This window comes from Globicephala melas, chromosome 14, assembly GCF_963455315.2.
Source record: "Globicephala melas chromosome 14, mGloMel1.2, whole genome shotgun sequence".
Lineage (NCBI taxonomy): Eukaryota > Metazoa > Chordata > Mammalia > Artiodactyla > Delphinidae > Globicephala > Globicephala melas.
Window position 1 is genome coordinate 35220554 of NC_083327.1, and position 144179 is coordinate 35364732.

The window sequence follows — 144179 nt, forward strand, 5'->3', positions numbered from 1 at the left end:
AGGAAGATACTTTATTTTTCTCTCAGAAAATAGTTCAGAAGTAGACAGATGGTCCTGGATGGGTAGGCTGTGCTTCATGAGGAGAAAAAAAAAAAAATCCAGGTGCATTCTATCTGTTGCTCCACCTTCTCCTTAGGAGGTCCTCTTCATTTGTATGCGCATGGTCAAGGTTAACGCATGATATCTACATTCCAGCCCACAGAAAGAGAGGAGAGAGAAACTGAAGGGCAATTAACTTCTTTTCTAAAAGCCTGACCCATCACATCCTGTGAGCTAAAACTGATTCATGCAGCCATCTCTCCCTGCAAAAAAAAGCCCGAGAAACGTCATTGCTAACTGGGTAGCACGTGCTCAGCTAAAACTTGGTGATGAAGGGGTTCTGTTCCAAAAGGAAGCAAGGGAGATTGGATCTGAAGACAGCAGCTTTCTCTGCCACCGCTTACTAGATAGATTTTCAATCAGTCTCCCTGTCCTTGGCCCACCTCCACCTCTCCTTCTAGAACCTGTAACACCACTTGGGGGCCTTATTGGGGTTTTGCAGTGCTAATCAGAATGCTTTTTTAACTTTCCCAACTCTGGGCCAGGGTTCAGACTTCCCAAATCTGCTTTAGCATTAGCAATGGATCCATCTGCTCTCCAGCGTCCGGAATTTCATGGCTGTTGTCTTCTCCTGATGTCCTTTCCCTTGAAAATGTATTCCTTGTTAAATAAAACCTTTTACTCTTATTATAGTGGAATTGGGGGAGGGAGCGATGGTTAAAAATGTGTGCTCAGGGACTTCGCACGGTCCAGTGGTTAAGACTCCACACTTCCACTGCAGGGGGCATGGGTTCGACCCCTGGTTGGGGAACAAAGATCTCACGTGCCACGTCACGCAGCCAAAAAAAAAAACAAAAAAACAAAACCACAATGTGTGCTCAATCAGCCAATTTTAAATAATTCTGATTTCACCAATTCTGATTTTTAATCAGGATGAAAGATGACAGACATCTACTTTTGGTCCATTCACTGGTCATATTTCATATACTCATTAATTAATTCCACAAGTATCTATTAACTGTCTGCCATATGGCAGTCATTGTGCTAGACACTAGAGAGACAATGGCTTTATCAACCACACAGCCCAAGGCAAAAAGAGATAATAAGTAGATTTTTAAGTGGTAAACATGAAGTAAAAATTAAGAAACATGCAATAAAGAAAACAAACATTACAGTGGGATAGAAAATAAAGAAGTAAGAGAAGGCCTCTGAAGTGATCACATTTGAGATGAGATTTGCAAAAGACCTAGAAGCCACCAAAGCAAGGAACAGGCACTAAATGTGTTTTGTTTTAGGAACTAAAAAGATGCTACTATGTTTTTATGGCTTCTTATCTTTACAACGTCTTACCTGGTGACTTCTAAATAGTCCCATAAAATTTTTCTTGCTTTTTTTTCTCAGCTTACAGTTGGTGGTAGTATAATAAATAGAACATTATCCTTTGACTCAAAAGACAGGGGTTCAAATTCCAGCTCTGCCGTTTTCCAGCTGTGTGACTCAGCCAAGTTATTCAACTTCGTTGAACTTAATGTCCTCAGTTGAAAAGTGAAATATTATAAGAAGCTTATTTCTAGTGAGAATCAAATTAGATAATTCATGTGGAAGTGCCTGGCATTTAGTAGGAACTCAGAAATTGTTTGTTGAAACAAAATCTGAACATTGAACAGGTTCTCTGCTAACATTAAACTTGGATTCTCCCCAACACTGGCAGAAGACTCATGAATTAGTTTTCCACTCAGATAATAAGGAAAATAAATAAATACCATCAGTGCATGTTACAAACAAGTATACTAGGTAATGAAATCGGAATGACTGGGTCGGGTCCCTGGCTTCCCCCACGTAGAACTGCATCTGCTGGTGACATCCAGATCCAGTTTGTGTGAGGCAGCGGTTATGCACCCTGACATCTGTTTCAAGGGTAGGGACGTAACATGCCTTAACATTCTCCCCTTCCATAGCCTGTTACAGAACTACAGCTGATGGACTTACCTAATGTGTTTCTAGTAATTCTGTTTTTTCAGCACATATGAAGTCTTGGAAGGCATAAGCTCCATAAGTTTGGATTTGGAGTACTCTTGTTTATTTTTCCATCACTTAATGTCTTGAATATCGTGAAGGGTTCCTAGTGGTATTATTTAGACTTAACTCAACAAACTTTATCCTTTGCTTCCTCGACACACAATACTGTGTTGATATGGTGGGAGGAATACAAAGATGATCTGAATATTTGTGGTCTAGAATATAATAAAATGCAGATAAGTCTAAGGTCTGTTTTCAGTGATTCACAGGGCACTTTATGAGCTTACAACATCACAGAGTCATTCATCATTACGGACATCAGTTACTATTCTATATGATCACGTTTATAAGGAAAGGCTGAATAAGGTCTATAAGATACAAAATAGTGGCAAAAGAGTGAGTTGCTTTCTTCATGCTCCCACAGAGAGCACTCAGCTCTGCATGGAACTTGGAGATTTGTAGTAACTCAAATGCAGAGAGAATTGCCCTCCAGATTCTGATGTGAATTCAGATTCAGATTTTTGCATCCTCAGTACCTAAAATCAGGTGAGGCATGTAGTGCACACTCAGTAAATGTGGAGTGTTTGCTGGACGGATGGATATTTTAGGCTTTCTCTATTTGTTGCCCTAGAAACTACACAATGGTAAATGTTGATATTAAAGACACTCTACTAGCACACTGAAGCTTGGCATTAGCATCGCATCTAGTGATGCTACCATTTTGACAGCAGCATATATGACTGTGAGTAAAGGGTTAACGTCAGGCCTGGCTGAGGCAGGCCTGCCTGAGAATGACCTCGGTCTCCCAAGGCCCTGTTTCCTAGGAAACAGTGGAGTTAAGATAAATAGGGAACAGTTGTGTCTCCCTCTGTATTGTGTGAAACAAAAACCTGGGGTGGGAATCTGCAAGCTGGCATGCAGACCTCAGGCTTGATGAAAACCATATACCAGACTGAGGGGGGAAGGGGGCTGTGGCCTCTTTGTGACAAGATGACCCCACACACCTTGGCCCTGCACGTGGGTGTGGTGGCAAAAAAAAAAGCGGCTACTAGGGGAGCTGCTGCGCCTCCCCATGAGCTGATGATGCCGCATCTCCTTGCTATGTCTCCTGCTGTCTTCCCTTCCAGAAAGCTCAGTAAGAGTAGTATCAGATTAAAGCCTGTCTGTGTCTCCCGAGTTTGATTTGCCAACTCGGACTCATAACGGCAGCTGATGAGCTGTCACAGTCAGTAACCTTCATACCTGTTCCAAATGTCACTCTCAGCACAGAGAAGAGGCAGTTTAAAAGGAAGAACAAAAGAGAAGCAAAATCTTCTATACTACGCCCACAAGGATGGAAAATAAAACGTGTATATATTTGGGGTTGCCGTGAACCCCAGGCAAAACCCAGACCGGCTCCCAAGAGGTCAGCATACTTGATGATCGTGTCCCAGCAAGATCAGAAGGGAGGGGATTAAAATGAATACAAGTGGCAATGTCTGGAGTAGGCACTGCACAATTTAAACTGCATCACCAAAGAAAGGCCATCTGGGAAAGGAAGCGCAAAAGAGAAAAAGCAGGATGAGGGTAATTTGATGACTAGGAAAAGGTCAAAGGGGCATATTCGCTAAAGGTCCCTCTGGATCAGTGAAACAAGATGGAATAAAAGCATATGCATGTTCATTGAAATTAAAAACCCTTTTAGGTTGTCCTCTCTGCTAAATTCTTATGGCTTGAAAATGACTTTAAATTCCTGAAAGCAACTCCTTCCCCTCTGAGTGAATGCGTGGCCACTTTAAGATGCTTTGCCTGGGAGTTTCATATGTGCCTTCAGCCAGGAAAAGTTTTAACGGGCTCTACTATTCCCTTCAGACATATGGATTTTTTTCAAGCACCAAACAAACAGAGTCCACAAGCTAACAAATGCCTAAAAGTGCCACATGGGTGACATCGGACAGAGTACCACCCAAAGCACCAGGCTAAGAGCCCTTAGGACTCACGTCCACTAGGCTGACCATCTTCACTATCCTTCATTATCATTCTTTTTTTTATTGCATTGAGAGCCCAACATGAGCAAATCAAAGTGGCCCTACCATGTCTTTTACTTCATTTATTCCATGTGTTTATTTCCAAAGAGAAGAGCACTACAGGTCATTACTCTCCGTATATTTTAAAACATCTAAACAACTTTCAGTAGGTCAAGTCTAAAAAATATTGATAGTGTTAGTTACATCAACATAATACTAAAGTAGATGTCTGTGAAATCATGCATCTTCCTCCAATAAAATCCTAAATGCAATATATTTAGTCTACATATACTAATATTATTTTAAGTAAAATTGCTTATATTGCTGTAGTCCTTTATATGTCTAAACATTTTACATAACTCATCTCATTTGATATTCTCAATAACCTGTGATATAGTAAGGCCAATATTATTACAATAATATTACAATAATATTACAATATTATTACTATTCAGCTCTCTTGGAAAGAGAAAGTGGTTTAAAAATATCCATAAGAACACAGCGTTTTTAAATGACCTTAAACTACATCCCAGTTAGTCTGACTTCTAGCAAAATACTCTTATTACAGAACTTAATAAAAATTAATGCAAATTTTTTCAGTTCATTTCTTCAAGATTTCAGTCAGTTAAAACAATAAAAGTTGTTAAACATATCTCCTTCCCTCAGTAATAAGGTAACTAATTCGTCTGTAAGTAATTATGTAAAAATTCAAGCTTTTGAAAAACACGTAGCCATTTTTGTGAAGCTGCTGGGTAAGGAACTTACCCTATTTCTTTTTTTATTTTTCAGGAGGGATTTGTTAGACAAATACCAAGTTTAAAAATTCATATAGCTCAAGCACAAGTTCAAAAAATTTAATCCCAGCAATACGAATACTCTAACTTCCTTGGAAGAAAAATTTTTTAAAAACCAAAATTTGGACCCACTTCCTTTACTACTCATTCTGATAGTTCACCAAGCTCCAAATTTTGTTTCAGAACAATTCTAGTGGGCAGTCCAACCCATTGGGGTAATCTTGAGATTTGATTTAAATTCTTCTGGAAGATTTACACTTTTATAGTTGGGAAAGGAAATTGATGACTTCTATAAAGTATAGAAAAAAAAGTATTTATAATGGGATTTCGGGGCAGGAGCTTTGCAATTAAAAATACGATTTAAACATTTTACTTAAATCCAACCAAACTGGAGTGTCAGCAAAACTCTATTCGTTAATTTTGACATGATTTACTGAGTATAATCCCCTTAAGTCAGAAGCTGACCTCCACAGCATTCAAGCTTCCTGTGGGATCAAAAGGAATAATAAGAAACATGTTACTACTGTAAATAAGCAAGTCTGGTGTTGTTTGCAGGTTTGTTCCTATGTTGTCAAATAGACAAGCATGCAGCAAATACTCAGCAATAACCAAATAAATGTCCGGAGACCTTTTCCCAACCAACCAAGCCGACAACTCAGCAACTTCAAACAGATTTTTTTTCTTTCAGAGCCAATTCACTTGCAGTGTAGGCTGATAAAGCAGTATTAAAATCCTGCTTTAAATCACGATTCTGTCACTGGGCTCCATTAATCTCCCCCCTGTTATCAAGTGTCTCCATGGCAGGAAATTATATTTCTAAATTGAATTTTGTTCTGTTTCGATGTAGTAAGAAATATTTTCCAGACTACTAATAGGATGCATAAAGATTGTGACTCTGACAATGCCGTTAAATAAATAAAAGCTATAAATTAAAACCACCTTCACTCACTATCCAGCAGAATAGAATAGAAAGCATTGATTACCTGGAAAGAGTAATCAAATAAAAGATTTTAAATGAAAAGTGAGGTAGCAGATGGTTAACTTTTTAATTTACCTTTTTATAGCAATTGCCCATAAAGGTAAAAAGGGAAAAAAAATCAATCCAATGAGTCTCTCGGTGCTAGTAAAACACATATTGATTCTTAGTGCATACGCTTACTCTACAAGATGCTAGAACTTGGTTCTACCACCCGTCATGGAAGCAGATACTGTTTACGAGCGCTTCAGTGGAGACAAATTTACAGTAAAGAAATATCTTTGGACTAGATTTATTATCAAAGAATAAAAACTTATAACCACAAGAACAAAGAGATTTCATTTTACGGGCAGGGATCCACTCATAGTAGGCCAGGACAATTCAGCCAAATGGCAGTTCAGTCACTGGAAAAGGTCTTCAAAATGACAGTCTCCTTTTTCGTTGGTGAGCAATATAGTGATTTCAACAAAGTTTAGATTTTTTTCATCGATACAAATTGCTCTGTACTACCTCCTTTAACACAGATCTAGGTTCTCCTTGACAGTAGCAATGTGGGGAAAGTCTCTTCAACCTGCTATTGAAAGGATGCTCCCAAGGTGGACCATTTTAAACTCCCCATATTTAAAGGTACATTGCATGAAAGAAGCTTTTCATTAGGCATCAACGTAAGGAACTTGTGGAACACGTAACGAATGCTACCTATCCTAAGATGCTTGAAAGATAAGTAGGATTTAACAAATGTACAAAAGAAAGGGGTAAAAGTTTTCCAGACAGAGGAGAGACGAATGGTTACCAGCACCTCTTTCCTACTCTAACCTATAGATTTGGCCTGAATAGATAAGATATTCAGATCAAATCACATCTACCCTCTTTAAGTTCAAATTCAGAATATTTCAAACAGAATTATCGTGGTAGACTGAAACCACTGTTACACATACTATCTTCATCAATTTAAGTATTCTGAAGCTCCATTAGATTAAATACATAAAGGTTATTTATAATGGGTAAAGAAATAATAATCTGAAATCACGGATCTTAAGGTTTGCAAAAGTAAAACTAAGAATCTGATGAAAACTATAAAGAATACCTTCAAAATAAGAAATAAATATTAACCAGAACTGGAAAGCACACTGAAATGGAATAAATTACATTCAGAAGAGGAAGAAATACAACATGTTCTTTTTTATAAATAAAAGCAGGTGGTAAAACGGAAGTCAGCATTTGAAAAGCATACATCCTCCTCCTTTACGCTTTGAATGGATCTTACCTATGCGCGTGAAAAAGAAAGAAACTGCAGCATCACAAAGTAGAGATAAGTCACATTCCCAAAGAACAACCAACTGGTAATGGTAGGTTTGAAACCCTGTGAAGCTTATCTATTATTATTATTATTATTATTGTCATTTAACATAATTTTGACTAGTGAGCAGAAAATAATATGTTCCTGGGAGTAATGGCAGCAAAAGAGAACAACGATCATTATTTTTCTATAGGCTGCAATTTGACAATATATTTTGCATAAACACCACCATCAGGTGTCTAGCCTCTGGACTCACTTTTTATCAGAAAGGCCAGCCAACTCATCCAGTGTGATGTACATTTCAAACATTAATACCATGCTCCATTTAATGCCGAAAGTTTTGGTGGGGTTCCACATGGAATTAAGATCCTGAAAGTTAGCTTAGGACATTCTCAATTTTAATCTAAATCCAGCTGCCAGAGAGTTGCTTCACACATGAAATGTACTCGCTAGTGGCTAATTTTCCGAAGCGTCTCATAGTCACCTTACTGGCACATAAAATGTATACTTCAATTGCTTGTTCATTAAGGGGGAAAAAAATCTATATTGCCTAAATGGGGTACAAAACAGAAGTCACACACAAGGGAGGAAAAGCACTGCAGTCTTTCAGCAAGAGAGTCTTACACCACATTTTTAAAAAATTTTCCAGCACCAGGCATTCTCCCTGGCTAACTGTTCAAGATTTCCATTTTTACCATTAAATAGTCCCATTTTAAAAGGACTGCCTTACTTGGCAAAACATATTTAGACACCCAGTTGCGTTGGTTCAAAGGCTTCTAGTTCTAAATATTTATAGGTAGAAAAGAGAAGGGTTAGGAGCCTACTTCACCTTACCTTTTCCTGAGATTTGTAAAAGACTGGCCACACACCAGAATGACAGGATGTGGCCAGAGGGCTTCATTCTTTTGCTGAGACAAAGTTTCCCCAGGAAGGAAATCTCAAGTAAGAAAGGAATCAGGAAACTAAGGACCACGGCAGTCATCTGTAAAGAGCTCAAAACACTTCCGAGAGCAAAATGCTCAACCCAGCTCTTTTTCTGAACAGAGAAATCAAATCCCAAGATCAACCAAGAAGAAAAAGATCACAAGGGATATTCTATCTCTAGCTCCAAAAAAAAAAAAAAGGACCCATTCTCAATTTTTTAAATGCATCTTTAGTCACTTCCAAGTATAGCTTTAAATATATTGCTTTGAATAATGGTGCTGGACTTTCCATGCCCATGTATCCCAGGTCGTTCACCTTGAATGTCAAAGTGCCCAGGATGCTTCTTTACAAGAACCTCGCTTCCAGAACATACCAGTCCTTAAAACTTGAGCTGAGTAGGAGAATAAATGCTTGATTTTAAGGCATTTTGTCAAGTTCCAGCTGAGTAAAAGGGACAACTCCCAGGCCTAACATAAAGTGTCTTTAAAGATCCAACTTTATAAATAACTCGCTAATCAAGTGTGAAAGCTTAAAGAGGGAAGAAAGTTCACTGACATAGCTTCTTAATACCTAACTGGTTCTAAATAGCCAACATTTATACTAAAAAGCTAAAGTTGATCATTTTTTTCCTGTCTGTGTCAGTGTTAACATACAATCTCCTAGAACTCCTTCAATTACATTCTTTAGCTACATCTATCACCAATCCACAGCACGCTGAAGACAAAGCAGGATACAAATAAACTAAAACAGCAGGGCCCCTGATCTTAACAGAGTTTTTAAACTTTTTAATTCATTGCTGCCATTTAAAAACTTGGAGATTTCCCATAAATTTCCAGATTTCCTTTTTTTTTTTAATTGGAAGATCCAGCATCACTAGGCCCTCAGTCCAGTCTAGCAATAATTGACCGGCACTGAGCGACTGCTGTGTAATCCCTGAGACAGATAATCTCCAAAATTCTGAGTGCCTAAACATGACTGTAGAAAGTTAAACTTTCCATTCAAATTGCATTAGCAAAATCGACTTCGTAAGTGTGAAGTTCAGTACACTTCTTTGAACTTTAAGTGAATTCCAGAATTGTGATTATTTAAAATGACTGGGCAGTTCCTCTTACACGAAACAGGATTACCATGGCAAGAACACATCATCAGTAGGGTGAAACTCACCTGTCCCACGACGGAGAAATCCCAGCTCACGTTCCCTGTTAGTGGGTGAACAATCCAAAGCTTGGTAAACTGTGCTTCACAATGATAGGAAGAGCCAACGGCAAAGGACGGAAGAGCAGCATCGCTATGAATGCTTCGTCACCACAAGTCAGTTACGTAGCTCTGGTAACTTTTCTGACACCTCCTACTTAAAACTCAAAAGGTCAGGAGGATTGTGAGGCCCCACTTTCACAGTCTGTATTCATACTGAAAATCAAGATCAAGCGAGTTTTTGCCCCTCTGCCCTAATGGCCCCAGTGCCGATGTGCTTGTTGAAGGAGATGTTGGGAGATGGGAGGCCAGTCCTAGCACTCGATCATGTCGAAGGGGGTCTGAGGCATCATGTTCATCCAGGCTCATCTGCTCGTCTACTTCTTCCTCTTCCTGCTCTGCTCACCTTCTTCCAGGTCTACAGCCTGTGGCGAAAGCTGCTGAAGGTAGCTGGAGGGGCCTACATGACGCTGGTACTCATTGCTGGCTCCAGTTCCGGGGCTTCCCCACGATGGAGCACATCTGTGCCAAAGCACAAGAAGCACAGGCAGGGCCGGCCGTGGCCCCTGCAGATCCCCTGGACCCCAGCCAGGAGCCAGGGCCCGACAGTCTCCAGGGGGCTCTTCCCTGCCACAGAGATAGCAGTGGCGGCCATGGCTGGACCATGCCACAGTCATCCACTCCTGGGCGTGCTTCCTTTTCGAGTCTGGAGGAGAAAGCCCAGACCGAGAACCGCAGGCCATCGGCACAGAGCGCCTTCCAGATGGACTACCAGCCGTGGGTGGCCATGGCCCAGGAGGTGCTGAGGCACAGCGTCAGGAGCGGCCAGGGCAGCTGCCCATGGGAGCCGGCCTCAGCCAGGAGGCGGAGCCGGCGGTGGGCCCGGAGGACAAGGTGGCGCGGGCCACGGCCACCTGATGCAGAGAGCGCTGAGCACCGGGCAGCTGCTGGGGCTACTGGGGCGGGCGCCAGTGGGCCAGCTGGCGGGCCGGCTGCCCACCTTCACGCGGCACCAGGGCGTGGGCTGCAGTGCGCCTCCTCGCGGGAGCCCCTCAGGGGCGAAAGGTGCACAGGACCAGCTGTAGGTGAGCGAAGCGGAGGCCGCGTTCCTAGGCCCCTCGGAGGCCCGCGACGCGCCGAGCACTGCTCCCAGACGGCTGGAGGCCGAGGAGCTGCTGAGCAGCCCCCTGCGCATCCGCTACAGCCCCCGCAGAAGCAGCAGCAGCAGCGAGGAGAGGGTCACTCAGCCCTGGGCTTCCCGCGCAGCGCCCGGGAGCTTTAGGCCCCGCGCTCGCACGCAGACGCACTGGGCCCCCGAGTGGCTCCTCGCAGGGCGCCTGCGCATCCAGAGCCGGAAGAGGCCGAGCGGCTCGTGGAGGGGCGGGCCAGAGCTGCCTCTGCGGCGAACGGTGGACCAGTGTGTGTCGCGCTTCTCAGAACTGCTCTGCTACTTGGTCATTGTCCTCCACCACGTGGCCACCGCCTCGCCGCCTCCCTGGTGCTGCCCGCGCTGTCTGGCTGTGGGCCAGGCTGTTTCAGACTCAGTGAGTGGTCCTTTGTTCTGCTCAGTGGCCCTCAGGTGCACCCCCTTATTTCAGTATTTCAGACCCACAGAGGAGGGGTTGAGGTACTTCTGCTGTGGGCCGAGATGGGTGTGTGAAGGCCGACTGCCGTGTGTCAGCTGCTGCGGGGGCAGCGCTAGCTAGAACTGCCCGGCGTTTTCTGTTAGAGCGCATCTCGCTGCTCCATCTATTCTGTGTGAGTAAAAGCTTTGCTCCGGGCAGCACTTGACAGTGTTGTGTTTTCCTTGGTGACTCTGATACCAAGATGCAGTGGGCAGAATGTTTGGACTTCTCTTCCTGGTGGCAGGCACTGTGATGATCTTTGCTATCCTCCGTGTACATGGCGTTCTCCCCTGGCATTCATTCCTGGTACACAGTGCTCTGCTCAACACACTGCTCATAGATGCCTGGGTTCCTTTGGAGTGATGAAAACGGTCTAAACTCTGTCATCATGATGGTCACACAGCTCGACACATATACTAATAGATGGACATGGTAATGATGCTCTTTGTTGACAAAAATTCACTACAAATTCACTAAAATTAAAACTGTATAACCAAGGCTTTCTGTAGCGGATTATACTCTCAGGGGACTTAGACTCCTAAGAAAGTAGATAGGAGCCCATCAAGCGAGGCTTCTCATCTCCTCCTTCTCTCAGGCAGCCTCCACATTCAACGAGATCAAGAAGCCTAAATATAAAAGGAAGCTGTGATAAAAGCGATGGTATGAGACTTTCCTCTTACTCATACTCGTGTCACTCTATTTTGCCCATCCACCAGAGATAGGTTGGATGTCAGCTTAATGACATCTCAGCCTCTTTTTTTTTTCCTAATCTACTGCTCATGCAGGCCGGAAATGTAATGTCAGGCATTAGGCTTAAATTTCACTTAAATGAGATATTCCACTCATTTTTTTAAAAGATGATTTAAATCTTATCATACTGCTATTTCATTCTCCTTGATAGTATTGTTTCTTCTATTAAATTCCTGGGTCCATTCAGAAAGGGGGAAGTGTGAGACCCCTGCCTATATCTCCAAGTACTTTCCATTGTTCAGCCAGAAGATGAGTCCTTCCTACTCCAGTTCTAACGGTGGTCAGTGTTGTATGAATGTGGAGCAGAGCGGTACCTCACACATCCATCACCACCTTCCCAGTACATCGGGCACAGATACAGTTGCTATTAAAAGCAAAATACACTCCCCCCCCCACATATGCCTAGGGTCACTTTTGTTTGGCATTTACACTCCTTCGTGTTATTACAAAACCATACCCCGGAGTATTGCTAACTCAGTTTTCTCTTCACTACATTCGATGTAATTTTCACATCAAGGTGTTTCTATAGACTAGACAGAGTTAGAGTTCAGCTTCTTCTAGCCAAAGTGCTAAAATTTGACTAGACAGCAGCAATTGCTTTTTAATCTAAGCAAACTGATCTGTCAAAGGCAATCCACTCGGGGAAGCTATTCCTGGAGGATCCTAATGATCCTGATGAATCACACTGCCCCATGGGAAACTCAGCTGCTGAACTCTTGACATAGCATGTCACGAGTACTTAGAGGAATAAGTACATACAGCCGAACTCTGTGTTGACACACAAACTCTAGCCTCTTGTGCGTAGGTTAATGATCACTGCTTTCGGTCTGGTGGAGGAGTACCCTCCTGTGCGTGGTGATGTCAGTTCACGTTTAATGATATTACATCCACTAGGCTTCATGTCATATAACCTGCTATCCTCACAAGCACCTACCAACAGTGTGCTCCATTCCTCATGATGTAAATAAACCTTTGCCTTGTTTTTAATGACCTCCTATCCTTTAAACAAGGGTTCCCAACCTCATAATAATGCCCGTACCAATTTAGGGCTTTACTGTTACCAAGATCTTTAAGTACTTTATCTTGTTTAGTTATCACAACAACATTGAGAGGTCAATAGAGATGGTAGCATCATTTACATCGTTAGTAACTCATAGGACTGAGACTCAAACCTAGATCTGATGACTTCAAGTTTTGAGGTCTTCCCAATGCTGGAAATCTTGTTATTGGAGCTTTTGTTCTAGGGTTAGTCTAGGGTAGCTGGGTTAAGGAGGGATAGCAGTGGTGAGGTCCTATTCCTGAGTAGGGCAGCACTGTCAGGGTCCCTCTGCTCCCTACAGAGAACCCTTTCACACTTCAGATAAGGAAACAGCAGATGTGGAGGCAGCACTAAATGTGTGGGGTCTGGTGGAGGGCAGTACTGAAAATTCTCCAGTTCTCCCTAAGTGATGGGACAAGTGTTCTTTGAGAGTGACCTCCACTTATTAACAGTTGGAGGAGAGCTTTAAGAAAAATATTGACACGTAGTCAGTGCAATCAAAGGGCAATGAAAAAGTAGGTTGGCTAGAAGGTATATGAAGGAACGATAATAATGGGAATAGTAAGAGCTAGGGAGTTCCCTGGTGGCCTAGTGATTAGGATTCTGGGCTTTCACTGCCGTGGGCCTGGGTTCAGTCCCTGGTCGGGGAACTGAGATCCTGCAAGACATGTGGCACGGCCAAAAAAAGAAAACAACTAATGTATAATGTATCAAGCACTTAATGTTTTCCACTATTCTAAATGCTTTATGTATATTTATTAAATTCTCATCATAACCCTATGAAATAGCTACTGTTCTTCTGAGGAGAAAACTGAAGCAACGAGAGGTTGATTAACTTACCTGTGACCACATAGCTAGTAAATGTTAAAATTAAGATTCCAGCCTAGGCAAACTGATTCTCCAACTTGTGCTCTGATTATTGTGTGGCAATAATGATGAATTTGGGAAGACTTCTGAATTCTGAGAAATTTCATTAATTTTTCTAAAAACAATAATGAGTATTTCCACATCAGGCCATAGCACAGCCTAGATAGTCAGTCTAACTGATCCTCTCACTGAAAAACACCTAAAATTGATGCATAAAATTAAAAGGAAAACACTTTTAAAAACATGCTAACAAGCTGGCAAGAAAGTAAGGAGGGGCTTCCCTGGTGGCTCAGTGGTTAAGAATCCGCCTGCCAATGCAGGGGACATGGGTTCAAGCCCTGGTCCGGGAAGATCCCACATGCCACGGAGCAACTAAGCCCGCGAGCCACAACTACTGAGCCCATGTGCCACAACTACTGAAGCCCGCACACCTGGAGCCCGTGCTCCGCAACAAGAGAAGCCACCACAATGATGCGGTGCAATGTTGCAGTGCAATGTTGCGTGCACTGCAACAAAAAGTAGCCCCCACTTGCCACAACTAGAGAAAGCCCGCGCGTGGCAACGAAGACCCAACACAGCCAAAAATAATTTTTTTTTAATTTAAAAAAGAAAAGGAAGGAATACTGAGGTGCCTACAATTACAAGAAAATGTGGGCCTAGAGAGGCAAGCTGAACGGTGAAGTCTGACAATATTCACTGATCCTGAGGACCTGGCTCTCTGATTTCATAGGGTTGTGGGGATGGAGACACAGGTCAAAGTGCAGGGCCTGAGCAAGGTGGGGAGTGGGAGACCTCAGTGACCCAGAGATCCACTGCCCCCTACGTCAGAGATTAATAAGAAAGACTAATTTCTCAATCCCTAGTGCTAGGAGAGGAGGAAAAAAGTCTCTCCTAAGAATTCATAACCACAGAACAGACCTTCATTTGGGTTTCTAGCCCAAATGCACATCACTGGAGTGGTACCAAAGAAACGTCAGGATAGGAATAGGGTTTAGAACGGTTCTGGGCTGGTGGTGCACCCAGATGCCTGGCAGAATCAAAAGCAGCCCAACTCTAAAGGAGCCAACCTTAAGAGTCAGATGCCACGACATCAAAGTGTCCCTTGTGAGAGTAGCTGTTTGCAGAGACAACTGTAACGCAGTGGCTCTCAACTAGAGGCAGTTTTGTCTCCCAGGGGACAGTTGGCAATGTGTGCAGGCATTTTTGATTGTCATGACTCGGGGGCAGATACTACTGACGTCTAGTGGGTAGAGGCCAGGGATGCTGCTAAACATCCTATGGTGCCCAAGACAGCCCCTATAACAAAGAATTATCCAGTCAAAAATGTCAATAGTACCAAGGTTGAGAAACCCTGCTCTACCTGGATATATACTCCATACGTAGCCTGAGAAGAAAAAAACAGTATGACTACTATCTCTCTTTGGCAAGAAACAAAGAGGGTTATTAATGCAGCTAGATACTTCGCTGACTATTTAGCATTCATTCGTGTCACATTGTTGGCTTTTATGAAGCTACTTAGTGGTCCCCGAAAATCCTCAGGGTAGTTTCCCCCTCATTAATTACTCTCAAGCCACATGTTCCCTATATTTTTCAACTTTTTTTTGGAATCAAGATATAAAACTTTAAAATTTAGCTGTTTAAGTTTCATCTTGTTTTTTAATTCTTATTTTTCCAATCCAGAGATATCTTTTTAAAAATTGACATATAATTGACATATAACATTGTTTCAGATGTAAAACATATTGATTCAATATTTGTATATATTGCAAAATGATCACCACAGTAAGTCTAGTTAACATCTGTCACCATACAAATATTTTTCTTGCAATAACTTTTAAGATCAATTCTTTTAGCAACTTTAAAATAAGCAATACAATATTATGAACTATAGTCACCATGATGTACTTTACATCCCCATGACTTATTTACTTTAGAAGTTTATACCTTTTGACCCTCTTCAACCATTTTGCCCACCCTCCACCCTCCTGCCTCTTGCAACCACCAATCTATTCTGAGAACTTGTTTTTTTGTTTTTCAAGACTCCACATATAATTGAGATCATATGGTGTTCATCTTTCTGACTTACTTCACTTAGCATAATGCCCTCAAGGTCCATCCATGTTGTCACAAATGGCAAGACCTCATTTGTTTTTATGGCTGAAGAATATTCCACTGTATATATGTACCACATTTTCCTTATCGATTTATCCATCTATGGACACTTAGATTGCTTCCATATCTTGGCTATTGTAAATAATGCTGCAATGAACATGGGGGCACAGATTTCTTTTCGAATGTTTTCATTTTCTTCAGATAAATATCCAGAAGTGGAATTGCTGGATCATATGCTGGTTCTATTTCTAATTTTCTGAGGAACCTTCATACTATTTTAGAATTTGACTGAGAATATTAATTTTACTTGAATACTGTATAGACATCACTTCAAGCACTCTTCCCCACTTTTTCAATAAGCTTATCAAAAAGAATCAGATATGGCCACTCTTCTCAGCAAAATGTAGAGCCTTGTGGACACAACAGCCTCCAAATCATGAAAGCCACCAGATCAGAATTCTCAAGGAATAACTAGAACATAGAACTGAGCAAGCTAATAATACACTAATGAAATATTTTAGAACTCAATGACTAGCACACATTAGGTTTTTTTTCTAAGTTTATCATGTTTAAGCTTTTCAGTTAGTTGCTCAAACAACAGGCTAATCAATTTGTCTCCAAATCTAGAGGGCAATTTAATAATTCAATTAGGCCAGATGCTTAAAGCTGCCTTGGACACTCAGTCTACAGTAAACCCTTCTTCCCCTGCACCAATACTTTTCTGTAGCTGGTTTTTACACTTAATCATATGCTACACAGCAGTTTTAAAACCTGGTCAAGTAGGCCTTCCACCTGCCCAACTGAATTTTATTTTCTTTGAGGGCAGGGCCTGGTCACAGTCCCTAAACCAGTATTGAATACATAGAAGGCATTAAAGGGAATTTGCTGAATTGATTTAAAGTTTTCTACACTAACTGTATAACCAGCACCCACCTAGGACTACTTCCCCTCCATTTCACTCAGCATCGAGGGGGAGTGCATCCCCTCGATGCACTCACACAAGTCTACCATTATAGTCATTATATTCTGTTTATGGTTTTAATGGTTTTGCAACATTAGAGGCACAGTGTCTTTCCAAGCACCAAGTAGGCTTGAAATTGAACATTTTTATAAAGATAATAAAAGTTAATGACGACCCATGATCTACAGTCTGACATCTGTTCCTTTTCATCCCGAGATGGTAAAATACCCACCCTAGCTTACTGTGGCACAGCGGGAGAAAAGAAATACAGTCCAAGTAATCACTCTTAACTATCAGCTTAGTAAGTTACAGTTTCCCAACAGGTTTGTCTTCCATGTAGGAGGCTGCAGGTGTTTTTCTAAAAGTCTTTTTATAAATGCGGTTATGTCATAAAGAGACAGCATGGAGTAAAAGAAAACCTAGTGGACTAAAAATCAGAAAATCTAGGTTCTAAATCCTTCCTTGGTTAAGGAAGTCATCGCCTCTCCGGTCTCAAATTTTCTCATCTTTAAAATGAAAGGACTGATTTTAAATTAATTTGTGCCAATTTGCACCGGACCAATAGACAAGTAACCATAATCCAAGACCTAAGAATTTCACAAAGGACATTCTAACAGAAATCTTGTCCACATTAAAATATCTTAGACCAAACTATAAAATTGGGATTTCTGTTACTATTGTTAACCTTAAAAGTAAGTTTGTTGCCTAACAACTGTGAAATACGTAGGAAACGGGGGAACATATCTCACACAAAAAACCAACTGTGACTATAGATATACATAGATATGCCTAAATTGTGGTGAAAATAACCAAAATTTTAATATTAGCTAAATGCCCACTCATAAAGACAGCTATTACACTTTCTCCAGCTGACAAAAAGGTTGCACTCCAAAAGACTGTAAGTCCATTTGGGGGAAACTTTATAAATGGAGGCTAAGTTTTTAGTTTAATCCATAAGCACGTAAGTGACCCTTGATGTAGATGAACTATATAACATTAAATGCTTGAGTTCTGGGTCCTGAGACTGGGGCTTGTGTCACATAGAAGATGAATTTCCTTCCCTATTCTTGGGAAGAAGACTGGAAGTAAGCAATTATTAAAACTAATTTACCTTTGTCACAGCTTTCTACCTCCTTCTAACCCTTTTACATTCTGGGAGGGTACATAGCCCTAATCATGCTGTTGGAACAATCCTATCAGTCCTGCTTAAGCGTTCTATGTTCCAACAGCCCCTTCCTAAGCCTTCAAACAGTAATTCCACAACTATGGAGCAAGTGATGAACATTTCAACAAATAACCCAGAAAATGTTACTACTCTGAGACTATAGTGTTGAAAGAGGCCACCTTTTATAAAAGCAAAAAATATTAGAGGGCTTCCCTGGTGGCGCAGTGGTTGAGAGTGCACCTGCCGATGCAGGGGACACGGGTTCGTGCCCCGGTTCAGGAAGATCCCACATGCCACGGAGCGGCTGGGCCCGTGAGCCATGGCCGCTGAGCCTGCGCGTCCGGAGCCTGTGCTCCGCAACGGGAGAGGCCACAACAGTGAGAGGCCCACATACCGCAAAAAAAAAAAAAAAAATATATATATATATATATATATATAAAAATCTAAGTGTTAAAAATTTTAGAGATATGATCAAGTAAATTATGAAACACCTGTATAACAGAATATCATGTCATCCTTTTTTAGAAAGTTTACAAATAAGCTGTTAATAACATATGTTTAACATATAATGCTGAATAAAGAAGATACTAAATGCTATGTTCTTTATGAACACAACTATTGAAAAAAATGCATTGAGAAAGATTAGAAGGAAATACAATTGTTGGGTAGTGTAATTTATTGCTTTTTTCAAGTCAGTACATGAATCCATGATTTCCAGATTTTCCCATGTTAAATAAGTACCACTTTTTGTTATTTTTAAAAAAGGAAGGTCTTCCCTGGTGGCGCAGTGGTTGAGAGTCTGTCTGCTGATGCAGGGGACACGGGTTCGTGTCCCAGTCCGGGAGGATCCCACATGCCGCGGAGCGGCTGGTCCCGTGAGCCATGGCCGCTGGGCCTGCGCATCCGGAGCCTGTGCTCCGCAACGGGAGAGGCCACAACAGTGAGAGGTCCGCGTACCGCAAAAAAAAAAAAAAAAAAAGGAAAATTGGGGGGAAGTGTAAATTCAAATAAATAATTAATAGAATTTGAGAGAGCTATAAACAGTGCTAATTATCAGGCAATATGGAAACAGAGCTTTGTGGGCAAAGGAGCATTCCTTTCTTTGACTATGTTACCAAGAGTTTAATTAGGATACTCATTTTAAATTAATCATATTATAAAATAAGTTTTGTGATTATGAAAACATTACTTATCACTATTGCTATTGCATTTTATAGATTCAATAAAACCTATTACTGAGTCTTCTCTTGATTTAGTATTCTGGACATTTTATATATATCATATAGAAAATAACACAGGGTTGTGATTTAGACAAACAGGAAAAAAAGGTTATATAGTGAAAAAGTCTTAATCCCATCTTACGTTTTCTCAGATATTGCAAGTCTCTGGGCCACAAACTTTTCTTGCATATAACCCTATGTATACTGTATTTACACACTAATAACACTCCTATACACCTTATTTCACTTAATGTACCTTAGAAACATTTACGAATCAGTATGTATACATCCACTGCATTCTCTGTACATACTTCCTATTGTATTTACATAACAAAATTAGCAACCCCTTAACGATATTTAAATTATTTCTGTTTTTCTCTGTAACAAGTCTTTAGTGAACGTTCTTGTACAAAGATGTTATGTATGGGAATAAGTATCTCCACAGATAAATTCTTATAAGTAGAATTGTTGATTCAAAGACTATGGTGTACATTTAAAAAATGTGATCTTGCCAAATCGCCTTCCAAAGAATTTGTATCACTTTACACTCCGGGGGAACATTTCTAATCAACACAGATTTTTTTTTAAAAGCAAACTCCGATGCTGTCAACAGCCAGGAAAATAAATTAGTGAAGCAGGCTGGGGTAAGAAAATGGCAAACTGGAGAGCATGTTCAGTCATTGCAAGAAGCAGCTTCTACTCAATTCCAGCCTACTAATAATGCCTTCTAGGAATCTCTGCCCAATGTTAAACTGTCAGATTTCTCACAAAAGCCAAAAATCTGGACTTCTGCATGAAATCTCCAGATTTTTAAAATGTTGACAACTCACGAAAAATTTAGAATTGGTGTAACAAACAAAACACATGTGTGAGTGGGACTCATCTGTTGAGCCTCCAACGTGTGACCTATGTTTAAAGCTATCATTGCCCCACCAAAGCCAACAAAGATGTCACCACAACCGGCTGTGTTTAGCATCTTGTTGTAAAACTAGGATTTCAATAGATTACATTACGTTTTTGGATGAATTAGAAGATGGGTTTTATTAACTACGTGGTCACTATCCCCACAAACTATTTGAATAACTTAATCTACTCTTGCCCAGGTGTTTTCGTTAATCAGTTTCCTACAATATGCTCCCTTGCCTTCTAGTTTCATTCCTGTAAAGTGCTGTATTTCTGTTTTCTTCCTTATATGAAACTACCACGTTTTCTTCCTTATATGAAACTACCACAGTTATTTTCCTGTTAGCGTAATCTTCTTTTACCCAAAGGAGAAGAAAATCTCTAATCATTTTTTTATATTTGCCTTCAACATATCCATCTACTTACAGAAGAAATTGTGGGAATAGAATTAAAAAGACTTGCTGCCTCTAGTTTAAATAGGATTTTTAATCCATATAAAATCTTTTTATATTAGCTAAATTCTTATTGTTTAGAAACTAAAGATAATATAAAAGAATAAACCCTAAAATTGCTAGCTCTATATAAAAAAATATTCAAATTCATGGATATAAAACCATGAGATTTTTAATGTTTTATTATCTCCTCTCCATAAATACCTGCAAAAGAACCAATCTGACAAAGCCAATGTATGATTATAAACAGAAATAAATGTTTGTAAATACTAAAATTATCAGCAATGTAATATTAAATAAATCAGTTACCTAGCTGAAGTTAGAAGGCAATAACCTCTTGTACAATTAAATTTCAAAAACCAACATTTTAAAAATTATTAGCTTCATTTGTTGTAAATAATGCATCTGAATCCTAATTTTAGGGCTAATAGTAATTTTAAAAGATTTCTGTTTTTAATGTAATCTGTTGAGAGATGTTTTCTTAATATTAAAAAAAAACCCACAATAACAAAAGAAGACCAAAAAACATGTATTAAAGAAGTTTTATGACTTAGCAAAGCTTTCAACATATATGCCTAAATACATGTATATACAATACATATTTGCCTATATTGACATATATACATTGTCTACATTTGTCAGTGACAAACACAGTGGCTGCTCATATGAGAAAATATGCATATAAGAGTCATTTTACCAATAATGATGCCACTGGATAATCTATTTTTAGTTTCCAAAGGCAAGGTCCTAAACATTACAAATTCCCCTGTTAGTATTTTTAAATGTCTGAGTGTTCCTACTTCCCCTAAAAGGTATGCTGTAACTACTCAACTGTGTCTTTTCCAAGACACCCTAGAGGCTTCCCTGGTGGTGCAGTGGTTGAGAGTCCGCCTGCTGATGCAGGGGACACGGGTTCGTGCCCCAGTCCAGGAAGATCCCACATGCCGCGGAGCGGCTGGGCCCGTGAGCCATAGCCCTGGGCCTGCGCGTCTGGAGCCTGTGCTCCGCAGCGGGAGAGGCCACGGCAATGAGAGGCCATGGCAGTGAGAGGCCCGTGCACCGCCAAAAAAAAAAAAAAAAAAAAAGACACCCTAAAATTAAACCCACTGCTTTGTATTACATATACATCACTTGAACTCAACATTCTAATAATAAAAAGAAAGTTTACGGAAAAATTAAATTAAATTACAAACTTAAACTGTAATCTGCACATCAGATTACGTTTTCAAATGTATCATTAGAGCTCACAGATAAAACAACAGTAACAAAAAGAAACCCAGTAAAATATCGTATTTTAATTTTATCTAAAATATAAATTAAAATAAGGCATAAGAAAAACTTTGAGACAATATATGTATGTGAAAAACTGACCACTGAAAGATGCAAATAATTCATACAATATAGCATAAGCTTTAATATATAAATTAGATGTCACTGCATCAGCTGTTTATTAGTCACATCAGTCTAAACTTTACATATTAAAATACTGAAAGGCTAGAAAACATCACTGCAATATAGATTCAATATGGGAAAATACATATTTGTGGCTTTATACACAATGTAAATTAATCCATTCTATACAACAGTTTTCCAAAATATAAACGGCACTTTACATGCAATAGGACATACCAAGCTGGATGTCCTAATTAATTTACTATATAGAAAAATAAAGGAGACAACACCTTTTTAACAGAACAGTTACATAGCAAACATGGAATGTAGAATAAGATTCTGCCCTAACACACTCTTGGATAATATTAAAGAAATATGAAAAAGGAGTTTCTACTATTTTCAATTAGCATTTTTTAAATGAAGACTACTGTGATTTATATGTTCTAATTGTATCACAAACTGAGAAAACATAAAAGGGAAAAGAGACGGGGAAGAAAGAAAACCTGATCCTTTATGAATTTTAAATATCAGCCCTGCCTGTGGGCTGCATTTAGGCTGCTTTTCTGTTGACGGTTTCCTAAATTACTTCTGCGACTCTGCACTGCACATCAGCAGTCAGATGAATTTTCCAGACTTCATTATGCCATTGTGTAACCATAGCTGCCACAATGTAGTGCCACAAGAAGCCTGTCCTTGAGTATTTCTTTACTTGGGTATTCAGGTAACTTGAGCATGTTGATGCTTTAAAAGAAAAACATACCACTATTAACTAAGAAATCTCTGAAATTTTTTATTGTTTTGTCTAGCAGTGAAAACACTACTCAAAATTAACGTAAAACCACCCTCTTAAATTTGCAATCAAATTGGAAAACCCTGAAGTAGTATTTACAAAGGAAAAAAAAAACAAAACCCTGCTGCATTGCAGTTTCCTTTAGCATGCAAATGTAGTAGAAGAAAATAAGTTCCCTTCAGCCTAAAATAAATAAGCAATAGGGCAATTTAGTTTGAAATGATGGTGTAACTCAGTGATACTTATGACAGTGTAACTTTAGTGATACTTGAACTACACATATTCAATTAGAGTACAGGTAGGTAGTTTCCTCAAACATTTTCCCTACCAAAAAAGGGGAAGGCAAGAAACTATGTAGCTACTTATTTATCAGTGATTACAAAATGTTGAATAGAGATCACTGTTGAGATTTTCCTCTCAATGCAGCAATACCGTAGTTGGACCTTTGATCATTCAAAATTAATCAGAACAATTTGCAATGCATCTAAATAAACCAATTTAACATACCATGTGCTTGAAGTCGGTAGAAGATTTGGAGTATATGGCACAGCAGCAATTGTAAAGTTCTGCAATCCACTTCCACCCATGATATTAGCAAATCCACCATGTGGGACCCTGGAACTAAGAGTTCATATCTTAGTAAGTCGTAATCATGCAAGGAAAATCTTGGTAATGGGTATATTTCGAATTAGCAAAATGACTAGTATCTAGTAGATGTTCATTAAATATTTGCTGAATAAATAAATGGCTTACTTGATTAATTCAAGCAACAGAGGCTCTTACATGTTATCCAAATGATTTCCCTGTCTGTGGAAAATATCTAGAGTCAAAGCGTTTTTGTTTTGTATTGTTTTACACGGTGGGAAAACTAGAAAATTCTTTACACTTCTCTTTCCAGAGATTTACACATTGGTTGTATTCTTTTCAAATGTCCCCTAACATAGTGAGACCACAGGAAGGTGAACAAACTCAGAAGTCTCACAGTTTCTAATTTTCAAACTTAAACTACAAAACTGCAGTCATCAAAACTGTGGCACTGGCATAAAGACAGATACATAGACCAATGGAATAGAGAACCTCAAAATAAACCCTTAAATATATGGCCAAATGGTTTTTGACAAGAGTGCTAAGAATCTCCAATGGAAAAAGGACAGTCTTTTCAACAAACTGTGTTGAGAAAACTGGATATCCACTACAAAAAAATGAAGCTGGACCCTCACCTAATGCCATATACAAAAAGTTAACTCAAAATGAATCAAAGGCCTAAATGAAGAGCTAAAACTATAAAATTCTTAGAAGAAAATACAGGGGAAAAACTTCATGACACTGGATTTGGTAATGATTTCTTGGATATGACACCAAAGGGACAAGCAACAAAAGAAAAATGAATTAGACATCATCAAAATTAAAAACTTGTGTGCCAAAGGACACCATGAACTGAGTGAAAATGTGAGCCACGGGAGAAAATATTTTGAAATCATAAATATGACAAGGAATTAATATCAAGAAAATATATAGATCTCCTACAACTTAACAACAACAAAAAATAGGGACAATTTTTAAAATTTAAAAAATAGGGACAGGACTCAAATAGACATTTCTACAAAGAAGATACACAGATGGCTTATAAGCATTCAAAAAGATGCTCAATCAACATCACTTGTCATTAGGGAAATGCAAATCAAAAGCTCATTGAGATAACCACCTCATAGGCATTAAGATAACTATTAAAAAAAAAAGATCACTAGAAAATAACAAGTATTGGAAAGGACATGCAGAAATTGAAACCCTTATGCAATTGCTGGTGGAAATGTAAAATTGTGCAGCCACTGTGGAAAACATTATCACAGTTTCTCAAAAAACTAACCATAGAATTACAGTAAATATCCAAAAGAATAGAAAGTAGAGACTCAAACAGATATTTGTACATCCATGTTCATAGCAGCATTACTCACAATAGCCAAATAGTGGACTCAACCCAAATAACTGTCCATGGATGAAAGAATAAGAAAACTGTGGTAAACACATACAATGGAATACTATTCAGCCTTTAAAAGGACATATGCTACAATATGGATGAATCTCGAGGACATTATGCTAGGTGAAATAAGCCAGTCACAAAAAGGCAAATAATGTATGATTCCACTTACATAAGGGACCTAAAGTAATCAAATTCATAGAGGGACTTCCCTGGTGGCACAGTGGTTAAGAATCCACCTGCCAATGCAGGGGACCTGGGTTCGAGCCCTGGTCTGGGAGGATCCCACATGCCGCGGAGCAACTAAGCCCGTGAGCCACAACTACTGAGACTACTGAGCCTGTGTTCTAGAGCCCGCGAGCCACAACTACTGGGCCCACGTGCCACAACTACTGAAGCCCGTGAGCCTAAGACCCGTGTGCCTAGAGCACGTGCTCCACAGCAAGAGAAGCCACCACAATGAGAAGCACGTGCACCACAACGAAGAGTAGCCCCCGCTCAATGCCAACTAGAGAAAGCCCATGAGCAGCAACGAAGACCCAACACAGCCAAAAATAAATAAATAAATCTATTTAAAAAATTATAAAATTCATAGAGACAGAAAGTAGAACGGTGGTTGCCAGAGGCTGGGGGTAGGGGAAATGGAAAGTTAGTGTTTAATAGGTACAATTTCAACTGAGAAAGATAAAAAGCTCAGGAGATGAATGGTGGTGATGGCTGCACAAATATGTGATGTACACAGAACTGTACACTTAAAAATGATTAAAGTGTTTAATATTAAGTATGTTTTACCACACACACTAAAAAAACCTGTCGAATAATGCACCAGGATTTTCTGTCTGAAATCACAGATGATATGTTTACATTCACAGGGGAAAAAAAAACAATCCAATATAAACAGATCTCTTCCCAGCATTTTTCTTTTCTAGCTGGGAAGTAGTTTGGTTGCTATTAAACACTTTATTGATGAAATGCCTAAGCTTACTTTAGAAATCCAAGTGAATGTTAAAAGGATGCCTGCATCAAAAAAAAAAAAAAAAAGGATGCCTGCATCTTGCTAACAAAACACTAACACATGAGCAATTCCTACTTAGGGAAAGAGAATATCTAAAGACCTGAATATGTCTATAAACTGAAACATTACTTTCTGCATATTTCCCTTTGCCTAAAAAATTAACAAAGGTGACCAAAAATGAAAAGGAATAAAAGGCAAGCTGTTTTCAATTTCCTACAGAGGCAAACTTTAAAAACAAGTATTCCACTTCACCAGGACAAGGTGAGAAGAGAGCCTTGACACTGATTCTTACACAAATTATATCACAGTATTTCAATAACAGAATGATCAATCTAATGTCTTTCATATAAATAAATTTTGAAAAATAAGCTTAAAAAAATCAGATGATCCCCCAATTTTCATATCTAAATTGAAATTATTCTGTAAACTGATATTCACAAACAATCTCTGAAACCTTACTCCTCTTCTTCTAAACTACAATGACTGGGGCCCACACTTGAATAACCAGTGGATCTTAGCTAAGATTATGGCTCATCAAGCTTAAGCATGTATGAGAAAAATAAACGGTCTTTGGTTGAGTATTATGACACCTGACATATACAATGTAAAATTACAGTTAATAAAAATGAAATATTTCTATTTTATACACAAATCATCAAGTCTGACTTTCATTATTCTTAAGAGATAATGAAACAAGAGTAAGACATTTAAGACAGCCTTGTAGATAAACAAAATATTGTCACCACCATAAAAATATTTTAAAGTTACTGTTGATACAGATTCTTGCTTCTACAACTGGAACACATTTGACTCTTTAGTAAGATTCTTTTAAATTATACTATGGACACAGAGAAAGACATTTTACAATCTAAATATAAATGATAGAATTTTCCAAAAAGTGGGAAAAAAAACCACACACACACACTCTAGGTCTAGAATGGCAAATGCAATACCTATTGATAACTGGGTCTAGTGTAAAAGGAAAGTTAAGGTTTAAAAGAACTTAAGGGCTTCCCTGGTGGCGCAGTGGTTGAGAGTCTGCCTGCCGATGCAGGGGACACGGGTTCGTGCCCCGGTCCGGGAGGATCCCACATGCCGCGGAGCGGCTGGGCCCGTGAGCCATGGCCGCTGGGCCTGCGCATCCGGAGCCTGTGCTCCGCAACGGGAGAGGCCACAGCGGTGAGAGGCCCGCCTACCACAAAAAAAAAAAACAACAATAAAAGAACTTAAGACTTAGTTTGAATTCAAAACAAGGACTCCATGTAGACTAAGTGCTGAAAAGTGGATTCTTCAACCTGAAGGTAAAGCTTAGCTCCATGTAGTTTCCCCTCAGCTTCCTTGGCTTCTACTTTTTTTTTTTTTTTAACCTCTTTATAATTGCTTTACAATTGTGTGTTACTTTCTGCTTTATAACAAAGTGAATCAGCTATACATATATATATATCCCCATATCTCCTCCCTCTTGGCTTCTACTCCTTACCCACATTCTTCATCTCAGTTTAAATGGATTCGCAGCTACACTTCTCGACCAATTAAATAGTAAACAGTACAGATCTTTTCAGCACTGCTAACTATGACTGTACTATTGACACGGGAGACGTACAGTGTATTACTAATCAAAGTGTTTTTTATTCTACAAGAGCAGCAATCTAACAGACATTTTTAGTACTAAAGAACTTGAATAATTGTTTCCTACATCTTAAAGACTCATACCAACTGAATCATGAAGGAAAATATAATAATTTATTAAATGGTGTTTAAATATAAACTGCTTAGAAAAATAATCAAAGAGCCCTGCCTTATAACATAAACCAAAATAAAGTCCAGATGGCTTAAAAATTGGTATGTAAAAACAGAAACTACAAAAAAGTTACAGAAAAAAAGGTAGATAAACATATATATACAAAATCTTGGGTGTACGGAAGAATTTATTTTAAAAACATAAGGAAAGTACTGATAATAAACTTGCAACCTAATTTAGCACTTTCATTATATAATTTTTATAAATTAAATTTATAATCTAAATTACAGGGAAATCTGTATGTTTAACTTAATATAATTAAAAGGCAAATGATAAACTGGGAAAGATATTTGCCGAGTTAATGTCCCTATATATAAAGAACATTTAAAACCAAATTTTTGAAAATGATGGTAGAATAATGTGCAAAAAATAAAGGAAATCCACACCACACCATACATATATGAAACTATGAAAATAAAAATGATTACATCCTGTATTGATAGAATAAAAGAAATAGGCTGAGGTGAATACTGATATTTTTCTGAAGGTTAAATGAACAATGTCTCAAGGTTATAAAAATTTATATACTTTTGTATCTAAAAATTTCCCTTCTAAGAATTTATCCTATATTTTTATCCTATATATCCTATATATCACATTTATCCTATATTTATAAATAATCAAACTGGGCTGCAAGTGTATAAAGCACAAGATTTCCTTATTCAGCATTATTCACAAACAGGAAAATGTAGCAATAAAGGACTATATCAATTAAGGGAGGTCCATAGACTGAAGAATAGACAGCCATTTAAAAAACTAGATCTATAAATGAAACAATGTTTAATGATATATTGCTAAATTCAAAAGTTATAAAATAGGAACAATGTTTTTCAAAAATAAAAATTTATATATGTGAGAAAAATTCTAGAAAAATAACCAAAATGTTAAGTGATTATATTCAGAGACTGATATTAAAGGTGATTTTTTAAAAATTTGAATTGTCAGGCTTCCCTGGTGGCGCAGTGGTTGGGAGTCCGCCTGCTGATGCAGGGGACATGGGTTCATGCCCCCTGCATCGGCAGGCGGACTCTCAACCACTGCGCCACCAGGGTAGCCCTTAACGCTTTTTATTAAATTACTAAAATCTCTAGGTATTTCTGGCACTAAGTAGCCAAAAAAAAAAAAAAAAAAAACCTGACAAGATTTTCTTTCATAACTTTAGTCTATAATCTGTGAATAATTCATGTTTTATTGTTTGAAATTAGGTACATAGTATATATTATATATTGTATAGGTATATAGTGTATATTTTTCTAATTATATACCTAAAAAACTAAGAAAATACAGCAAAATATTAATAGTGTTATCTCTAAATAGTAATTAATTAATGGGATTTTCATTTTCTTGTATCTATAGTCTCCATTTTCAAAATTTTCTATAATGGTTATGAACTACTTTAAAAATAAAACAGTTGACTTTAAATTACATATATATAAGACAGATATATATTCACACTATGTTTTTAAAACAGGTAGGAAAAAGATACATCAAATTATTTACAGTGCTTATTGCTGGCAGGTGATAGTTTTTCTATTTCTTCTAATTTTCTGTGTTCCAACTTTCTTAGAAGAACCATGTACATTTATAATGGAATGATTAAACTATATTTTCATAAATAGAAGGACACAGATGAAATTCTAACTTATCAAGAATGAAAATCAGGAATTCCCTGGTGGCGAGGTGGTTAAGAATCCACCTGCCAATGCAGGGTACACGGGTTCGAGCCCTGGTCTGGGAAGATCCCACATGCCTCGGAGCAACTAGGCCCGTGCGCCACATCTACTTAGCCTGCGCTCTACAGCCCGCGAGCCGCAACTACTGAGCCCACATGCCTAGAGCCTGTGGTCCGCAATAAGAGAAGCCACCGCAATGAGAAGCCCGTGCACCACAACAAAGAGTAGCCCCCGCTCACCGCAACTAGAGAAAGCCCATGCGCAGCAATGAAGACCCAATGCAGCCAAAAATGAATAAATAAAAAATAAATTAATTTTTTTAAAAAAGAATGAAAATCAGACCTTTTCTTTTACATCTTTCAGAACTGTAAGTTAGAAGAGGTTTAAATCATCTAGTTTTCTAATATCTATGATATTTAATTGGTTCCAAAAGTAGACTTTCCAAAGTGTGGTATCACAAATTATTTTTCAGGCCACAAATCTTAAGACTTTAAAGTTTGATAAGAATTGGAGAAAAACTGCTGTGTATGGGTATTATTATGTATTGTGTGCATGTGTGTGTGTGTGTTGTCCCAGCAACAAATGTTGGCTACTATCATTGACTTACCTGCAGAATGAAAAGACTACCAGGTTATAAAATATAATATACATGCTGATAGTCCTGATTGGAACAGTTTATCTTTTATACCTTAAATAAACATTTATTGAGCACTACTATATGTTTTAACTTTAATGCCTAAATAAACCTTTGTTTAATATCTAAAAAAATGGAAAAGGAGGTAAGAAATTGACAATTCAGAGTAATAATTCATTTTGAGTTGTCTATGTCTAAGCCATTAGAAATGGAATCTATTAAATTCTTTCCACATTATCATAAAAACACTTCTTACCTGCCAGTAACAAACTGCAACAGAAGAACTCTCTCCTCTGGAGTAATATCTTCCACAACTTCCCAGAACCACTTAAAAACAACAATAAAAAACTTAGCTCATATTTCAGAGCAACTGCAGGCTTCTTAGTACCAGAGAAATATGCAATATTCATAAAGCATATTTTATTCCATGAAACTCATTTATCAAAAAAGATTTCATACAAAGCGCTCATATGCAATTCCCATGAGAAGATTTAGGGGAAAACTTTACTTTGTTAATTAATGTAGGTTTTCATCCAATAGTGCTGAAAAGCTTACAAGATTAAATAGCAAAACTTAACTTCATTCTAAGCTCTGGAGAGACTTTACCTGAATAACTGGATCTTCTCTTTCATAGCCACTTGTGTATTCAGTATTTTTTATCCAATCACTCACATCAATTTCTGGCATGCCAGAAAGCAGTAGCTCCTTTGGGGAAGAAGCAAAATATTTCATTAGTCTTCTCTGGGGAAAAAAAGTGATTACATTTAAATAGTAAATTTGCCTTAATTAGAAACTTTTACATTTAATCCCATGTAAAACTGATTTATTTTTGTAACAGTGTCTGCAAGTCATCAATAACAAGTACTACCTGAGAGAGAACCCTTGATACTAATAATCTCAAATATTGTGAGATGTGGAGATGTCTCTACACTGATACAATTTAATTAAAACATGAGATAGGGCTTCCTTGGTGGCGCAGTGGTTGAGAGTCCACCTGCCGATGCAGGGGACATGGGTTCGTGCCCCGGTCCGGGAGAATCCCACATGCCGCGGAGTGGCTGGGCCCGTGAGCCATGGCCACTGGGCCTGTGCGTCCGGAGTCTGTGCTCCGCAGCGGGAGAGGCCACAGCAGTGAGAGGCCCGCGTACCACAAAAAAAAAAAAAAAAAAAACCATGAGATAACAGTTTACCTTTATATAGAAACACACATGCCACAACAGTTTATATGTGCAATAATTTTGTGAACATTATTATCTTTGATTTATATATATTTTATGAATTTGTTAAATTCTATAAAAATACTATACTCTCAGTATGAAAGTGAAAACAAAGACCTAAATAAATCTGGGTTAAGCAAAGGAAAAGATCAAGAAACCCTAATCACTAGGAAAAAAAGGAGTTATTATAATAAAAATAGTTATTATTTTTAAAAAACCAAAACACATTTAGGCCTTTGAAGAACTCTATTCTGGAATAATTCCAATCCAACTTTCAAGTCAAATTTCTCCAAGGTGAAAAAAAAAGCAATTTTCCTACTAATGACTTTTGGTATCCTTCTTTTTTCCAGGAAGATCATCAAACAAACAAAATATCAATCCAATAACTAAGAATGAATTAATAATGGCAAAAGTATTTACCATCATGATCCCCAAGAGAAAAGAGAACATGAAAAAGGCTTATCCAAATCTCTGAATCAGCCCGTATTACACAGGTGGATGTGTTTACACAGTAAAGTGAGGTAATAACTAGCCTAAGCTTAACACCGACAAGCCAGAATAGCAGAGTTTGTTATTGCAGAGATAGATACCATGTGGTTCAAAATCACTTCTCCTACAGCAATTCCTCATAATATATACCTGCCTAGTATAGAGTATGCTCCTAGTATAGAGTATGAAGGCCAATGTAAGGTGGTGTCTCAGAACTCTTGGGTGTTTCTGGGATCTATTTAAGGAGTCTGCAAGGTTCTCCCTTTTCCAACGTATCTGAGGCTGGATTTTCTCCATTTAGTTCAACCAAGCAACATATCACAACAGATTATAAGCAGAAGCAGATATGAGAACCCAGTTTCTCCTATTAAGCCAGATATTAAAGACACTTGCAAAGATATAAAACAATGCCACTTCTCCCACTATTTTTGTTTTATTCTGAAAAATGCAGTTTTAATTTCTTAAATGTTTTATTTATGTTAATATGTAATGAATTGTTATTTTTATGTGAATTAATAAAAAATTTTACATTTCTGTTTGAATTTCAAATACAGTTAAGTATCAATTACTATAAACCACATAAACAAACTCTTTTCTTTTAAGGGGTCCTAAGACCAAAAAGTTTGAGAACTGCCTGTCTAGGGTGTGTTTTAGTCCTCCTTGCCGTAGTATTATAAAATACTTTAACTAGACGAAAGCATTCTGGTAGGGTGCATTTTATCACCCCCAAATACATTTTCCATCTTCCTTTGCACATTCTATGCCCCAAGAGGCACAGACTGGCTCTCTTGCCTGTTGGTTTCAGGTTGGGCTCCATCACTGGGCAACAGGCAGGCGTCTGCAGGTAAGGGCATTTTCTGCTCCCTGCCTGCTTCAGTACATCTTTGCAGTAGCTATGTCTCCTCAACTAGAGCTGCCACCTGGTGGCCCCCGGTGGTTCAGGCTCTCACCGGGCTCCTCACAGTACTTCCTCCACTTGTCTTCAATTCTAGGGGTGATAAGGCTTTTCCACTGTTGCTATTCTCTGGATGCCTCAACCATACCTTGTTTCTTCTTAACCTGCCCATGCCTCTTTAAGTTCCTCCATTAAAGTTTCTTTATTTGAACCATCTGGGGAAATTCTGCTCCCTGGCAGTACCCTGACACAGATCTGCCAAAAGGAATATGGATGATTGTTACATGTTTCTTGTACCCATGAGTTTAATCCTCTTCCCTTCTAGGCTGAAGATAAGCTTTTAATAATATTAAGTATGCTTTCATTGTTAATAACTGTGAATAAAAATGAGTGAGAGGATATTCTCTCAAGAAATTTGAAGCATTTCATGAACATCATATGTTATGACTTTGTGAAGAGGACAAAAGATCTTTATTATCCCATTTAACACCTGGGCAAAAAAAGTTATTAAACTGACTGAAAACAGACAAAATGGGAAGTCCACAATACAAAGTACATACGCATATAACAAAAAGATTTTAAATCCCAATCAATAATTTATTATTTTTTTAATATATATATTTTAAAGTTATATACTTTATTTTTGGCTGTGTTGGGTCTTTGTTGCTACGTGTGAGCTTTTCTCTAGTTGCGGCGAGTGGGGGCTATTCTTCATTGCAGTGCGCGGGCTTCTCATTGCGGTGGCTTCTCTTGTCGCGGAACACGGGCTCCAGGCGCGCGGGCTTCAGTAGTTGCGGCTCGCGGGCTTAGCTGCTCCGCAGCATGTGGGATTTTCCCAGACTAGGGCTCGAACCCGTGTCCCCTGTATTGGCAGGCAGACTTTTAACTACTGTGCCACCAGGGAAGCCCCTATTTACTTTAAGATTTTTTTGATGTGGACCATTTTTAAAGTCTTTGTTCAATCTGTTACAATACTGCTTCTGTTTATGTTTTGGTTTTTTGGCCCTGAGGCATGTGGGATCTTAGCTGCACCCCCTGCATTGGAAAGCAAAATCTTAACCACTGGACCACCAGGAGAGTGACAAAATAACTGAATTGGTCTGTTGGAATTAATTAGGTACAACATATATAACCCATAAACTAATAGTCAGGAACTGAGTCATGCAGGTGTTCACAGCTCTTAGCTTACCTAGAGTTTACATGACTCAGTGTTTTAATATCCTGGTACCACCATGGATAAACTCATAAGCAGCACAGTATGGCAGGACAGTCCCTCAGACATTTGAGGAACCCCTCAACTGTAATAATGTTATAGATACAGTAATCACAAAATGTTGTCACCATTTTTGAACCTGATAATCACCTCTTGACTTGAGACTGCGTTCTGTCCACAAATGGATGAATACACATCCAGTTAAGGACACTGATGCTACTGGATACCTTCTTTTCACTAAAACTCTAGACTCTAACCAGTATCCTTTAACTCTGATTAACATCTAGCTTAGATGTTTGCACAAACTTATTTAAAAAAATAAGTTTTCTATCCCAGTGTAGCAGAGCCCTTTCCTACGAAAGACACAAAGTCACACCAAAGGTTCTAAAACCAAGTCCTACTTATATAGTTCACGCCACTGAGAGGCAATACTGATGAAGAGAGACTGGGCTGTGGTCAGAGACCATGGGTTCACAGTCTGGCTGTAACACATACTCTGTGAACATGAGCAAGTCCCATACCTTCTTTGGCCTAGTTTTCCTCATCTGTAAAATGGGAATAATAAGTTACCTCAGGGGTCTGATGTCAAGGTTTTAAAAGTTAATACACATGAAGTACCTGGCAAATACTAAGTGTTTAATAATAATAATTATCATCACTGCATAAGTAAGCATCATGCCAACAACACTGCTCTTCCAAAACAATCCCACCATCTGAATCAGCTCAACTTAGTAAAGCCAGAGTAGAAGACAGACTAGGAATCCTGACCTAACTTCTAATGTAAGAACCACAATTAAAAACTTACCAGTAGCAAACCTAAATGTAAAAGACAAAGGAATAAAATTTTCAGAAGAAAATACAGGAAAACACTTTCATGACCTTGGAATAAGAAACAGTTTCTTAAACAGGACACAAAAAGCTCCATTCATTTAAAAAAAAAAGGGAAGAGAAAAAACAAGTGATAAACTGAACTGCGTTAAAACTAAAAACTTTTATTAGTTAAAAGACACCAGAGTAGAAGATCTTCATAACACATATATCTAACAAAGACTCCTATAAAGAATATATAAAGATTCCTACAAATCAGTGTTTAAAAAAACACAAAAAACAGAAAACACAACAGAAAAATGGACAAATTACTTGAACACTTCAAAAACAGAGTACACAAATGGCCAATAAAAACACACTCAATACCAGGGAAATACAAATTAAAATCACCAGGAAATACCACTACTATTCCACCTGAATGGTAAAAATAAAAAAGAAAAATATCAAATGCTGTTTAGGATGCAGAATACCCAGAACTCTCATAACCTGTTGGTGGGAGTGTAAACTGACATACTACTCTGGAAAACTACTTGCTAGTATCTACCCTAATGGAATAAATGCACCCCCTAAATCCCAGCAATTCCACTCCAAGATATATAATCTACACAATAGCCTGAAACTGAAAACTACCCACCAAATGTCCATCAAGAGTAGAAAAGACCAAAAAAAAAGTATATTAACACAATGAAGTACTACAGAGCAATGAAAATGAACACATTACAACTGCTTGCAATAATACACATGATTCTCACAAACAAAAAGCTGTGCTAAAGAAGTCAGATATATTCTAGGTGATTATTCCATTTACATTAAGTTCGAAAACAGGTAACCTAGTCTATATTATTAGAAGCCAGGAGAGTGGATACCCATGAGGGGTCAGAGTGACTGGAAGAGGACATGAGAGGGATCTGGGGTGTTAGGATTTCTCAGTTTCTTGATCTGGGTGCTGTTTCATGGGTGTATACAGTTTGTGAAAATTCATCAAGCTATACATTTATGATGCATGTACTTTTCTCATGTATATTGTAGTTCAATAAAAAGTTTCATTAAACTCAGTATCAGTAAATTATGAGGCAAAGTTTTTCTCAGTTATTTGTGTTGTTGCTATTTGTTTTTTATACATAGGTCCAGAAAATAATGTAATTTTCTGCTTAACAATTCATAAGTACGCCTCCATTTTTAAATACTAAAAATAGTAACTTTTATGGTTATACAAAAACTAGACAAGTCTATGCTAAATAAAACAATTCATCTTAACCGTAAAAACACAACAAAAAACCCTCAAAACTAACATTTAGTGAAACTAAGTCACCATGGACTTCAACATTATTTAGCAAATTTTGTCCACTACTATACTAAGACATACTATAAGTGATAAATTGAAAATACTGGTATATGTAAAATTAACCGGTACACACCAATGTACTTATTCATATATTAAAATGAAAGGCATAGGGTGAAACTAACTTTATGAGACAGAATAAAAGCCAAAGGACACTTTTCCACTGATCTAAAATTTATTATTCCAAATTATAAAATTTTTTTATTCCAAATCTAAAATTTATTATTCCAAACTAAGAAAGCAGCTGTACTCTATTTAAAATATTGTGTGGTTTTATTAAGGAGTTAGACAACTCAAAGAGCTTACAAATAATTTATTACCAAAAATAAAAGAGAAAAAAGGAAATGGGGGAAAATGCAGACATAATTCATATAAAATCAGAAATCCTGTTAGATCACAGTAAAGGGCAAGCAAATTAAAGAAGCAAAACAAAACATTCATTAAAGACTAGGGGCCAGCAAAGACAGTGGACTCCACACATGGTTAAAATGGAAAATTATAAAATTATATACATGATGAAACAAGAAGCTGGAGAAGATAACAGAAATACAAGAAAATCCCTCAGTCAATTTTTATTTTTGGAAAAAATAAAAGGTACAAGAAGTTACTATCAGTATCCTTTACCTCATACAGCCAAACAAAAAATTTAGAAATAATGTGAATATTGCTTTTGGGAAGATTGGCCTTCAACATCTCCCATGTAGAACACTTTGGAAATACATTACATTTTTCTTTATCACCAGCTCACTCCATTCCACATTAAGAAATTGCTAATCTGGTTATTAACCTTAAGAGAAGCACAATCACAAATCTTATACCTCCCTAAAAATCAACATTAAACCATAATGTCTTCTACATTATTCCATTCATCATTGTGCTCCAAAATTATTTCTAAACTACATCAATTGGAGTTTTGTGTTGTGTTGCATAACAACAAAAGAACTGATGTTTGGGACTTCCCTGGTAGTGCAATGGTTAAGAATCCGCCTGCCAATGCAGGGGACACGGGTTCAAGCCCTGGTCCAGGAAGATCCCACATGCCGCGGAGCAATTAAGCCCATGTGCCACAACTACTGAAGCCTGCGCGCCTAGAGTCCACACTCTGTAACAAGAGAAGCCACCACAATAAGAAGCCCGAGCACCACAACAAAGAGTAGCCCCCACTCGCCGCAACTAGAGAAAGCCCGCGCGCAAAAACGGAGACCCAACACAGCCAAAAATAAATAATAATTTTAAAAAAAGAAGTGATGTTTTTCCTTACCAATTCATATTCATCAAAAAGTTGTATGAGGGAAGGTGGAATGAACATATGAAAGCCCTGTAAAAAAGCATTAATCTGAGGCTGAATGGCTCTTGTCATTCGAAGTTCAGTGACAAGCTGGACATACTCCGCCTATTAAAAAAAAAAAGTTTCTGTGATGATTTCTTTTTAATTTCACGTACTTAAGACACTATTGATATAATCATTTCTCATTTAAGAGGTAAAGGTTTAGAATTAATTTGGCAGAAATATTCATACACCTCAGCAAACCAGTAATCTACCATTCACTAACCTGTTTAGGCCAAAATCCTAAGAATCAATCACCCAGGTTTCTCTCACACCCTCTATCAGCAAGTGCTATCAGATCTACCTGAAAAAACATTCTCAATCAGACCTTGTCTCACGACCTCCACTTTTAGCACCTTGGTCCAAGCCGTCATCATCTCTCACCCGGATTACTGCAACATCTGGTATCACTGCTGCCTCTGTTTGCCTCTGTTACTGCTTCTTCACCACACCAGAGTGACTTTTTAAAATTACGTATAGATTTTTTATATATAACTCAGATCACATACCCTCCTTCTCAAAACCCTACAATGACTTCCTATGACACTTGGATTGAAGTCCAAACTGCTTTCCTAGTCCATAAGGCCCTAAATGACCCAGCCTCTGCCTTGCTCTCATCTCATTTCCTTCCACTTTCCCCTTTGCTCCCTCACTCTATCCCCCAAACACAAGCTTGCTCAGGCCTCCTTGTCTGTATACTTCCTGGTTTCTCTGACTGAAATCTCTTACTAGACTGTAATCTCTCTGTAAGCAGGGGCTCTGTTTTGTTTACCAGTATATATCCTCAGCTCTTAAAAAAGAGGCTGTCACTTTGTAAGTGTTCAACAAATAATGTGATGAATGCATACATTCTACAAATTCATTTAAAACACACTTAGAACCTGATAAAAAGACTCATTTAAGTGTAGCCTATTTGATTCTGAGTTAAGGTAACCTATTTTCACACATTTTCTTTTAAAATACACATCACCATCATCTAGAACAGTGTCTCTTAAAATTTAACTAAAAAAATGTATTTTGGCTCAAACAAAATGAATTATCATCACTCTCTGTACATAAACCCTACCATTGTCATTATTCATATATTTTAAATTACAACTAAGTGAAACTTTTAGAGTTAAAAGCAATATGCTGTATATGGTTCTCACCTCCCAGGAATGAATGCTCTAAACACAGAGGGAGAAAACCTATTTTAGGCCCCTTCCTTTAATATATTTTTTTTTTTGGCACTAATCTGATGCTCTGTTCCCCCTGCCAAAAAAACGTCAGGCACTGAGCCAGCAAGTTATACATGATTCCGGCTATGAATTCTCCATACATCTCAGACCTACAGAATTATCACAATGGATTACTCACAGCTCTCCCCAAACCCTGCACGGCTCCTTCTGCAATCTGGCACGGGGAAAGCTACTGTCTCTGCTATTCAATCTACTCCCACCCCAAATCCCACTCCCAACCGCCCAAAGGTTTTTCTCCATTGTATAGGAATTAATCAGTTTCTACAAGTTACATCCAGGTAGTTACTAGAGAGAGGGAAATAGAAATGTGTGCCAAACAATCAAACAGAAACACAAACTAAATTTTCAGGATCCAATCTAAAAAAATAATATATATAACACACTTCCAAGTAATAACCAGCAATGATTTCAGCATTAACACGTGATTATCTTTTAACTGATGTCTGTTCTAACTAAACTGCTTAATGAACATACTAAAATTTTTCTCCACCATTCATTCATTAATAATTATATATTTCTCTCAAGATGTTTTGCTTTTATAATCTTAAGGTTCTATTCACTAATAATTATTCAAGACCTCAAATTACGAAGCATGAACTGCTCAAGTACACTTTATTTTAATTTGCCATTGTATTCCATATTTATCAGAATAGTACACACTCTTTTCTATCAATTAATTCCTATTATTTCCTCATACATTCCATTTTTAAAAATTAATTTCACAAATATACTAATGTCCCCTCTAATATTATTTCCCACATTTATTTTTGTAGCTCTGGCCCACAGTTATTAGATATCAATTTGTGAAAAATCAGCTCCTCCAGATACCAGTCTCCACATTAAGTTAATTTAAATACGGACAAATCTTGGTCTAATTATTTCTCAGTAAAATAAAATCCAAGCCATCACAAAGTCTCCTGAGTTGTTTAGTAAAGTAAGAGTTTTCCAGGTAGTTGAAAGACAACTGTGTTTAAGAGAAAAAATCTGAATCCAGCTGCTTCTAAAATGTTTCCCTGCCTCCTTAAAGAGCACATCCTCAGAGAGAGTAACACACATTAACGTGTTCTTGATGACACAATTATTACTATGAACATCCACTATTATCATACACTAACATTCTGACGGTTCATACTGTACAGAAATACACTGGTTGCATTCCCACCACCTACGAAGGCATCGAAGTGACTCATCCACACACTTCATGCCCTTGAGTAACTACATCAAATACCTTAAATGCTCTAAGGAAACAGTCAACATGTAGATGACAATCAGTCCACAAAACACTGGCATAAAGAGTTGTTCAAATAAACATTAAATATAAAGGAAACCTAAAATCCCACTTCATTCTAAGGTATTTAAAGAGATGATATAACTTGGGTGTGGGGGGTATTTTTATCCCCAACAGATGTATACGTGCTCCCACCTGAGTTGTACTGTTAATTCTTTGAGGGCATAAGATAATACCAGATGCCACAGAAGTAAATTGGAGAATTAACTATACTAAAGAATCTGAGTTAGTACCTGTTCTGGTGAAATAGTTATGTTTATAGAAAGCTTTCAACTTACAAAGCCTCAGCATAGAGATAACAAAATTAAAAAGAGCCTTAGCAACTTTTTCCTAGCTCAACCTCTGAGCCTCATAACTGATATAAGATAGGTAAGCAAAGAATAAGTGCCAAGGGAAAAATAAAAACACTAAGATTGAGATTCAACTTTCAGATATTACGTTCCAGTTAAATTGCATGTCTAGTTACAGAAACATTTTGTTTTAATTATCTCCTAGTCTTCTGAATGTGTGCAATGAATAATATCACCCCTTGGAAATCTTCCTTAAAATTTTAACTTCTTTTCAGGTTTTGAATCTAAATTACATCTTCTTATGAGGAGTGGTGGTAACATTGAAAATTGACACCTTTTTTTTGAAGCTATTTTTCTTCTTGAAAATTTTTTTCACGATTTTTGAAAGAGATATATATGTATCATGTTTACTTAACTAATAGTTAACTTTTAATAGTGAAAGCAAAATGTTCTTATCCCAAGTAAGCTGATATACTTGGACATACTTGTAAAACTGTTTGAAATAGTTAGTTTTACTTTTAAATTAATAGTTTAAAATGGCATTATGACTGGCATAATTCAATTCACCATTTGAATATAAATGCTTTAGTAATAAAAGCTTCTTTCCTGGGCTTATCCACTTGATTATTATTGCTCTGGTATGTAAGAGTTTTCACTGAAAATTTCTCCACTGAAAACTCAAAGGATACCAGATTTCTTCTGCAGGAATAAGCAGATATAAGAAAAAAGAGAGGCACATTTTTACAATGTAACATTTTCCAATAACTTATCCTTTACCAATATATTCTTATTTTTAAGGTCACTAATTAGTTATAAAGATTGATAGTCTGATAAAAATCCTATTACATCAGTTTCCATAGAACAAATTCAGTCATTGAAAATAGTGACTCTTCAGGTTACCATTACAAGGATTTGGTGATTTTTTTTTTTTTTTGCGGTACATGGGCCTCTCACTGTTGTGGCCTCTCCTGTTGCGGAGCACAGGCTCCGGACACGCAGGCCCAGTGGCCATGGCTCACAGGCCCAGTCGCTTTGCGGCATGTGGGATCTTCCCGGACCGGGGCACGAACCCGTGTCCCCTGCATCGGCAGGCGGACTCTCAACCACTGCGCCACCAGAGAAGCCCTGGATTTGGTGATTTTTAAAGTGAATTTTTAGAATATACCGACTAAAATGCAGAGGAAAGTATGTCCTCCTTCACTGACAAAAAGATACTAAAGATAATTTAAAACCCAATCTAAAAATACATACATACACTCAATATGGAGAACCTTAGACCTAAACTGTTTTAAAAGTTTTCAGAGTAATAAAAAGATCTCTCATAGTATACTTTTCTGAAGATACACATAGGAATCCACTTTAAGTCAATAATCTATATAGACAAGTTTGTATTTTGTACTTGGATGGGTATCAAATGTGCTTGTATGTGAAATAAATCAAATTAAACTAGCAATAAAATATAAGGTATTAACCAAATAAAAATGAAATGGAGGAAAACATACTAAATTTTTAAATTGAACTATAGTTGATTTACAATGCTTTGTTAGTTTCAGATGTACAGCAAAGTGATTCAGTTATATATATATATGTATATATATATATATTCTTTTTCATACTCTTTTCCATTATAGGGTATTACAAGTATTGAGTATAGTTCCCTGTGCTATACAGTAGGTCCTTGTTGTTTATTTTATATATAGTAGTATGTATCTGTTAATCCCAAACTCCTCATTTATCCCTCCCTCCCCATCCTTGCCCTTTGCTAACCATAAATTTGGAAAACACACTAAATTTGTATTTGCTACCTTGTTCATATTCAGTGCCTTAGTATATGAGAGGCCCAGCAGTTACACAACCATACAGACCTCGATTAAAACTGAGGGTCTACCAGTTACCAATTTTGGGCCCTTAGACAGTTATTTGACTGTCTATATTCTAAAGAAATATAGTGTCATAGTTACAAGCTCAGGCTTGAAATTTATAGACTGTCTGGATTCAAAACCACCACTTATTAGTCTTGTGATTTGGAGAAAAGCTACTTAACCTCTCTATGCTTCAGTTTCCTCACCTGTAGAAAGGGGTATCTATACCTCATAGGATTGTTTAAGTGTAAGTTAATACACATAAAGCACTTTTAACAGTGCCTAGCACATTATAAACACCTAATACATGTAAGACGCTTTTATTATTAAAGCTGTTCCCACACTGAATGAATAGAAATAACTATCTCAAAAGGCTGTTAGAGTAAATGAGAAATGCATAAAGAGCACAACTCGAATAAATGAAATATACACAAAGTACTCAATAGGCAGTGGCTATTATCATCACTAGAGAATACAACTGATGTGATGAGGTTGATGACTAGGAGAATGACACCACCCCCCATCATTCTAGAGCCCATCCACCTAAGTGGCTCATCCTGGAGTCCTTCTTCTTTTTCACCTTCCCAAACAGCTAATTACCATGTTCTACAAATTCTACATCCTCAAAAGATGTCTCATTTTCTCCATCCTCACTGCCACTGTCTTATAAAATCACTCATGCATGCTCCCCAGAGCAACGCCACAATCACCTATCAGTTGCCCTGACTCCAATATTGCCCCATTTCAACCCATTTTTCATACTCCAAGTTGAGATTGGTGTTGTTTTTCTTAAAAAACATAAATTCAGTCATGTCAGTGCCCTCTACAGCATCTGCAATCATCCCTAAGTCTTCAGAATTTTCAAATTTCTAATTGTGGATGCAAAGTCTTTCAGAATTTGGTCCCTGTCTACCTCTCCCACCTTATCTTTTCCCACTCATTTACTTTGCAATCTACGCTAAGATCTACAACTCTGACCTACCTGTGGTTCCCCAAACAGACCATGCTCTGCCATCTCTGTGCCCTTCTATAAGCCCAGAACATGTCCTTCTCCCTTTCCTCACTCCTATCTGACCACTTAATGCTTCTCCTCTATAACTCAACTTCCATGCCACCTCCTCCATTCCCTGATATCTGTCCCATCTCACCCCCCCATTTTGTTCTCTCCCAGACTTAATGAACTTTATGATTAGTATGGTAAAAGTGTTGTTAACACTTAAAAGCCATGGAGCTTACTCTTCAGTACTAAGAGCTAGAACTGAAGGCCTAGCAAAAATATGCCACTCCTAACTTAAGGTTTTATGGTTCCACAGTTTTATCGTGTGGTCAAGAATTTAAAAGTGAAAGTGAAAAGTTAAAGCAAAACTTTTAAAAATGCTGAAAATACTATTTAAATGTAAATGTTCAGCTCCTGGTAATTCAGCCATTTTCTAAAGTGAAACCAAGTGATCGTATTTTTTCCTCTAGATTTTAAAACAAATCATTGACAGATATAAAATTGAATTTAAAAGAGAATTTTATTTCAATTATGGAATATATACTGTTCTGCCTACATTACTTGTATTTATTAATATACTTCTTTTTAAACAAAGGTATTTTATCTATTTGGTTTCAGTCTACAATTACCAAAGCCTTTCAATAAAATTTAGGAATAAATGACTCCCCCATGTGGAGATTAGCTTACATCGACTTTTTCTTACTAACATGCTTGGCAAGTCACTTAAGCTTCAATATGCTTAGAAATTCTGACGTTGATGCCAAATGTGACAATTATAACTTTATACCTAAAGTTAAGTAAGTAAAAGGCTGACCCTAGAGTAACAGAAAAAGTTCATGACAGAAATGTATGTTAAAATATAACAATAACACCTCTAAAGAACACGGTTTGAAAATTTTATTTGTAAATTGAATAATTTAACAATTCTAAATCAAGTGATCAATTTAAGATGTTAGTATGTTTTTAAAGATTTTTAATTTTAAAAAATCAGGTTGCTTATTGCACAAACATTAAATGCTTAAGCATCAACAATTTGATATACAATTACACTTGACCTTTACTAGTAATATTAGAAAAATGAGAGGCTCATTTTATTGTGAGAAATGTTTGTATCAGAAAAACAAAAGCTGAGAATTAACATATTAATGATTGAGATCCTGCTTTTACCTCTATATTACTGAACCTCATCATCAAAGTTAGCCTGTCATTAACAAAACAATGTCAATAATATAGTTAAATAAAAACGTGCTAAACTTAGAAACAAAACATCCAAGCTCTTTCATGTTACAGCAATATTCCAGCCTCAGGCTAGACTCACGATCAAGCCTCAATATAAGTGTATTCTTATTTGTTATTATTTATTAAGTATCTTCCTTCTTTCTAGATTTTAATACAAAAACACAAATGCAAAAGAATAAAATACATATTTTAAAAATCTAAACAAAAATCATGTCATATGGAAGAGAGGCTGTTAGGAGATACAAGTATAAATATAGCTATCTACCATGCAATTGTTAATGAGCCTTTCCACTTTTCATATATCTGAGAGGAGTGACAAATCCAATCACCAGAGAGTGTATTCACAGATAGGAATCATGTATGAGATTCTCTCATGAAAAGCAATCACTTGCTTATAATGAAGATTTTATGACTTCATTACCCCTAATTGAGAGGAGGCAGCCACTGTAAAATAAAATAATAAATGCACTATGAGGTGGACAATCTAATAATTAGAAGATTTTATAAAAATTTCCATTCACTGGCAAGTTCATATAGATTCAAAAAATTATTTTAAGCATTTTACTATTTTAATCTTCCAGAGTTTAACGTGACTCATTATATTAAATCAAGTAAGATCTACCTCAGTGTGATTACTTTTACTAACAGGATGAAGAACCTTATACTTGAAACTAGGAGACCTGGGTTTTGGCCCCAGCTTTACCATTAACTCTTCAGGCTTCAGTGTCCTCATGTGTAAAACGAGAGGGTAGACTAAAACTTTACTAAGTATAAATGTACAAAAACTCAGGTCCTGATTTTATATTCATAAACTAAATTTCTTTTTTTTTTAAATATGTAAAGTATCTAAGTTTCAAAAGGTAAAATTACCTAGCTTAATTTAGGTCTTCATTCCTATAGATATGTGAAACCTAGGAACCTATTTTTATAGAAAACTATCCAATAAAAACTAACTTTTGTGTTGTGTTTATCAGTTTAAAAAATGCTGGTACCAATTCTGTATGGGAGGTATTATTATCCCAAGCACACAGAATAGAAAACTGAGGCTCAAAGAGGTTAAAACACAGCCAAGTCTTTTGGCTTTAAAAAAAAAAAACAAACAAACTACATTTTACTATATCTCTAGTCTACAAAATGGTTCAGTGGACATACTTTTTAAGTTAGCTGATTCTGAAGCTGTCTTGGAATTATAATCCAATAAAAGGAAAGGAAAAAGGTTTTAGTCCTGTTTTACCAGAAGTTGCTACTGGTAAGTGATAGAACTGGAATTCCAAAACCAGATTTTCTGACTCCCAATTTCTTACATAATCTATCAAAACATAAAATAAAGCTGTATTATATATTAAAGTAATATTAACTTTCAACAGTGTAATTTAAAACGTGCACCAAGTTTTTAAAAAATATGTACAAACAGGAGATATAATAATAAATAAAAATAATCAAGTTATAAAGTTAAAAAAAGATCAAGTTCAGAGGTCCCGTAGAATTTACTGCATCCCAAAAGTGTGTACAAAGTTTAAACACTGGGATTTCTTCTCTCTATTGGAACTATTAATATCGTACTTCTAAAACATGAAATAGGGATCTAGTGCAAATATGATATTGATGTAAGTTTATATTTCTAATCAAATGTTTTGATATGCAGATGCCCAACTTACACAATCAACTGAACTATGCTCTAGGCTGCTTCAGGAACTGCCTCAGCATATCTAACACAACAATGAAATGATCCTTTATAATTCGAAGTCTGGTATTTGACGGTTTAGTTAATTTAAATATTTTATCTGTTATAAATGTTACAAAAGTCTAACAGTAAAAGTTTTCCTGGCTAGTGCCAGGAGACTTAGAGTAATTAGCAAACTATCAGGGCTAAGTTACAAACAATGGCTAAGGTAAAAATTCAAATACTTACTTTGTTATTTTGTGTTACAAGAATACTTCCACCCCCAGGTTTCAAAGGCACCTCTTCCATTGCTCCAAACACATCAGTCTCAACAGAAAAAGTTAGTTCTAGACCCAAATCACTAATATCATTATCTAAAATCCACTGCAAATTTTTGGCATATTCTGGATCAATGGATGCCACATCTTGGTAATTCACAGGAATACCTAAAAATGCAAACATACAGCAGTTATATTCTAAATGTTTCTGCCTTTCCTTATCTGTTTAATGGTGAAATACTGCCCTCTACAGATACTCTGTAAAACTGCAAAATATAATCCAATTCACAGCATGATTTAAATGAATGTTAATTCCTGAATTTGGAAGTCTGTAAATTTAAGCTTACATTTCTACAATGTAACCTTTCTTTGAAACAGCTATTCAGGAACTTATTATAAACTTTAAAAAGTGCCAATTCTCTTAAGTATATTCATATTAAAATGCATTTTTAGCATAAACATACACACACTAAAATGGAAAAAAAAAACTTTTTTTAATCAAAAATGTAGGTTATTTTTTCTCTCCCTCAGGCCCCCAAATGCCTTACATACACAGTCTCCAATCAAAACAAAAATTATTCACCAAAAATGCCACCATTTATCTACTTAATTTTCGCTAGAGCCTATAAGAAAAACACTTTAAATAAATGCCTAAGGAAATAACAATGGAGCCATACCAAGAATGTGCTTGTAGAATGATCTCGTGAAGTAAATGTTCACCAGCTGCCTATGGTTCAGAGCTAATCCCAAGATCTGTCCAGCAAACCGGAAATAGTTCAAGTGATCGGGATTTACATAGGAGTTGCTATTAGGTTGAAAAGTTGTTCCTATTAAAATAAAGACAAAATAATTTATTTTTAAGACCATGCATAAGAGAGATCATTTCAATGCAGGTAAATTAGTTCACATACAACTTCAGCAAAGCTAAGGTTACATTATGTATAAACGTTCTTCAGCGAAGAAAGTTCTTTGTGGAATATTTAATAGTGGAATTGGAAATACTAATCATTAATTCACACATTTATCAGAATAAGTCTTTGCGCAGAGAGAAAATTTTAGAATACTTTTCACTGAAAGTAGTTGGAAGAAGTGTCAGAGAGATCCTAGAAATACATACACACAATAGTGGAATTGGAAATACTAATCATTAATTCACACATACTTATCAGAATAAGTCTTTGTGCAGAGAGAAAATTTTAGAATACTTTTCACTGAAAGTAGTTGGAAGAGGTGTCAGAGAGATCCTAGAAATTCCTACACACACACACACGTTTTCCCAGGCAGTGTGGAAATAACTACTTAGGCTATGAATTAGGGCAGACATTGTTTCATTCACCTATACATGCCCAGCGTAGCAGGTATTCACTACCATTTTGCTCCTTAAGGAATTGACCACTACAAGAGAATAACTAAAATTTTTAAATGTACAACTGTTTTCCTCATGACAAATAATCAAGTTTGAATAAGTACCACTGAGGTATAAAAGTAAAAACAGCATTAGCAATAGTTATTGACTATTGCCAAACTCTAGTGCAATGGAGGGTAATTCCAGTTACATGAAAAAAAAGTCTGGAAATAAGATAGTGGTGAATGTACTTAATGCTACTGAAGCGTACACTTTTAAATGGTTAAAATGGTAAATTTTACGTTATGTATATTTTACCACAATAAGAAAGTCTCAAAAACAAAAATATAGTGCAATGGAAAAACCTAATACCAAGATCTCAACTTTAAATAACCTTCCTTATTTTTTCTGTGTGACCACTACCTCTCATTCATTCAACAAATATTTACTGAGTTCATGCTATCTACTTCTCTTCTAGGCACCTGGGCAAAAAGAAAGACTGATAAATCTAATGAAATAGCATCAAAAATAAATAAACAAAGGAAAAGTGAAAGTATTGGAAAGTGAAATGTTTGGCCATTGAGCATACATATTTTAACTCTTTGTGCTTTGCTGGTCTTTGATTTATCAGTGCTGGCACTGGACTATATTGCCATGACCAGTAAGTTTACTTAGATACAAGGTACACATTTGGAAGCTTATGGCTGAATGACTTAAAAGGGCCACATGAAGCTAGTCATCCACTGTTAAGTACCTTTTGAGACTCATTCCCAGTCATGATATAAGATTGGGTATTAAAAGTCAAAGCAGGGACTTCCCGGTGGTCCAGTGGTTAAGAATCCGTCTTCCAATGCAGGGGATGCGGGTTCGATCCCTGGTGGGGTAACTAAGATCCCACATGCTGCGGGCAACTAAGCCCACATGCCACAACTGGAGAGCCCGCCCACCGCAACTACTGAGCCCGCGAGCTCTGGAGCCCACGCACCACAACTAGAGAGCCCACATGCCACAACGAAGACCCAGCACAGCCAAAAAAAAAAAAAAGTCAAAACAAAGTTTTGTGAGATGAAGAAAGACTTCAAAGACAAACATAACCATTATTCCAAAAATACAATATTCTGACAATAATCAGAAATACTTTTACCTATTTCCTCCCCTAGGTCTGTGTATAATTCCTTCTCTAAGTACTTTCTGGGAAATTTGGGTTATTAAAAAGAATAGATACAGAGAAGTCAAAAGAAAAAAAGGAAACACACGGGGGGAAAGGTCTTCAGGAAATTAATAATTTTTAGCTCGAAAGTGAATTAAGATAGAATATAAAGTTTATGTCATGTTTTAAGTTCAAAACCAATAAAACTGTGACATTTCATCATCTCAGAAAAACCCTATTCAATAAGAAAATATCATTTTCACAGAATAGTAATAATAGCATCGGGCTTCCTTGGTGGTTCGAGCCGTGGTCCGGGAAGATCCCACATGCCGCGGAGCAACTAAGCCCGTGCACCTAAAGTACTGAGCCTGTGCTTTAGAGCCCGCAAACCACAACTACTGAGCCCATGTGCCACAACTACTGAAGCCCACGCACCTAGAGCCCATGCTCTGCAACAAGAGAAGCCACCGCAGTGTGAAGCCTGTGCACCACAATGAAGAGTAGCCCCTGCTCGCCTCAACTACAGAAAGCCCACATGCAGCAATGAAGACCCAACACAGCCAAAAAAAAAAAAGAATAAATAAAATTAATTTTTAAAAATATTTTTTTAAAAATAACAATAATAGCATCTAATATTTATTTCTGATTTCTATGTGCCAGGCACTGGGCTAACCATTTTTACACAACAGCTGATTTCCCACTATATTACAAAACACAGGTTATCACCATATTCAAATAAGGAAATCAAGGTCCAGAAATACTACATTTATTGGATCAAGATCATAGCAGAAAAAGGGACAGAGCTAGGATGCACATTCAGTGGAATGTGCCAAAGGCCAAACTCTTAGCCACTCTACTACACTACTATTGCTCTATAGTAAGCATCTTAATTTAATTAGCAAGTTTTAAAGAAATTACTACATACATTAGGTCTATCCAAACATTCCCCACATTTAGGAACCCTAAATGTAATTTTCTTCTTGTCAACTAAACGTAAGAACATGAAAATATTTCATCTATATTTTATTAATATTACAGCCCCAAAGAGAAGACATACATGGCTTACAAAAAGGACGAATCAGAAACTATGGTCTATGTGCTTCATCATATTACCTGCCATAAATTTGCAGAATAAGCACCTCAACTAATGATTCCACACCAAATCTGTTTTTCAGATATGAAACTAAATAAACAACTCAGAATAAGTGACTATAAAGAAAAGAAATAAATCTAAAATACAATGTTTTAATGCTAAATCTTGCTGCAAAGATTAGGCCTAAAAAACTAGGGCCTCATCATACTTGTCGTAAAATCACAAAGACACTAAGTTCATCTCAGAGCAAAGAATCAAAGGTTACAGAATTAAAGTAGGAAGTCCCATATTCCTAAATAATTTCAAATACACTGAATGTGTCTGAGGAGCCCATCACATAGGTGAATATCTGCAGTTCTCTAGCATCACTGCAGCCCACCCCCGCTTGCCTCTCATAGAGTCATCCTTCTTATTCAATGGAGATTTGCTGCTGGTTTGGTTGGATACAATAGGAAACTACAATTAATAAGACACTCTATCCTTATAGAAGAATTTAAACATTGGGAAAGAAAAATTTTTCAGGAAATAAAAGCAACTGAACAAAGCATTTAAAAACTGAAATCCCACCTTCACTTGGATGTAAGTCTTTATTAAGTTAAAGAACTCTCAGGTATATCTTATACAAATGAGGTGGTAACCATTGCCATTTAGCATATCAAATGACAATTCAGTAGGTAGCAAACATCATTTCAATGATGTTTTTATTTGCATTACATGGTTAAATAAGAGCTTTTTAGTTACCAAGTCTTAATCTTTTAAAAGGGCTAAAAACAAAGTTACTATAAACAAACAGATTATAAGTTAAGATTTAACACACCATGATTTCTAGACTTTGTTTGTAATGACCAATAACTTTTAAGAGTTGGAAACTCAAATAGGGTTAGCAAATTTTAACTTTTCCAACACGGACTTGTATTTTTTTTAAGTTCATCTACTAGCACGATTTTATAAAAGGAAATTTTAACTCAAGAAAGGTAGACTAAAGGACGATCCTTAAATTGAATAAATTTAGTTTTATTTTATACAAAGAACTGATGAAAACTTCCTTGAGGCCAGCACTAGTCCTTGAGACAAGCATTTGAGAACCAACTGTTCAGAGGAAAGAATGCTAGGCTGAGTCAGGTTCCACTCAAGATCCTACCGCTCATTAACTGCTAACATAAACAAAAACCCTGAATTTCAATTTCCTCTTCTATGAAAAGGGAATATCCAACCACCCTAGCTCACAGGGCTAGTATAGGAATCAAAGGATAAAATGCACTGAAGTAGTCTGAAAATGTGACAACTCACAGAAAAAGTCATCTAGACTGTACAACTTACCATCAGCTGACTGGGTAAACAATGCATAATCAGGATTGACTATCTCATTAGACAGAATATCAAACCACTCACGCACAACACCTTGACCCTGAGTTCAAGAAAATAAGATTAAGTATCAACAGAAATATATGGTGAAAATTTTTTCTAAATAATAATAACATTAAAATTATATTAAATTTCTTCCATTATCAATTAAATATTAAACTTTACTGAAGGGCATTTCAATCTTTTAGAGACAGTGATCTTAACAACACTTATTTTTATACCCACCATGCCTTCTTCCCCATGGAACCGTACAGCAATTCCTTGCTTTAGCTTTGCACAATTTGCTTTTGACACAACTTCACAGCTACTCCTAAAAATGGAATCTAAATATGTAGCATTGGTTAATTTTACATATTAAAATTTACAATAACTAGTATTTTGTGCCTCACACACACATCACTTTGTTAAACATACCTCTGTGAACTAGCAGGATATCATTTTCATTCACTGGCCTGTGCACCATGTCTGAATCTGGCTGTCCTGAATGCAAATGTTCATAGAACCATTCACAGCGATCTTTAAATGGCTACCCCAACAAATAACAGTGAAATATGTTAGCAGTATTTCAGTCACTTAACTGTCAGATTTACTTAACTAGCATGCTAAATGCCCTTTCTACAAATAATCATTCTTACACCTTTATTTATAATAAGTAGTTCTAGATAAGGTTCTGACATTACATCCACTATTCACAAAAAGGCAGATCTGAGCTGAAACACTTTGACTACCTAGAGAGCATATTTCTTTTTATTCCCCATATTATCAACAGAAAAGACTTGATAAATTAAAAAGAATTCAATATCAGACATACAATTGAACACACTCTCAATTTCTTTTAAACCCAAGAAGGCTTGTAAGAATGAATTTCCACATCCAGAAAAATTATGTTGCATGTTCATTTAATTTTCTATGAAAATAATCTTTATGGCTAATTGTAATTTCCATCCTCTGGATATATGCAGCAACTAGAAAGGAATTTGTTATCCTTTTTTCTTCCCTTCCTCCACCCTAAAAACTGAAGAATAAGATCTCGTGAACAGTAAATAAAGTCTCTACCTTTTGTTCTTTTGCCAGATATGCAAACTGTAAGTGATTTGTAATTTTATTCATCAGAAAGTATTATTGAGTACCTAGGATGTGTAAAATGTAAAAATTTCATTGCTGAAAACTGTTTAATACACTTAAAGAGATGAGAATAACATTGGAACAATATAACACATAATGATATCAAGTTCTAAACAGTGAAGTACAGACCACAGTGCACTAAGAATTCAGAGATTGTGCGGATAAGTGGAGTACAAAGGCTTCATGAGGTCCTGGGTAGGTCTTGCTCAAGCAGGAGGAAAAGAAAGCACACCAGGCTAAGGGAGACAAGGAAAAAGGCTCAGAAGGAGAAACTGTGACTCCACGGAAGATGCAGTGAAGGCGCCGGCATAACTCTACACATATTGAAAGAAGGAAGTTTTTGTAAGTAAATCAAGGACATAATTATGGATCCTTCGAATCAAGTAAAAGACACAGTGGCCACTGAAGATACTTGGCCAGAGGAATAGCATGGTAAATGCACTCACTAAAATGAGAGTACTACCAGGATAAAGGGAGGCCATCTAGGCAGCAGTTGAAATAATACGTATAGACTGATACGGTCCTGGTCATGGTAGGAAAGAAGAACAATGAAGTAAATCTGAAAGACATTACTCCTCTGAATAAAGAAGAAAAGTAAAAGATCTCTAGGGCAGAACTTAAAATCAGAAACAGCTTAGAGGGGGAACCCCAGCACCACCACCGCCTACCCCACTCCTAGAAGGCACTGGTGGAAGACAACGAATGAGGTTTTATATGTTCTGAATTTAAGGTTACTTAGGATATAACTACTAAGAGCTTAGAAATAAATACTAGAACGTTCTGCAGCTGAGACATGAGAAAGAGAGTCATGAACAAAGCTGAAATGGGAGACAAGGTAATGTCCCTTGTTCAAGAGATTAAAGACACAGGGACAAACACCAAGAACAGAGAAGTTTATGATCACAGGTCAGGATTGAGAATTTGCTTATTAGCAAATGATACACACAGCTAGAAAAGTCAAAGGAGAACCAGGGTGGTGCAATACCACAAAAGCCAAAAGTTTCAAGAGATAAATACGATTCATGTCCAACACCACAAAGAGGTTCTCTCTCATGCAATTTTTAGGATACCAGTAAATTTCTTCATCTGAGCTAAACTAAACATTTGTTTTCTTCAAAAGACTTAAACATCTTTTTATTAATTCTTAATAAAAATATTTTTATGAAAATAACTGGTGCAAGATTAATTTTTGCCTTTTAATGCCTGTTCTTTCAATAAGAAAAGAGTAAATGCTCCCTTCTCCAAAGTTAAATGTATAATTTTGTCCATACTTCTAGCAGTTTTCCACATTTTAAATAAAACGCTGCTGTTGTTATATTCATTACTGGTCATATAAATAAAATATTTCATTTTTAGTAAACAGGCTAGAATGTTAAGTGCTTGAAATTTTAATGCTGATTATTCCTAAAACTTAGGTAAAAGAGGAGAGAAAAAATATTACACAGAATTAATGTATTTAAATATGGGCTTTGAAGTTTGATAAACATGGTTTGAAATCCTAGATCTGCCACTACTAGGTTTGTGATCTTAGGGGAATTACAAGTTCTCTCAGAACTTTAGTTTTCCTACCGGTAAAATGGGGAAAATAATACCACTTCAAGGGCTAATTCTGAGGATTAAATGAAATAATGCAAATACAGAACAAAATAATAATAATCATAAATTAACTAACATTTATTAAAGCATCTATAAGCCAGGTACTGTTTTAAGCACTTTACATGCATTTTCACATTTAATCCTCACAACACTCTGAGAAAAAGGGACTTTTATCATCTCCATTTCATAGAAGAGAAAAATGCAGCACCAAGAGGTTAAGTAATTTGTGCAAATACTCAACTCCCAGAACGCTAATAGATGTTGTTCTTATCACTCACAACAACGTAAAAATTATTGCGAATAAGTATGTTAAATGACAGTAAACTTATCTGCCATTATAAGATATTAAATATTAAATTCTATCCTTCATATAGAAAATCTGGACCATTTGAAAATAAATACAAGTGGCAATTTTTTTAAAGTAATTCAAATGTAACATTAAAAGGTACAAAATGCTACCTTCAAAAGCTAGTAAGTTATCTGTTAAGATCAAAACATCCACACACACATCCATATACCTACAAAGCCAAAGACCACATTTCTGTATGTAAACTTTCTGAGTACCTGCATTTCCATAAAATAATTCACAAAACAGGACTGATTACAGAGGCTCTTCTTAATAGTATTTGTACAGCAATACAAAATGTCTCTCCCTTTAACTAGCAGGCCACCTGAAAACCACCAACAGAAGAAGAAGTCAATCCCTTAGCAGAGGTAGCTGTTTTTGTTTTTACTTTTTTTAATAGCCTCCAAGTTACAGAAAATTTCTTAGTATAGTACAATGGTAGGTTTTTTTTTCCCCTAAGGTGAAAGTAAACTGCTAACATGAATAGTACAATGGGGTGTTTTTTTTCCCCTAAGGTGAAAGTAAATTGCTAACATGATGTCCAGTTACCCCTAAATACTTCAGTGTGTATTTCCTACAAACAAGAGAATTCTCCTACACAAGCAGTTTACAATCATCAAAATCAGGAAACTGACACTGATATATTACTATATCTAATCTTCAGACCCCATTTCAAGTTTTGCCGGGATCCACATAATGTCCTGTATAGCATAATGACTCATGAACTGCGTTCAGTTGTCCGCTTTCATTCTGGCACAGCTGTTCAGTGTTTTCTTAATTTTCATGACCTACATTTAAAGATTGCAGGTCAGTTATATTGTAGAATGTCTCTCAGTTAGAGTTAGTCTGATGATTTCTCATGATTAAATTCGGGGCATGCATCTTTGACAGGAATATCAAAGAAGTGACACCGTATTCTCAGTGCATCCTATCAGTTGGCACACTGGTATGGCTGCTGTGATCACTGCCAAGCTTCTCCACTGTAAAGTTCCTTTTTAATCTTTGTAATTAGTTAGTATTCTAAGAGGAGATACTTTAAGACTATAAAAATATTCCACCCTTCATCAAACTTTCCATTTATTCATTAATTCTTTCACTATAGACTTACAGGTTCCGACTTTATTTGCAATATTTTGCCATCATTATTTATTTTGATGTTCAAATTGTTCCAGATTTGGCCAGTAGAATCCATTCAAGTTGATTCTGAACCGTTTTGACATAACCTCATAATTCTCTACACAACTTTCTGGCACAATAAGATGATCCAGGCTCATCTTGTACTTTCTCTGAATTAGCCATTTCTCCAACAGGCCCTCGTTCATTGAGAATGGTATTCAGAGACCAAGAAATGGATGCCAGGTTTGCTGTATCTATCTAACCACATGGGAAACTATAAGTTCACAGTGATATCTCCAATTCCAATCCAATAGTACATGATTCATCGTTTTCCTCCATTTTTTAACTTTCTCCAACAGTGAGACACATTATCTTTACTATACTGACTTATTCAATCAACTGCCCCACCTCATATATAATCAATCTTCTGTCACTGACACGGACCATTCACTGCATAGATACCCTATACTCCACTCAAGCTTTGTCAAATTACTCTGAGCAAGTGTCACCACCCTGCACACTGGACATCCTCCATATACCGTGCCAACTCACATACTCCGTGCTGAGCTCCTCTTCTACACAAACACCCTCCTTAGCATGTCCAAGCTCCTCACTGGGCCACCACTACGCATGTGGACACCCGCACTGGTCAGGCAACAAAACCCCCTCTGTGGGTCAAAAAGGTGGATAGCTAATGCAGATGCTTTTGCAGGAACGGAAGAGGGAAAATGAAGTGAAAAGCAGAGACAGTATTAAATATAGCAAACTACCTCTTCCAAAAACTTAAAGCTTCTTTCACCTATAATCTCATTTACCCTAGAATGGAGTAATTTAGTGTAGATTAAGAAAATGAACTTAAGAACCAGATGGACTTTTAAATTCTGGTTTCCCCACTTAGTAGCTGAATGACTTAAACAAGTTGCTTAACCTCTCCGGCTTCAGTAAAAGAGTACCTATCTCACATGATTGTTACAAAAATAAAATAATCTATGTGAAAAAATGTATGGAACCTGACATAAAGTTAGCATTAAATAAATGCAAGTTATTACTACTACCTTATCTTTTACATCATCATTATTAAACAGATGCCAAAGGAGACCTATATACATGTGTATAATTTTATAAAGATTAGTTCTTAGCTTTCTTTAATTTCTAAAAGGATCAGTGTCCCTGAAGACAATTTAAAATATCTATAGCCTTTATCTTATGACTACTAACCAAACCATTACCTCCAGTCTAGCCTACATTTCAGACAAATTATTTCCTAAAACTTTGTAGGATCATGTCATTCTCCTAAAATTATTAGTGGCTCCTGACAGCCTAGCAAATGGAGAGTCTGCAATCTGGCGATCAATGTTCCATACATTATAACCCTAATCTACCTTCCCAGAATTACATCTCATTCCTCACCTACACAAAATTTCTGCTTTAACCCACTGTATTTTAATACACTTTTCCATCTATATGTCCTGACCCATATCTTGGCTAGAATGTTCATCTTCCCCATTTACTCCTTTCAAAATTTTGCATGTTTTTTAGATTAAAATCCACCTCCTCTTTGAAATCTCCCTTGACTACAGCAGCTAAAAGCAAGCTCTTCCTCCCTTAAACTCCTGAAGAATCAGGTCATACTGTAATTACTGTATTTTACGGGTACGTTTATTATCTCCCCTGCTAGACTGAATTAAGATCCCCTTGGAGACAGAACATATCCTTTCTATCTCCAAAACAACTACCATTTATTGAACATATATACAAGTCACTATTTAAAACTTATTATTCACCATGGAGGTTTTATGAGGTTGGTGTCATTATCTCTGTTTTACAGATGAAGAACCCAAGGCTCAAAGACGTTAGAAATATGCCCAAAGTCACATAGCTGCTAAGTAGCAAAACAAGCTTTTCCCAAGCATGTTTCATGAAACATGAGATATATGGAATGAACCCTCATCAGGGAAAGCTCTCAGGTCAATTAAGTTTGGAAGACTAACAAAGCTAAATTATTATTTTTACCAAAGGGCTTCTCAAAGCCTTTAGCAAGCTGCTGATATGCTTTATCAATCTCCAACAGGGCATGTGTTATACTTCCCAAATGTATTTGGGGATAAAATCCCCAAGGACCATCAGCCTTATAGGACTAGTGTTCCATTTCAGCAATGTGGCAACATGTTGTCTTTGCACATAGTAGGCACTCAATGCACATTTCTTAAAGTTACTCCTCGTACAAAAGTTACATACTAATGTAACTCCATATACTAAAGTAAAGAATAAGGTAACGTCACTCCACTTACAGCAGGTGGTCTCAAGTATAATAATTACTGAACAGTATTCAAATTAGCTGAACAGTATTCATTAGACATTCTAAAAACAAGATCAAAAAAAGCACTACCTGTGCTTTTATGATATGCATGAATCTTGACATCAGTTCAGGACATTCAAGGAGGAAGTGAAAGTGGTCAAATATAATCTTGGGATTCCTAAAAGAAAAACACATTGTTTACATGGATGGGAAGGATGAGCAGCATTAAGTGACATGCAAATTTAGACATACAGATATTGAAACAGAATAAAAATACATATTAATCCACACCTACTATACTTGTACTTGTCATTGAGCATTTTTTGAATAGTAACAGAAGTAATATTTTTTCTGTTGAGATAAAAACTGTAAGAAAAGGCTACAATAGTAATCCATGAAACCAAGAAAGCTTTACCTGTTAACAAAGCATTTTAAAACTTCATCATGTTTGCAGACAAATTCAATGAAACGGGGTGAAGTCATTCTGTGGGGGGTAAAAAACAATCAGAACACACAGACCAAAGTTGGTGATATGGCAAATGTGACTACGTGTTGAATTGGACTGGCTTCTACACACACACAAAATGGGGTTTGGATTGTCTTTATGGAATCTGAGGCATGCCTAGTCAATTTATAATATGAAATATATATACACACTCAGATATATATATATAATAACTTTTCATTAACAGATGATATAAACAAGTGACTTTTTAAAAACCTTGAAATTTTAAGCATCTCTGTCTATATGTTTCCAATACATGGTTAAATGATCCTATAGAAAGTGACATTCACCATCCAACATGTTAATAACATAAATGATGCTTAAAACTCAAATATTCTGTACTAATTCCAGATCAGTTCAATAAGTATCCTAAAGATCAGAAAACCAAAAACAGCAAAGTATTGTTATTTCTGCAATTATAAAAAAAATTATAGCTTTTCTTCATCTATCAGAAAAGGAAATGATAAGCATGTAGCGTAAGCCCAGATAACTGGGTTTTCTCTACTCAGTAATGCAAGTGCCTGACTTAAGGTTTGATTGGCGAAGTATCCACTTCAAAGATGGTTATCTCGAATAAACACAACGCCAGGCCCACAACTAGATAAAGAGCCAGGATGCCTCCCACTGAGTCTCCTGTTTCAGAGATCTTGGTTAATTTTGATAACTGACCATTTGGGCTACTTGTTTTTTTCTCTTCTCATGCTTTATACTCCCACTCTTACGTTTAAATTCACCAATAGTGAGCCCTCGAAACCCTAGTCCCCTGCCCTCGACCCCAGGCTTGTGTGTGCTCTTTCCCTCTTTCTCTCTCTCCCCCCACTCCCTAATGATGACCTGGCTGTGTGGCCCCAGGTGTGCCATGTAATTTCCAGGTCCTATAAGTAAAAAAACTTTTTTCCCCCTAAGTTTCCAATGGTTATTGCTGAAGGACATCCTGTAATCATACGAAGAATCACAAGGGCCAGTCCGGCCACGACATTGGTCATTGATAGGTGGAGACTGGCACACAGAACAACTGCCGTACTCAGCAGGACTGCATGACTGCCCTGCAGGGAACCAAGAGGAACGCCCTTTGGCTGCAGCTTGCTTACCACCACCTAACTCAGGTAAGTAACACCATCTGGGAAAGGAGCACCACTTGCTGGGGATCTGCCTTGCAGCAACGTGCTTTTGCGTACTGCCTCTGTCATGTGTTGCCTGAGACATCCAACCCAAAAGGTCACAGCTGCCAACAATCTCCTCAGAGCAGTATGATCAAGGCCATACATGGTCTAATGAGACGATGAGACCACTAATTATAAAGGCCTTGAATGACTATTAATGTGTGTGAGGATCCTCTTCGCCTCAAGGCCAAGGAGAGCTAAGGAAACTGAAGTGGACAGCAAGGCTATCACCGCAACCCAAGGAAAGGCTCTGGGCTAAAGGCACGAGAAGATTCCGTAGGTGAGGAGGGGAGACCTCTGTCTGTAACCACAGTGTCAGTATGTTGTGCCTAGACTGAGTGTCCTAACCCAGCAGAGTAAAACAGCCTCACAGTGGAAACCAATGGTACCACCTGACGGAAAATACACCAGAGGCCCATGGTCTGTGTCACCACTTCACTCACTACTGTCACTCTTTGTCCACTAACCCAGTGGGATATCGGGTCCAATCCCTGGTATAACGCTACTGAAAAATGAAGCGCCAGTGCTTCCTAAGAACACTGAGGAGGTACACCAGCTCTTTGATAAACGCAAAACCCCTTGGTCGCTACCTGGGCATTATTCAATGCTATGCATACTAACATGCCAAGAATTTGATATTATCGGGTTGGCCAAAAACTTCGTTCGGTTAATGAATACATTGTTCAATAACGTTCTTGGTGAAAATGAAAAATGTGTCTTCTATTTTTACTTAAAACCGAACGAACTTTTTGGCCAACCCAATACATTCCAAAAGGCTGGGGGCTTTTCCCAACGAGCCTGAGTATCTGGTGCTAATAGAGGCCGACCACAATCCTGGAGTATTCTCTTGGGAACCCTTGAAAGGCAAGCAGCCACCTACAAAGGGGCTAACAGTGACATCACCTAAAATTTTCCAGTAACAACACATAAGATTAAGGTAACAGGAAAAAAACAAGAAGTAGAAACTGAGTTCAAAAACCACTCCTTAATTCAAAATTCAAACCCTTCTCAAAGATTTTATGCAACAGGAAGAGGAGAAGGGAGCAGACTACTGCAGGTTTTCTTGTTTGTTTAGAATGAGCTCTAAATTGTTGCGACCACCAAAATGCATCAACTGGTCAGTATCTCTAAAGACCCTAAAATCCATAACTTTGTTAAAGATCCATCTGGACTACAAACTTGTTTCCTCCAAGAGATCACAGATGCTGAGCCCCTTTCCGCTTTGCCCTGAACGGGGCAGAACTAAGAAAAACGCCTCACAAGGCATCCCTGCCACCAAGGCAAAAGCTGACAGGGTTAGCAAGGCCTCTAAGTGAGGGAAAAAAAACGGATATGAGAAGGCAAAAGCACCCAGAGCCACAGATATTCATACCAGGGCACCTCCTCTCCTCACTTGGATATTTAATGCCTGGCACCATGCCGACTCTTCCATACTGCTAAGGCTCACTGTGAATGGAAAACATTACGATGAGGCCCATCTCCTGCTGTGCAAAACTGGCATGGTCCAATGGATTTATCATTTCCATGACCATAGTGACCCAAGTGACCTCCTCTTCATTTCCAACCCTAGAGAAGCCCCATTTGACCCTGAGTCCAGGGAATTATTTTTACAGGACACTCCCCCTAATTACAGGTTGGCCCTACTACATTTTATTGGGACTGCCAAAACCATCCAAAAGGCACTAAAAATCCTAGGAGGAAACTTACATTCTTTCTCTGTCCCTTAAGATGTAAGTCTTACCATGTTTTTGAAATACAAATACCCTAGGAGGTAACTAAAACTCTGCCCACAATCACCTGAGCCTGAAGGAAAAAGAGAAAGGGAAAGAGGCCTTTTAAAATATAAACTGTTGTAAAACCTCTTACCCCAAATCTAGTCCACACCCTCCTTAAGAAAACATGTCAAAGACAAATACAAATCTTAAAAGTCTTCTCCACAAATATTTGTAAAAAGCTTTAACCACTGGAGCAGGTAACCTTAACTTGTTCCATCTGCCAGACACAATTTGGACTCAAAGGTAGTCTGTAAACTAGTAAGTTGTATATTGTTGTACCTGATCCACAGCTAAAATTTTAGAATGGAAGCTATAGGGTCTCTGTGTCTGGCTGCATGCTTATGTATGTCTATACAGATGTATGTTACATGCAAGTGATTTTTTTTTTCTACCTCTGGATGGTATTGACAAAATTAATTTGTAAAAGAGCTGTATTTAATTGGCTTAAAAATAAATACTATGAATTAAGTATTCCTAAAACTCAGTAATAAACTAACCCTAACGTTTTTCAAGTTCATGTGATCTGGGATAATCTTCTGTAAATAAAAGGTAGTTTAAACTTGCTGGTTTAATTTAAAAAGGCATATCTCAGATTTATCAACATTAGATATAATGCAGACACGCAGCTTTTATTCTACTTGGGTTTACAATTCAAATAAGTTCATATTATCTAGGTTACACAATTTGTGAGCAAGAAAAATAGCTTGGGATGATGGCCAATTTTGTCTAATGCCTAATGAGACTTTCATGAATAATCTAGACGTAATTGTTAAGAACAAGTGATTTAAACAGATGTAAGTGGAGTAAAGTTTAGGTGAACTTTTCAGCAATAGCTATGTTTCATGCTATGCCTACTTAAAAAGAGTTTCCCAAATCTCTTTGGTAACTTAAAAACTTCAGAGTTTTGCTAAGTTAAATTAAATGATGGAAAATTTACTGAATATCTAGGTCATTTCCAAATAAGGTAAGATATTGAAACATTAATTACTAAACATAGGTTTATCCACTTTTGGCTTTCTATTACAGAGGAACTAATGATAAATTTGGTTCTCTTACTAAACATGTCTTGTACCACACTGAAAAATTATACTATAAGGAAGCACTCTTGTGGATATCAGATTCTAGTCCTGTTAACTGCCTTTGAGGTTTTCTTTTTCTACCTGTAAACTGTACTGGACGCTGAATTTTCATTTCCTCCAATATCCAGCTACAATTCTTCAAATTAATGTTTACAATTTTTCTCCCACCCTTCTCACTTGGAATCACTGAGAACTAAAACTGTTCCTTTTCCAAATCCATACAATATAAAGTAGAATAACTTGATGTAAAATTCAGAGAAACAACAACAACAGCTCATATATGGACAATCTTTGTGCCTGTTGCTATATGGGCCACTCAGAAAAATCACCAGATACATTCAGACTGCAAACCAGGAAAATCTAGCAGATTGCCTCCACTTTATCCACTTCAAAGAGGCATCCGCTTCAAAGATGGCTATCTCGAATAAACATAATGCCAGGCCCACATCTAGATAAAGACCCACCCCTCCATCTCCAAGCTCCTTTGTTTTAGAGATCTTGGTTGATTTCAATAACTGACCATTTGAGCCACTTGTGTTTTCTCTTCTCATGCTTCAAATTCCCACTCTCATGTTTTAAATTCACCAATAAAGAGTGAGCTTTCAAAACCCTAGGCCTCTACCTTCAACTCCAATAAAAAGAGAACCCCAGGCCCTCGAGCTTTCTTTCTACTGGCAACCTTGCTGTGTGGCCCCAGGTGTGTCATGTAATTTCCACGTCCTGTAAGTAATAAACCTTTTTTTTTTTTTTCAAAGCTTCCTGATGGTTATTGCTGAAGGGTGTCTTGCAATCATAATAAGAACCACAAGGGCTGCTCCAGCCACAACATTGGTTATTGATAGGCAGAGATCAGCACACAAAACAAGCAGAAACCTTCTTACCCTGGAGGCATCTGACAAGAACAGCACATGTAAAAAGCTTGAATGACAGCACTTAGCCGGTTAGCTGTCATAGAAATAACATCCTGGCAGTCTGCACTGGCTTCCTGTTTCCCTCCAAGAGCATCTGGTTTAGATTCCCCTGTGCCAGTGGATAGATTTTCATAGCTCCCAGGTCCTGGAGGTTCAAATGCAGGAATGGAAGTACCATCTTGATCTTGGCCTTTTTGTTTCAGTAAAATAGAAGTGATATCCGTTGAGTCCTTTTTGTTTTTCATTAATTCTGTAGCTATTAAAACTAGCCATTCATCTAATGAGTGCCAAAGCAATTCAAGAGGCTAAGAAAAAAAGAAAGTGTTTTTTTAAAACATCATTCTTAAACTGCAGGATAAAAAACCCACTCAGACAAATATTATAGAAGAGAATATTTACTCTAGATACTTTTATTTTCCCAAGTTTATGTGTCAGCAATGCCTAAAGGTAAGTAACAAAAACATAAACCTCATATAAATGACAATTTCTTCATTTCTAGCAAAAACTTAATTTGCACTTATTTATTCCTTAGAATAAAAAAAGGAAAATTAAACTCTAACCAAAAAATGCATAAGCAATATTTCTTTTAAAATTTTTCAAATATTTAGTTTTAAACCATACATTACTTTTATGAATACAATCCCCCTAACCTTTACTGTATTAATGTGTCAACTATTTTTAATTATGTTGTTTTTCAATTAAAAAAATGAGAATTCATAAAGAGCTTAATAAACTTAGTTTACTGCACTCTTCTTTACATGGAATCTCTGAGATTTTGAAAATTTATGATGAGAAACTTTAAAATATGATGTGATATTTACATCCACACATACACACACACACACACACATATACATATACAGGCATACCCAACCACACACGAATCCACCTCTAATAACTAGAAACTATCAAATATTGGCTAGCAAATCCATAATTCAAAGTAAAGATCAACAGCTAAATAAAAAAGGAACACATAGGAGTAAACAGTTTCTTAATTCTATACTATTTTAAATATTCCTTTTGAGAATAATGAAATGTCTTTTGTAAATTAACAGCAAATGAAATTTTATCTTTAAAATACTATGTGATCACAAATGCTATAACAGGACTAAGTACTAGAGAAAAATGAAATATATGTATCATCTCTAGTGAACAGTAATTTTTAACACAAGGAGAAATACAAATGCCCAACTACTATTAAAAGACATGCTACTGGGGATCTAATGTACAGCATTGTCACTATAGTTATCAATACGGTATTGTACACTTGAAAGGTGCTATGAGAATAAAGCTTTAATGTTCTCACCACAGCAACAGCAACAAAGTGGTAATTATGTGAGGTGAAGGATGTGTTACCTAACCTTACTGTACTAAACATTTTGCAAAATATACTTGTATCAAATCATCACACTGTATACCTTAAAGTTACTCAACCCTATATAACAGTTACAGCTCAGTAAAGCTGGGGGGAAGAAAGACCTGTTAGAACATTTTTTAATCCCAAATAAAGATGAACAGTGAAGGCACAGGGGAGCAGGGGGGATAGTGGTTTAATGTCTTCCATTCCTACACTATTCTAAATATTCCTATTGACAGTGATAAATTGTCTTTCTACAAATGAATAAAAAGTTAATCTTACTTTTTGATTCTTATATGATCACAGAACACTACAAACTAGACCACATGCTTCTGAAAAACCCACCCTAAATATTTCAACTAAAAGAAATAATCTTACTTTTAAAGACCACTATGTAAAGAGATTATACAACCATATTTGGAACTTTAGGAAATGTTTAAATAACCTGTTCTGCCAAGCAATTCTTTACAATTATTATCTAATAAATCCCCCTGCTGTTATCGTCAGCCTTTCTTCAGATTTCCAGAACACTCTCTATTTGAGAATAATCTACTTATTGAATTTGCAAACAATTAAATCACCCCTAAGTCTTCACTTAAAAATTAAACCAAAAAGCAAGAAGGAAAAAACCCTACCACCATCAACAAAAAACCAGTTTACTCATTCAACAAATATTTAGTTAGTACAGCCTAGGTAAACAGGTAAGCAAAGGGTTTCTGAGAAACCCTTTCTGAGGTTGAAATGAGCACCCTTCTCCTGCACAAAGACGGCTTTTCCATGGTTAGTCACAGCAGTTGGATGCCTAACTTCTTAAAGGGTCCCTGAACTGCTTAAAAGAAGGGCAAGAAGCACCAGCTGCCATCAACACTGACATGGTACCTTCACTGAAAATGTCTTAATTTTAATCATGATCCAAGTTTGGGTCTATAGTCTCTCTTCATGAGAAAAACATTAAACCCTGCTATAAAAGATGAAAAGAACTTCTTATGTCAGCAAAACTATTTAGCTTTCATCAAAAAATGAACTTCCAAAAAAGAAAGAACAGGTGGTGATGAAAAACTGCTTGAAACAAAAGGAAAAAGGAATAACTGGCCTCTAAGTGAGAAGGACTAAAACCCAGAAAATCCCCACACTAGATAGAGATGAAGGCTAAGGCTGGAAGTGATACCTGCTCCTCACGTGGATGAGAGTGCTGAGCCTGAACTACGATCATCCTATTCTCAAATACTGACAACCTGCAAAAATTAAAGGTGAATTCTGAATCATTCCAGAAATAATATCCAAAAACAGCCAGATCTGTATAAAAATGATAGTGACAATAAAGATACCGAGGAAAGCTAGAAAGAGTTTTCAATAGAGTAGCACAGCAAAGAATTAAAAGAGAATGAGGGAAAAAAAGAAGTAGTAAATCATCTTGGGCTTTTCTTTAGTTTTCTCTTTTCCCCACTGTTTATTTATTCATTCACACGTGCACTAAAACTAAATCCCAACCTTAAAGCATTTTTACCTAGGGAGTTGTCCCTTTGAAGACTTGTTCAGAAAATTCATTCCTCAATAACAAAAAGAATACTGTGAAAATAACTTTAATTTCTAACTGTAGTAGCAATCACAGACAGAAAGGGTTAAATTTTAAAAATTAACAATTGCAAACCATGTCTATGAGGCTTTTTCATACTCATACATAATAATGATAAAAAACATCAATACAAAGTACCATACATATTAACTGTTACAGAAAAATGAGTCAATGACTATGGAAAATATTAGGCTTCTTGGCACTATGGAAGTATTACTTCATTTCATATTATTGAGTGATCTTCACCACAGAATTATATTCTACCTATAACAACGATTTGACAAGCATACATGATTTTCAAAAACATTTCAAGTTAACAAGTCAAAGCTATAATATATAATCCCAAACTTGTTGGACAATTTAAAAAATCTCAAGATCCATGTGTCAAATGAGATACAAATTTGACAGGAAAGCATTACTAACAAACTTATTAATAGCATCTTGAAATTCTGTTAATCGGACTGTTCTCAACTCGATAATGTCAAATGCCACGATCCAAAAGATAAGATCTTAAAGTTAAAAGTTTCTCAATCTTTCTTGGCTTCCAATTATAATTCTATGAAACCGTTAATAGTCGCAGCTTACTACTCACAAAAAAGGAGCATATCAAGATTCAAGAAGCCTAAACTCTCTTCCCCACGCTCACCCTACTCCTATAACCAGAACTACTTTCTCCTTCAGATGTTCCAAAGTTCGCAAGGCTCTAGATAAAAATCTCTTAACACTGAAAGAAGGGCTAAGTGTTAAGATTAACTTAAAGGACTTCTAAGATAAATCAGGAAACTAATAACAGGATGTTAAACAAACCTACTACAAACACATGGCCTATAAACCCACTCATTCTTAATGGAAAACCCATTAGCTAACCCCAACAATAAAGTGACATAGTAACTAGTTAATGAAATAGAAAGTAGGGATCAATTGCTACCATAGACAAAATGTGGTAAAAATTAAAATGGTATTTCCAATCTAAAATTGCAGTTAACTCACCAGATGGTTCAGATTTTTACAACTTCAATCATCCCAAAATGAAAAGACCTTAAATACATGGATGACAGTGTAGTTTCTATTTTTATCCATGTAAGTGGGAGGGCAGATCATTTTGCCATCCTCCAAAGAGTCCACATTTAATTCATAAAATTAGATAGAAAGAGATTAATCAGTTCCTTAAGAGTAACACTTGTTAATGTTTTAAAAAACTGGCTGCGTTTGTAACAAAAATGTTTTACCAAAGTGAAAGGTCAAAATTTAAGAGAAAATAAGTGCTCAGAGACAAAGGCAGTTGTCAATGATACAGGGTAAAAAAAAAAAAAAACCTTAAAAAGAGAAATAAAGATACTAACAAATGAAATAAAAGAGAAGGAAAGAACTTTATATATTATATATATCATTGATATATAACAATGAAAACAAAGAGTCTGGATTCCATAAAAGAAAAGCTAAAAGAAAAGCAATAATATCCTTTTCTACTCTGTTTTATCTGTACTGACGGTCTAGATAGAAAAATAACATTTAAATCAAGCACTAAACGCCTATAAAGAGGTTACTTAGCACATAAGTATTTTCTGATATCATTAGCAACAGGTGGCAAATTGAAATTTTAACAAAAAATAAGACAATAATAAATATAATATATACTCAATTTGTCAACAGTGACCATATCTATACCTGGTTTGATTTTCATTCATCATTACAGATGAGTAGAAGGACAAGTAGAAAAATCAATCAGGAGAAGTTTCAGTAACAAACTGCATGAGTCATATTAGAACACATTAAGAACAACTTCCTGTAATATGAATGTTTGAGCAGTGAAACTCACTTAAAACAGCACTAACAAAACAGAGGATCAATAATTCAAATTCAAATTTTACAAAGACAGGAAGCTATCACTTCTAACTAGTATTAAAGGAAGTGGTACGTTGAAAAGCTAAAATCTGAATTACAAGAAGATGCATAACTTCCTTCTTCCAGGAGATGGCACAATAGGGGAAAAAAAAAGAAGGAAGAAAAAGACACATACACACACACACACACACACACTCGCGCGCACAACTGTGGGGGGAGGGAGAAGCATGCACACATGTGGCTGAACACTCCTGCACCAATGTAAAGAAAAAAGAGCCTGAAGCAGACGAACAGATGCACAGAAACTGATACATACCTATTCTAAAAGGTTATCATACCTATTCCAGGTATTAAAGAATTGACTAGTGTCAAAATGCTTGCTAACCATTTCTTTGTGTCTGCCAAAAACTTGCCATGTAAGACTAGAATCATTTAGCATACATCATTAATTTAACTTTATATAACTTCAAATTTTATAGGTAAGTAAAGCTGTCAATCACAACTCATTTTTGAGGATGTGGCACGTAAAAACATTTATATCACCTTTTGGACAGACAACCTATATTTATACCCAAAAGACTGTTTAAAGAAATATAATTTTTCATGAACCCAAAAGCTAATTTTATACTATGAAAAGCTCTCCAGATAAATTACCTTTAAAAAAATAACATGAAAACAATTATTACACATTTGTCCAAAATCTGAGTTATCTGAAAATATAATGCCATAAAAAAGCATTAACAATAGCAATTATAGTCATGTACATTTATTAGCAATAGCTATTATAGTCATGTACATTTTGCTTACTTCACAAAATTGTAATTTGACATGGTTACACTGCCTTGGAAATCTTTCTTCCAAGGATTCCATTCATAAATGTGCTTGTAAAGAAGCAGCAGCTGAAGCAATATAAAATACATTAAGAAAATACCTCAATGTTTCTTTCTTGAAGTAACCCAAGGAATTGTTAATAAACCCAATAAATGAAAGTAAACTTATTTTTTAAAAAAATACACGGACACACACAAAACACAAACGATAATAAAACGTAATTAAAAACCGGATGTCTTCCTTCTGAATAAGACATATTTTTTAAAAATCGTGATGGCTGCATTTAGGACCTATAATCCAATTTAAAAAAGTAGATTTAATTATATTTAAACATTAAATACCTTTACCCTTAGAATAAAACACTACTGAAATTAAAATTTTACTTGTAAGAAAAACAGAAAGCTCACCAAATGAGACTTGCTGCTGATTAGACAGAGATGAAAGGAAAAAGGTCTTAGTTTACAAAGTGTCAATCACTGGTATAAACCAAATTTACATCCTGTTTATGAGGTTTCCAATTAATGAATGTATGCTTTGTCAAATTCATCTCTTTTACATCTATCTTCCTAACAACATCATATACTTCTCTGACCTTGAACACCTGGCTTCTTGGAGTTTTATTCCCATTGTAGCCCATATCGATTCCATTACTGGGAGATGATGGACCAATTCGAAAGACATGACAAAATATCCTCACAATCCTTAAAAGGCTCTTCATTTGAGCATCATAATTACTAGATATGCTGAAAATAAAAATTAAAATATGAACAGATTAGATGGAATAAAACAAATTACATCTTAAAATACTGATTTTAAAACATTTTCATTACATTTACCATCTGTTTCATAATTTAACGAGTAAAATTTCTTTCCTGCCATGATATGGGATGGAATGTTTTGTTTACCAGGAAGTTAGCAAATGTACATTATTTGGATTGCATGTGAATGATTTATTTACTTTTAAGTAACTAGAATATAACCAATGATCAAAGCATAAAATATGAAGAAAATCACCAGTATAGAACAGTATATTTATAAATTAAACTAATTCTTTAGAACTCTGAGAACATTTCACTGAGAACCAATAGTAGGAATGTTGATTATGATCTTAGGCCAACCCACAACTGAATTGTAGAGGCTGAACTCTACTATTCTATCCATAACCCCATTTTCCCTAACTCATCCCAGAATAGTAACCAATTGTTCACATACAGAACATGTACAAATTGAATAATCTTAAAGTTACTATCTGTATCAGGGTGGTTCTCCATATTTTGGGTTGTCTTATGACTGTATATAAATAAGGGAAATACATCCTACTATGAAAAAGACTGATCCAATTAATACTAAACCGTATTAAATATAATATAAACTTTCTTTGACTAATCAAAAAGCCCTTCAAAATCCCAGTGCCTGGGGATTGTTCATCATCATCATGAATATCAATCATTACTCTTCCACAGAGAAACTGTAGGAGTTAGGGTAAATGTGTATTGAATCTAATGATAGATCTTAAAAAAAAACTTGTTGTTGTTTTTCAGGGGTGGTTTTATTTTGAAACCTCCAACATCAGTTATCTTGTATTACAATGGTTACACAAAAGCAGAGTAAAGAGTTGCAATGACATTTGGGCAGAATGATATGACTGCCTTTGCATAAGTTTAATCATCAAAGCTTACTCTATCTTCCTCAGTTCATTAAAATCTTCCTCTATGGTATTTTTAGGTATCCTCTAACACGAAAAACAATAATGATTAGTTATGTGGAAATAGCAAATGCCTATTGTAAGTATTCAGATTTGATAAGTGAAAAATCAGAGAGTATTTTCTATTCTGGTGACAACTGAACCAAAATTTCCTGACATTTTTACTTCAACATTCATGTTGTTTTCTCATTCTAAAAATTATTAAATTGTTAAAAACAATACATAAAAACTAGCTATCAGTTACAAGTGTTAGTAAAATACAATAGCTATTGCTATCCATACTGTATTTGACTGGGATAGCTACAACACATTAGCAAAACTTTTTCTTTGTTTTACTAACTTTGAATCAAATGTGTATAGAATCATTAGTTTAACTCACACTGATTTTTACATATTTGCCTTTACAAAGTTGTTTTTAATTCTATATCATAAGATTGTTGAGACTGACAAAAGAGAAATGCAGTATGGTTGAAACTATTTCCTTCTTTTATTGTGTTGCAGCTATTGGAAAAGTTAACTCCAATGACTCTCAAATTCTTCTATGAGAAAGATGTGAATTTAATTTTCCTCTGTGAAACTACCATATATATAAATATTTGTTTTAAGTACCTGATTTAGGGAACTTCATGAGTTACCTTAAGGTAAGAAGTATTCTCTTATACAATGGAGTCTGAACATCATCAATTATTAATATAGTCTAATAACAGTCTAATATAAGATTATTAGACTATATTAATATTACTTTACCCAGTTTAAACTTCTTCCAATTAAGTCACTGATCTAAAAAATGTCATTTTTCACTTTCCAACCAGTGAAATATCTCTTTCATATTATACGAAAAGATCATAAAATCCAAACTTCATCACAAACTGCTCCAGCTCATCACAAAATGATAATTTCTTCCCAAGCCACCAGGTCTCAAAATAAAAGTTTAAAAATTAGTTTCCTAATTCAAAGCCCTGTCAATGTACTTACCTTTGTTAATATAAGATTATACTTTCATTCAGTATCTTACTTAGCAAATAGCTGTGAATTCTCTTTTCATTTGCACATTGGTAACTATCTTTACCTTCAATCATAAATATATAGAAAGCAAGATGACTCACTTATTTAGTGAAACACAACACTATGTGCAAAAGGGCCCTCAGTAAATATTTATTATCTTCAGCAAATATTCCTAGAATCACTTAGACAAAAAGGCTAACCATTTTTCCGCAAGTATGCTAAATAACACCTCAATTGCCGCTAATTAATATGTATTTGAATTATTTTCTTAACTAAAATATCTATTAAAATAAGTGGCCAAAATTACATCACATTGTGGGTTAAGAAACATAAAATGATTGACAAATGAACAAAAGGAAGACAACCTGCAAAAGTACCATTAAACTAAATTGGCAGGGGGGAATGATTTGTATTTGAGGTCCTCTTAACAATCTACTTCGGTAGCTGTGAGATAACAGAAAAATATATATGTTTTCTGCCCCCAGCCCTTTTCCTGGCACAGAGCTCCTAAAAACCCTGTAATTTCTGAAGTGATAAGTGCACTAGGAGCACCTTCTGTTCTCATATTGGGTCTCTGACCCTGGTTCCTGACACAGAGCTCCTAAATCCCTTGGAATTTCCTGGGTGATAGCAGTAGCTTTTATTCTAATGAGGCAACTCTTAGTGGGCTTTTGGATGGGGGCTGGTCACCAGAAAGACCAAGCAATGATTAGAGACTTGGAATTTTCAGCCTTATCCCCCATTATCCAGAGAAGGGCTAGAAATGGAGTTAATGATCAACACACCCATGTGATGAAACCTCCATATAAAAAACAAAAATATGGGGGGTTCAGGGAGCTTCCAAGTTGACACATCCACAAACAGGGAGAGTGACATTCCCCAACTCTATGGGGACAGAAGCTCCTGTACTATGGACCCTCTCAGACCTCATCCTATGTATCTATTCATCTGGTTGTTCATCAATATCCTTTATCATATTCTTTAAAAAACTGGTAAACAAAAGTAAGTGTTTCCCTGAATTCTGTGACCTGCTCTAGGAAATAACTGAATCCAAAGGGGAGGAGGTCATGAAAACCTCTGACCTGTAGTCAGGTAACAAAAGTTGTGGGTAATCTGGGGATCCACTAATTCCAAGTGGCATCTGTGGTGGGGGACAGTCTCCTAGAACTGAGCCCTTAACCTGTGGGATCTAATGCCATCTCTAGGCAGAATTGAGGTAACTGTAGGACACCCGGCTGGTGTTAAAGGATTGCTTGGTGTGGGGAATAAAAACTCCCACCTCTGGTTTCCAAAGTGTTGTGGGTGTGGTAGTAGTGTGAGAGTAAATGAGTGTGGATGTGGTAGTAGTGTGAGAGTAAAGGAGAAACGCAGCAGGAAGACTAGGTTTTGCCAAGATGGTACCAATACAGTAAATTCTAACACAATACTAATAACCAATACTGGTTACCAATCCCAACAAAGAGATGTTTACAGACCAAATTGGCCATAATAACATACTCTATAAGACATATGAAAGGTATCATTGTAAATGGTGAGGCAATAAGTCTAGCAAGGTAATTTTAAAACTTGTTCTGGCATGGATCCCTCTTTCCTACCCTGTTTCTCCTGTACCACTAATATCGCTGTCATTTTTAAGAGCTAAATTGGAGCCCAGGATCTGCTCTTTATCAATTAGTAAGGATGTAAATCCTGGTTCTTCTAGCCTAGCAAATCACTGAACTTCAATTTTCTTATATATAAAATGGAGATAATATCTAAATCATAAAGTCACTGTGAGGTTTAAAGGAAATAATGTATCTGAATGTTCTTTAGCTTATTAGAACCTGCTTAAGTACGTATTAAAGGTGAACTTAAAATAAAAACAGAGAAACATAAATGCTTTCTGATTATTAGGAAGAGCAGAAAATAGGGCAGAGATTTAAGTAGAAAAAACAAGTTTTCTAATGTAGGAAAACAGGTTAAGGTATTATGAGGAATTTAAAAAAGAACCATCATTATCACCAGCATCATCATCATCTCTACTACATGCCAGACATAATGGTTGGCACTAGGCTTACAGAACCTTATCATTTCATTCTTACAACAATTCATTAAGATATTTACTATCATTTTCCAAGAAGGAAATAAAATCCTGACTAGACTGTAAATTAAGTGTAGGGTGAGATCTTGTCTGTTTTACTCACTGTTATCTAGCAGATGGCCTAGTGGATAGCAGGCACTCAAAAATATGTATTGGATAGATGGATGGATGATGAAAGGAAACTCCGAAAAGTTACTTGCTGGGGTCACACAGTAAATGGTGATGTCTGGATTAAATCTGAGTCTAGCTGACTCCAGAGCCCATGCTTTTTACTCAGTATGTCTTAGAAAGTCCTCATCATATAAATGGATTAACAGAAATGGCTAATAAAAGGAGAGCATTATGTAAAGCTGGAATTCAATGAATCTTATAGACAAAGTTTAAAGTAGCCTCAAAAGTAGAAAGAGAATAATAGAAAAATTAGCAAATGGCATACTGAGTAGGACTGCTGAAGAAAGACTTAACAGCTAAAAAGACACAAGAAAGTAATCTTGGACCATGATGTGTAAGGGGCCTTCTAAGCAAACAGTACAGAGTGTGATTCTGGTCTGAAGTATATGAAAAGTACGAAGGAAGACAGGAATAAAGGGCTAACATAATGGACTTGACAGCTGATTTACAGAAGCAGCATACAGTTGGGAGGAACAAAGTCCAGTTCCACATACAGAGGTGAGAGAAGACCACGACCTATTCTAATACTGTCAATGTATTAAAAGTTGACATGAAAAGAAAACTATTGGGTTAGCCAAAAATTTCATCTGGGTTTTTCCAGCTTACGGAAAAATCCAAACGAACTTTTTGGCAAACCCAATCAAAGGAAGAAAGCATCCATAACAGAAGTAGGCCAAATTTAAGCTAAGAAATAACACATTAACCATTTTTAAATGGCTGTTTACTCCTAACTGGGGTGACTAACCACATACAAACAAGCGGAGGTACAGGAAAATATATAAAGGCACTAACTTCATGGACTTAGTGATGAGCCATTAAAAGCACAGATTTGCAAAAAAACAAAGAACTGAACTGAGCGGGACAGTTCAGGGAGAAAACTTTATAAAGAAGCATGAGGGTGTAATACTGCAAGGCTGAACAGTAGCCTATACCCAGTTTTGTAAATTACTGATCAAGATTCCTAAACTACGTTCTTGATTCTTTTTTATGAATATTTTACTTACATGACTAGTCTAAGCAATCATTTTCTAAAATTCTAGACACATAAGTCCAAATCCACTTAAGTAAGTCTCTATTTTTAGTCTCTTTAGACAGGCTAAAGTCTCCTCAGGAATAGCTGATTGCCCTGATCCTTTAAAACAAAACAAACAGTGATAACTCAACAAATGTTTAGAACATCTTAACACTGACAAAAGACATCAACAAAATAATCAACAAAATACACTATTCCCAGAAAAGCCTAAAAAGTGACGAAGCTGACAGATATTGCTGCCTACCGATTTGCTTATATTGTGAAACACTTACCTCAGCAACTTATGACCATTTGTCGTGGCAACTTCAGCAAGGCTTGTTAGAATCTTTAAATACTGGTTCTCACTTTGCTGAGATAAATGCTCCAGAACTTGCCGTAACTAATTTTTTTACAAATAAAAAAATGTGATTACATAATAATCCACTAAACTTTGTCAAGAAATTAAGTACCTATTAGTTTAGTAAGTATCCCAAAGCTCAATTAGCTGAAACCAAGTCCTTTACAGTTATTTGGTCTTGCATAAAATCAAAAGCTTATAGAGAGATAAGATGACATACAGTATTTGTTCAAAATCACCCAGTGAAAAAGTATAAACAGAGAGAACAGAAATCACCAAGTTTATTTATGGAAAATTAATTCCAAACTTCTAAAAATGTAAGAAAAAAACTCTGTAATTATTCAAAGAGTAGAACTATTAACAAATACAGAGCTCAGTAAACTAGTGATTACTAATTGTAACATGATATTCCTCCTTAGATTCTTTTCCTCTACCTATGGGAAATATTCTAATTATCTTAAGGAGAGATCAAAGGCACAGAGGACAGAAGACTCATAGCGCCAAATATTAGCATAAAGTTTATTAATTGTTATATAATTCATACTTAACCTATAATGCAGATAAGCCAATTCAAATTACTTAAATATTTATAATAATAAAATCAATAAACACATTTGTAAGATGCCATATACACCAAACATGAACAAAGCTTGTTCAGGGGCTTCCCTGGTGGTGCAGTGGTTAAGAATCCTCCTGCCAGGGGCACTGGTTCAAGCCCTGGTCCGTGAAGATCCCACATGCCACGGAGCAACTAAGCCCGTGTGCCGCAACTACTGAACCTGAGCTCTAGAGCCCGTGAGCCACAACTACTGAGCCTGCATGCCACAACTACTGAAGCCCACATGCCTAGAGCTTGTGGTCCACAACAAGAGAAGCCACCACAATGAGAAGCCTGTGCACCATACCAAAGAGTAGCCCCCGCTCGCCACAACTAGAGAAAGCCCACATGCAGCAACGAAGACCCAATGCAGCCAAAAATAAATAAATTAATTAAAAAAAAAAAAAAAGCTTGTTCATTTAATAGCTACCAGCACAATTACATTACCATGTTTTCTCGGAGATCTTCATTCTGTGTCATTTGAATAATTGTCTGGAAAAGCCTAGGGTGATACTGAATTAATACTTCACAAGTCTCTCCATATCCACCCTAAAAACAAGATTTAAAATTATCTAGGTTTAAAAACAAAACTCCTAAAGGAAAACATTTCTTCTATATATAAGTCTGACACCAAACATGTGGGATTTCCACACCAACCAATTCTCCAATTCTCTGTGGATACCGATTGGGTGTCCAAGTTAATTCAATTATCATGCTAACTGCCTAGAGTTAGGGCAGACCACACAGTAGGGTTCCGTCCCACAAGAGTGCCCCCCACTTCAAAAGCCAATCACAAGTCCAGGTCACCCATACTTCTGACTAACCAGCTGTACGTAAGGAACTCCCTCGACCTCCTCCTCAGGTTTGATAATTTGCTAGAACAGCTCACAGAACTCAGGGAAACACTTTATTTACCATTACCTGTTTATTATAAAGGCTACAACTCAGGAACAGGCAAATGGAAAAGATGCATAGGGTAAAGTGTGTGGGAAGGGGCACAGAGCTTCCATGCCCTCACTGGGCATGCCACCCTCCCAGCACTTTGATGTGTTCACCAACCCAGAAGCTCTCTGAGAACCACACTGTTTAGGGTTTTTATGAAAGTTCCATTACACAGGCCTGAATGACTAAACTCAGTCTCTAGCCCCTGACTCCTCCCCGGGGGTGGGGGAGGAAATTGCCTTCTAATTACATGGTTGGCTCACCTGTCAACCAGCCCTGTTCCTGAAGCTACCTAGGGCCTTGCAGCCACCGCTCATCTCATTAATATACAAAAAGACATGCTTATCACTCTGGAGATTCCAAGGGTCTTAGAAGCTCTTGTGTTAGGAACTGGGATAAAGACCAATATATATTTCTTATACTATCACAGTTCCTTTTAAAGATCATATTCTTAACAGAATAAAAATCTTTGCACCCATCCTCTCATTTGAGGAAAAAAAGTGATCTTGTCGGTTTCTCTTACAAAGTAAGGGACTAAGAATATATGTGAACAGCGTACCTGCACACATAAATCCAAAGGGCTTACTCCATTTTTATCCGGCAGATATTTGGCTCCTCGCAACAGAAGAATCTGTGCTGTGTCTCTCTGACCATGACTGTACAGAAACAAAGTTTAAACATATAATCTTTTTAATTTTAAGTCTTTCTCTATAAATTATGGACAGTTAGCATCAATCAACAGAGGATTAATAATCTTAAAAAATTGAGAGGAAGATCTGAACTACAACCTCAACCGTTAGAAAAACTTCCCAACGTTAAGTCATACTTTTTACAATGTAGATAAGAAACTGGCCTACTGAATCTTAGAATTGAACTTGGGACACATTACCTACAATAAATCATAATATTTTGGGATAAGTTGCTGGTACTCAGGCTTATGCTTTATTTTTTTCTTCCAATCTTTTCCTTCTCAACTCTAGCCTGACCACCTCCCTACACATACATTCAAGTCTCCAGACTTCTTAGTCCAAAAGAACCTCAATACTCAAAACAAAAGTACATTTTATGACACTTTAATATGTGGTAAAAAAATAAAAACAAAGGAAGGAGAAAAGACAAATATCAAAATGAGTAAATGGGGGGGATTCATTAGCCAAAAATACTAACTGCCAACCTTCATTTTATCCACCCACTCAGTTTGGCTTCTGCTGACAGCTATTCAATCTGACATGGAATGAACAACTCTCATCCACATGCCCCATTCTCTCTAATTGTTCTTTCAAGTAGGTTTAACAACCACTCTTTAAGCTAGGAGGAAGCTGCTTTCGGGGTAATAATAACTAGACTCTACATTTCGTTATTAAATGAGCTAATCTGATCCTAGACAGACAATAAATAATAAATTTATAATGCAGGAACATTAAAGTTTAAAGCTAATTTTACAAAATGCCCAAGGAAGTCATACAGTTTGGAAGAGTATCTCATCAAAGAATTTTATTTTGTAAATTGATACAGCCACTATGGAGAACAGTATGGAGGTTCCTTAAAAAACTAAAAATAGAACTACCACAGCAATCCCACTACTGGGCATATACCTAGAGAAAACCATAATTCAAAACGACACATGCACCCCAATGTTCATTGCAGCACTATTTACAATAGCCAGGACATGGAAGCAACCTAAATGTCCATCAACAGAAGAATGGATAAAGAAGATGTGGTATGTATATACAATGGAATATTACTCAGCCATAAAAAGGAATGAAATTGGGTCATTTGCAGAGACGTGGATGGACCTAGAGACTGACATACAGAATGAAGTAAGTCAGAAAGAAAAACAAATATCGTATATTAACGCATATATGTGGAATCTAGAGAAATGGTGTAGATGATCTTATTTGCAAAGCAGAAATAGAGACACAGACATAGAGAACAAACGTATGGACACCAAGGGGGGGAAGCAGGGATGTGGGATGAATTGGGAGATTGGGATTGACATAATACACTATTGATACTGTGTATAAAATAGATAACTAATGAGAACCTACTGTATAGCTCAGGGAACTCTACTCAATGCTCTGTGGTGACCTACATGGGAAGGAAATCCAAAAAAGAGGGGATATATGTACACGTATAGCTGATTCATTTTGCTATACAGTAGAAACTAACACAACGTTGTAAAGCAAATATATTCCAGTAAAAATTAATTTAAGAAAAAGAATTTTATTTTGTAGATGAAAAAAATTACTATTCAAGCACAAGTGAAACTAGAACTCAGATCTCTGGTCTTCTAGACCAATACTCTTCCCACAGTACCATTACTTAAAAAGGTATGTTATTTCACAAAGACTACACAGATTCCTCAGAAACTTAAAACAAACAAATAAAAACAACCTATTCTTTCTTTTCCACAAAATGACGCTGCATAAAGTATAATTGGACTTAATTTAAAAAAACAGGATCATACTAGGAAGCTGGTGGCAGGCATTAGGTATATCACTCTCTTGATACTTTACTGTAATACTGATTACCTTCCTTAATACAAATATCGACAGACGAAAACTAACTTAAGAACAATATCTAATTTACTCCAGAAAAAGCAGAAAATCAAGAAAGCAAGTACATCAGCAATCCCTCCAAAAGCAACAGTAACTAATTTTACTAGTCTACATTAAGAAAATTCTTCATCAATCATCATTTGTCATTTGTCAGCTGGGCATGCTGGCCAACACATTATATATTACAGCTAATAGGAATTACTTTATAATTAACACTGTTCTATTCTGTATAATACCTAAGTGAAAAGAAACTAACTTGAGCTTAAGTTATTTAAGGAGTCAGTGATTTCTTTCCGAGGACCCAAGGTTCTGAGAAACCCAGATTTGCAAAGCTATTCTGCTCAACTTTAATGACATTTCTTTTACAGTTATTATCTGTGTTAGATGTGTTTAATCTTTCCAACTAAACTATAAACTTCTTGACAATACCCTTGTTCTATAACACCAAGCATGGCTTATAACATGTACTCAATATACCTGTTGAGTTGAGGGCTTTAATTTTAGATACCATTCATCTGACAAGTAAGCATTAAATAAGGTACTAAGCTACACAAAAATAACAAAAAGACCCGAATCGTTATTTAGGATTAATTTTGTACCACATATAGCAACAAGAATAATTAATATCAAGAAAAAAATACCACTATGACATCTTTAGAAAGCTGGAGTAATTTCTAAAACTACATTAAAATCTCATCTGTGAACAGGTGGCATTTCATTTCAAAAGTAAATTAAAAGAAATGATTGCTAATAATATATAAAATCTGCATAACTTCATTAGGGGCTCAAGTGCCCCATGTGTAATATTGCAAAAGATAAAGATTATCCTGTTACAGACTGCTCAAAGTGTCGCATGAAAGACTTTTCAGTTCAAATAACTGCAAAAATTTGCTCAATGAATAAGTATTCTTTACAATTGAACTTATTTTTTTTATATTGATTGAGATAATACTCCCTTCAAGGAAATGCCAGTGTATTTTCTGGAAACTAAGAAGTTGGCAAAGATTTAACTAATAAGAAACGTGTAGTGCTTCTAAAGCACTTAGAACTGATTTCTCAAGCACTTTCAAGTCTCGTAACTTCAGGCTTTGCAGTGATACAATTTGAAAATTTGGCTAACAGTGCATATGTACTATATATATAACAACATTTTTTGGAGCTGCTTATGAAACAAAGAGGCCATATTTTCTAATGGTCCTTTTCTATTCTAAAAGTTTGCAATTTTGAATCTATGGACTGTTTCACGTGGCTACTTTGTGAGTTTCCTAATTGAAAGGAGTTGCTTAGCAGTAGCTGCAAACTATGTTCAGAATCTTACCTGTTTCTCACTTTATTACAGACCTCCAAAATTCCATAAAAATCTCACTAATTTACTGTATCTTTATAACCCCAGCTAAACCTTGCTTTCCTTTACAGAATAAAAGTTTTCTGCAGATACAGAAAATATTTGAAAATCATTATACATCCAAACCTTTATTTGAGGAACCCAGTTAAGGGAATGGGAAGTATTATGACGAATATAAAACCAATCTAATCATTTAAGGACCTGAAGCATTTGCAGATACCACATAAAAGTCCTGAAAACAAAGGCACCTGAATGGGCGGGGGGGGGGGGGGGTCAATATATGTGTGCCTATAGTCCACATGAAAGAAAGCTAGTGAATTAGAATGTCTTGTACAAAATACCTAGAGAGGAAAAGTGGCTGGGAAATAGTTCCTGTCATAATTTTAGGTCAAAATCAATCTGAAATGACTCACTCACAGAAGCATTACTTTATTAAATAGTGCTCAGAATTAGAACAGAATACAAAGGAAAAAAGAAAAGGCCTGCCTGTATGATGGGATAAGAGTCAAATTTCTTAGAAAACCATGCATTGCAATGAAATTGAAAGAGGACAATACAACTTTGCGCTCACTGGGTGTGGAAAAGTGTACTAGAGCTTAGTGAGCACCTACCAACTACTAAGTATAAAATCCTCTGCAGGATGCTTTATATAAGCCACCTCATTTAATTATCACTGTAGTCCCACGAGGCAGATATCAGCATTTCCACTTTACAAAGAAACAAAGCTTCAGAGGTCAAGAAACTTGACTAAAGTTGCATAGCTTTGGGGATGGGATTTGAACCCTGCCTCCTATATATTTCAATACAGTTTCGATTTAAAGAAACAGTTTTAGCAGTTAATCACTGAATTAGACATATGACATATCTAGTAACATCCCTCAACAATAAAAATTTACATTAAGTTCAGCTTTATATCTTAGAGCCCTGTAACTTGTCTGCAGGATCAACTTGTTCTATTTCTCACATTCCTTTCCCTTTCATTTATCAGAGACAATACGTTGGGAATAATTTATAATTTTTAATGTATACCTCTATCTAGATATCATGAATATAATTAGAAGTCTGCCTATAAAATGAACCATGTTCCATATTTATCATCCTGCAACAATGAAGAATTTATATTCTAGTTTCAATTTTAATCATATTTGCTTAGCCATCTCCGTTCAAAGAGAGCTAATGTTTGCTAGATAAAAACTTAATGATGGCTATACAGTACTAGCAGAAAGTACTTCTAAAAAATTCTTTTACCATAACCCTATGCTCAGACTAACTATACAAATATCACAGTTATGTGAACACTAATATATACCTATATTTTACCAGTATACATGGCATTATTTTATATATTTTTATATATTTTTCAAAAACGTAACTATAGTGATTCACTCATTCAAAAACATTTACTAAGCATCTAAGCACAAAGCACTATACTACACATGGAATATAAAGTGATGAATAAAACAAAATTCTTGCTTTCATTGGGCTTTCAGTCTAGCAGGGGAGACACACTATAAACAAGTACATAAACACTATAAAGTACAAAGTGCTACAAAAGAAATGATCATGATACTGTGATAGGAAATATGGGGAGAGGCCTACCTAGATTGATCAGGAATTCTTTCCTAAAAAGTAACAGTGAAGCACTGACATGGAGGCAGCCACATAAAAACCCTACGGAAGAAGGTTTCAGGCAAAATAAATAGAACACAGAAAAGCCTGCTGGAAAGAGTCTGATGTATTGGGGGAACTCAAAGAGAACCAACGTGGCCGAAGCACAGTGAGCTAAGCAGGGTCAGACCATGCAGGTCACATGGAAGAAGGCAGAGTTTGGATTTCATTGGAAATGCAACAAAGAGGCACTGAAAAGTTTAAAAACAAGGTTTAAGCACAAAGTGACAACAGCCGGTTCATTTTTTAGAAGGTCACTTTGGCTTCTGAGGAAAGAACAGAAGGGAGGGAAACAACAGAGGAATCTGGAAGACCAGTTAAGAGACTACTGCAGTATTCTAGACAAGAAGTAAAAAATTTAAGGTGGTTTAGTGAGGTGGAGAGCAGTAATGAGATTCAGAATGTATTCAGAAAGTGGAATTTACAGAACTTACTAATATATTCCAAGTTGAGGGTCAGAGAGAGAGACAGAAATAAAAAATAATGACCTAGTTTCTGGTTTACACAACTGAGAAGATAAGGGTTCCAATGACTGAGATGAGAAAAACTGGAGGAAAGGTTTGAAAAGGAAATCAGAAGCTATATTTTGGACATGCTAATATCTGAGATTCCATGAGACTTGCAAGTGATGATGTATATCAGGTAGATGGACATTCAAATCTGAAGCTTCAAAGAAACGTCTGATCTAACGATAACCCCTCAAGACAGGATATGATTTCAGGGAATCAAACAATGATATTATTCATAAATTCAGGACACTAAAAAAGTAATTTGTGTTCTAGCCAAGCAATCAAATTGTAAGTATAACATAAGAAAAAGCCTGGATTCAGGTAAGATCGAGAAGTCTAGAGGTCCAAAAGTCCTTGTATTGTAGTTCAAGGCTGTTCAATGATGATTTGAATCAGTCAGACCAAAGCAACATCAGAGACCCTAGAGAAAAGCTAAACGAGAAGAAAAGCAGATCTTTCATTTTAAACAAAGCTCCAGGGAATTCCCTGGCAGTCCAGTGGTTAGGACTCAGCACTTTTCAATGTCAGGGCCCAGGTTTGACCCCTGGTCGGGGAACTAAAATCCCACAAGCCACATGGTGAGGCCAAAAAAAATAATAAAAATTAAACATAAAACAAGGGCTTCCCTGGTGGCGCAGTGGTTGAGAGTCCGCCTGCCAATGCAGGGGACACGGGTTCATGCCCCGGTCCGGGAGGATCCCGTGTGCCGCAGAGCGGCGGGGCCCATGAACCATGGCCGCTGAGCCTGTGCGTCCGGAGCCTGTGCTCCGCAACGGGAGAGGCCACAACAGTGAGAGGCCCGCATATGGCAAAAAAAAAAAAAAAAAACATAAAACAAAGCTCCAGTAAAATGACATAAAACAGGAAAAAGGATAAGAAAAGAGGAGCTTTCTGGAGAGCTTTATATCTAAAATAGAGCCTAAATAAATACTACAATTCCTGTAATCTAAACCAAAAAGGAAAATCAAGTGTATTGTGAACTGCTCCTAATTGCAACTAAATTTACATAACATATTATGGGGGGGGCCGGGTATGTGTACAATTATTACACTGTTAGCTCCTTAAGGACTGGGGTTTATTTATTACTGTATCACTAATGCCTATAATAATGCATGGCACACAGTGAATGCTAACTAAATGCTTATTACATGAATGAATCAATGAACAAAACATATGCTTTAGGAAAATGAACCAGAAAAAAAGAAAATGAATCAGGAAAGAGTATTAAAAACAACTTAATGCATAACTCAATATCTAACAAGAATGATTCAAGAAACTTTTTAAAGTTACAGAGAAAGCAAAGACATGGCTCTGAACTAAGGCGTACTTTAATAGCTTATTCCATCGGAACTAACTTGATAAAGAAAACTATGAAAGTTACTGGATTATTGGTATGTCTTTTTTATTACTAAGTAATTCTAAAATCTAAGTAATCAAGTAAATCAAAAGCTCCCACTTACAATATATAAAAACACTGGCAATATAAAACACTTTTCATCATGCAGTTAAGTAACAGAACCATAATGCTATATACTTCATCTTAAAAGGGAGCATAGTATTTCTAGGAAAGGAGGAGTTTTAGAAAATACACACAAATGTTTGTGTTTGGAAATATAGCAGATTCAACATTCTTTAATGAGAGCATCTGGCAATATAAATTATCATACCTGCAAGCAAAGTACAATGGAGTGGCTCCTGATACATTCGGCCTGTTAATATCAGCACCACTGTCTAGCAAGCATTGCACTGTCTGGGGGAAAAAGAAACAAAAGTAAAGCCAGAGAAGTTGAACAAAGACACAGTTATCACAATTTTAGTCCATATAAGGAAAGTTCTCACCACAACCTGAAGCTTTAAAAAAGAAAGAATAGGAACATGCCAATTATGACGGCTGAACAAATTCCACTTTTTGGTAAGCTCTGAGCCTCAGACGCTACACAGTATATGTGGAATTATCAATGTAATGTAAATTGTGTTAACCTGGGAAGGTTCTAGAAAACCACTGACATGTGTAGTAGCTACCAAAGGACTTGAAATGTGGCTAGTACAACTGAGAAACAGAATTTTAAATTTTATTTTATTATAATTAAGTTTAAATAGCCACATGTGGCAGCACTGGACAGTGCTGCTCTAGATTTCTGAATTTCATTACAAACCAGAGTTTTTTGCCTCTAAAACCAAAAAGTTGGTACCAGAGCTCTTTCTCAAAATTCAAAGAGGATAATTATTAAAGTACAAAATATTAAAAAGCTAAGAAGTCCTTTTGCTACTGACAGTCACCAATACTGACTTAGTTTCTCTGATTGTCCCCTAAGCTCTACTTCTGCAATCATTTGATGTGTACTAAGGGAAAATAAGTTAATATAAAATTTTAAAAATAAATATCTTATGATTTGGGCTTCCCTGGTGGCGCAGTGGTTGAGAGTCCGCCTGCCGATGCAGGGGACATGGGTTCATGCCCCGGTCCGGGAAGATCCCACATGCCGCGAAGCGCCCGGGCCCGTGAGCCATGGCCGCTGAGGCTGTGCATCCGGAGCCTGTGCTCTGCAACGGGAGAGGCCACAACAGTGAGAGGCCCGCGTACCACAAAAAAAAAAAAAAAAAAATCTGATGATTAGGAATACGGCAAGGCTTGCCTGAAAAACCTTAAAAAAGAGAATCTTTTCTGGTTTTAATTCCTATGATCTTCATTTTAGTTTCTCCTGCAAAAAGGAAGACAAGATGTAAAAACTTAAATGTTTTTGGAATTAGACTGTTTAATAATTACTTCTGGATTGAACACACATGTTCATCTTTATTGCTGCTCTAAAACCTAGTACATTGTCAGCAAAATATTAAGACTACAAACTTGAAGGAAGAACAGCAAAGAATACAACACATACTAGATAAGTCAGAAGTTTTAGGAAAATGGCAAGCAAGTGAAAGAAGAGTAACTGACTTAGCAGATCAAAGAAAGCTGAAGTCTAAGTGTCTGCAAATGCAGATTCCAACAAGAAACCACCAAATTCTCACTACCGAACACACACACGCAACACAGGAATTGGAAGTAACAGGTATCTTGGAAGACAGGGATAGTTATATAGAGCTAAGACAGGAGAAGTAGTTGAAAACCTAACAGCTGGGCCCTCCCCCAGGACCCTTCCTCCCCATCCCATACAGTTAGCCACTATCCCTCCCTATCTGTCTTGGAAGTAGGGAGGTTTATTATCTGGACAAAGTGAACAGTGAGGCTCTGGACTGGCAGACAAGAAATACAGGGAAGAGCAGGGATGAGCAGCCATGCTGAAAACAACTAATTAAGTGAAAACCTCCAGCCCCCACGCTCCACTAGGCTCCCAGAAATCCAGTAGCCAGGCTTAAAAGCTTAAGCAGGAGGAGACTGAAGGTTTCCTCTCTGGAAAGTGGCACCAGAGAAGAGTCTGACTGATACTGGCATTACAGACACCAGTGAAACAGCCCAGTTGGCCACAAGGGGACATTCAGCAATGCTGGGAGACTTTTTTGATTTTCATTACTGGAGAAGGGAGGGTCCAGTTGGCAGCTAGTGGGTAGAGGCCAGGGTACGTCTAAACATCTGACAATCTACATACAGGCCCCACAACAAAGAATGTTCAGGCCCCAAATATCAATAGGGCCAAGATTAAAAAACCTTGACGTACAGTGAGACCAGTCAACAAACCCAGCTCATGTACACAATGCTTTCAGCCCCATTTCAGTGCCTCACCACTATACATGAATGGACAGACAATGTTTAAGACACAACTGAAGCAGGCCTCTAACCTGAAAAACAAACAGAAAAAGGAAGTAAGAAAAATAAAGACAATAAAGGGAACCAAAAAACAGCAACAAAAATTAGAAAAGTAACTGATACCCTCAGAGAGAAAAGAAAAAATACTATCCATGGGACAAAAACAAGATGCTGGGGGAAAAATATTCAGAGAATAAGATATCAAAAATATGATGGAAGAAATAAAAATTCAATAGAAGTTAGAAATACAATGTTGAAAAACTCTACAAGAAACAAAAAGACGAAGAAAACAGGAAAAATGAGAAAACTAGTAGATCAATCCAGGGAGTCATTGTAGAGATTGAGAATAAAGAAAATGAAGGAGGTGGGAGACCAAAACGAAGTAATCAAGAAATAATACCAAAAAATTTCCCAGAACTGAAGGACACAAGTTGCCAGATTGAAAAGGCTCACCAGTGTCCAGGCTAATAAATTAAAAGACCTTCAACAAGGCACATCAAAGTGAAATTTCATAATACTGGGGATATAAGATTCCAGAGATAAACAGAATTCAGATTGACATTAAACTTTTAAACAGCAACACTGAAATTTAAAAGGTGAAATGCCCTCAAAATTGTAAGGTGAATGACTTCCAATGTAGAATTCTATAGCCAGCCACACTATCATTCAAATACATGCTTTTAAATAAGAAATAGGCTTAGCTATGTAAGATTTCCAAAAAAATTACCTCCAACGCACCTTTTCTCAAGAAGCTACTGGAGGATATCCTCCTCCAAACAAGGGAATACATCAAAATAGAAGATGTGAAATCTAGAATACTGAAGATCAAACACAGGAGATATCAAAAAATTCCCAGGTTTAGAGAAAAACAATGGAGTGACATTATCTAATGAATTTGTCTTTGAAGAAAACAGTACTGAAAAAGATTCTGTGGGAGCATATAGGAAGAACTACTGACTCACCAAAAAAAAAAAAACCTGAGCTAAGCTAATAGTCACCCTAGTAGAAAATTTTATTATAGTTCACTACTTGACTCAGCAGTAAACAATATTTACCTAACTGTATATGCAACTAATATTGTCTCATTAAAATTTATGATATAATTAATTTTAGAAATGGGGCGACAGGGCATGGGAAGAGGATTTAAATGAGTTAAACCCTCACTCACCATAACAAGAAAAGATTCAGTGATATCTAAAAGTCATAAATTGAGAAAGAGCAGTAGAAGCATATTATGTGGAAATAGATACCAGAAGAAAAGCTAAAAGAGCTGAAAATTGCCGCCTAGTGATTGTGAATTGACAAAGAAGGGTGATTTAAAGGACTATAGTTTTTTATTACAAAGATTTTGATAAAAATATTTTAAGATATAGTATTCATGTATTATTACTATTTGAATTTACTTCTATCTCAGGAGGAATTTGAAAATCTATGTAATAGAAACATTGTTACATAAAACTTTATTATCAGCTATATAATTCTTAAACTGTGGACAAGCGGTCAAGTACTGCTCTCAAAAATATAAGAAAATAAGCATTTAGGTTATTATAAGGCAAGGCCCACTTGAGCCTTTTGATCATGGCTTTGCCCTTTTTGATATCTGACCTAGAAGTTGTGTGTATGTGGTCCCAAATCAAAAGTGAGATGGAGAGCAGCAATAATTTTCACTGACTGTTACAGAAATTATATAGACAATAAGCCATCTCTCCAAAAGGCTCAGGAGAGATAAAAGCAATTATATCAAAAATACATATTAATATTCAATTAAAACCCAGCAATCCAGAGAGAAGCTGAAATAAAGTAATTATTAACAAAACATACTATGCATTCATAAAAATTATATAATTGTTAAAAGTATATAATGATATAATAGTATGAATAACCTTAGCATGTGCCTGGATACTGTGCTAATAAGCATTTATCATTTCATTTACTGCATCCTGATGGAAGTTGATATCCTTCTCTGCACTTTCACAAGTAGGAAACTGAATCTCAAAGAGGTCAAGTAATGCGCACCCCAACACACAAATAAACAGGGGAGCGGGGATTAAAACCTAAGCCCAGGGTCATAACCACTAAGCAATTTACCAAAAAACAGAAATTCTAAATTCAGAATACTAAATAGTATTCTGGCTAATTTGGTATATCTTCATAAGCTACATTAATCACAGATGATCTACTAATTCCCTACTAAATAACTATTTGAGAGTCAAGCTCAAGAGCCTAGACAGTTATTTCCGTTCAGTTTTTAAATAATGCCATTTCTAAATTCATATACTTTTTACAGTATTTCTGTATTTTTATTTATACTGTAGAGCTAACAGTAAAACAAATTGGCCATTAAACTAACACTAGACTAACATATTCCTCTACAAAGTGGTAAGACAAACTTCAGGCAAATCATAGCAAGACAGCATGATTTGTTTTAGCAAATTTCTCACCCCAAAACTCCTACACACAAATACTTCTGTGTCATATGTTTCTATCATACCCTTGTACACAGGAAATATCCTATGAATACATTAAAAATTCTGTTCTTAACAGAGAAAAACTTGATTAATAAAGTGGAAAAGCTCATTCCAGCATTTTCTTTTACGTTCATAAATCTGCTTTTCTGTTTTAACAAAATTATCTCAATTAAGATCCTCAAAATATACAACTATTAAAAGAAACACATATTTTAAAAAAGCTTTCAATAGCTCACTTGTAGATAAAATGTTGCCTGAAGTCAAAGAGGGAGAAAAACCCATTTCCCTCAGAGTAAGAAGAAAAAAAATACATAAAGGGATTTGAATGTAAAGAGTAAAAAAAATTGCCTTGCAGCACTGACATGAGTGAAAAGTCATCAATCTTTGTGATTTAAAAAAAATGTATGCAGATTTCTTTTTGTAAAATCTCTGAAACAGGAGGAGTAAGGATAACACAGAATTCAATTATTGATTAAATAGCATAATAAAAGAAGCAAGAAAGTCACATAACTTAAGAGTTTCGTTTTTTTTTTTAATTTCCAATCTATGTAAATGAAGGGCAAAATAACTTTGAAACTGGGAGAATTCAGGTGGAGGAAACTATTAAATTAAAAACGTAAAAGCCCTTGAAGAAACAATACTGCTTGAAGATTTTAAATTATACAGAAGCATAAGGCAAAACAAAATCAAAGAGAATAAATTCTGGATTCAACCACTACAATCCCTAAGGAGTCTCAAAAGCAGAAATTTTCAGCAATAAACAAACCAGATACAATCTTCTATAAGAATCAGCACTATCAACATACGCTTCACTTAAAGGTACAAAAGAAAAAAATTACAAACATTTACAAACGGAAAGAAAATGGCAGAAAAAACTGCTTGGAATGATACTGCATTTGACTAGCCCATTCCATTTTTCAACAAAAATTTCAATGTTGGTATGTGCTAGTAGTATGTGCTAGATGTTAGAGTCACAGCAATGAACAAAATGGACAAACATCTGCCTTCATGAAGCTTACATTCTAGTGGAAAAGGAAAACAAAGGGACGTGAGAAATAAAGTATGTAGTATGCTAGATGGTGACTAGTGCTATCCAGAAAAACTGATAGGATTCTCTATGACAGATTTGGATTCAATTTGTTTTAGCAAATTTCTCACCCCTAAACCCCTACACACAAGTACTTCGGTGAAAACTGCATTGTGTCTGTTTAACAGACTATAAGCCATGAAGTCCAAAATAAATCACTGTAATTTACAACGGTCATAAGTTCCCCTGTTTTCAAACTTTTATGGCTTCTCATTTACTTGCAAAAATTAAGCTCAGCAGCTTACAATTTAGTAAATGTAAACATGTAAAAGTATACTAACAAATATCTGTGACTGAGAGCTGATTACCTGTATCTTTCAAGTTAATATAACATAATTTTAAGAAGTACACTGAACTAAAATCATTTTATGTGTGTAATATTGATCACCAAAATATGTTTTTAAAATAATTCAGACCTTCAAATTCCCTGTCCAACCCTCTCCCCCTTAAAAAACAAAAACACATTATTATCCTATTCCTAGATAATCTACAAGGGGAGTCTTCCCCCTTACAGAGTAAGGAAGAGCTGGGAAGGAATACTGAAAGAAAAGCATGGAAAGGCGATTTTCACATAGGCTTCAAGAAATCCTCAAGAAACAACACACTTTCAACAGACGTCATGACCTTTCAAATGATAAAACAACATCCTGAGTGGAAAACTAATGTGCAAAGCTAATGTCTGGGACAATCTCAAAAGTCATTTAATTGAAGGCAGTGACTAACCAAGACCACCTGTACCCAATACACTGATAAGTTACAAAGCAAGAAATCCAAGGCAGCTCTACTTTATCAATGTCAACTCTCTGAACGACACTGACCAAAGTAGAAAGGAATATTCAATATTAAACCATAAGTAAAAACCAATATTAAACCATACAACATAAGTTGTATCCTCATTTACTAAAACAATGATAGTCAAACAACAAAAAAAGCATCTTTCATCTCTCATTAAAAGTAATTCTGGGGCTTCCCTGGTGGCGTAGTGGTTGAGAGTCCACCTGCCGATGCAGGGGACGTGGGTTCATGCCCCGGTACGGGAGGATCCCGCATGCCGCGGAGCGGCTGGGCCCGTGGGCCGTGGCCGCTGGGCCTGCGCTTCCGGAGCCTGTGCTCCACAATGGGAGAGGCCGCAGCAATGAGAGGCCCACGTATGGTAAAAGAAAAAAAAAAAAGTAATTCTGATGACAGAACAGCAATGCACAAACAACTTATGCACTAAGAAAAATGGCCAACTCACGAGTCAGTGACTGGTGTTTATAGGTCTTCTCTAGAAACCTGTCCACCTAAGCCTATCAAGACTTTGAACCCTTATGTAATACCTAGCAAAAAAATCAATATTACCCAGTTGTGTTAGGAAAAAAAATCACAGTAATAGAATTTCCTATTATTTGCTCACATTTCTCAGAAGTGATGAAAGGAGAATTCTAACATTAGAATAAATAAAATTACTCTGAACCTAAAAACATATCCTGAAATGTTAAGTACATCTACCTTCGTGCTTCAAGGCTGAATCCAGTTAATGTTTTTGCAAAAGCTTTCAATTAAGTTTGCATGGCTGCCCTGTAATTCTCTGGATGAAAAGCTTCCAAGCTGGCTAAAGATATCAAGAGAGCTGACTGAACGTAGATGAGCACTGTTCCTTAACAAGCCTACAATTTCAGTAAAAAAAAAAAAAAAATGCAGTCAGTTCTATCAAAGGTAATCTACTCTAAGCAGGGTTCAACTATCATTTCATATTGTTTGTGAACCATCATATTCAGTTATCTAAATTTAGCAATATAAAGTCTATTGTGATAAAAATAAAATTTCCTTAAGTGAACTGAAATTAGTCCAAGAACTAATCCTGCTGTGTACTTTAACTAATAGAAATTGAGATTGAACCGTTTGACAGTTCTCTAGAGTTTCTAAGTCCAAGTTATTCCAGGAAAACAGTAATCAACCATTTGTGGCAATTCAACACATCAATACATCTTAAAGACCTAATGACAAAGAAAAAAATTACCAAAAAGTAAGTTCAATTTATGGCCAAAAAAAAATGGAGTCAATTATACCTTTGTAGAATAATATTAGGTTTTATTACACTTTCTAAAAATGAGATTAAAAATCAAACAACACATTAGGCCTAGCTTACTGCATAAGAGCAAATGAATGAAGAGTCCAGGTAGTGCTCTTTGTACTGTTCTTACAGAATCACATCATCAATATTAATAATGGTAGTAACAGTACCAATACTATCATTACTCTTTTTGGTTTTTTTTAAGATGTTGGGGGTAGGAGTTTATTAATTTATTTTATTTTTTTTTATTTTTTGCTGTGCTGGGTCTTCGTTTCTGTGCGAGGGCTTTCTCTAGTTGTGGCAAGCGGGCGCCACTCTTCATCACGGTGCGCAGGCCTCTCACTATCGCGGCCTCTCTTGCTGCAGAGCACAGGCTCCAGACGCGCAGGCTCAGTAGTTGTGGCTCACGGGCCTAGTTGCTCCGCGGCATGTGGGATCCTCCCAGACCAGGGCTCGAACCCGTGTCCCCTGCATTAGCAGGCAGATTCTCAACCACTGCGCCACCAGGGAAGCCCCTATCATTACTCTTAAGTATCTTCCAAAATATTCACAACACTTTCCTTAATTGTGTAATCAGCAGATTATATCTTAAGAGGTAGATAAAGGCAGGGGAAGAAAAAGTTGTCAAAGACTATATAATAAGCCAGATGAATAACCAAATTCTCTAATTATTTTTTATTTTAAATCAATATCCAAAGACAAACCATAATTCTGGTATTGTATAGCTAGTAACAGCTGACCTAAGGAAATTTATAAAAAATTAAATTATTAAGGAGTTGATCATTTCTTTCATCTGATCATTTTAAAATAGGAATAGAAGTCGTTTAAAATCATAGTGCTATTATGCTACAAGAACAAAAATGGTCACGCTGCACTCTTCAACTGCCCAAATCACTTCCTTCCAACAAGATGATGAAAAGACCCTTATCTTGGTTTACCTCTAATTAAACAGATGCATGTATAGGAAATCATGGCAAAAATTACTTGATTTCTTAGTTATGACAAAATCAATCTTTCTTCCAAATCTTTTATCTGTAAAAAAGTCATGTAAATCTAAAAATTGTCATCAAAGCAAGAATACGGTATTCAATTATAAATTCTACAAAGCTTTAGAGCTCTTAGCCAGTTGTTCAAAATCTTTTCATGCATTCTTGAGATTTACCTTAAAATGAGATTAGAAAGTAAATTTCAGAGCATTTCTTTATCATATCATCTTTTTTTTTTTTGTATCATCCTCTTTAATTTGAAATGAGCTGATGTGCTTTTGAGAATATTTTTAAGGGAGTTTCTTTCACCCTTTAAAGTTTTACATTTCATTCTATAAAATATATATATAACCAATATATATAAATCTTGAAACCTATGTGCACTGGTATATGTCTACACGGACACAAGTTTTGAAGACCTTTTAATGAATTTATGCAAAAACTGACTACTTTGAGACAATGAAAAGGCCATTTTCATTTGCTGAAATCTGACAAAGCATTTTAGACTCTGTTCAACTTATGGAAAGATATACAAAGGGTTAAAAACAAAATCAATAACATCTACCCTGTAATAACATATCTCAGAGCTCTTAAATCATATCCAACTCAAGATAAAAGAATATTCTCATCCACTGAGATCTGAACATGTCCCAGAAATACATGAGTAATTATGACACACAGGTAATAATAGCACAACTATCAACACAGATTTTTAGAGGTATAATTCAGCCTGGAGGCTAGCAGATGGCCTAATTTTTCAGGATTCCTTTTTGCCCTATTGAAGGATTAAAGGTGCATACAATGAATTGGAAAATAGTGCTAAACATTCTCTTTGTATACGATCCTCACAGATAACTATAATGGGCCAACTATGACAGAAAGGAATCTCACTCACTAATACAATCAATCACAAGTCAACATGACTTTTTGTACTCTTCCTCCTGTATCATACCTGCAAAATCTCACCCTGTGAAGCCCATCACCACAGTGAAGTCAGGCCCCCTATAAATCTTCTGAAAATACAATTCTTCAAAGGCATATGCTATGAGGACTATGAGGAATTCTCCCTTACTTTACCACGCCTGCTTTAGGTGGTAAACCATATGGAGCGTATTATACTTATACTAACTACTCTTCAATAACTTCAGAGGCAATTCTAAATTTTTAATGCACCCTGTAATGCACATGTTTTGAACCAAGGTTTTTTGCGTCATTCTTGTTTCTTCACTGGCTTAAGGCAGCTAAAATTAGCCTTTGTAGGTAATTCCTAATCTGAATTCCCGTTTTTTACTACACAAGTTCCCGGGCAACAAGTAGGTTTACAATCTTAGTAAATGACACGCCACTCGTTCGTTAACGGCAGGGAGTATTTCTATTAAAGCGGGTGCTTTTCTGTCCTGTAAGAGCTACCAGCAGGACTCTTTCTCTAACAGGCAGCAGTTGCTTACTGGGGCCAGTCAAGATTAGAACATTTCAGATGATTTTTTGTTTTCCACACAGAATACTTCTTAAATTTAGTAGTACTGACATAGAGAAAGTAAAAGGTAACGAAAAGGAATACTCCTTGAATACAAATGGGTTAGTTTTCAGATGATAAAAGACAAAAGAATAAAAACGAACATTGGTGTTCAGAAGAAATGCCAGGAAAGAAAAAAAGGAAAAAGCATATATCCTTCCTTTTATCCAACTCTTATTAAACATAAGACAATGTCAACCTTGAGCTCACTATCTTAAAAGAAGTGCAGTATTCTATGAATTGAGGTCATACATAAAGCATCTAAATACGTAGGATCTGACATCCTGAACCTAGGTTAGGAAAAAAGTGTTTGCACGGGGCTTCCCTGGTGGCGCAGTGGTTGAGAGTCCGCCTGCCGATGCAGGGGACACAGGTTCATGTCCTGGTCCGGGAGGATCCCACATGCCGCGGAGTAGCTGGGCCCGTGAGCCATGGCTGCTGAGCCTGTGCGTCCGGAGCCTGTGCTCCGCCAATGGGAGAGGCCACAACAGTGAGAGGCCTGCGTACCACAAAAAAAAAGTGTTTGCAGAGACAGAAATCTAGATTCTACTAGGAATTCTCCCAACAAAAAGATAAGACTCAGTGTATACAAAAAAATAAATATAAACAAACAAATTTCTGTATCTTTGTAGATGCTGGTGGTGTTTTTTGGTTTTCAATTGGTTTTTGTTGTTTAGTTAGTAAATACATAATATTCTATTATCCATAATGTTAAATGTGGGAAAAAAATGAAAGTAACCAGGATAGGAAAATACAAAAAGCAGAAATTCAATCTAAAATCTTAAGCTAACAATCTTTAAATAAAGCACCAGTCTTCTAATGAGAGAGAAAACTATTAGCAATTTTAAAAGCCAAGTGTTTATACATAGGGATAACAGGAAAGGACTGCCTAAAACAAATGCATGATTTTAGAAATCAAAAGTAAGGAAGAAAACAGCTGTGACTCTAGCACTTAAATCATATTCCAAGAGAGTAGAAAAATAATTAATCCAAGTTGAATTATTTAAGCAATGTCAGAGCTCACTTTCTTCACTAATTCCAAAACTTGAGGCTTAAGGGTAAAAATATGAAAATGGTAAAAAATATGAAAAAGTTATTTGATAAAACTGAGGACAAGAAACATTATAAACTGTTAAAATTATTATATGTGAACATACTACATTTAAAATTTAAAATATTCAGCTATTAGAATCTATGAATCAGAAATAAAAAAAAAAAGAATCTATGAATCAGAAATAAAATTGAAATCCAAATTACAAATACATTAAACATATTTAAAAACACTATTTTCTGTTCCTTTTATCCACATAGAATATATTAATCAGAAGACCACATGACACAGAAAATGTTATAAGATTTTGCTTCATGTTTCCAATTATACACAGTGGAAAACTTTTCATGAATTCAAAGTTTAAACAGATGCAACTTAATTTAAAGTCCTTGAGGCTTTATTTACCGTCTTGTGACCGTTCTGGCAGGCCACATGCAGCGCTGTCTGCCCCATCGCATCCTCAACATCGACATCACTGACATGCTGTACAAGGTCATGGAGTAGTTCTGTCCGCCCATTCACAGCCAGCCAGTGTATCTGTGCAGCCATTTAGGTTACTTAACATTTGTGCAAGAGTGTTTCATATAAAAGCAGCAGATAAATAATGCAATTATTCATCAACTGTGAATATGATATGCACACTAAATATTAAAATTAAAATTTAAGCCAATATACTTTTTTCCTATATTTTTATATGGGGAAAAAATATGCATCAGGATGTAGGTTACACCACCATGTACTTCAAAATCAAGCATTTCATGGTTTCAAAGTAGTTAAAAATCCTAAACTTAGAATCACCAAATACTCTGCTTCTTAGATGACCATGGACTGTATGTATAGCTTATCTCTAGAGAAGAGGTACTGGATATTTTTCCTCCCCCAGAAACAAACATAAGTTAAAAAGTAATTAATATGACAGTAGGTGGCATATTCTTTACTTCCTATATTTTACACATAATGCATGTAACATATATAAATAACATATATGGGGAGGATTAAAAAAATATAAAACACCTGTAAGTCTACCCCACAAAGATAATCAATGTTAAAACTTTGGACTATGCTGTCCATGCATTTTTCATCTGACTTTTTTTCCATTAAAAAAATATATCATGAAACTTTTGTTTTAAAATGGTAACTCTGAAGCCATGCATCAGCTCCTACTTCTTCCCCGAACATCACTGAAATGACAGTAAAGAGTACTTTTTCTTAAAGGACAGACCTATTAAGAAAAAGAAAAGGAGAGAATACAAGAGCAACACATTTTGCAAGCTGGAAGCTTTTGTCTGAATTGTCAGAACAAAGAGCTGAATCCTAAACCAGTAATAGAGCACCAAGAAGGTAGATTCAGATCACAGAACTCCCAAAAGGCTCAAGGATAGGTAGTAACACTCTGCTGCACTTCTTGAAGTTACATATAACTTTTATATGCACTAGGAAACCAAAATATTTGTATGACTTGCTTTATCTCAGTATTCATTTTATTGACATGGTCAGGAACAGAACCTGCAGCATCTCTGAGGTATGCCTATAAATAAAAACCCAAAACAAAAGAAAGGCAAAGGAATCTCTGGGATGATGGTGAAGAGATATTCCAAATAACGCTGTAAAGCAGGCCTAGAAATCAACCAATCTCACTTAGAGAACAGCAGTCCCCATAACAGACTCCTTCAGAACTATTCAAGAAGGTGAAAGGTACTGAACACATGTTATGAGGATATTTACAAAGCTCAGGGAAGTCTAGTAATGAATTAACAACACGTATTTAGAAAACAAAAAAAAATGTTAAGGTTCAATAAATGAAGAAACAGAAATAAAAGACATACAGATTGGAAAGGAAAAGATAAAACTATCTCTATTTGCAGATGACATGACTGTCTATGTAGAAAATCCCAAGGCATCTACCAAAAACTCCTAGAACTAATAAGTGAGTTCAGCAAGGTCACAGGCTACATGATCAACACATAAAAAGCAACTGCATTTCCATGTACTATCAATGAACATGCAGAAATAAAAATTAAAAACAATGTCGCGGGACTTCCCTGGTGGTGGAGTGGTTAAGAATCCACCTGCCAATGCAGAGGACACAGGTTTGAGCCCTGGTGCTGGAAGATCCCACATGCCACGGAGCAACTAAGCACATGTGCCACAACTACTGAGCCTGCATGTCACAACTACTGAAGCCCGCATGCCTAGAGCCCGTGCTCCTCAACGAGAAGCCACTACAATGAGAAGCCCATGCACTGCAACAAGAGAAAGCCTGTGCGCAGCAACGAAGACCCAACGCAGCCAAAAATAAATAAATAAAATAAATTTTTTTAAAATTAAAAAATATAAACGTCACTTACAATTGCTCCAAAGAAAATAAAATACCTAGCTATACACTTAAAACATGCACAAGATCTGTAAGCTGAATAATACAAAATTCTGATGAAAGAAATCAAAGACCTAAATAAACAGAGAGACATACTGTGTTTATAGATTGGAAGACTCAACATAGTAAAGATGTCAATCCTCCCCAAATTGATCTACAGGCTTAATGCAATTCCAATAAGAAATCTCAGCAAGGTTTTTTGTCATAGACAAGTTTATTCTAAAATGTATATGGATAGGCAAAGAACCAGAGTAGCTAACACAATCTTGACAAAGAAAAATAAAGTGGGAGTAATTACTCTACCTGATATTAAGACTTACTATATAGCTAGAGTAATCAAGACAGTGTGGTATTGGCAAAGGGACAGACAGATCACTGGAACAGAACTGAGGACCCAGAAATAACCCCATACAAATATGCCCAAAAGATTTTTGAGAGAGAGACAAAACCAATCTCATGCAGGAAGTATATAGCCTTTTCAACAAACAGTGCCAGGGTAACTAGACTCCATAGGTAAAAAAAATAAGCCTTGACTTAAGCATCACAGACAAATATTAGCTCAAAATAGATCACAGGTTTAGATGTAAAATTTAAAAGTATAAAACTTTTTGAAAAAGATAGGAGAAAATCTTCAGGATGTATAGCTAGGCAAAGAGTTCCTAAACTTGATACCAAAAACACAATCCATAAATGGAAAAACTGATATACTGAACATCAAAAATTAAAACTTCCGTACTACAAAAGGCTCAGTTAAGAGTACTGTAAATCATCTATGCTTCAATTTAATAAATAAATAAATAATAAAAATAAATAAAAACATAAGTGATAGAAGAGTGATTTTGAAGGTGAAGGTGGGAAGCGCAAGGTGTCCTTGAGTAATCAGCTTGAGGAAGGAGCACACATATAAAGGCTGAAGACCTGGAAAGTGACCCCCTTAACTATCCATGCTACAGACCTTTGGAAGTCTTCATAAACCCCCAGCGGTATCTGAACACCAGTTAAGCTCACTGCTCCAATGTAGCATGCTCTCTTGCATCTCCAAGCCTTTGCCAACCTATTCCACAGAGCTAGAACCCCACTACCACTCCCAACCTCACAATCACCACTTACACTAGTCTAACTTCTGTTTGTCCCTTTGGCCTCAGCTCTTGTGATACTTCCCTGGGATGCCTCCTCCAATGCCATTGGTGAGGATGGGTCCCCTTAACTGACTTCTACAGCATCTCCATCACCTATGTTAACATTCATTACAATGTGTCACCATTGCCTGTTGACTATCCTGACTTCCTTGGAAGTTTGGGGAAGACAAGGACTGGGTCAGTCAAATTACTGCTCTAACCCCATACCAGTAAAGTGCCTAGCACATAATAGGTATCCAAGAAAATCCTGTTCAAAGAACAAATGAATGAAGAAACATGAGGAGCCCTTTGTGAGGGTGATCAGCCTACAAAGTATACAGTCAACAGTTCTCTCCTTTTGTATGAAAAATCCTGGGGATCTTGATTCCCCACTGAAGGTTCTTCCATCTCAGGAGCCCTTGACTTTACTGCCCCACATGCTTGGTGGCCACTATTCAATTCTGCAGCACCACATTTCCACCATCCTAGCTAGCTTCCTTCAGCTGATGGGGTCAATGTGCCTGGCTGTTGAATTAATTCCATCATGTGACCTGAGACTAGGCAGGAACACACTTGGTGGCCAGAACTGTTTCTAAGAGAAGGAGGCACACCACACCAATCAGGGCCACAGGATAGAACACTGAGATTGGTCCCAGGCAGAAAAAGAGCTGAGACTGTTTTTATATAATAAGCCTTGTAGAATCATTTGACTCTTTAAATATATGCATGAATAATTTTTTAATAAAAATTTTATTTTTAAAAATTTTATATTCCACTTCCCTTAAAGTTCAGGAGTGAAGGGGGAAAATTAGCAGATAAAAACTTATGCGATTAAACAGACTATGTTAGTACTGAGCATCTTATCTTACCTATACTAGAGAGTGTCCTAAGGATAGAGCTATGTCAATTCCATAGTTTTATAACCCTCTGTGGTACCTACCATATCACTATAGCATTCTGTAGATATTTGGAATACAGTTTTCCTTTACAGAGTAAATGGTGTTATATTGTTACTATGTAACAAAAATGTAGATTATCACAGGAATTGTGAATTCCATATAATAATCATGATTGAACTTAATCTTTAACAAGTCATTCTCAGAATAACTCACATCTTAGGAAAGCTGTTTTGTTATGCCCCAGCTCCCTCCCTGCCCACTGAAAAAAAAAAAAATTAATCAGAAAGGCCTTGAAAACTAGCATGGTATGTAAATACTCAATATTCTTCTTTATTCACAAATTAAAGGACTCAAAATTTATAAAAACTACCAAAGGAAGGTTAAAAAAAAAAAAGTTCAGCTTTATTGAGGTATAATTGACAAAACTATAAGACATTTAAAGTATACATCACAATGATCTGATATACATTGTGAAAGGATTTCCACTATCCATTTAATTAAAATCTCCATCACCTCACATACAGGAAGGTAAAATTTAACAAAATTTATTTCTGTCACAATGTCAAAACAATTTCTCAGTAATCACATAATTCTATTTTATCTCTACTTCTAAATCAAATATGCTCCATTAAATGACAATATGATTAAAATTTTTGGATTTCAGCAATCTCTTCAGAAATATCCCACACCACCCTCCCTACAATATCTATGTGGATCAAAAAAATATAATCATATTTTTGAAAAGAAAGTGACATGGCAAAAAGGATAAAAATACTAGTTTAAGTAAGATATAACAAGTCTGAAAGGATACAGGCTAAAATATTAACAGTGATTATCTCTGAGTGCAGGGAGTACAAGTGAGTGATCATTCCCTTAGTTACCTTTTATTTCCTTTCCTTTTTTTTTATTCATTCCTTTGCTTTTTTAAAACTAAAATGAGTTATAAAAACATAGCCATCCAAATTTTCCTACCATGTATATATTAAAAGAATTTAAAAGGACATAATGAAAAACAGCTGTCCTATAATGAACTCATAACACACCTCAGTGGAGATGCTCCTACAAACTCCCTTGAAAGTCAGTGACAAAAGCTAGGGGATCAAGACTTCAAAATAAATGAAAGGTCATAAAGTTAAAAAATAAGGGGAAAGGAGAAAAATGGTGAACTTTAACTTCTCTTAATAAATATAGCTGAGAACTGTGTCTCAATCATATTGTATCTTCCCAATTACCACAAAGAGGAACTGCACAAATACTTGTACTACATTTTGCATACTATCACCTTCAAATATTATTTTCTAAAAAGTATTTTTAAAATCGCAGATAAAAATTCTTAGCACTTACTGCTGTAAGGCCTTCATTATTACAAATGTTGACATCAGCATTGTATTCTAATAATTTACTCATGCATTTCTTCTGCCTGAAAAGAAAGAGACAGTTACAGATAACTGGTACTAGAAAAATAAGCAAATGACAATTATTTTACTGAAACAGTAACTATACTCAACATTAATTAATGGCAAATATCAACTTCCATCTGCAATATTTAAATAAGTACTGTAACATCTGAAACAAAACACAAAATTTTTTCTATGACTCAAAGATAATAGGATAAAGAAAAGGCACAATGAGGTTTTCATGCCATTGGGACAAATTCATCATTCAAAATGCTGAGAAATTTCTAGAGTTGACAGAATATTTGGAATAGTAATCTTCATTAGAAATGTCAGACAATATAAGTCTAATGGAAGGGGAATGGACAGAGTAAAATGATGTCTCAATGTTGTATCCTACATTCTTGATTGCAAAATATTTAAAATACTAAGATGAGTTATAAAAACCACAAAATTAATAAAATGCGTACCTATTCATCCCCCTACCTACTTCACTTTTTTTTCAATTTATTTTACTGTGGTAAAATACACATAACATAAATTTATCATCTGAACCATTTTTAAGTGTACAGTTCAGTGATATTAAGTATATTCATATTGTTGTGCAACCATCACCACCATCCATCTCAAGAACTCTTTTCAGCTTGCAAAGCTGAAATTCTATATCCATTAAACAATAACTCCCCATTCCCTCTCCTGCTAGCCCCTGGCAACCAGTATTCTACTTTCTGTATCTATGATTTGGGTTTATCTAAGTACCTCATAAAAGTGGAATCATACAGTTTGTCTTTCTGTGATTGGCTTATTTCACTTAGTATAATGTCCTCAAGGCTCATCCATGTTGTAGCATCTGTAGCATCAGAATTTCTTTCCTTTTTAAGGCTGAATAATATTCCACTGTTATGTATATACCACATTTTGCTTATCCATTCATCTGTCAATGGACACATAGGTTCCTTTTGTTTTAGCTATTATGAATCATACTGCTATGAGCTCAAGTATACAAATATTTCTGCAAGACCCTGTGACAAATTTTGGGGTGTTATATACCCAGAAGTGGGACTGTTGGATCATATGGTAATTTTTTTTTTTTTTTTTTTTTTTTTGGCCACGCCATGTAGCTTGCGTGATTCTAGCTCCCTGACCAAGGGATTGAACCTGGGCCTTCAGCAGTGAAAGCGAGGAATCCCAACCACTGTACAGCCAAGGAATTTCCCATATGATAATCCTATTTTTTATTTTTTGAGGAAGCACCAAACTAGTTTTCAGAGCATCTGTACCATTTTCCTTTCCCACCAACAGAGCACAAGGGTCCCAATTTCTCCACATCCTCATCAACACTTGTCATTCTGTCAACACTGTTTTTCTGATAGCCATACTAATGAGTGTGAGTTGGTATCTCACTGTAGTTTTAATTTGCATTTCCCTGATTAGGGGTATTGAGCATCTTTTCATGTTCTTATTGGCCACCTATATATCTTTTTTTCACAGTACGCGGGCCTCTCACTGTTGTGGCCTCTCTCACCGCGGAGCACAGGCTCCGGACGCTCAGGCTCAGCAGCCATGGCTCACGGGCCCAGCAGCTCCGCGGCATGTGGGATCTTCCCGGACCGGGGCACGAACCCGTGTCCCCTGCATCAGCAGGCGGACTCTCAACCACTGCGCCACCAGGGAAGCCCCCTATGTATCTTATTTGGAGACATGTCTACAAAAGTCCTTTGCCGCCTTTTGAACTGCCTACCACTTCATTTTGCTCACAATGTTTCCTCCTAGCCTGAGCCATTCCTAGTCACTCTTCAGTATTTATCTCAATTTCCCCTTCATTAAATAATTAAATGAAAATTCATGCTTTGGAAACAAAGTGATACACACACTATATATATATATATAAATAAATTTAAAAATATGCTTTTTATGTATATACTTAACTATGCTCAGTATTGAATTAAGGAAATATGATTTAATCCATGGCATGAAAAAGTTTATGATCTAGTTGAGTAAATGATATATATATATATATATATACACACACACATAAAAAATATAAAATAGGGTATGTGTAATAGCATATTATGTATAATGTTACACAATATAGTATATATAGTATTAATATGAGTATTGAGATACCATGATTTATGGGAAAAACATATATTTGGTTTTAATCCACACTTTTTGGGTCACAGCTCCCAAACCCTTTGAATTTCCTAAGCAGTTAAGGGCAATGGCCCTCATTTCCTGAAAACGTTTCAGGGAAGGTGAATTTTGGGTCCCACCCAAGGGTGGGGGTTGGTTGCCAGGAGAACCAACCATATGACTACAGGGTACTTTCAGTCCCACCCTGATTTCCAGGGAGGGGAGAGCACCTGGAGGTTGAATCAACTGCTAGTGGCCAATGATTTAAGTCAATCATGACTATGTAATGAAGCCTGCATAAAGACCCAAAAGGAGAGCTTTTTGTCCCTTTCAGGGAGAGCTTCCCGGATGGGAATCAAAATGTTTCTCCGTGTGACCATGCCAGGACCTTCTTTGTTCAGGACCTCACCCTGTGTATCTGTCTCTTCATTTGGCTATTGATTCGTATCCTTTAATACCCTTTTATAATAATCAGTAATCTAGTGAGTAAACAAACATTTTCCTGAGTTCTGTGAGCCATTCTAGCAAATTAATTGAACCCAAGAAAGGGATCGTGGGAACCTCTGATTTATAGCCAGTCAGTCAAAAGTACTGATAACAACCTGGACTTTCGACTGGAATCCTGAGTTGGAGGGGGTTGTCGGAACCTCCAATTTGTAGCCAGTCAGTCAGAAGCACCACTTGTGACTGAGCTTGCAAATGGCATCTGAAGTAGAGAGTGGTCTTATAGGACTGAGCCCTTTACCTACAGAATCTGCTTCTACCTGAAGGTACATAGAGTTAGAATTGAGCTGACTTCTACGACACTCTGTTGGCATCCGAGAATTGCTTGTTGGTATGGGGAAGCGTACACACACACACACACACACACACACAGTGGAACTGGGTCCAGGAACCCTTTGCAAGTATGCTATATATATATATGACATACAAAGAATATACATAATACATGTAATATATATAACTATTTACTCAGATAATAAATATCTTTGTGCCATGGATTATATCATATTTCTTTAATCAACTCAGTACTAAGCATAACTAACTGATTACTAATTAGTAAATCTTATAATCAATAGCTAAAATTTTTATTAACTGAATAAACCTTTTAAAAGAGAACAAATTACTTTCCTTGCTTTGATTTTTTATATCTAAAATGAGGTTAAATGTCATTTAAAATCAGCTTTATAATCAAAGAAATGGAAGAAAACAAAGCTCTGAGTAAACTTTTAAGTTCAAAAGTTTACAAAGTGGGCTTCCCTGGTGGCGCAGTGGTTGGGAGTCCGCCTGCCGATGCGGGGGACACGGGTTCGTGCCCCAGTCCGGGAGGATCCCGCGTGCCACGGAGCGGCTGGGCCCGTGGGCCATGGCCGCTGGGCCTGCGCGACCGGAGCCTGGGCTACACAGCGGGAGAGGCCGCGGCGGTGAGAGGCCCACGTACCGCAAAAAAAAAAAAAAAGTTTACAAAGTTCCTTCATCTAACACATTGTTATGAAAACCTTAGAAAATAAATCTTCAATAACGTGAGGCAACAGACCAGAAAGTCTTATTAAAATTAATATTGCATTGTTTAAATTATGTGTGTGTGTCTGTGTGTGTGTGTGTGTCTGCACCCATATTGCTGGATTTCTAAAATCTATTCAGAAGCCTGTCGTGGACCACTGGCATATTGTCAAAATAAACACTTAGGTGGGACTGTACCAGGGAAAAAAGCTCTAAAGAAGTGTTTAGGGTAGAGATTGTTGAAGAAAATCCATAATCCCCATCCCAAAAATGAACTGCAAAACTACGGGGCAATATAAGAGAACTATATCTTTTTTCTTACTTAATAATCATTATTGCTATTTTCCAGAACCCTGAGTAAATCAAAAAGACCAACTAAGTGCACACCAATTTTGCTTAGAATGGAGCTAAAATGTTAACTAACACATGAGTTCTGCTCTTTATGAGCTCACAATCTAGCCCAAAAAATAAAGAAAAAATGTTTCTGGGACTTCCCCGGCAGTCCAGTGGTTAAGACTCCACACTTCCACTGCAGGAGGTGCGGGTTCAATCCCTGGTTGAAGAACTAAGATCCCACATCCCGGTGTGGTGCAGCAAAAAAATTTTTTAAAAAAGAAAAAAGAGGGCTTCCCTGGTGGCGCAGTGGTTGACAGTCCGCCTGCCGATGCAGGGGACACGTGTTCGTGCCCCGGTCTGGGAGGATCCCACATGCCGCAGAGTGGCTGGGCCCGTGAGCCATGGCCGCTGGACCTGCGCGTCCGGAGCCTGTGCTCCGTGGCGGGAGAGGCCACAGTGGTGAGAGGCCCGCGTACCGCAAAAAAAAAAAAAAAAAAAAGAAAAAAGAAAAAAGAAAAAATGTTTCAAATCTGACCAATATGCAACATAAGGATAGACAATAATTTTTAAGTCTTCCCTTTTTATATTCTCATACAATCATGAGCAATGCTGGATCCTACTGTACAGGAAACAACTGTTTTCCTGCCCAGATACTGCAACAATTATAAGAAGTTTATGGTAACCCAAATGACACAGGGACCAGTCATCCACGTGCTCGGAGGCAGCTTACTGGGTTTTCCACTGGAAAGGAGGGCAATTTAGTATTAATGCACTGATGGCTGAAGACAGAAACACTAAAGCAGGCCAAGACAAATACTCTGACAACAATAGATGAGGGGACAAAACAAAATCCCCCATAAACCAGATAGACCAGCAAAAGGGGTAGAATTCACCTATGACTTCTGCTTCAGTCTAGACAAATTTGAACTTATAGAGAAATTAGAGCCAAAGACTATTTCTGAAACCATCAAAAGCTACAGGAAGCAACAAGTAATCAAGTCACTTAATAAACATTTACTGAACACCTCTATGTTGTACAAGGCATTCATTCAATATATAAAAACCAAAATAGTTAAGTATGGAATATCAAAAGTAATCTTTATAGAAATAGAAAGGCATCCAAGTTAGATGTTATGTTAGGGTTATGGACTCTTCTTACTCCTTTTCTCTTCACTGATTTACCATATGAATTATGTAATAATATCTGTTATATTTCTTCATCTTTAAAATGTAATGGTCTCCAAATTCAATGTCTCACCAAAAAAAAAAAAAAGATAAATATGTGAGGTGATGGATATGTTAATTAACTAGATGACAAAAATCCTTTCACAATGTATAGATCAAATTCATCATGATGCACACTTTAAATGTATTATAATTTTATTTACCAATTATACCTCAACAAAGTTGGAAAAAAAAAAAAAGCAATGGTCTCCTAAATGACTAAGTCTCCTACTACAACAGCAGTAGACATTTTATCCCTGCTGTGCACCAATCTGTCCTTTCATTTACAGTTGTTGAGACACTGTACTAAGATATTTTTCTATATGTAACTTTTTCAGAGAGCTTTGTCACTATCCTACCAACATTTGGGATAATGTATCTAGACCTGAGATCAATTCAACAAGGGAATGAATGATTTAGTCTATGACCTTGGGCGTGACACCCTACAACATACCTAATGTGGCCAATTATTAGAAAAAACAATGGTTTAATCAACACATTACCTCTTGCAACAGTGGACAACTAAACTGGTTCACGTGCTAAGTCAGGAAATGGGACAGACCAGACAGGGTCAAAGGGCTATGCTTCTCCTCTGTCCAACTGGGACATCACTATGGTTCTAGTCTTTCTGGTTCCACTTTAATCCTTGTCTACAAAAATTTGGTCTCAGACTGAGGCAGTGGACAATTTTAGCCCCATATCCATCTCACTTAGGCAGCCACCTCAACTACCTAGAATTCCTGTTCAAAACAGTCAACAAAAATACTTCTAAGAGTAATCAAAAGAAGAGACACATAGGAATAGTCTTTCATAGAAAAGTTTTCCAGCATTCAAAAAATGTTTATAAATGTAAAGTTCCTCAAGCCCTGAATCAAAAACTACTTATTTTCATTTTAAACATAATTCCAACTATTTTAGTCTGGTTTCTCAGTCCAACAGAAAAATATTGTGGAGGCAGACACAGAGACATGACTATCTGAAATTCTTGACAAAGAAACTAGGTATAGGGACTTCCCTGGTGGCACGGTGGTTAAGAATCCGCCTGCCAATGCAGGGAACACGGGTTTGAGCCCTGGTCCGGGGAGATCCCACATGCCGCAGAGCAGCTAAGCCCTAGCACCACAACTACTGAGCCTGCGCTCTAGAGCCCGCGAGCCACAAGTACTGAAGCCCGCACGCCTAGAGCCCGTGATCTGCAACAAGAAGCCACTGCAATGAGAAGCCCACGCACCACAACGAAGAGTAGCCCCACTCGCCGCAACTAGAGAAAGCCCGCGTGCAGCAACGAAGACCCAACGCAGCCAAAAATAAATAAATTTATTTTAAAAAAAAAACTAAGTATAATGTATTTACTCTGTCTTTAATTGCATTAATAAAATTAACTAAACAATGTGGAAAATAAGCCATGGAGTTCAACAAGGCAAAAGACTACCAGGAAAAAGGACACTAAAACAAAGAGGTGAAAATTACGCTTTTCAGAAAATGTCATTATAATACTAGTAAAAATAAACTTTGACAAATATATCTTCAAGAAGAAAAATATTAGTAAACTTAATAAATTATTAAAATTATAGTTTAAAAGTGTAACAAAATAATCCAAGACCCTCTTCCCAAGGCAAATACTGGGCAAAAGAAAAAAAAAATTCCCAAATGAAGGTAGAGTACCTTGACTACTCTTAGTCATAACAATACAACTTAAGCTACTTAAGAAAAAATATTTACCCATTTCTAGCTGCCAAATGAAGGGGTGTACAGCCTGAAATATCTTGATAGTTAGGATTTGCTCCTTTCTTTAAAAGCAGAACCAAGCATTCCACCGATCCACAACTAAAACAATATTAAAAACAGTTCAGACACATTTAACAAACAGCTATAGTTGACATAGCTTAATTAAAAAACAAAAAGCCCTATTAAACACATTATTTTGGGGGTCCATATTGACCTACAATTTAACTCCTGTCACAAATAGTAAATATCCTCTACTTTCAAGATGGTACATTCTACTGCAAAAGCTATTAAGTATTTGAGAAGTTCATATAAAGCGAAATAAAGTATTAGCACATAAAAGAAACCATACAGTACTCTCAACTTTTGGCTTTCCAGAATCCAAATTTATATTGAAAAATCAATTTTATTTAGGTAGAGTAATCTCAACCTAAATCCTAAAGGGTGATGAGATATCAACAAATTGATTAGCTACACACTGGAATATTATGAATAAAAATCATTCCCACAGCTAAGTAAAAAATATAAAGCCAACAACTTCACATGCAATTAGCATATAAAATCTTATATTGGTGGGATAAAAGTAAAATTTTGGTGAATGTACCCTCTTAAGTATATCCAGGAAAGATAATCCCCGTGCCTAATCTCCTCTAATCTGATCTAGAGCAAGTTAAAACATCAGATATAAGACTTGAGTCCAATCCCAAGATTAACAATCTATCTAGTGAAAGAATGTAAGCATAGCACACTATGCCCTCGACAAAACAAAGAACCACTCAGCTGTCTGTTCTCATCTCTCTCCATAACTACTAAGGAACACACTGATTCAAAGCTTACTGATCATTACTCTAGACCAAAATTTAATCCAAAATGTCTTAAGTCTTACTTTGCTGCAATGTGAAGCAAGCTTCTTTTCACACGTCCAAATGCATAATTGACATCAAACTTTGAATTTGATAGTAGTTCAGAAACAGACCTATGCCAAAAGAAAATTGAGTCAAGGTTAAAAAAAAAAGTTTTTAAAAACATAGTAACTCAAGTTAATAGCTGTTTAGTGTTACTCTTACCAATTATTCAAAAGGTTTTGTCCCACATCAGCCAAAAAACAAGGCACTACTCTCTAAGCGTAGCACAGCAGCCAGTGCAGCATCATCCAGAAACCAACTGCCCTCACCTATAAACTGGTGCTGAAGGGTTCCTCGTCTGCCGCTCTGACTATGTCACCTGCTCTGAGGACACCTAAGTTGGCTTCAGCTCCCACTAGATTCTTGAGAAGCAAAGAGAGTAGGACTGGCTGCTCCCCCTGCAGAAAGTTGAGCCTATCTATATTAATTTTGGTCAAATAAGAAAAATCAGACAAAAACATGCTTTAATTATATCAGACAGGAGTTCAAAGCAAAAATATCATTTATATTTTAAACGTGTTTCAAAATACAGTGTCTCTTTACTTTCTCCTCATAATACCAAACTACCCAATGGCTAACCACAGCAGAGCTGTCTGTTACAGCTCTCTCATCACACAGCCAGACAACCACACCTCACGTGTGCCCTGTAAAAGAAGTGTCGACACTACCTCAATAGAAAGAACATCAAAGTAGTAGAATATTAGGGAATAACTTGTCCATCAGCCCTAACTTTTTGCTATAAAGATCAGTAGTGACCTCTAACAGAAACCATCATAATGTTTCTTTCACTGTCAGTGACCAAGCAAATACTTGTTTTAAGTTCTGACTATGCATTTAGAAAATTTCTTATCATAGAATTTTAGACAGAAAATTATAATAGAGGTTAAATAACTTGCCGCAGGACAAAACCTATGTCCAAACTCTATGGTGTGTTTGTTTGTGTATGTGTGTACGCAACATTTAGGTAAATTTATATTCTTAAAAAATATAAATTTGTGGAAAAAATATATAAATTTGTAAATAGGCACTCACCTGTGTTGATCAGCCATAACCATTGGCATTAATGTATAAACAGCAGTTTCATTATCTAAGTGTTAAAAAAAAAAAGAAAAGGAATTAATTTATCTCCTACTTTTTCCAAAGGGTGATACTTATGACTACTTCAGAGTTTTCTTAACTCTAAATAAAAAGCTAGGGGAAGAGGTGGAAGAAGATTATGGATAGTGAAAAACACCAGAGGTATTGCAAGATTTGCAATAATGCACAATGTTTCATCATACTTACAAGTACTTGGAGGAATGTTAAGTATATATGAATATCAAAGATAAATATGCTAAAATTATTTTAAAATATACATAGTATTTGCTCCTTGTCAATAACACAAGAAATTTTTATGAAACAGCATTAAAGTCTTATTTTTACTTACCTCACATTTTCATTTATTATCTTTTATAAATTCACAGAAATATGATCCAAAAGAAGTTAAAAGTCAATAACATCTATGATCTCATGCGATACTTATATAAATTTCAGATAGCGTTTGAATTTTTTTTTTTTGATGTGGACCATTTTTAAAGTCTTTATTGAATTTGTTACAATATTGCTTCTGTTTTATGTTTTGGTTTTTCTGGCTACGAGGCATGTGGGATCCTAGCTCCCTGACCAAGGATCAAACCTGCACCCGCTTTGGAAGGCGAGGTCTTAACCACCGGACTGCCAGGAAAGTCCCTGAATTTACTTTTATGTATTACTAATGGTCATTCCTCAATTCAATGCATATTAGAGCTTTACGTTTTTTAATAAGTTACTTACAGAGAAGTAACACTGACAAGTCCCATTTAGCCCTTAAAAAGTTAATAGCAGTACTAAAATTTATGAGTAAAAGTTTGAGAAAAAGGATATTTGCATAGTATCAAAGTATTTCCCCCACAGTGAACTTACAGTGGAGAACCCAGCAGATTATCACCTTAATCATCTGATAAAGGGTAACATCACCAGAAATAATACATATCAATATATTGGAGCCCTTGAGTTTCCACTGAGAAGGGCACATCACTTTTGTAGTATTCTTGCCAAAAATCTGTAACTTTAATCTACTCATGGGAAAACATCAGACAAACCCAAATTAAGGGGAATTCCACAAAATATCTGATCAGTCCTCTTAATCAAGACCATTAAAGTCAAGGAAAAATTGAAAAAATATCACAGTTCAGGGGAGGTTAAGGAAACATGACAACTAAATGCAATGTGGTATCCTCAATTGGATCCTTATATAGAAAAAAGACATTAGTGGGAAAACGCATGAAATTCTAATAAAAGTCTGGAATGTGGCTAACAGTATTACACCAATATTAACTCCTTAATTTTTTTTTTTAACTCCTTAATTTTGATCACTGTTCTTTGGTTGTATAAGATGTAAACATGAGGGGAAGCTGAGTGAAGGGTATACAGGAACTGTTTATGCAACTTTTCTGTGAGTCTAAAATTACTTAAAAATGGAAAGTTAAAAAGAAAAAGAAAAAATAGGGGCAACTGTTATCATTAAAAGATTCTTAAGAGATGAGTCAACCAAATGTAATGTGTGGACCTGACTGGATACTGATTCAAACAAACCAACTGTAAGTGAATATTTCTGAGGAGAAAACTGAACATGGACTGGGTATTTGATGAGAATTAAAATTACTGTTACTTGTGTTGGCTCTAATAATGGTATTGTGATTATGTTTGAAAAAACATTATATATGTAGAAATATATCCGGAAGTATTTAGAGGAAGAGAAAAAAAGTTACCATTTCTTCACATTTTTGTTCATTATTTTACTATTTTTGAATGTATACATGAAGAGCAATTTAGTCCTTGTCAACATTCACAAGTACAGTATGCAGATGCAACAACTCTTTCACTATAATAATAATTCAATAACCAAAGAATCCTACTAATAACAGCCAACATGTTTTAAATTATTACCTTAAAGGCACTGTTCTAAACACTTCACATGCATATGCATCATCTCTTTTATCTTCACAGCCACCTTATGAAGTAGGTACTAGTATTATCCCTATTTTACAAATGAGAAAGCTGAAGCACTAAGTAATAAGCCGTGTGATGGTGGCATTAAATGGCTAAACTGGAATTCAAAGCTGGCTGATTCCAAAGCCCCCACAAGAAAAATCTTCCACTGCCCCCAGTATACACTATATAAATAGCCAAAAGGTCTACAATACTATTCTTTTTTTTTTTTTTTGCGGTACGCGGGCCTCTCACCGCTGTGGCCTCTTCCGCTGCGGAGCACAGGCTCTGGACGCGCAGGCTCAGCGGCCATGGCTCACGGGCCCAGCCGCTCCGCGGCATCCTCCCGGACCGGGGCAATAACCCGTGTCCCCCGCATCGGCAGGCGGACTCTCAACCACTGCGCCACCAGGGAAGACCTACAATACTATTCTTAACATGTACAATACAGTGTAACTTGTTTTATTCTCGTCCATCTCAATTTTTTCAAAATGCTGACTGAAACCACTCAATTATTCTCATTATCTAACAGTGAGTCACCAAAAGGAGTTGAAAAACACTTCACTAAGCCTCCCTCAGCATGGCAACATTCTTTCTCTCTCATATAATACACGCCCCAATAAAAATCTGAACTTCTAAACCATGACAATTTCAATTAAGTCACTCCATAATAAACAAAGTCATAAACAGGAAATACCCTTATTTGTGAATTTAAACTTATAAATCAAGATAGTACATACTTTTAAGTGAGCACCATAAGGTTCGCATGGGTTTTACTTATAGGGTGTTCATTTAGATAAAATTTAGAGGTAGATCTTGTTTTTTAAGTAGTATCTAACCTTATTAAAAAATAGCTCACATACGCTAAAAGGTACGAAGACACAAATATAACCACAACTATGATGCTAGAAGGAGACTATCCAGGAAATACTATACTAAGAAAGTACTGAATAAAATTTGCTGTCAGGTGCTTCCTTCTCCACACTCATGAAGAAATCTTGAGAACTAGGTATGTAACAAAAGTTTTCAGAGTGATAAGAAAAGTTTAATCAATCTCTCACTTTATCAGATATGTTGGCCATTTTTATTAATAACATTTCAGAACTCAGCAACTAAAAGGAAAACCTCAAAGAACAGGAAGCTCAGATTCACTATGCTATATTCAATGTCTCATCAAACCATAAAATGGGAGAGATTTTTTAAAAAATTGATAACTATCCTAATCATTATTCAAATATATGCTCAAATGGGCTCAAGTTCTATTATTTTATTAAACAAATTACATTCACTGTAAATGCAGTAGTTTAAGATTACTTTTTCCACATAAATGAATAATATAAGCCAACTTTTTACAGTCCACAGAGAATCTATATCCCTAAAATAATTGTTTTCCTTTCACTTCCTGTCTCACAAGAATATTCCTGTTAGCCCTGCCTAAGATGACTCAACAACCTGCACTCCATTACTTAGAGGGAATACTCAGGTTTTCATCATCCCAAGGAAACATAAATATGTTTTCCCAGAATTCAATTCAATAAATAAAATATCTGCAGGTTAATCCTATGCAACAAAGTTAATTTTAGAGTGAGGGCTGATTAAAAACTTTCCAACCTTAATAATTAGCTCCAATCAAGTGCTTATTAATCACTGAAGTCTAACAAGGCAAGATAAACATCTGATTATTTCCTAAAGTTAGACAGATCTCAGAACTTCTGTTCAGCCCTTAAAATGAAAGCACAACAATCTAAATTTTTATAATTAGAATGTAACACACACACACACACACATTTGAAAGGGCCAATCTCAGAGAATTCAAAAACATTCATCTTAGGGACAAAGATAAATTAAAAGGACAGGATGAGCAAACTCACTATAATCAAAGAAAAACAAATGTAAGCAACATGGGAAAAAGTTTTATTTTTAATTACTCTAGTTTCCAGGGACTCTCAGACTGTGGGTGGAACTTTCTTTTCCAAAGAGTTAGTTGAGAGGTTGATACTCAGTCTTAAAAATGCTGATATAATTAGATCTATACTCTTCTATGTAATAATCCTAAGGAAATATTTATAAAGGCAGACTGAGATTTAAAAATGTACAAACCTGTTCCTCATAAAATCTATTATAAAAACAATAATTAGATTCAATATTTGTTACATATTAACCTACAAAATAAACCTACATTAAATCCTACAAAATAATTAAGCATTTAAAGATATAATAAATGTTGTATGTTTTCTAAAAGCAAAATAAAAGACTATATGCAGTATGATCTTAGTTTCAGTAGAGAAAGAGAAAAAATAATAATAGAAGGAAATAAAGAAAATACTAACATTGTTTATCACTGGGTGTGAAATGACAGATTATTTTATTTTTCTTTCTTTTCAAAATGTTCCACAATGAAAACACATTACTTTTAAAACAAGAAACATTATCAAAGTCTTCTAAGTCACATTTACGTTAAAAAAAACGGGATTTAAACTGAGCAATACAAATACCGTGTAAATGAAACTACACACGCAGCAAAGGATACCAATAATTTGACTGCGGAAAATGAGTGAGATCAGCACTTAAGAAATGGACTCAAAGGTGGAAGGTGGAAAGAAAACAGAGAAAGAAAACGTTGAAGTCAAAAGTCTTGTTCCTAAAATCAGGATCATTTTCAGTCTCTTACTTTACACTAGCAAGGTACCAAGTACAAAATTATCTTTTGAGAAACAGTCGCCACAATCATCCTGTTCTGAATCATAAGTAGAGACTAGGGAAAATTTTTTTCAGAAAAATTATCCTCAGGTCTCCAGTCCCACATTTCTTTTATGGCTCTCGCCCAAGTTCTCCTTCACTAACCTTACAGATCACCTCCCCAGCAGCAATTCAAAGAAATTTTTTTAAAAAATGATATAAGATAAACTAATGCAATGCATTTTAAAAAAAAATCACCAGACTTAACTCCTACCCTTTCTCTCAGTTGGGCATACAGAATCAAGCCTCTTAGAGACAGCACTGCGCTCTCCCACTACCACTAAACCATCTGAATTCATGAGGCTGCAAACAAAACGGCTTTCTTTCTCATCTCTTTTATTACTAGTGTTTTACCTATTCTGAAGAAATCCTGGCACACAACTAAAATTCCTAAACGACAGGGCTCATGACTTACTCCTCTCTGTAGAAGCGCCCCAGCCCCGTCCGTCTGATGAATAAATGAAGGCAGACATGCATATTAAAGTAAAGTGTATATATGTAAACACACACAGTACTTCAAGTACATGTTTGATATTTGACACCCTTTTATTTATTGTCAAAATACAACAGTGCTCTACATTTAGAAAAAGAAAAGAATGCTTAATTCCCCTCAGCAGCTTAAAGTAAACAATACTACTTGGGGAGCATCTCTCTAGCCCCAGCAGGCAGAGACTGTAAAATGGCCCACAACTGTGATGTTTTCTGAATCCGGATCTCCGCCCTCCGGGTGGTATTTCTGCTCCTTCGCCAAAACCCGTAATCGATAGTCTGGAGAGACTTGGGTCTATCCTGCTTCTTCTAGCAGCAGAACCTTCACAGCCCGGACCCCTCCCCCAAACTCCCACCTGCCCCGGGCGGGAGCGGCGGGCGAGGGGTAGCAGGAGGTCCCAGCCCGGCCCCTGCCAAGGAAAGTAAATGTGGGCGTTTGTTCAGCTTTTGGTTAGTTTTCCCAGCCGGGCCTCCCCGCGCCCCTAGCCCGCGGCCAGCTCACCGTCCGGCAGCTCTACGGTGCGCGCGCGGCGCAGCGAGCGCGTCAGGCGATTGAGCTGCTCCATCGCTCTCTCCATCCTCGGCGCGCCCTAGGCGCTACCCCTGCCGCGCCCGCGGCCTCCGCGCCCAGCGCCCTACATCCCGCTCCGCGCCCGTCCCGCGGGCGGAGGCGGCGGTTCGCCCGGGCCAGCGCCCGGGACTACGGGGGCCGTTAAGGACTGCGTCCTCCGTCCGGGGGCCGGGAGCTGTCGGACAGACCACCGAGTGGACACCCGCGGCCGGAGACGCCGCTCTGGCCCTTCCTGCCGCCGCCACCGCCTCTTCCCTCCCGGACTCGCACAGCCTTCTGGGAGCGGTAGTTCCGAGCCGCGCGCCCGGGGCGGAGCCACGCTGGGTGCGCCCGTGGCTCCGCGCCCCTGCTACGCAGACGCCTGGGTAGGGCGGTGTGTGCGGGAAGCTGCGCGCAGGCTTGCGGAGGGACTTATTGGGTATCCCCACGAGCCCCTTCTCCTGCACCGCAAAGCTGTACGAGAGCAGCTCCCTTCAATTCTGTCACTCCCCCCTATATAGACGATTGGGGATTTGCACGGTTGTTCTTAAATCCATCGTCAATCATCCCAGTTTGGGTACATTTGTTTTCCAGATACATGAACTGTTGAAATATTACATTTTCATATGTTAAAGAATGATAAAGTCAAACAAATGCAAACGCAGAATACACTTTTTCCTTCATTGCAAGTAACGTAACCGTAGCTTAATTATTTGTCTCCCCTGCTGGGCGATTTCGTGAGGGCAAAGCCGTCCCTTTATCTTGTGCCTTGTATTCCCGTACTCACCACAGCACCTGACACAAAGTTGAAACTTTGGGGAATATATGGATGATGACATCCTAAAAGAAAATTTTAGTTTATTTGGGAACAATGCTGAAGTCTCAAGATGATGACAGATCCCAGTGGGAAATCCAAAGACTGATTTCGTGAGTTGCAAAAAAACTTGACAATACCAACAAGTGTGGATGAAATTAATTAAAAGGAAATCAGTGGGGAAAAATCATATTTGTCAGCTCTACACAGAAGTAGAGCACAAGCCAGGATAAAAACAAATTTGAAGCAGCTGAAACATGAAAGAATTTATCCAATCCAGGTGAGTATAAGCCTACCTAACACCACTGACAATGAAAAGAGGAATTTTGTCTTCTTGGGCATAACCAGTGCCAAGATGATGCTGGAGTTAAGAGAGAACCAAAGAGCTTGGTCTTTCTCAGCTTCTCCTTCCTCAAAGAGGCAAGGCTGCTCCTGCAATGAATGGGCACATGTACGTTGGTGATATATATTAGCTGGCCCAGAAGGAGAAAGAGAATCTCACCTGACCTTCCAGGATATGCAGGGGCAGATGGTGGCTGGCATGGGTGTTCCCTGCCAATGCCATCCTGAATCAGTTCCAACCTGCTGCTACCAGTTATTTGTGCCAGTGATGCAACAGGCTCAGGGTAGACCTTCTAACCAGTTGGTTCAGATGAGACCTAAACCAGTCCAACAACAAGGTGGAGACGTCAGAGCTTCGAAGGAATGCCAAACACTATGGGCTAGGCCATGTCCAACCCTTTGCAACCTAGCTTCAACTGGAAATGGTCCTGCCTTTCTTGGCTTCCCCATACCATTCAGAAAGTCAAGATCCCCACTGCTATACAGAAGTTAGCATCTCAGCCTCTGCTATTACTGCCACCCCTTAAGCTGTTGCTCCATATAAATCATTTCCGATGTCCTCTGGGCACCAAGACTGGATTTTACGTGCAGAGCAGGAGTCCCCAATAACCTCTATGGTGGGCATCTCTCCCCATGCTGGTCACTGTTCACCACAGGAGTAAAAGATGCTGGAAGAATGTTACAGAATGCTGCTGTGGGTTGTCAGTTCTAAATCCTGCAATGTGATGCACTCTCTCAAATAGCTCTGGTCCAAGGTGTATGAAGCTGTGGTACCGCTATAGGCTTATCACTGCCTGTCCAATAGAACTTTCTACAATGACAGAAATGTTCTATAGTCTGCAGTGTCCAGAATAGTAGCCACTAAGCAAAAGGGGTTACTGAGTGCTTGAAATGTGGCTAGTGTAACTAGATTTTAAATATTTATTTAAATGTAATTAGTCTAATTTAAATTAAGTAGCCACATGTGCCTAGTGGCCACCGTATTGGACAGGGCAGTTTATCACACCAAGAAGGAAGCTGCCCATGAGAACAACAAAAAAGTGAAATAGCTCCTCATAGGTTATAGTTGAAGAACTGAAAATTCTCACTTGCCCTGTGGAAGTCAACACCAAGAATATCAAATGAAAGCTTTAAAAGGGCATTTTGTATCATAAATTCCATTATCAAAAATATAGCGCTTTTCACTTATAAGAATCCAGATTTCTCTGTGACACAGTTTTAACTTTCTCTTTTCTATTTCTGGATTTTCTTCTCCCTGAAAATTGGTTTTATTGGAGATACCCAAGCTTAAGTTTCTCCATTTAAAAGAAGAAAACAATCAGTTCAATAAAAGGCAGGAAGAGAGTGGGGGGGGGGGACAAAAGAAAAGAACAAAGAACAACCATTGTAAAAACAAAACACAAAAATAAGATGGTAGAAATAAATCCAAATATATTCATGGCCATAATCACAGAAAATATAAACAGAGTCAACTGTGGATAGGGCGGAAAATGTTCTCCTTTCCAGACAACATATATGCTTAATATATGAGAAAGAATTAGTCCTGGAAAAATCTAACTGCAGTAAAAAATTTTTTTTCTATTTTCTTGTGTCCTGAGATAACACACTACAAATATTGAGGATATATATTCAAAATCCATATTTAACTCTATGAATTCAAAGCACTATAGAAACCAGTTCTCCCTGCATATCAACCATGGGAAGGAAGTATATACCAACAGCCGCTATTCCTCGTGGATATGAATTGCAAGCCACCAGAACTTTATCGGGAGGTATTGCAAGCCTACATGAAGTTTAGGATTAAAAATGTATTAGCGGGCTTCCCTCGTGGCGCAGTGGTTGAGAGTCCGCCTGCCGATGCAGGGGACACGGGTTCGTGCCCCGGTCTGGGAAGATCCCACATGCCGCGGAGCGGCTGGGCCCGTGAGCCATGGCCGCTGAGCCTGCGCGTCCGGAGCCTGTGCTCCGCAATGGGAGAGGCCTCAACAGTGAGAGGCCCACGTACCGAAAAAAAAAAAAAAAAAAAATGTATTAGCTCTTGGGAGAGATGTAAAGTATGGGATTTCCATAAATCATTTAAATTGGGATTGTGTAAAGGAGGGGCTTTTGGCTATGACTAAAATAATTTTGATGTTTCAAATTTTCATATACCTGTTGCAAAAATTTCATGGTTCATGCTACTATTAAGAGCAGTGCTATGTCTTCCAAAGTAAGGTGTTACGATATACATAGAGATAGACAACATCCAAAATGAGACATACTGAGAATTTAAAAATTTTAAATCATTAATAATGCATTTGTAGAAATCTGACTTTTGTAATAAATGAAATGAAATCAGTAATTTCATGAAATTACTATGAAAGGATTTTCCTAATTTTATAGTAAGTTTAACAATCTTAGTGATCACTGGAGAGAACATGAAAGATAATGTCTCCTACCAAAAACATAATAGTGCTAAGAAAACCAGTATCACTAAACTTGTGAATATTTGAAATCTTTTTTTTTTTTTTTTTTTACGGTACGCGGGCCTCTCACTATTGTGGCCTCTCCCGCTGTGGAGCACAGGCTCCGGACGCGCAGGCCCAGCGGCCATGGCTTACGGGCCCGGCCGCTCCGCGGCATGTGGGATCTTCCCGGACCGGGGCACGAACCCGTGTCCCCTGCATCGGCAGGCGGACTCTCAACCACTGCGCCACCAGGGAAGCCCAATAACTGCCTTTTTAAAGCATTCAATTTGGATTAAATAAAAAATGTTGGTGAGTTTACTCCATCATCAGTAACTTGGTCCCAAATTCAAAGCAAACCAATATTTATATGCAAGGTGGAAGTACAATAAAGAATAAGACTTTTGGGCTTCCCTGGCGGTGCAGTGGTTGAGAGTCCGCCTGCCAATGCACGGGACGCGGGTTCGTGCCCCGGTCCGGGAAGACCCCACATGCCGCGGAGCGGCCGGGCCCGTGAGCCATAGCCGCTGAGCCTGCGCGTCCGGAGCCTGTGCTCCACAGCGGGAGAGGCCACAATAGTGAGAGGCCCGCGTACCGCAAAAAAAAAAAAAAAAAAAAAAAGAATAAGAGTTTTTTCACTCTCAAGGAGTTCAACTTCTGGAAAGGAAATTAGACATGCACAAATCTGACAGTAATACATAGCAAACTGTGGAGAGTCCTTCATGCTCTACTCAAAACCCTGGGGATGTGGGGGAGAGAATCATCCCTTCATTGTAGAGAGGGAGCAGAATCAAGGAAACTTCCATGCTTGAAAGGAGATCACATTAACACATGGGAAATAGAAACAAGCAGGACAATCTGATGAACAACAAATATTAACAGTTGATACTTGTTGAGCATCAATAGCTTATTTAGCTAAGGCTTGTGGGTAATTGGAGAATTAAGGCTAACATGTGTTAGTCAGATTTCAGTTAGCCTTGAATGTCATGCTTAGGAGCTTGAAGCCAGTTCTGCAAACAGCAAGGGGCAACACAATTAGATGGTAGCAGAAGAGAATGGTAACAGCTGAATGAGTTAAGAGGCCACTTGTACAGGTGAGTGGAAACAAAACACTGTGTTAAGGTGGGAGTGAAGGAAAAAGACAGATATGGGTACTGTGGATTGACAGGATGCAGAATTTTGACTCTACATGAACAGTGGACTAGATGGGTAAGAGTTAAAGATGACTCCAAAGTTAGTAGTTGTCAGGAGTAAGTTCTTTTGAGAGGAAAAAAGTTGCTCAAAAGTTGCATATTCTGGGGACTTCCCTGGTGGAGCAGTGGTTGAGAATCTGCCTGCCAATGCAGGGGACATGGGTTCGAGCCCTGGTCTGGGAGGATCCCACATGCCGCGGAGCAACTAGGCCCGTGAGCCACAACTACTGAGCCTGCGCGTCTGGAGCCTGTGCTCCATAACAAGAGAGGCCGCGATAGTGAGAGGCCTGCGCACCGCGGTGAAGAGTGGCCCCCGCTTGCCACAACTAGAGAAAGCCCTCGCACAGAAACTAAGACCCAACACAGCAAAAATAAATAAAATAATTAATAAACTCCTACCCCCAACATCTTCAAAAAAAGAAAAGTTGCATATTCTGTTGCATAACTCCAAATCATTAGATTGCAGAATCTGAAGAGCCTTATCAAGGCTGAGTCTGGAGTATGGGATAATCCTATGCTAGATATATTTAATAAAGGCCTGTTTTCTGAGTGCTGGTTTTCCACATCCGTATTGGTGTGGGTTTCAATTATATTTAAAAATCACTTTCAATTGCCCCTGAAGAAGAATTATTTTGTTCACCTTTTCTTCAAGACAAATAGTGCAGTTAAAAAAAAGTAAAAGGTCTAATTTCTCAGGGTAGGGTGGTTTAGGGCTACAGATTGGAGACATAGTACTGACATTGAGACCAGAAAACTGTGATTCATTTCAACTGTCTGGTTTCAAGTTTCCTCATCAGCAAAATGAAATTTATTAATCAGGACTTTTCCAGTTGCAAGTGACAGGAATGTGACTTCAGCTAGCATATGTCAACTAAAAAATTTATTAATACAAGCGGATGGCTTAAGGACCCCCAAGGGATGGAAGCACCATTAGAACTCTCTCTGTTCTTTGTCAGAGTTATCTTCTTAAAGAAAAACTGGAAACATTTCACTTCCTCCCTCAGAATCTATGCAGCTGTCCCCATTCTCCATAATTTAAAGTCTAACCTCCTAAGCATGCTATTCAAAGCCTGACACAATCTGTTTTCACATAACCTTTCCAGTCCTGTTTTAATAATTGTCTGCACTTATTGAGTGCTTACTGCAACCAGGATTTGTCTTAGAGGGAAACAGGCTATGATTAGAATTCCTGGCTCTATCCATACTAACCATGTGCCTTGAAAAAACTTCCTTAGCCTCTGGAAACCTCCATTTTCATCATTTGCAAAATGGGGGTAATTACAGTATCTCTCTTATTTCACTTATTTCTTTCTTTATTTCATGGAGGGACATATGATCTCATATCTTACAGCTTTTCCTGATGGCTCATTCTTGGATCAAGGTGCAGGGTCAGGCTATTTAAATAGGCTGCTCTCTTAAAAACCACATACTTGGGAGATGTAGTTCCCCAAAAGGTAGAAGCTGAGAGATGCAAAATAATTTGGCCAATACAGAGGATGTGGACTTATTTATTCAATCCTACAAGTCTGTGTCTGGGAAACAGCATCCTTATTTGGCACATCCTTGACATATATTCTTCCAAAATGTTCTTGTAAATTTTTTGCTTCTTTTGTTCGTACTTCCAGCCTTGCATTTATCTCCTGAATCCTTCAGTTTTAGCACTACCACACCCCAGGAATTCTTGATTAATTGAATATCTTATCACTTGTTTTTGTTTTTTTTTTTTAAAGTAAGCTGAGCTGATCTAGCAGAATTTGCTGTCCCCTCTACCCTCTGTAATAGCCATTGTGGAAGACTGCCTCCTCACCACTCTCTTGACCCAAATTGGCCATTCAGGACAGGGTCGAGAATGTTTGGTCAGCCTCCTTACTCTGAGCCTTGGAGGTGGTGGATTTCATGCTGTCTAGAGAGAGCAGTTTTCTTACAGCTTTATTTCACCTGGACACATACCACAGCTCCAAAGTCCTTATTTAACCTTAAATCTCCCTTATTAACCATTGATTTCTGTGCCCCCACCTGCTTCCTACCTAATCCCACAGCTCCAGTTTAACCCCTACATTTCAACATTTTGGGCACTGGTTCTTCAAATTACATTTATGACTTAGTATGCCTATAGCATTCACAAAGGCAGGGCTACACTTCATGCCAAAAAACAATAAAAATGATGGATCTATCTTTTCTTCACAATTACCTAAAATGTGCATACCTGGAAATGGAGGTATGTAGATGTAGAAGTGGAGTGTAGCAAATCTTTGATACTTAATGGTACTTTCTTAGCTGAGCACTAAGTGGGTGAGGAATGATTTCTTTTCATCTTCCTGATTAATCTCTACAGAATCTTTAGTCTCTCTTTCTTTCTCTGAATTTCAAGACAGTGGATCCAGTTATACTTCCTGGGTCATGTGGAGAGAGGTTTGGTGGGGATTGGGGCAGAAGGCTGATGAAAGGAGAAGTGGGTGCTCTAGACTTGATGTCTGAGAAATTGTCCAGGGTTTGGGGGGATCATCTGTACTCTGGTCTGTGCTCAGACCCAGCTTCCTGTTAGAGAATTAGAAGGCTCTGACCACCTCATTTCTGGAAGGGGCTGTTCTCAGGAGCACTGAGGGTGGGAAGGAGTCGAGTCTGATTCTCACTGAGGGACCCACATGGCTATGAACCGCTTACAGTGATGCTCACAGAAGTGCCACTAGGCCGGCACTATTCTATTATAGCTATTCTATTACAGTTATAGAATAGCTACTGTACTAGCTATTCTTTTCTGAACAGCTTTTTATAATTGAGTTGATTATAACTTTAAACATTTTTGGAAGATAGCATCAGACTGTAAGGCTAAAAGAAAGCCTTTCATCCTTCTGACACCTCTTTATTTCTCCAAATCACTATTTCATCAAGTGTTCAACAGGTGGAAAGAGGGCAGAGCCTGTGCTTCATGCTGAAGGAGACACTGATTAAATATAAGGTGTTGTCCTTGTCTTTAAGAAAATAGCAAGCGAGAGCTGGTGGTGGAGATGGGGGAGAGGTGAACTACTTGGCAGAAAACAGATTAAGACACGTGGGTTTTTTGTTTTGTTTTGGCCGTGCTGCGTCGCGTGGCATGTGGGATCTTAATTCCCCGACCAGGGATCAAACCCGTGTCCCCCACAGTGGAAGCACGGAGTCTTATCCACTGGACCACCAGGGAAGTCCAAGACACACATGTTTTAATTCACTGAACACATATTTATTGTGTATCTATTCTATTCCAGGCACTGTTCTAGGTACTGGGGACATAGCTATAAGTAAAACAGACAATATCCCTGTCCTCATGGGTTAAGATTCAAGTAGAGAAAACTTAATATATGAAAATAAAAATAAATAATATAATATTAGCTATCTAAAAGTGCTAGGGGAAAAAAGCATAAGGAACCAGAAGCACAAAGGTCATGAAATGGGAAAGAGCTTGGGGTGTTTGAGGAATAGCACAAAGCCCAGGGTAATTAAGATACAGGGAGCTTGGGAGAAAGTGCAAGGAAATGACGTAAGAGACCATAGTTTGAAGAATCACCAAATGGTCTGAACCTATGGAGTGATGTAATCTAATGTATATTTTTAAAATATTTCCCTAGCTACTGAGTAGAAAGCAAACTGTAGGAGTATAAAATTGCAAACTAGGAGGTCAGTTAGGAAGCTATTAGAACAATTCAGTACAGGGATGGTGGTGGCTTGAACTAAGATAACTACTTCACTGAAGGTGGTGAGATATGATAGTTTTCAAGAATTTGCTGGTAGATAGAATGAGGAGTTTGAGAGAAAGAGGCAAGAGTCTAAGATTTAGAGCCTAAGGATTTTGTCCCAAGTTTCTGGGTGACTGGGGTTGCCATGTATTTTTTTTTTCATTCTCAATTTTTTAAATTGAAGTGTAGTTGATTTACAATGTTGTGTTAGTCTCAGGTGTACAACAAAGTGATTCAGTTATACATATATATATATATATATATATTTTTAGATTCTTTTCCCTTATAGGTTACTACAAAATATTGAGTATAGTTCTCTGTGCTATACTGTAAGTCCTTATTGGGCCATGTATTGATATGGAGGACCCTGGAGGAGGAGATGGTTGCAGATGGGAGAAATCAAGAGTCCTTTTATGCTTACTAGACATCTAAGAGGAAATGTCAAGTTGAAGGCTGGATTATGAGTCTGGCATTGAGGAAAGAGGTCAGGATTAGATATAATACATTTCTCATATTACATATCTCATCAGCACTAGATTGTAGTAAAACAACAGAACTGGGACTTACCTCGTGGTCCAGTGGTTAAGACTCTGCACTCCCAATGCAGGGGGCCTGGGTTTGATCCCTGGTCAGGGAACTAGGGCCTGCATGCTGCAACTAAAAAAGATCCCACATGCCTCAGTGAAGATCCCACACACAGCAGCGAAGATCCCACATGCCGCAACTAAGACCTGGCGCAGCCAAATAAATAAATTTTAAAAATAAATAAGTAAAAAATAAAACAACGGAACTGAATGAGACCGCTTAGGGAATGACCGTAGATAGGGAAATTTGAGGAAATAAGCCATCCAACATTTACAGATAGGGCAGTGTAGATAGATCTGGCACAGCAGGCTAAGAAGGTGCAATCAGTGGTATTTGGTAGACTAGAAACCAAGTGAAAAAGTGTTTAAAGCACTCTCGAGAGTTAGAGTAATAAGACGGAAAATCGATTACTGAATTTGGCAGTTTGAGATCATTTGTGTCCTTGACAAGTGTGGTTTCAGTGGAATAACCTGCTTGGAATGGGTTTGATGGGAAATTGAACAGCTTTCCTGTATCGTTGAGGTAATGTTAATTAGTGTAACTCATCTGGAGAACAGTTTGGCGATATCGATCAAAAGACAAACCTTTGCATTTTGCTGTACGCGGGCCTCTCACTGTTGTGGCCTCTCCCGTTGCGGAGCACAGGCTCCGGACGCGCAGGCTCAGAGGCCATGGCTCACGGGCCCAGCCGCTCCGCCGCAATGTGGGATCTTCCCGGACCGGGGCACGAACCCGTGTCCCCTGCATAGGCAGGCGGACTGTCAACCACTGCGCCACCAGGGAAGCCCTGCACATATCTTTGACCTAGCAATTCAACTTGGAGTTTATCTTGTAGATATACTGGAATATGTGCAAAATAACATATGCCAAGGTAATTTTAAAAAATTGTAGTAAAATGTACATAAAATTTACCATTACAACCATTTTTAAATGATTCAGTGGAATTAAGTACATTCACGTTGTTTTGCAACCATCACCACCATCCATTCATCTCCAGAACATTTTTCATCTTACAAAACTGAAACTCTGTACCCATGAAACAATAATTCCCCCTTCCCCTCTTTCTCTACACCTGGCAACCACTGTTCTACTTTCTGTCTCTATGACAGAGAGGTATTTTTGACCACTGTCTTTTGCTTCTTTTTTTTTTTTTTTTTTTTTTTTTTTGCGGTACGCGGGCCTCTTACTGTTGTGGCCTCTCCCGTTGCGGAGCACAGGCTCCGGACGCGCAGGCTCAGCAGCCATGGCTCACAGGCCTAGCCGCTCCATGGCACGTGGGATCTTCCCGGACCGGGGCACGAACCCGTGTCCCCTGCATCGGCAGGCGGACTCTCAACCACTGTGCCACCAGGGAAGCCCTTGACCACTGTCTTGTATAAATTAATACTGTTAAATTAATTAAACAAGGAGGCCATTAGACTGAGGCTGTCTCTGTAAGCTAACCAGATACTAAGCCTGTAAGTGCCTCAGTTCTAAGAACTCAAAACCTAAGGACAGCCAATCACAAAGAGCCAACTAGGCTTTCCCAAATAAGGCAACCACTTAAGCTATAGCCAATCATCTAATTTCCTTGCTTCGCTTCCATGTCTTCTCTATAAAATCTTGCCCCAGCTCCTGTTAGTGGAGCACTTCTAACCACTTCCAGTTGGATGCTGCCCAATCTGAATGGATTTTTACTCAGATAAACTCTTAAAAAATTTCATATACCTCAGCTTATCTTTAAACATATCCATCTGACCCCTCCTGTCATCTTCTAGCTCCTTCATCTTGTTTTATTTTTTCTCATTACAGTATATTTATTTCTGCCTGACACATAGAGTTGTTTGTCTCCCTGCACTGGACTTTATGCTTCTTGAGGGTAGGACCTTTGTTTACTTTTGTTCATTGTTATATCCTCAGAACCTAGCACAGTACTTGGCAAGTGTAGGAGCACAAATACTTGTTGGCATGAATGAGGTTCTGGAGGGTAAGCATTCCAATTCTAACTTCCTGGCTAATGGATTAGACCCTGTCCCTGAGGATGTGAGTTCTCCAGGTGTTTAGCCCTTAGTTCTTTCCTCCTGTTTCTCTCCATCAGTTCTCTACAATCACAACTTTTTTCTTAATGCAACTTTGATCCATTTCTTATCTTTTGCCACCGTTTCAAATTTAGTCCCCTTGTCCTTCCTCTGTGACCTCCTGAAAACTGCTACCTTCAGTCCATTGATGTCTCCAAGATACATGAACATATTACTATTTCTTCCTCTCTCTTTCCTTGTTTGTTAATATTATCCTGAACACACACACACACACACACACACACACACACACACGAGGTTTCTGGAGTAGAGACAGATCGTTATTATTCACTTTAAACCAAGTAAGCACCCTGTGGTTCCCCAAGTCCCTATTCTTTCCCCTGGGGTGACACAACAAAAGCCAGATATTACTCTACAAATACAGGGATTGTATTGCAGGAAAGGGTTCCCCACCACCAACCAAAAGGAATCAGGACATTTATATAAAAGACTCAAGCAGCTCTCCCCTTCCCCACAGACAGTCTCCTTGGAGGTAGAATGGAAAGGATCCTGGATTCTCATGTAAATAAACCTCTCATGGAAAAGACCATTGTCTTCAGCTTTACAACCCACAGATGCCTTCAAGGTCCTGGCTTTCACCCCTCCCTCCGCAACTCTAAACACATGCCTCTCTGAGGTAAATCTCTACAGAACTCTCATTATCTAATTAGTCGTAAGTCACCTTTAAGGGCTTGGTAGAACCAAGTTCCAGTAACATTTGTTCAGAAAGCCCTAGCTAGATAGACACATAAAAACATTTTCTCTACAGCCCTACACCATTCTACCCTCCAAATTTGCTAGTATCCATCAAAGAACTTGATCGCAAGCATCAGAAACTTATGACTGATTTAAGCTGAAGAGGAGTTACTAGGAAAAATACAGCCAGGCTTGGGAACCAGGCAAACCCAAGGGAATCTGGACAGCAGCCAGGTTACAATCAGGATCACTCTGCAGAAAGAGTCTGATGCATAGCAGACTATTTTTTGCTATAGTATCCGACTTGGTTCACTTGAGTCAGGCCTCGCCCCCTGCAATCAATCTTCCATACTTCTATTATACAAATATCTTTCAAATACTTGATCATATCATTCCCCTACTTAAAGTCTGTAAAGTGGTGTTTTGCTTTTTTTTTTCCTTTTTTCTTTTGGCCGTGCTGCGCGGCTTGTGGGATCTTAGTTCCCCGACCAGGGATTGAACCCGGGCCCTCAGCAGTGAAAGAGGGGAGTCTTAACCACTGGACTGCCCTGGAATTCCCTGTCAAGTGGTCTTTATCACGTTCAGAACACAGTTCAGACTAGTGGAATGGCATGCAAGACCCTTCTAAATCTCCATTTTCAGCTTCATCTTCTTTGATATTCTGCTATATGAACCCCTCACTCCAACCATGACAAAATATTTGTTCTCCAAATATATAGTGCTTTCTCACATATCACATCAATGATGTGCTGTTACCTTTCCTTGGAATGTTCCTCCAGCCTCATTTACTTGCTTAATTCCTACTTTTTCTTCAAGACTCAGCTCATGACACTCCTTAGATGAGTTAGGGGTATGCCCTCTAGGATCCCATTGTTTATTCTACACACATATATTACACTTTAATCACCATGTGTTAGGTTGTTTTACTGTCTGGCTCCCTCACTAAGTGATTTCATTGAGGTCTTTCTATCTCTATATTCTCCCTGCTCCTCCCTACAATAGCTACTCTTCTACAAGACATACTGCCTCTTATGAAAATCTCACTACAGATTTGATTCTGGAAATATGCTCCTGCATATGGAAGGGACACATGATTTTCAGTAGAAAATATTAAAAGGTATCACCCCAGCAGCAAGTCTCATTGGTAAGAGGGTACATAGCCTCAGGAAAAGTTACCCAGGTTTTATCAATTTCATATACACAGAAATCCTATCATAAAGTATTTAAAAGTCAATGTCTTATAACACCATTGGCTGATATGCCTCAGTGATATTTGAGGTAATGTTACTGAACGTGAAAGCAAAAATCTGGATTTTGAGAAAGACAAATAATGTATAATATCACTTATATGTGGAATCTAGAAAAGACAAACTTCAGAGAAACAGAGAGTAGAGTGGTGGTTATCAGGGGATGGGGGTGGGGGAAAAGGGGAGATATTGGTTAAAGGGTACAAACGTCCAGTTATAAGATTAACAAGTTTGGGGATGTAATATACAGCATGGTGATTATAGGTAATAATATTGTATCATATACTTGAATGTTGCTAAGAGAGTACATCTTAAATGTTCTCACCACAAAAAAATAAATGGTAACAATGTGATAGGATGGAGATGGTAATCATTTTGCAATTTATAAATGTATCAAATCAATACACTGTGCACCTTAAACTTACAAAATCACATCTCAATAGAGCTGGGAAAACACACACACACACACACACAAAGAAAACAGCTAATGCAAGAGGGAAAAGTATCTGGGATTTAAGGAAGCAGGTAATGTTTTAAGACATCAACATGTCAATAATATGGGGTGGCTTTGTGCTATCACCCTTGTTAAGCAAATCAGATAATTGTTTACGTCCCTGCCAGTGCTTTGATGCTGTAATTGCAGTAATTGTATGCTCAATAAAAGTAATGGAGAACAACTGACAGGCAGTCATGAGCACATGGATGACCCAGAACAAAGCTGTCAGACTCTGCATGTTAGGGTATAATTATGGACCAGAGCAGAATCCACCATGATTGGAAGTCTAATTTTGGCTCAGTACCATGACTCTGGGAAAACCAGAGAAGTATTTCCAAATCATTACTGCCAGGTATTTTATAAGCTCAGGCTAACAAGTAGCCATATTTACATGGACTGTGGTAATAATAAGTGATAAATATTTTCTTTCATTTTTAAAACTGCATCCTTTTTTATTCTTCTATACCAGGAAGGCTCAGAAGCTTGTCATTAGAATAATGAGACAACAGACTCAGTTCTAAGATGAAATAGGTATTTTAAATAGATGAGTAAATTCCTTTTTATTTTATTTTTTATTATTTTTAAAAAATCTATTTAAAAAAAACTTTTTTGGGCTACGTCAGGTCTTAGTTGCGGCCTGCAGGATCTTTCATTGTGGTGTGGGCTCTTCATTGTGGCACGCAGGCTTCTCTCTAGCTGTGGCATGCGTATTTTCTCTCTCTAGTTGAGGCACGTGGGCTTAGTTACCCCACGGCATATGGGATCTTAGTTCCCTGAGCAAGGATCCAACACACATCCCCTGCATTGTAAGGTGGATTCTTTACCACTGGACCACCAGGGAAGTCCCTAAATTCCTTTTTAATGACTATTATTATCTCTCAAATGCAATTAAGTTTAAAATTCAATTGACAGAAAAACATCACACAATTTGTTAACACATATATGTATAATAGAACTATATATTTATAAATTTACACATTGATATTAATTCATTTAAAAAAAAAATCTTCAAGGGTAATACCCATGAACCTGATAAAGGTGTTACTTCTGAGGAGGGACATTATATTGAGAGAAGTAAAGCTAAGGCCACATGCAGAAATTTATACATTTATTTTAATGTCTCTATATTTTTTAAGTTTTTACCAAAAAAATCCCAAGTTGTATTAAGTATTAATCTTGCCAGTTGAAAAACAAAACAAAACAGAAAAACCACATGAACTGGTAGAGCAGGATTTGACACGGACTTGATAGAATTTCCCATGCCCCTAATAGCTCTGTTACTATGACACAGTTATATTTTAAGCATACTTACATAAAACATTCAGAAATAATTTTAATATGTATCTGGTATTTTATTATATAGATGTAGTATAATTTTATTCATAGGTCTCTTATTTTGTTCCCAACTATATAAAACAACTTTTAAAACTTTTTGTTACGTTTGCCAAACACAAACAAAAGTAGAGGGACTATTCATAAGTAACCCCCAAGTATCCATAATCTAGCTTCAGTGATTATCAATTTATGGCCAACTATGTTTGCCTAAAATGAAAACTTTACTTTCTCTATTCATATAACTTCTTCCTCTTTGTAATCATCTTTCTCTAAAGCAGAGATTTTTAAAATAATTTATTTTTTATTTTATTTTTTAATTTTTGGCTGTTGGGTCTTCGTTGCTGTGCACGGGCTTTCTCTGGTTGCAGTGAGCAGGGGCTAATCTTCCTTGCGGTGCACGGGCTTCTCACTGCAGTGGCTTCTCTTGTTGCGGAGCACAGACTCTAGGTGCACGGGCTTCAGTAGTTGTGGCACACAGGCTCAGTAGTTGTGGCATGTGAGCTCTAGAGCGCAGGCTCAGTAGTTGTGGTGCATGGGCTTAGTTGCTCCGTGGCATGTGGGATCTTCCTGGGCCAGGGCTTGAACCCATGTCCCCTGCATTGGCAGGTGGATCCTTAACCACTGTGCCACCAGGGAAGCCCAAGGAGAGATTTTTATAAATATCTGGATTCTGATCCACTCACCATTCTCAACAGTTTTAATTAGGCTTTGAAATCATCTTTCATTAATGACAAGGTCATTTATCAGAGTTTCACAACTATCTGGGCAAGCTTATTTAAAATCTAGATCCTCTAAGATTTTTCTCTATCCCTGTGACAAAAATGAAACATCAAAAAATATAAAAATCCTGTGCAAAGAACTACAATGATAATTATGTATATAAACCTATCAGTGTGCACTGACAGATAGTTAAAGAGTTGAGTAAAGTAGAGGGATCAGAAAATAAAATAACTTGGAAAAAAGTTCTAAGATTTGTACCCACACTTAACATTTTCTTTCAAGCCATGGTCTTTGGTTTTAAACATGTTTTGATCAAATGAAAATAAACTCAGGTGGCAGATGCAGGCCAAGTTCACTATTTCAGGGCCTCCACATAGCATCTTCCTGGAGGTGCTTTGCAACTTAAAATAGTGTTCACGTCCAATGCTTGGCAGAACAGAATTCAGAGGCCAAGACCGTGAACCAGACTGGAAAGCAAGATAAATGGAGTGTAGGTAGATCAGAGAAGACAACACCGGGGTGTTTTAGCGCAGTGGTAAATTCAGGACCATGGACAGTGATGTGCGTGCCCTTACCACCTCTGTTTTGTTTTGTTTTGTGTTTTCTGTATCATAAAAGTATATTTTTTAACATCTTTATTGGAGTATAATTGCTTTACAATGTTGTGTTAGTTTCTGCTGTATAACAAAGTGAATCAGCTATATGTATATATATATCCCCATATCCCCTCTCTCTTGCGTCTCCCTCCCACCCTCCCTATCCCACCCCTCTAGGTGGTCACAAAGCACTGATCTCCCTGTGCTATGCAGCTGCTTCCTACTAGCTACCTATTTTACATTTGGTAGTGTATATATGTCAATGCTACTCTCTCACTTCGTCCCAGCTTACCCTTCCCCCTCCCCGTGTCCTCAAGTCCATTCTCTACGTCTGTGTCTTTATTCCTGTCCTGCCCCTAGGTTCATCAGAACCATTTTTTTTTTAGATTTCATGTACATGTGTTAGCATACCATATTTGTTTTTCTCTTTCTGACTTAGTCCACTCTGTATGACAGACTCTAGGTCCATCCACCTCACTACAAATACTCAATTTCGTTCCTTTTTATGGCTGAGTAATATTCCATTGTATATATATGCCACATCTTTATCCATTCATCTGTTGATGGTCACTTAGGTTGCTTCTATGTCCTGGCTATTGTAAATAGTGCTGCACCACCTCTACTTTGGATAGTTTGCTTTTATAGAAAAGCATATTTTATTGTGTATCATGCAGTAGTGGCTGGAGTGAAAGCACAGGCACAGTTCAGAGGCCAACTGCAGAGGCCAATCTGGCATCCACAGAGCCCAGGGAGAGGCATGGTAAAGGTCTTAAAATCAGATATCCAGGAGTCACACTCAAGGAAAGGAAAAGTCAAATCTGAGAACAAAAATAAGGATTGGGGTACAAGCTAAGGCTATATAACATAGAAAGGGAAGGAATTCAGACTTGAGAACTAGAAACAGCACTTTCAAGTGGAGCAGCAGGCAAGCAGCTACCAACAACAGTGCACAGAGAATAAGGTCTTCCTGCCCTTTGATCTGATTCAACTCAATTCAGTTTGATTCAAGCCCACAAGTACTCAGTGCATGCCAATAATAGTGAGACAATGGTTTTAAGCAATAATCCTGTGTGGATAGATAACAGCTAACGGATTTGCGCTGCTCACAGGTGTGAACAGCATTAAATGGAGGCCATTGATTACAACTGTGACGTAGGTCCTCTGGAGCCCTCATGGTCTTGACATTTTAGAAGCAAATACCTTAATTCACTACCAATTATTTTGCTCTAACCCAGAGAAGATTAAAAAAAAAAAAACAGAATGAAAAGAAGAATGAGGTAATTGGGGAAGGAGGAAAAATGATGAGTACTGATATGATTATTCTCATCTTTATTTTAGGAATTTCATTTTAACTTTTTTTTTCCTGTCAAGACAAAAAATGACTTTATATGAAGCTGCTTTAGGAAGAAAGCCACAAGTGTGTGTGTGTGTGTGTGTGTGTGTGTGTGTGTGTATGTGCATATTAGTTGAGAAGACATTTTGTCTTGAATTTATCCAAAATAGATAAAGGGGTGCGAACACAATTGGGAAAAATAGATAAGTAAGCATAGTATATAGAGAAAAGTTTTTTCCATTCAAGAAGAAAGTCACCTCTTACTTAAGGGTAAGAACAGAATCCTTATAATCTCTTTTTACCTATTTTAAATAAAGGACAGTCTTATTAAAAGAAGCAAACCAAGAGTACAGGAGGTAAGATGGTTAACATCAGAGGCTCTTTTCTCAGAGATTGACAGTGTTGGCCAACTAAGTGGGAAGAAACTCTAACTAGAAGTTCAAGAGTTTGGCAAATAAGCAAGCAGAAGTAGTAGAAGACCATATACGCACTTTATTTTGCTACATCACCAGCATAATTATCACGGATGCAAATGTAATGTGGTATTAACATAAGTTCATTGACCTCCTCAATGGATTTGGTATAATGTGACTGACTACATGGATGTCCTCAAAATTCTTCAATGCTCCATGTGTACTTTTTCCAAATTCGTGCTTTGTTGGTTACAGGATAAATTTCTATATAAAAGATGCATTTTCTTGTCAGAGATATACAGCAAACTATACCACTGCCTAAGACATTCAGGTCTTGTCTAATAACTGGGAATATCAAGGGCCAAGCCTGGACCATAATGATTTTTATTCTGCACATGCTATGACTAGGGCCTTGGAGCCAACTCCTAGAAAAGGTGTCAACTAACTTTCTATAAAGGGCCAGATAGTAAATATTTTTAGGCCTTTGTAGACCCCATATTCTTCTCCATCACATATTCTCCTTCATTTAAAAAATTTTTAAGCAACAATTCAAAATGTTAAAAAAAATTCTTAGACCACAAGCCAGATTTGATTATGTCCTATGACATAATTTGCCAACTCCTGCCAGGAAAAAAGTTAGAAGATTAGAGTTAATTGGTCTAAAGAAAGTAGTGGGATGAGGGTCTATCAATGAAAACCAGAGAAATATAAATAACTTTCTAAAGAAGATGTGCCAGTCTTTTTTTCAAAGGAATGATACGGCCATGCTACTTATGGTTTGGCTTTTTTGAAAGTTAAAATTAATTTGTCCTTTGGAAAAGGATATGTGTCCATTCCCTATGAGCAGCAATGTTTATAGGAGTAAATTAATAAGAAAGACTGCTGACAAACTCAAGTGGAATATCACTACCCTCCTTGATTTTCTTCTTCATGACAGAACTGTTTAAGCAATAACTCGAGAGAAGAAAACTTTCCTTCTATATTATATGGAGACAACTTGTATGTGGATAGGTGTGTGTATTTAGATATAAGAAATAGATGAAATATATGTTATATATATATACATATATGATACTGAATATATAAAATGTGTATATATAATTATATAAACATATTTACGTATTTTCTCTAGTTCACAGTTCTTACTTTTGCAGAACACAGCTTTCATATATAATTTCAAAAGATATATAAAGGAGCTAATAGAATATGATCAGATGAGTAGGAGTGGTGCACAGCCATTCAGTTAACTAGTTTGTGCAATCATTACCTCCCACCTCCATAAGGTACTGGCCATACCCACTCATGTAGCGAAGAGGTCTCCAGTGTCACGTTATAGAGCAGTACTCACGTCTGGAGTGAAGAGAGTTCTGCATTTGCCTGACAGCTATTGCCAAGGTACACCTTACCTGTTTCAATTAATCAATCTGCCACTCCTCTTAGGGGAGGAAGTTTTTCATAAATGTATGAATTTAGATTAAACTTACTATCAAGGAGGTGGCACTGTCTGCTACAAATGGATCCCATATGTGCTAATTACGGTACAGAACACAGGAGCTATAGAGATTAGGGTAATGACTTGGATGGATGAACAAATAGGTCAGCTAGAGATGAGGGAACTGATTTGTCTAATATTAGAACCAAGCCCTACAAACCCCCTGCCTGAACTAAATCATTCAATTGCTTCTGCAGCTTTAGAACTTAAAGTATGATTTTAAACCTTCAGAGTTTTTGATTTTCATGTATTTGCAGGTCATCTGCCTCTGGAGAATTACAGGAGATGTAAAAACACACTATTTAACAAAACTGCATTCCTAGGGGTTTATGATTTGTCAGAAGATTCTCTACCATTCTGTAAGGCTTTCATTATTTCCCAAATACCCATCATATAAAGGCTCTGTACATGAAAATCCTCAGCAACTGCATGGGCTGCAGTCATGAACAAATATCAAAATATAACAAAAAGATGTTCCTCCGTAACATTTATCAGCAGATGGGACTTTATGATTTGAGTAGATAATACATGGTGACAAGCAGCCAACACATTGGGTTGGCTGCTGATCTAGGAGTGTAGGGACACAGGCTCTCAGTTCATTTCTGCCTTAAGGGCCTTTGTAAATTTAAGACATTTAACACCTCAGTGCCTCCTTTTTCTCTATAAAATTGATTTCACGTGCCAGGATCTATACCTTAGTTAATGCTAACATTATCTGAAAGAAGGAACAGGAGAGGGTTCTTTCTCTCTGCATTTCTCTCTGCCTTTCAAATGTACCCTTCTCAATTTTTATCCCACAAAAATAAACATACCAGATTAAGTGATAGGATGAGAAGGATCATTGGTAAAAAAACAAAAGCTAAGCTACTGGGCAATATGATCTGATGTAACACATCAATTTCCTTAGTCAACCAAAGACCATCTCTGTATGTGCTGCCCAGACATCTCACCTCCATGGCGAGAATTGGGTCAGAGAGTTTAAAAGAGACCAGTTTTTACCACCATAGGAAAAATCGAAGGTTATTCACATTATTGGATGTAACGGGGCCGTACTGAGTCAAAATCAGCATTTAGCCATGTCTGGACCAGACTTTTGTTTTTCTACTTTTCTCCCCTGCTGTCTCCCACACCTGCACACTCCCGCCAACCACATACCTGAGGCCACAGATGGAGAAAACAGTATGTTCTGTGTCTTGGATACTTGGAGCCCTCCAGAAAGAGAAGTTACAAAAAAAAAAAAATTCCAAGGAACACATTATACGGCAATTTAGGAGCTAAGGGAACACAGCTGGACATAGTGAGGAACAGGGGTATTATCCACCTGTCTTCTCACAGCACAGCATGACTTGGCATCACCAACAATAGCTTCAGAAAATGCAGGGCGGCTTCAGCACCTCCAGATTTGGCAGCTCTGAAAGCAATGAAAGATGGCACCTTCAATAGATTCAATATTATATTGGAAGTGGGCAACAATGCCAGGTACCACTTTCAGGGGCTTCCCTTCACATTAACCAGGTGACCAGAATCCCAGATATGAGAGGGCTTCCTAAGCTGATGTGAATCATTCCTTAAGATTCAGAGGGATCCTGGAAGTCCACTGATAGTAGGTGGGGGCAGTAATGTGAAATTTGATTGATCACTTATTTAACGCCATTTGTACCCACAGGCTGGTAAAGACTGAGGAATTCAGCATTTGTGGATTTTCTGGTAAAAATCCAGATTTCAAATAAACCATGGAAATGCATAAATTTCATCTTCAAGTTATATGGCCCACTTGGGGGCAGAAATATAGTTGCCATATTCATATGTTATAATCACAGAGATGTTGGGAAGAACCCTTGCTAGAAAAAAAAATCATTTCCATTGACTGCTGAAATTCTACCATAAAGAACATAAATAATATATTCCTTTTTTAAAGCACTGCTCTCTGAGAGCAGATCTCTTCCTTTATCAGAAGAAAAAAAGGTGGAAAAGGAGTAACGGGGAGTGGGGGGTAGCAAAGAAATGAAAATGAGAGGAGACAATGAAGAAAATGTCTTGTGCCTCGAAGTCTTCCTCTGGCTGGAAGGCAGAAGGAAAGGGCCCTTTCAGTCTCTGCTTCAGTCTCCCCCCTCCCCAGTGTGTCTCTGAGCAGTTTCTAGTTATGCTGGTAAGATGGGTGGCATGGTTGGGTGAAAGGATCACTGGGCTTAGGAATAGGACACCTGGTTTTAGACCTGTATCTCTAACTAGCTAACTACAGGTTCTTGGAATGGGGGGTGGTGGGAGATGAGTGGCCATGATTTGTAGCATTTGCCAATTTCTGTGATGTATGTGTTCCCACCATGACCTATTTCAAGCTACCAGCGTGATGTCACTGAACGTGGAGTTGTGAAGAGATGCAAAGTGGCACATCACATAGTACTGCTACCATACACACATAATAGATGTAAACAGTAACCGCAAGAACATAGATGGCAATAGAGTATAGAAAAATCATTAGGAAATGATGAGTCCTAAGTATTTACCTGTGTGCATGTGTTCAAAATAGCTGAATTTTGCTGAATTACTACTGTGGGTCAGACTCTTTTTTTAAAATTAAGGTCTAACTGGCATAAAATAAATAGCACTTACTTAAAGTGTACAATTTGATAATTTTTGGTATATGTATGCACCCATGAAACCATCAATAAAATATCCACCACCCCCAAAATTTCCCTTGTGCCCTTTTGTAATCCCTCCCTTTTGCCCCTCCCATCCTCACTCTATTCCCCAGGCAACCACTGATCTGCTCTCTGTCACAATAATTTGGATCTTCTAGGACTTTATAAGAGTAGAATCATACAGTGTGTACCCTACTGTTATCTTGCATCTCTCACAGACTAATTATTTTGAGATTCACCCATGTTGTATATATCAATAATGTATCCTTTTAATTGCTGAGCATATTCCATTGTATGAATATACGATAATTTGTTTATCTATCTACCTACTGATGGATGTTTGGGTTGTTTCTATCTCAAAGTTTAATGACTCTCATTTTTAAAAAAATTCTTGGGATTTCCTTGGTGGTCCAGTGGTTAAGACTCTGTGCTTCCACTGCAGGGGGCATGGGTTCAATCCTTGCTCAGGGAACTAAGATCCCACGCCAGCATGCCATGGGGCGCAGCCAAAAAAAAAAAAAAAATTCCTTTTACTCTTTTGAGTTTCATTGTAACAGCTTCTATAGCTATGTATTCAAGTTCATCCATTTTCTGCAATGTCTAATCAGCTGTTAATCCACTCTAGTATATCTTTTCATCTCCAACCTTGTAGTTTCATCTCTAGAAATTATGTATGGGTCTTTTTTTCTGTCTTCAGTGTTTCTACTTAAATGTTGACCACATGGAATATAGCTAAAATAAATAAGTGTTTTACAGTCTTTCTGCTAATTATGACCTCTGCGTCTGTTCTGAGTTGGGTTTAATTGATTAATTTTTCTTTTTATAACTCCTGTTTTCCTGCTTCTTTGCAATCCTGGTAATCTTGCATTAGATATTGTGAATTTTACTTTGTTGAGTGCTGCATGTTTTTGTACTCCTCTAAATTTTCTTGAGTTTTTCTGAGATGTAGTTAAGTTACTTAAAAACAGTTTGTTCCTTTTGAGCCTCAATTTTTAGGGTTTTTAAGGTGAGGACAGAGCAGTAGTTAGTCTAGAGTTAGATGTTCCCCACTACTGAGGCAAGACCTTTCTGAGTATTTTATCCAAATTATGAGTTTTTCCAGCTGGCGGGAACAGGTACTATTTCACATCATGTGTGAGCATAGAATACTATTTTTGGTAATCCTTTCAGATAGTTGTTTTGCCAGGATCAAGTAATTTCGTTATATACAGGTACTGGTTAGCACTCTGCAGAATATTCCAGAGGGACCCTGTCCAGAGCTCTAAGATGCTCTCTCCCTGCAGCTCTCTCCTCTGCTACTTTGTCCTGAGAACTGTAGCTCCCGTGGTCTCACTAGACCCTCAGCTCTATCTCAACTCAGTGAGTCCAGGCTCTGGCTGTGTGCTCCCTCTTTGCTCCATTGCCTGGAACCTTTCTCAAGGCAGTAAGCTGGGGCCACTTGCAGGCTTCTTTTTGTTTGTTTCTCATCTCTCAGGGATCGCTGTCTTTTGTTACCAGATGTCCACTATCTAGAAAACTGTTGTTTCATATATTTTTGTCTAAGTTGAAAATTTTCTTTTTCAGGTGGACAAGTCAGGTCATTTCCTGTTACTCCATCTTGGCTGGAGGCAGTATAATTACCTTTATTTTTAGTATAATTTATTTCATTATAAGTTTATACAATTTAATTTTTAATAAGGATTGTGTAAATCAACTCACAAAGTTCCTGAAAATTTAGCAATTGGCTTTCACAAATCAGTATAAGCTGCCTCTGAGCCTCACTTTCTACATCCATCTGACAAAGAGATTATCTTATTCAATTTAAGATTACTTCTAGTTATCAAGTCTAAATTCCATGGCCTAAAGAACTGTTCTAGTCAGATTTATTCAATAATTTAAAAAATTCTAATTAAAAAATGAAGCAAATAAAATAAAATTAATAAATTCTTTAGGATTCAGCCTCAGGATTTAACTTACCCTATTACTCTCTTCTCTTTATTCAGTGGAGTCTCTTGCCTCTATGCAGGCCAAGGCACATTTCTAGCTCAGGCCTTTGTCATCTATAGATTAAGAAGTTATTGCAGGGCTTCCCTGGTGGTGCAGTGGTCAACAATCCGCCTGCCAATGCAGGGGACATGGGTTCGATCCCTGGTCCAGGAAGATCCCACATGCCACAGAGCAACTAAACCTGCAAGCCACAACTACTGAGCCTGCGTGCCACAGCTGCTGAAGCCCACGCACCTAGAGCCCATGCTTCACAAGAGAAGCCACCACAATGAGAAGCCCACGCACCGCAATGAAGAAAAAGAAGGAGAGTGCTCAAATCAATAAAATTAGAAATGAAAAAGGAGAAGTTACAACGGACACCACAGAAATACAAAGCATCATAAGAGACTACTACAAGCAACTCTATGCCAATAAAATGGACAACCTGGAAGAAATGGACAAATTCTTAGAAAAGCACAACCTTCCAAGACTGAACCAGGAAGAAATAGAAAATATGAACAGACCAATCACAAGCACTGAAATTGAAACTGTGATTAAAAATCTTCCAACAAACTAAGTCCAGGACCAGATGGTTTCATTAGAGAAGAGCTAATACCCATCTTTCTCAAACTCTTCCAAAAAATTGCAAAGGAAGGAACACTCTCAAACTCATTCTACGAGGCCACCATCACCCTGATACCAAAACCAGACAAAAAGAAACCAGATACTACAAAAAAAGAAAATTACAGATCAATATTGATCCTCAACAAAATACTAGCAAACAGAATCCAACAACTCATTAAAAGGATCATACACCATGATCAAGTGGGATTTATCCCAGGGATGCAAGGATTCTTCAATATATGCAAATCAATCAATGTGATACACCATATTAACAAATTGAAGAGTAAAAACCATACGGTCATCTCAATAGATGCAGAAAAAACTTTTGACAAAATTCAACACCCATTTATGATAAAAACTCTACAGAAAGTGGGCATAAAGGGAAACTAACTCAACATAATAAAGGCCATATATGATGGATGCACAGCAAACATTACTCTCAATGGAGAAAAACTGAAAGCATTTCCTCTAAAATCAGGAATAAGGGAAGGATGCCCACTCTAGCCACTATTATTCAACATAGTTTTGGAAGTCCTAGCCATGTGAATCAGAGAAGAAAAAGGAATACAAATTGGAAAAGAAGAAGTAAAACTGTCACTGTTTGCAGATGTCATGATACTATATATAGAAATTCCTACAGAGGCCACCAGAAAACTACTAGAGCTTATCAATGAATTTAGCAAAGTTGCAGGATACAAAATTAATACACAGAAATCTCTTGCATTCCTATACACTAACAATGAAAGATCAGAAAGAGAAATTAAGGAAACACTCCCATTTACCATTGCAACAAAAAGAATAAAATATCTAGGAATAAACCTACCTAAGGAGGCAAAAGACCTGTACACAGAAAATTATAAAATACTGATGAAAGAAATCAAAGAGGACACAAACAGATGGAGAGATATACTATGTTCTTGGATTAGAAGAATCAATATTGTGAAAATGACTATACTACCCAAAGCAATCTACAGATTCAATGCAGTCCCTATCAAAATACCAATGGCATTTTTCACAGAACTAGAACAAAAAATGTTACAGTTTGTATGGAAACACAAAAGACCTTGAATAGCAAAAGCAATCTTGAGAAAAAAAAAAAAAAAACGGAGCTGGAGGAATCAGACTCCCTGGCTTCAGATTATACTACAGGGCTACAGTAAACAAGACTGTATGGTACTGGCACAAAAACAGAAATATAGATCAGTGGAACAGGATAGAAAGCCCAGAGATAAACCCACGCACCTATGGTCACCTAATCAATGTCAAAAGAGGTCAGAATATACAATGGAGCAAAGACAGCCTCTTCAATAAGTGGTGCTGGGAAAACTGGACAGCTACATGTGAAAGAATGAAATTAGAACACTCCCTAACACCATACAGAAAAATAAACTCAAAATGGATTAAAGACCTAAATGTAAGGCCAAACACTATAAGACTCTTAGAGGAAAACACAGGCAGAACACTCTTTGACATAAATCACATCAAGATCTTTTTTGACCCACCTCCTAGAGTAATGAGAATAAAAACAAAAATAAACAAATGGGACCTAATGAAACTTAAAAGCTTTTGCACAGCAAAGGAAACCATAAACAGGATGAAAAGACAACCCTCAGAATGGGAGAAAATATTTGCAAATGAAGCAATGGACAAAGGATTAATCTCCAAAATACAAAAACAGCTCATGTAGCTCAATATCAAAAAAACAAACAACCCAATTAAAAAATGGGCAATTGACCTAAATACACATTTCTCCAAAGAAGACATACAGATTGCCAACAAACACATGAAAAAATGCTCAACATCAGTAATCATTAGAGAAATGCAAATCAAAACTTCAGTGAGGTATCACCTCACAGTGGTCAGAATGGCCATGATCAGAAAATGTACAAACAACAAATGATGGAGTGGGTGTGGAGAAAAGGGAACCCTCGGGCTTCCCTGGCGGCGCAGCGATTGAGAGTCTGCCTGCCGATGCAGGGGACACGGGTTCGTGCCCCGGTCCAGGAAGATCCCACATGCTTGTGTACCGCAAAAAAAAAAAAAAAAAAAAAGAAAAGGGAACCCTCTTGCACTGTTGGTGGGAATGTAAAGTGATACAGCCACTATGGAGACCTGTATGGAGGTTCCTTAAAAATCTAAAAATATAGCTACCACATGACACAGCAATCCCACTCTTGGGCATATACCCAGAGAAAACCATAATTCAAAAAGACATATGCACACCAATGTTCATTGCAGCACTATTTGCAATAGCCAGGTTATGAAAGCAACCTAAATGCCCAGTGACAGACGAATGGATAAAGAAGATGTGGTACATATATACAATGAAATATTACTCAGCCATAAAAAGGAACGAAATTGGGTCATTTGTAGAGATGTGGATGGACCTAGAGACAGTCATACAGAGTGAAATAAGTCAGAAAGAGAAAAACAAATATCGTTTATTAACAAATATATGTGGAATCTAGAAAAATGGTACAGATGAAGCAGTTTGCAAGGCAGAAATTGAGATGCAGATGTAGAGAACAAACGTATGGACACCAAGGGGGGAAAGTGTGGGGGGGATGAATTGGGAGATTGGGATTGACATGTATACACTAATATGTATAAAATGGGTAACTAATAAGAACATGCTGTATAAAAATAAATAAAATAAAAAATTTTTTAAAAGAATAAAAATTATTGCAACTGGTATTTCTGCTTTTAGTCATGTTTCTCTTCAATTCTACTCTCCATGGCATCAGGAGAACCTGTTCTAAAGTCACAGGTTTGATCAGGTGTTTTCCCATTGCCTGCAGGATGAAGTCCAAACTCCTTAGGATAATATACAAGGCCTTTGCAATAAAAGAAATATAACAAAATAAATCACTGCCAAATCTTATTCCCTTTGGTAATATTATACATCCACATCCTTGTCATGGCTCCATGGAGGCACAGGGTGATTTCCCACCCTTTGACTTTCAACTTGCCCATGTGATTGCTTTGACCAATGGTATGTTAGGAATGTGACATGAACAGGGGCTTAAAAGGAGCTTGCATGGTTGGGCTTGTTCTTCTGCCATCACTCTAAGAACATACTGTGATACCCTTGGTCCCTGCGGCCTGAGACTAGAATGAGATATGTGGGCTGGACCCACAACCTGAAGCAGAGCTTCCCAGCCAACCCCTGCTTAGATCAGCTGATTAGCAGTTGAACTGCAGACCTATGAGCATGAAAATAAATGCTAGTTATTGCAGGCCAAAAATATGTTCATGGTTATTTATTACACAGCAAAAGATGATAGATACAATAACTAACATTTTAGTCCTTATTCAGTGCCAGGAACTTTCACATCTATTAACTCATTTAACTTTCCCAATAACCTATGAAACAGTCTTTCTTGCACTGTACAGATGGGAGAACTGATATTTAGTGAGCTCATGTTACTTGCTTAAATCTATAGACTAAGTAAGTGTGGTGGATATGGGATTTGAACTCAGATTTGTTTTTCCCCACTACACACCTTCATTTCCTACTGCTCCCCTAATTTCTGCTATTTTCTGCTTTGGCAATAGCATACTCTAAAATACCATTTATATCTCCAGCCTTTGCACATGTTGTACCCCATGCAGCACCTACCATATGGTAGGTGCTCAACAAATATTTATGGAATGGCTAATGAATAATGCCTGTTTAGAATTCCTCTTTTTTGTCACCTAGATAATTCACAAATAATCTTCAAAACCTGGTTTAGAGATCACTTCTATGTGAAGTTTTTTCTTCATCTCTCCAATTTCCTCCTTTGTGCTTTTCAATCTTTACCACAGTCAAAAGTTCTGCCTCTCATACTAAATTGCAGTTATTTCATGACACATTTGTTTTCCTGATCTTAGGATTTCTCAACATTAAGTTTCACAATAATTCATGTTGCATTCCTAGGGCTAGTCTGGGCACATGCC

The 144179-nt window shown here is 37.2% G+C and overlaps 1 protein-coding gene across 5 annotated transcripts; it reads right to left on the reverse strand.

Moving 5' to 3' along the window:
• Positions 1-20859: 20859 nt before the first annotated feature.
• On the reverse strand, positions 20860-115809 carry HACE1 (HECT domain and ankyrin repeat containing E3 ubiquitin protein ligase 1). Of its 5 annotated transcripts, XM_060283434.1 has the most exons (25): positions 115486-115809; positions 109779-109833; positions 108728-108817; positions 107839-107943; positions 100871-100946; positions 95541-95672; positions 84627-84767; positions 83891-83973; positions 76703-76799; positions 75649-75750; positions 74539-74645; positions 68865-69015; positions 62634-62968; positions 57646-57714; positions 57321-57408; positions 51163-51274; positions 50974-51071; positions 50704-50791; positions 46473-46622; positions 45767-45963; positions 36875-37006; positions 30236-30334; positions 29886-29956; positions 23036-23149; positions 20860-22479 (listed from the first exon to the last, which is right to left on the reverse strand). In XM_060283434.1, exons 1-25 carry the CDS (start codon positions 115559-115561, stop codon positions 22377-22379), a joined length of 2871 nt encoding a protein of 956 aa, XP_060139417.1. In that variant the 5' UTR covers positions 115562-115809; the 3' UTR covers positions 20860-22376. The 5 variants fall into 5 exon arrangements, with proteins under 5 accessions (XP_060139417.1, XP_030738809.1, XP_060139418.1 ...); XM_030882949.2 differs by lacking the exon at positions 84627-84767; XM_060283435.1 differs by lacking the exon at positions 36875-37006.
• Positions 115810-144179: the final 28370 nt, after the last annotated feature.

Excerpts from the sequence above, each read along its gene's own strand:
- HACE1 (XM_060283434.1), bottom strand. The coding sequence starts at position 115,561 with ATGGAGAGAGCGATGGAGCAGCTCAATCGCCTGACGCGCTCGCTGCGC. Across the intron at positions 30,335-36,874 it reads TTTTTGATGAATATGAATTG|GAGCTACTGCTTTCTGGCAT; the intron begins GTAAGGAAAAAC and ends TCTTCCCCAAAG. Across the intron at positions 29,957-30,235 it reads GAGAAGATCCAGTTATTCAG|TGGTTCTGGGAAGTTGTGGA; the intron begins GTAAAGTCTCTC and ends GTTGTTTTTAAG.